The sequence below is a fragment of the Pezoporus wallicus genome, unplaced genomic scaffold, assembly GCF_028554395.1.
Source record: "Pezoporus wallicus isolate ANWC-B61680 ecotype Strahan unplaced genomic scaffold, APGP_CSIRO_Pwel_v1 scaffold_13239, whole genome shotgun sequence".
NCBI classification, from domain to species: Eukaryota; Metazoa; Chordata; class Aves; order Psittaciformes; family Psittacidae; genus Pezoporus; species Pezoporus wallicus.
Genome location: NW_026642052.1, coordinates 1728927 through 1873105, shown reverse-complemented (window position 1 = coordinate 1873105; position 144179 = coordinate 1728927). Strand labels below are relative to the sequence as shown.

General features: G+C 40.6%; 2 protein-coding genes across 2 annotated transcripts; both read left to right on the top strand.

Annotated features, from left to right (window-relative positions):
• The first annotated feature begins 37024 nt into the window (after window positions 1-37024).
• GPR78 (G protein-coupled receptor 78) lies at window positions 37025-43852 on the top strand. The gene is made up of 3 exons (XM_057426751.1): window positions 37025-37925; window positions 38351-38464; window positions 42356-43852. The coding sequence occupies exons 1-3, from the start codon at window positions 37258-37260 to the stop codon at window positions 42591-42593; spliced, it is 1020 nt and encodes a 339-aa protein (XP_057282734.1). The 5' UTR covers window positions 37025-37257; the 3' UTR covers window positions 42594-43852.
• Window positions 43853-60563: 16711 nt separating this feature from the next.
• CPZ (carboxypeptidase Z) lies at window positions 60564-93888 on the top strand. Its single transcript, XM_057426762.1, has 11 exons — window positions 60564-60904; window positions 73026-73049; window positions 73925-74299; window positions 75651-75863; window positions 77997-78193; window positions 79146-79307; window positions 83814-83972; window positions 87503-87638; window positions 88687-88826; window positions 91457-91556; window positions 93319-93888. The coding sequence occupies exons 1-11, from the start codon at window positions 60817-60819 to the stop codon at window positions 93672-93674; spliced, it is 1950 nt and encodes a 649-aa protein (XP_057282745.1). The 5' UTR covers window positions 60564-60816; the 3' UTR covers window positions 93675-93888.
• Window positions 93889-144179: the final 50291 nt, after the last annotated feature.

Sequence of the window (144179 nt, the reverse complement as noted above, 5' to 3'; positions counted from 1 at the left end):
GTGTGACTCTGGAGTGACTTTCCAGCACAAATACTGGAGGCCAGAACAAAACTGGATTCCAAACTGAGCCTGAGACGCTTCTGAAGCTGGTTAAGTTACCATTTTCTGCCATTGTGTGGACTGGTTGGGCTGGCCAAGAAGATTTCTCCCAGGTCTGTGCTTTGTATTCCTAAATCCTTAGTGGCACCAGAAGCACTGCCTATGTATCCAGGAAACAGTGGGGCCATTAATACTGTCCTGTACTGTCGAGTTTGTAATTTGCTCAGTTTTGAGAAGATGAACTAGATTTCTGGAGACCTTTTCCAGCCTTCTTGTTTCTATGTTTCTACATTGTTTTCTTTACAAAATAAATACAAATAAATAATAAATCTTTCTAAGGGGATTGAGAATTTTGGCTCTGCTTTTCATTCCAAGAGCAGGAGCTGGGTTTATGCAGTTGTTTGCATTGGTGCCCTTTGAAGAATAATATTGCAGGCAGGAGGAAGAGCTCACCAAGTCTCAGAGAAGCAATGTTGGCTGAGTCCCAGTGGGTAGTATCCAATGGTTGCCAATAACTTGCACTCCAAAAAATGGGCTATGCGTGCTGATGAAGCCCAATAGCAAAGTGTCGTGGTTTAAACCCAGTCAGGCAACTTGTTCACTCACTCCCAGTGAGTGGTGCCGAGCTGACAACAATCGCGGGCCCCCCCCCCCCCCCACCGGGGCTCTCCCCTTCCCCGCTCCCAGAGGAACGGGGAGGAGGATCGAAAGAGTGCAACTCCTACGGGTTGAGACAAGAACAGTCCAGCAACCAATGTACAACACAAATCACCACCGCTACTATCATCTACAACAATGATAAGGGAAAATAACAAGGGAAGAGAATACGATACCACCGGCCAAGAAATGAGTCCCACCCGGAAGCCCATGTCCTTCCGGGTAACTCCCAGTTACCCCCCACCCCGGCCATGGCGTGCTGTGGTATGGAATACCTCCCTGGCTAGCCCGGGTCAGGCACCCCGTCTCTGCTTCCTCACAGCCTCCCCTCCTCCCTGGCAGAGCATGAGCCTCACAAAGTCCTTGGTCAGGGTAAACATCACTTAGCAACAACCGAAAACATCGGCTTCACCAACACTGTTCCCAGGCTGGAAGTCAAAACACAGCACTGCACCAGCTAACACAAAGAAAAAAAACATGACTGCTACTGCTGAACCCAGGACACAAAGGTTTAACCAGGCTGACCCGGATCCTTGCAGCTATTATGGAGGTGTTGAGTGCAAAGATGGTTCTCCTGATTTGTGTTCAGCTGATATTTTCTAACTTGGGCAAAATTCAAAGAGGTGGAAAAAAAAACAAACATTTGAGGATTTGAGGTAGCTGTTGGAAGATGCATTTCTCGTATAGGAGGGACACAGATATGATATTGATACCATCCATCTTGATTGTTTCTTCTCAGCCCAAGCTAGAGCTCAAATAAGCATGTCTAAGAAGTGGTCAGATATAAGTCTCTTTAAATTACCAGGCAGTGAGTAAGATTCAATTAGTAACTATCTCCTAGGGTTCTTGAAGAGGCATGTTCTTACTGAACTGCCTAAAATGTGGTATGATGTCACAAAGATACTGTGGAGCTTGCATTATTTCAGTACTGAGATTTATGTGGCTGTTTAACAACCTCGAGATTGCAGTGGAACAACTGTATTGTTGGGTTAGGAAAATCTAAAGCAAATTATGTAGCTGCTCTTAGTGGCTCAAGGAAGTAAATGAGAGCTCCTTTGACTCCCTTTCTAACAAAGTTTCTTGAGGAATGTTTTCCTGGTGAACTTAGCAAATCGCATTTTCTGTCTCATATGTGACAATGAAGTTAGTGCCTTGTACTTTCAAAGTGTATCATCAGTCAAGTGTAAATCAGAGATGAACTGCTCCAGTTTATTGTCGTTCTCGCAATAGAAAATATTTCTGAAGCTGGAATAATCCTATTTTATTTTTGCTGCTGTTCATGTCTGTTACATTTGGGAAAACTTTACGTGAAATTATATTTACTTCTTAGACAGCAATAAATTTCTCTGTAATGGTTTGCCAAGTAAACAGCATTTCATTACTTCTGTACTTTGTATCATTACATCATGTTAATCTTCTTATGGAGGTACAAATAATCATAAATTGAACACTGGGAAATAATGTGTGCTGAAAGGCTATAACTTTTGAAATATTAAATAAGGTTCTTATAACGTGAAGAGAGATCTGCATACAATGGGCCTCATTTTTCAGAGCCAAATTTTTACAGAAGCTCAGCTTTCAGACCTAAAGAAAAGTGGGGCTCTAAAACAAAGAAGTATCTAAATTTTCCCTCAGATACCAATGGAATATCAAAGGAATTGAAGTGTTGAACTCTTTTAAAATACCTGATCATTCATTTTGTTTCATGCTTTTTCAAAACTTGTCCCTGCAGTGTACATTCTTTATGGCTTAATCAATTTTGTGTCACACCTGTGAATTGCTGTTATCATAGAGATTCATAGCTGTAAAGCTGTTCTGAAACAAGGCTCAATGCCTTTGAATATACATTATTGTGTGAACAGATGCGTCTGAATAACAGGCCTGGAACTGGAGGACTTGGTATCTCAAGTATTTGTTCTCATTGTGTCATTTTCTTTAATGAAATCCTCCAAGGAATGGCAAATTCAGGGATAAACAGCAATTAATAATTCACAGTGGCCAGAGGGAAAGAACAGTCGGTTGCACTTCATTGCACATATCTAACAACTGCTACATAGATTGCTACAGAAACAAAATTGCAGGAGTTGGTCACTGGCTAATTCTCCCACAGTTCAATCTCAGTTTGGGTAAAATGTGTCTGTAAACATAAATGCATGTCTTCACAAAGTCTTATGAAAAAACAGTTATTTCTCTAACCATTGTTTTATGAATACAATCTAGAACCTATCCTGCAATGCACATTAGTATTTTACCTCACTAAATGGGATTCGTTTTAATCATCTGGTGTGTATAGAAAAGAAAAAGAAACCCAAAACACTATGAATTCTAGTCCTTTTCATGTTTTTTCCATTACCTTAAGTCTCACTGTGTTTTGTTATATAATAGCTCCATTGTATTTCCTGGAGCTTTCGTCCCCACCATGGGGAGCAACAATTATGGCCTTTTAGTCATTGCACATGTAGTGCCTAAAAACACCTTTCTTGTTCAGGCTCTCTTCAGTTCCCATTCAGGTGTACTTTACCTTCAAAACCTACTTCCTTTCCTACTCTGTGCCTGTTCACACCTTCTCATTATTCAGGGTGCCCATTTTTTAGGGCGTGGACTTCGAACCTACCCGAGATGTTCTGCTGGGGTCATATCAAACCTAGAATTGCCTTTTCTAGCTTTCATATTAAAACCACGATTAGCAGTCACATTTTCTTGACCCTTCTTACACAGGACAGCAAACTATATCCAAACAAGACAGACTCGCGGTGATATTACAGCAGACTACTCTCCAGTTCTGGTGGTTTGCATTGTTGGTTTTTTTTTTAAAGACCTATTAATGCAGTTTTCTTCAGTGAATTTGCAATGTCTCCTCTTGAAAGAAAACAAAATTTTAGTGATGATAACTCCTCTGTGGCAAGGAACTCCACAGCTTCCTTTGGTATTGCCTTAAATGATTTTTGTCCTGCCATCTGCTCTTTTCATTTAAGTCTACTTCATATTTTTGCATCCATAGTCTCTTTGCTTTTCCCCCTCCCATCTGAAATATATTTTCCTGTGATATCTCTTCCTTAGTTATGTCTTCCTGGCAGATTATTAGTCCTCATGCATAAACTATTTGTTTTTTCTTTTCCTTTGCACATTTCTTGAAATGAGGTCTTTCCAATTTGTTAGAAATAGTATAGATAGATTCCTGTATGAATCTTAACTACTTGTTACTTTGATTTAGGAAACCAAATAAGAAAAATATCTCTACATCTGAAAAATGTTGACTGATACCCTTGAACTATTCTTCTATTCACATTAGACTATGAACTACATAGCCTAGGTACCATTTCCCATCAGCATTAATATTACTAAGTAACTGAATATGCAACTACTGTTTAAAAGTCAAATCCATTACGTAGAGAGTTTTCATAAAAAACAGATAAAATTGTAATTACAGAGTTCCACAAAGAAAGAATCAACTTGACTTCATATATAACAGCAATAGTTTGAAATTCTGAAAAATCTGGGTTTTTTTTTAAGATAATGCTTCTATGTCTGGTGTTTATCTGGAATTTATCTGGTGTTTAATGGTAAGAATTTAGCACTTTGGGCTTTAGACCGGAAGCTGCAAGCATGGTGTGAGAGTACAAGAGAATCAGCTTAACTCAGACTCTTTGGTAGTGTTTTAGGCTGAATTTTGCAGCAGCTAGACAAAAGAATTAAATTTTCACTAAATACACTATTTTTTACTGTTACTAAGATTTTATTTTTAATGTATAGTAAGGACAAGCTTAATTACTGGGCTATGAATAGATTATTTTGGTGATTCTGAACTTAACACTATTCGGTATCTTCTTATACTTTGTAAAGAATCTTTCTTCTTTTTTTTTTAATCTGGTTAATTTTTTCCTAAGCATGTTGTTTCTTGTTCCATTCACTTTTTCTTTTCCCTTAAAGCATGCATTATTTATTTATATTTATCAAAATTCATCTGATCTTGCAGTGTGCTGAATTATAGATACACTGGAAGGTTAGGTGAGCTGCCTCAAACTGCTGAGAGATCTTACCTATTCTCATCCTGTTTCTGGAAGAAAAAACATGTCCTGTTAAGGTGGTTTTTGTGAAAGTCTAAAGCCAGCATCCAGTCAGTGAGTGGTGAACGAATGCTAAAATAAGATTAACACTGGTTATTTGAGTAAGCATGAGGGTCTATCACTCCTAAATTAGCTTGCCTGTTGCATTGGTCAAATTGCAAGTCTCTCTTTGAGACTCATGCTCTATGAAAACTGTGGATAAAACCTCCATAGGTTTGTCAAGTCTTCAATTGTTTTGAGTTGGGTTAGTTGTTTTGGGTTTTTTTTATTTGGACTCTATTTGCTCAATATGCAGTGAAAAATAGATTCGAAATTTACAGGTAAAGAAACATGCTGGGAATCAAATGTTTTCAATATTGAGAAAGTGAATTTGACCCTGCCTGTATTCCCATTAATAAAACACAATCTACCTCAGAGCTTTTCTCAGGCTGCACAGCATCAGAGAAGTGATGGGGTCACTGCTGAAAGTCATCACATAAATTCTATGGAGCTTGGTGTGAAGGGTGCCATGAAAGTGCTTTAGACTGTGATTTGGCTTGTGGAAGCTTATTGACTACGTATAAAAGCCATAAGCATCTCTCCAGTGAAGTGGTATTTTCAAAGTGGAAGAACAAACAAGTAAGCAGATATAGTAAGGTCATTTTGACATCTTGTAAAGCTGCTGTTAGTCAGGAACATCCAAACTTGCTGTATTGTGGGTAGTATCTTAATAAATAGAAAATCTGTAGACTCATCTCTTTGTAAATAAGCAGTAACTTACAGCACCTCAGCAGATGTGATTGTATGCAATTATTCTTAACCATTTTTAAGATGTGCTGGCGCATTTTTTAAAAAAAGTATAATTTTAACTTTTGTTTTTATCCTTCAGTCGCCTTGCACCATTCCTGTCTTCCCTCCTGTCCTGGGTTCAGCAGCAGCACTCATTTTTCAGCTGCTTAGTAGCTGCTGCAGTGCTGTGTTTTTGACTTTCAGCCTGGGAACAGCGCTGATAACACCAATGGTTTTAGTTGTTGCTCAGACATGTTTAGTCTGACCAAGGACTTTCTGAGTGTCATGCTCTGACAGGGAGGAGGGGAAGCTGGGAGGAAGCAGAGACAGGGCACCTGACCCAAACTGACCAAAAAGGTATTCCATACCACAGCACGTCATGACCAGGATGTAAAACCAGGGGCAGTTACCTGGAAGGGTTAGATCACTGTTCGGTTGGCCTGGGTATAGGTCAGTGGGTTGTGAGCAGTTGATTCTCTTCCCTTGATTCTCTTCCCTTGTTATTTCCGTTATCATTATTATTATTGGTGGCAGCAGTAGTGATCTGTGTTATACCTTGGTTATTGGACTGCTCTTCTCTCAACCCATGGGTGTTACATTCTTTCTATTCTCCTCCCCATCCCTCTGGGAGTGGGGGGGGGGGGGGAGGGAAGAAAGAGGGCGGGGGAGAAACTGTGTGTCTGGCTTGCCGACGGGGCTTAAACCACAACGTGAGCCAAAGCAGGAAGACAGAAAGGACTATCTAACAATGCACATCCAGTATTTTCCTCTTCAATCACAAAAATTCCCATTCTTAAGACCAAGAGACTGCGTGGTCTGATTTACACCTAGGCTTAAACCACAACACCTCCCATAAATGCTTTTCTGCCATGTGGATTACTTTTGATTTTTCTACCTGCTTCTCCACGTTGAATACCAACTTTATGTCTATTAATCTGACAGTGATTTCTACTGGCACTTCTTACTGACTTCCTAAGAGTCCATGGGAGAAGAATCTGATTTCTCTTTCATCTGAGAACATTATAACAGAGTCAAAAAAAGGACCACAGAGATCATCACATCCTCTTCACTGCACTGGCAAGGAGCTCTGCACTGGGCATGTAACTCAAAATGATGTGTTGAACATGCAGTCCCCCTGCCTCTACTTGCCAGAGGGTGCAAAGGGTTTTCAGTATCTTATAATAACCTTCAAATATCGATCCCTTATCTGTTTAACCAGTAGGCTTCAGTCCAGAAATTTGTAACCCACAGACTACCAGGAAACAGTCATTTAATAGCTTTAGATAATGAAGCTTGCTTTGTAGGGCAGGAAATCTGACACCTATCATTTTAAAATCAGTGGAAGCAAAAAAACCTATGGGCAGACACGTGGATGGATTATCCATTACAATCAATGACATTAGTGATATTTAAATTTACTGTCCTTGCAGGTCATCCCTGCAAGGTGGTCTGAGAAGTGCTTTTGCCATCAGGTGACAGGAGGCCCTGTGCCACTTGATAGTGGTAGGAGGGAAAGTTGCTCAGCGTCACTCAGGAAAGGATCAGGCAGGGATTTTCCCGGCGCTTGCTGGCCCTCACTCTCAACATGTATTGCTTTTGCCTTCCTTCATTCTTCTTTTGGAACTATCCCTAGAAAGCAAGCAAGATTATGTTTTGACTACAATTAATACCACTTCATCCATCTCTAAAAACACATTAGTTTCAGCCAAACAATATATATCTGTCTGTGGCAATGCCTATCAGAAGAAATATCAACCCACCTGCACTGTTTGTTGTGTTTTCCAGTGGTCTCTGATAGCTCTTGAGAGAACAATGCAAAGTGTGCAACTAACCAAGCATCTTTGTAAATCTGACTCAGATTTTCAGCAGTATTGATTCAGAGGCATTATTTTGTTATGGAAAACGTATGAATAAAAACATGAGCCTTTGCACCTCTGACCCTGGCAAACATTTCCTTTTATTTCCTGTAAGAGAGGAGCTTGTGGTAGTGACTTATTCGTATTAATTTTTGTCCTTACTTTTCAACTTGGAACCGACTGGTTAATTCAGGAGGTTTCTAGAACAAGAGAAACAAATAGATTAAAATGTATAGACCTCATTCGGTAATGATGCTTGTCAATGATATGCAGGTTAAACACGTCTGAGTTCATTTTAAAATAATGTGCACCCCCATCCACCATGCTTTAATGGAGTCAGTAGCTGACATATTCAGCTTCCATTTGATTTTTTGCATTTCTTTATTTGTTCTACTTATTGATTCTATTTCATCCTTCACCAACAAAAACACTTTAAAATCTGTTCTTCATGTCTTTAAATTATTTCTCGCCTGTTCCCATTACATTGTACTTCTGCAAGTCTCCATTTGCAGGATATACCAAGAAGCCTGTGTGCACTTGACAGAAAAAGGCATCACTGGCAGAAAAGCGAATAAATTGTACCCTTTACTTGGATTGTCCCTCTTTATTGTATAGAGGGTTAGCCTTTATAGCTCACTTCTCAATTCATTTATAATAGCATGAGCTGTAAGTGTGGAAAACCTTCTCAAATATTCCTGTTGATGTCAAAACTCTTTGGATTCCTGGGGCAGAGGCTTTAGTCTGAGGTGTCTTGTTATTTAGATATCTAAGTTTAGATGACAGATAATGTTTCATGAGTCAAATCCTGTGGTCGTAGCATCCCTGTGCCTGACCTCTGAAGTCAGTGTGAGTTTTACATGGCATAATGTCCTCAGTTAAAAAAAAAAAAAAAGCACATCCCTCATTTAAGTAAGAGGTAGGGTCCAAGGAAGCATGAGTTAAGGAACTGACCTTAATCATGCTGAAAACACAGTGCTCTCTGGTTTTACTGTGAAATAAGAAACTATAGTTATTTCTAGTCTTTTATTTTAATGTCTGAATCAATTGTACTTATATGTCCAATTGAAAAGAAATGCTGGAGTATTTAGCATATGATTAATTAGACTTACTAGAAAAATAAAAACCTAGTCCCCAGTAGAATTCCTAGGGAAGAGCCAGGTGTCACTGAGCTGTTGAACTAGTTGCACTGAACAATAAGAGCAGAGTAATTAGTTAATATCATGAAAAAGGAGTCATTTCCAACAGGCATTGAGAAGCATTTCCATTGAATGAAGTCTTCACTACAAGCCATTTTGGTGACTCTTCTACGGCAACATTCCAGCTAACGCAGAAATCCACCTGTGTGTGCTCCTGGGGTCCCAACCTGTGGTCCCAGGGACTAACAAAAGACTTCAACACTCCTGGGCCCAAAAAAGTCTCATGCTGTATGGAGAACCCTAATGCCATTTCATGCAAACTTTGTCTGATTATTTTTCAGTGGTTTGTTTCAATGTAGGTGTTCTTCTGTTTCGAAGAAATAAATTGTTAGATGAGGAAATTATTAAGTGCAAAAACTGGAACCAATTAATTTTCAAATGACAGGAAAAATAGCCAAGATATGAAAGAGTTTGGTGCTCAGACATTAAATGTTGCGCTGTCCTAGGTTTGAATTTGCATTTCTGTGCCTTTCAAGTTAAAAAAGAAAAGGACTTCCATTATAATGTCAGATTTGTTCATTTCTATTCATATATTAAACCTGGCAGGACCATTGTGATCACCTACTCTGATTTCCTGCCTGAAAAAAAAAAAAACAAAAAGAAAATACAGGCAACAGAACATTAGCAAGTAATTCCTGTATCGAGCTCACAGAGAGCTGAGACTTTGTTTTCCAAAGAAAGAGATTTAATCTTGATTCTAATATTAAAAGCTGAGTGCATAAACTAAACTGAAAAATGAAGACTGTATTTAACATGTCTTTTGCAAAGCCATATGATTAAATTCTTACTTCCAGTGCAAAGTTTGAAACTTTTAAATGTTCATTCACTCTGTATTTACATTATAACCCGTACATAAATAATACTTTTAATTATGTCTGACAGCTAAGAAATGTTTTGTCAGACAAAAGCTCTTACCTTTTCCTTCCAGTGCATGTTTCCTGCTGAGTAAGAGGAAGAGCAGTGATGCAACTTATATCACTGTTGCTGATTTTTGTTAGGTTTCTTTTGACGAGAACAAAAAATTCCACATAGAATACTCCATGCAGCCTAGAGGGACTGCTTGTTTTCATAAACAACATTATGCTTCACTTATCTTTGGTTATTACTTTTGATGGATAAATGGAACTGTGTACTGGATGAGGAGTAAAATCAGAGCATGAAAGTACCTTGCTTTTAAGCACCTGGTCCAGAGACAGTACCTAAAATCCAGAGTTAAGTAGGTAATATCTTTATGTATGTAATTTACATACACATATATATAATTTACAGTTTGTGCAGTTTACAGAAAACCTCTGGAGGGTCTGAAAACCTTATGCAGCTAGTAAAAATTTCCTAAAGTTAGATAGGTATTAGGAATGTCACTGCAATCCTTTATTTCTTCAGCTCTTAGCTTGACTCATGTCTTTAGCCACCTGTAATCCATGCTGAGCTCTCTACCATGCAGATAGTAATCCCTGTCAAAGAACCAAGGGAGAACTAATAATTTAGAAGAATTAAGAAAATGTTGGGCTTTTTCTCCTTTTATTTTTCTTTTTTTTCCCACAATGCCTTTTTTGTTATTTTCAGTGGCTGCCTCTTACAGAAGATATGCACATTTATTGTCTTTCAGTCCAAAGGAGAAAAAACTCTCTCAAGAATGGCCAGAGAAAGGTATGTTTATGGGGAGGACTATTTCCCATCTTTCTATGGATACTGTGCCATAAAATAGCCTTGAGGGGAAAGGAGTGGAAAACAGTCTTATAGTTTGTCTTCCATATGAGTACAAGACACTAAGAGTCCTTAGTTCGAGTTTCTCTTCCCAGTAATTTCCAAGATATTATATTTTGCTTTGGTACTGAAAGGCTCTTGAATATGTAATGCTCAAAGGGGCGTTGTGAATTCAGGCCCACAGAACCAGTGCGTATGTATCACAAGGAGATAGCTGTGTGCTCCCTTTTCTTTTCCAGTCCCATTGACCTCTCTACATTGTTGCTCAGTCCCACCAGCAAGTACAGAAAAACACATCGATTCACATCTCACCCTCCTTGGCTTCCAGATCTCGGTATATTTTACTGTTATGGCTGAGTTTTAAGGAGAAAACAACTGCAACCCTGTTTCAATGAAGTTTTGCTGGCTGTGCGGGCCATGCTCTGTGCCTGTTGGATGGGGCAGAAAACCCAACTGCCTCAGGACTTCACTTCTGGGTATGAGTGAGAATGAAGCTTAGGTGCCATCCAGCAACAGACACATGCTCACCAGAGATACTGGGACACCATTTATTTTGCAAATGAATATTTACTCATACTCTTCTGGATCATGCAGCTCTTACAAGACCAGTAAAATCATTTTCCTGGGTTTCTTCAGATACCAACCACATTGTATGATGGAAATCTCACAACATAAGGCATTTCCATATAATTTTAAAAACCTGCATCGAAATATGATAAAGCAAAATTTCCATACAATTTCCCTTGCCTCCTTCTTGGAAGAAAATGGCAAATGGATGTGCTCCAATCATGATCTTGTCTCATTAAAGTATGCACTGTTCAAGCAATTGTAATTTCTACCAGCCATTCCTTAATCAATAATGTCTCTTCCTAAGGAGAGCACGGGGAATGTACAGAATAAATGGGGGTGGTGTTTGGGCCTCTTTGCACTACAGGTGGATGCTCTCATGCCATCTTGACAGGATACACATTGCTTTTGGTTTTATTTTTATATTAATTTTGTGTGGCTCCATTTAGTTTTACAGTTTATTAAAGTACACTGGAATCCAGGAACTGAGACATGAAAAGCAGGAATCCAGGAACTGAAAAAGTATTTGTGCCTCAAATATAAACAAATGCTGCTGAAGCTCATGTTTCTGAGTGGTACAGCTATGACAATCTCCTGCCAAGAAAGCTTGCCTACGCCCTGTCTCAACATGAGTCTCTCTGTCTGGCTGTTTTTGCTGTAAATAAAGTTACTTATTGGTGAGCCTCCCAGGAAAACTTGCACGTGCACAGAGAATACAGATCCTAAAAAAAAGACTAAAGGGAGAGAAACAGGTGATGACCAGGGTGGACTGCATGAATTGAGTATGGAATGATAGAACTGGATTTCTTTCCATTCCAGGACAAAGTTCTAGAAGAAACTGCCTGAAAGAACCAAAAGATAACATTTTTATCAGAAAATTGCAACCAACAAACACCCTATCAAAACTTAGTGGAGCAGTGCAATGTTCTTTTGGGTCAACAGATTGATCCATATATCTTAAGGGTGAATTTTGATGAATGCTATTACGTTGCGGGGGGGAAGAAAGAAGCAGATTTTATTGGTTGTGAAGTATTTTAAGTTCAGCTGAAGCACCAGTTCTATAGACACTTCACACATATAAGTCATTACAATGAAGTCAAAAAGGTTACTTGGGTGCCTGGGGTCATAGACTGGTATCTTCAGAAGTAGGCTTTATTTTCCTGGACTTTACACTAGACTCTAAAAGAATAAATCCCAGCTGTAAGTAGTCTTAGTTACTCAGGTTGATGTTTGCTGTAGACTAATTAGAAATCTGAGCTGCACAGGTAAAGAATGTAAAGAGGAACTCTTCTGTTCCTGCAGAGCATGATTCAGAGCACCTAGTTTAATAGCCTAATGATTGCCTAATCTACACACTTTGAATCTTCTCCTGGAGTTGTCTGCCTGACAGGGAGGGCTGAGCATGTCCAAGATCAGGAGTTAAGAATACCAGCTTTGCCTCCGTGACCTTTTGGCTCAGCTCAGCGCTGAGACTGGGGACATCTGAGTTTGGTGTGAAAAAAAACTTTAGATGGGCTCCATGTCTGCTATATCTTTTGAAGGTCCTTCTGTTAATTTTGTTAATGTCTTGTTGGTATGGCCTTGTAGCCTCCATTCCTCTGTGTTTCTCTCCCACATTATGCCATTAAACCCACAGTATTCATTTTCAGACTCAGCATCCAGATTCTGCATCCCTCAAAAGCAAACTTTACTTCATCTCAAGGGGTCACCAGAAAGAGACCTTTTCTATTCTCCCTTCAAACAATCTGGTTTGTGATGACTCCCATTTCACCATGGCTTTACAAGCTGCCAATACACCAAGCAGCTTATTCAGTCATCTCTCTGACTACCAGTCAGCTTCCTGTTAAGAGACATTGGCTCGGCTGACAGCATCCCACACAGATTTCACTTGGGCAGATAAGATGGAAGCCTTGCATTTGTGTTTGGAAACCAGTAAGGCTTCCTTAATTTGGACTTTCTTTTGAAGGTCCTCAGCCCTGATGGGAAGACAGGTCGTAGGAACCCAGTGGGCTCTGAACAGGCTCTAACCTGCAAGACAGCAGTTTTCTCTCCAGTTCCCTGATTCAATCTCTGCACTCTGAAATTTAGAGTTTCATTTGCCAATGCAGCTGTCTCTATTACAGCATCAACTCATTCATCCTCAGCAAGTGGGTGGACTTTGTTTCTTTCTGTTAATAGCAAAACTACATTTAGCCACTGTACATTATCATTACTCATAACTGTTCCTAGTAAGCCAGTAACCCTTTTCTTTTTAACTTCCCTGGTGTTAGTGAAAAAAGAAAAGAAAGCCTCATGGTGGGACTTAAACCTGACACTGATCACTGTTGATAAAAAAGTTAATGACTAAGAAAGGCAAAAATATTCCTGTGACTCAAAAAGCACCCGAGGTGACTGCTTTTAAGTTTGTAACTTTGGTGAATTTTGGTATGATTCTGTCATTTGTATCCCACGCATAAAAAAAAAAGGGATTAATCTTTAAACCAAGCCTAAAATGTAATCTTTCTGGAGAGTTTACTTTTTATTAGTCTGATTTCTCAACAGGTCTGATGAGGACATGAAAGATTTGATCCCAGCTCACTGAATTCAAAGTAAATGCTGTCAATGATGCCTGAGCAATGTATATTATTAGTAGGAAAAAGTTCTTTCAAAATTATTGTTTTGTTTGTTCCAGTAAGTCAACCTCCATACATAGTACAAGTGAACTGGTCACATTTAGTCCACTGCAAGCCATCCCCAGGATATTTTTTACCCCTTTCATTTGCAAGTGTCTTCCTTCAGGCCTTTAGGGTTTTCCTAAAGACAGTGTTCAACCATAACATCTTTCTTGGTGAAGTGAAATAAATCCACATGGTATCAAACAAAGGACATCCTCTTCACAAGGACATCCTCCCACAGCATGTGTTGCTCTGTAGGAAAATCTCTACAAACTGCAATTCTGGAAAATTATTCTAAGATTCATTTATATTTATGGTTCCAGCTAACATCTGAGCTGTGGATTTAGGACTTCGGTGACCTTCTTTCCTTCACTGCATATGTCCAAGCATGACAAACCTAACACTTGCCCCAGATGAAGGGACACCACAGCCAAGCCAGCAATGGAGTATGTGAGCCAGTTCCTCTGTTCTTCACATGTATAGTCCATTAATTACAGTGCATTTGTGCAAACAGACCTGAACCTGCAACATGGCCTTGTGTTCAGAGTGAGCAGAAAGGCAGACAGCTTAGGGGAAAGTAAAATCTGATATGGTCATAGCAAAACTCTTTATTAGTGTCTTTCACTTCAAACAGGCACTGGGATGCCATTGCATCTACTGTGCCATTTGACATTCTTCTGTGAAGGTCTAATTGATGGATCAACAGAAAGACAGTGTTCAGGTTATAAAGAATGCATTTGAGAGGTCCAAATATTGCTCTGCTTTTCAGCTCAATATTTTGTAAAGTGTTTTCACTAATATGGATCTGTGAGTTTTATTTAAAATTCATATTAGTGTGCATTTCAAGGTGACTGCATTCTTTATTCTGAAAACTTCTTCTGCATTACTTCATTCAGCCCTATAAACACTTATGGAAAGCACACTCTAAAAATAAATTCCTTTTGCACTTCTCTCATTAAAATTGCTTTCAGGAAAATGCTGATATGAGGAAAGAGGCACCCACATCCATATGTTTACATTTATAGCAATTCTCAGTCACTTTTCTGATGCTAACTAGGAAATTATGTTATTTGAAAAACCTGTAATTACTCACAGAGCAGCACTCTGTCTTCGTATTCACTGCTCTTATTAATGTTTATGGTACCTACCAAAATTGCACTCAGACTCAGGGCTGAGGAACACAATCGAGCAGACAATATAGAGACATGCTTTTACCTCCAGGCTATCAGAGGTCAAAGTGACCACCACTGGGTGAGAATAGACATCACAAGATAAAAGGTGTGTTCCTGCTGCAGAAGCACGCATTGTCTGCCTGCAGCAGACCTCCTCGGCTCAGGAATTGTTGCCTTAACAGGGTTAGTGCCAAAGAGAGGTTCCCCTGCCCCAGACAGTTCTCAGGGAACATTCTTTTCCAGTCATTCCCATGGGTAGACCAGGTAATTTGGCTCTCCTGAATGATCACTGGTGGCAGACATGGTGAGAGAAGGGGTGAGGGGGAAAGTGCAGATTGGTGGGTGTGGGGAGGAATATGAGGCTGCAACCATTCTTGTGATGGAAAATTGAACTAGGTTCAATAATGGAGCAAAGCCCAAATCTTCCGCTGTTTGGTAAAAACATTCTTGTCAATCAACTTTTTATAGCAAAATGAATGTCTCCTTTACTCTTCTCAGAAAGAAACAGAGACCCTACCATGAAATCCTATCTACATAAAAATATATCTTCCAACATCTTTGTCCTTCTCAAGCCAACTGATAGTTCCATTTTTTTTTATTGGAAGTGTTATAATTTAACATAACAAATGCCTTGGACAGCAGTGAATACATCACAGTCATATAGATCCTATGGGTCTCCTCCCTATGCTATTGGTCCCACCTGGTCATGTCTCACCATGAGAGGTAGAGGGTCATTGATGCTGTGTGTGAGTAGCTGCTTCCTGGTCAGACTGCTAATGTCTCTCTTTAGAGTCCACTGTGACGTATATAATAAATCATAGGTACCACTTTGTGCACTTGAGAAAGGTTGTGTGCTGCAACTAAACTGTTGAAAATCAACAAGATATGCAAGTTTTAAATGTAATTATACTTTTTGGGGGGGGGAGAGAAAGTTGTTCTGATCACTGCTAACTCTGGAAACAGTATTTAAAATACATTTTATATTGACTAGATGGCGTCTTATTGTGTCTCAGTGAGAGATGGCATTTTACAGTGCTGCAGAGTACCTTGCTCTTGCTGTACAGCTTGTGAGTACATCAAAAATACAAAGTAGTCACCTAATTACAGAGTAGGTACAGTGTTATTGGTGATGCATAGTTCAAAATGGAACCATAATTATGTATGAAGATCACTCCAAGAAACACTTAATTGCATCACTTATCGCTAACAACTTATAGCTACCAGCATGCTGCTGAGTGATAAAAGCAGTTCTTCCCCACAGACTCCTGGGTCATATAATATGCTAAATCTCTGCCAGGACAGAGACTGAGAAAAAAAGTGTACTTATATCAAGGACTCTGATATAGCTCTTTAGAAGAATACGTTTTGTCTAAAGCCAAGTGGAACTGCTTACCTGCTTTTTTACTGCTCAGAAAATGTCCTCTCTTAAAAGCAAAGGTTCTCCTTAAAAGGAAAAGAACTGCTGATTCTTGATGTTCCTCAGGAATATACTGATGGCAGTCCTGAGGAGAAAGACTTGGACGTGCTGGTCTATGAGAAGCTCAACATGACCCAGCAATGTATGCTTGCAGTCCAGAAAGCCAACCTTATGCTGGGCTGCCTCAAAAGAAGAGTAATGATTCTCCCCCTCTACTCTGCTCTTGTGAGACCCTACCTGAAGTACTGTGTTCAGCTCTGCGTGCCCCAACATAAGAAAGACACAGATCTGTTAGACTGAGTCCAAAGAAGGCCACAAAGATGGTCAGAGGGCTGGAGCACCTCTGCTATGAAGGCAGGCTGAGAGAGATGGGCTTGTTCAGCCTGGAGAAGAAAAGGTTCATGGGACATCTTACAGCAGCTTTCAGTACCTAAAGGTGGCCTACAGGAAATCTGGAGAGGGACTTTTTACAAGGACAAGGGGGAATGGCTTTAAACAGAGGGGAGATTCAGCTTAGACAGTACAGGAAGAAGGTCTTCCCTGTGAGGGTGGTGAAGCACTGGCACAGGGTGCCCGGAGAAGCTGTGGATGCCCTGTTCCTGGAATTGTTCAAGTTCAGGTTGGACAGGGCTTGGAGCAACCTGGTCTAGTGGAAGGTGTCCCTACCCAAGGCAGGGGGGTTGGAACTTGATGAGCTTAAAGGTTCCTTCCAACTCAAACCATTCTATAATTCCATGCCCCTTTGGATTTTTCCTTAGTTATCAAATGTATAACATATTACTCGAGTTATGAAACACTGCAAGTATAAAACAGATTGTACACACTTAAAAATGGTTCTGAATATTCTATTGAAAATTCATACATTTGTGTGTTCATATTTGCATATTCTTATGGTTTACCATTATTTCTAAGCATAATTTTTTAAGAAATAAAAAGTTACATCTTAATTTAATATTTCCGTAAAATAAACATAAACAAAATAGGTCCATGCTTAATTTTATCATATTTAAAAAAAAAATCCTGAAATTTTCACTTCATGTTTCAGCTCTGTGAAGTGTATTGAGGTTTGTTATGAGTACTCTTGAGGCAATAATATAACCATATTTATAGAACAGATTGGAACTGCTTTCAAGTTAAACATTTATAAGGCTTTTTTCATTTTAAAACTAACATAAATGAATTTAAATTAATCCGTTGTGCACTTTGTTTAAACTTGGTCTTCAGAATGGGAATTTTTTTGTGATTGAAGAGGAAAATATTGGATGTGCATTTTTAGATAGTCTTTTCTGTCTTCTTGCTTTGGCTCAACATTAGCAAACCCATGATAATGAAGACAGCCCTGTATGACAAGTTTTCACTTTCAAAGGCAGGAGGTAGAGACCAGGCTGTATATCTGATTTAATCAGAAACATTAACTTTCTCTTTTCTTGAATTTAAGCTAATGTTGGACACATGATCTAGTTTTTTATCCTCCTTTTTCATTACGTGTTTGCAAATATTATCTAGAACCAATTCTAGTACTTGTATTTCTTTCTGCACAACTTGGGGGAAAAAAAAACGAGATTTTGCTTTTCAGTCTTTTGCAGCACAGGGGAACTGGGAAGCATTCAGTCACTTTTCTTAAATGATGGAGATCCAGCTCTGAATCTGGACTTTTCATCTCTAAGTCCTCATGAGGGAAGGGTGAGGAGTCACATTCAGGGGTCCTCTCCTTGGATGCTAACTCCAGCAGGCAGGTGCCAAGCTGCAGAAAATACCTAAGCAGTGGCATCTGTTCCCTAAGGAAGTTAGCATTCCAAGACTGGAGGGTTTGTTTATTGCCTCTGGGCCTGCCATAGAGATGACCTGTCTTCCAGACTTCCTTTTGCTTGACTGTTTCCTTTATTTTTAACTCACATCTCCATCTGTTCATGAAATGAATATAATGTCCATCTTCCTAAAATGGGGAACTTCAGGAATTCTTGATATGTACATATAGAAAAGCATACACCTACACAACATGCATATATTTACAACCTACATGCACATATATATATTCACAGTCAGTCCTATAACCCCACCTCTCAGTTTATTCTGGAAATTAAACTGTGTCTTTGAACGCCTTCCTGAGGAATGAAAATAAACAAAGAGAACCTGATGGCCCTCCAGATGCCTTCTCAAAGAGTCTTCACAGTGGGGAGAAAATCCCTGCACAGCTGACTAAATAAGTGATCCAAGGGTGGAAGCTGCAAACTTAGATCTTACATCTGGGAAAGTTCTGTGTGTCATGAGACCCCACATGCTGCAGCCCAGTGTCTGTTCTGAGGGTAAAGGCATGGGTGGCATGGGGAGAGCTCTGTGTTTGCTTCCAGATTGGAGTCAGTGGCTTGGAAAAAGAGAGAGATCCTTCAACAGTGCAAACAATTGGCCTAAGGCAGGGAAAAGCTGCCTGCAAGTTCTTACCAGATGCTTTCTGAAAAAAAAAAAAAAAAAAAGGGGGGGGGGGGGGAAATGGAATCCCATTTTAAAAATTGTTTAATAGCTATGCACAGAAAATGAAATATATTTCTTTTTAGCTATGGAGTTCTTTCTAATGCGGTAGAGCCAGGAGCTAATAACAGCTGTCAGGAGGTTCGTGTGTCTGTGTGGTAATGTCCCTGAAAATGTGTAATGTCAAGGAAGAGTGAAAAAAAAAGATCAGAAATGAAAATCTCCATGAGAAGGAAGGGAAGCAGAGGATCTTCAGTTCACATCACCCTATGGAGGTGGTGCACACCACAGCCCTTATGTATCAGTGACCTAGGAAAAAAAGGTGGCAATTGAGTGAAAGAGGGAAAGTTCATTATAACATAGCGCATAAGAAACATGATATGAAATTACAATCAAAGGTATAAATCTGTGTGACTGTAAAGGACTTCTCAGCATGACGCGGTTGCCTTGTGTTTCTTGGCATTTTCACAAACGGGAAAGTGCTGCTTCCTGAAGAGGCAATTGATCCGCTCCCCAGTGTTAGTGTTAGCATACTCGGTTGGGACTTCACAGCTGCTAACTTTGTGGCTTTCCAATTGGTAAGAAATGTTTTGACTACTGTCTTAGTTAATCCAGATTCTGTCACCTTTGGTCATATTACAGGGCATCAATTTGATAATAGGCTCATTGCTTTCCTTCTGCCAGCTTGCTCTTCTTCATGTCCTTGTCTCTGGCTTTTCTGCCCTTAGCACCCAAATTAAATGTTTTGCTTCCTGTGCCCTGCCTGGTTGCCCATTGCTTAAAGCATGGATAAAACAAGTTATGGCTTTCAATATCAGGGTCAGGCTTTGCAACATCCCAGACCATTGAACATCTGTCTTACAGAGTCAAGTATTGCACTAAATACCTGGACAGGGGATGCTCTGAGCACTGCAGTTCTGCCATGGCAGGGCTGGGAATGCTCTGTGCTCAAGTGCTTTGTTGGCAGGAGGCAGGGCAGCAGCCCAGCTTGTGGGAGGCAGAAGGGGGTTGATTTCTATTTAAATGCAAGTTCACTAGGCATAGTAAAATGCGTGTTTCAAAAACATTAAAGTTTAATATTCACATGTGGGTCATTATTTCTTTTCTCCTCCTGCCCACATTTTTTTCCTGGCTCTGCCAAATTTGAGTTCCTTCTCCAGACCAACGAATGGAAGAACAAAACTGAGAAAATATGCATATTTCCTTAGCATGTTCAAAACAATGTATATTCCCTACTCCTTGCATTTTACTAGGGTTGTTTTAATTAATATTTAGGAACCTATAAATATTAATATTTAATATTTATGGGTTCCTAAAGAAATGCTGTCATGCTAGTTGTCTGTCATTTCTTATCTAATAGCTTGCATTGGCCAGTTTCAGCCAAAAATGAAAGAGAAGTCTTGGCCATAATTTAGTTTATACTAGTTCTATTAAAGAGAGTAAGGAGACATAACCTAAATCAATGTCACCACTGGGGAAAGAGATGTAGAAGGTAACTCTACTGTAGACTGTATCTCCATCAGCCTTCCCTGCACTGTTGAGAGCAAAGGTGTTCTTCCTTGAATGCTTAGACACAGCACCAGGCTCTGCAGCTGCTATGGATTTGTACCCAACCAGTGCAGGTTTGTTTGCACATGCTCAGACTGACATGCTTTGGCATTACCAAGAAAAACCCAAGAGCTTTTAATATCAATAAATGAGAAAAGAACAAACTGTTAAGATCCGGTGTAAGGAATAGAAAATCAGTACCGATTTTAGGGGGAAAATGTCAAATTAGAGAAGCAGGAACATTATAGCTGTAGATAATTATTTTCTCTGTATATATGGCCATTTTCAAGCAATTGATTTTAAAAGACTGCTATTATTTTTTTTAAGTATTCATGTCTCTTGCCAATGTCTTTTAGTTGCTCTGAAACTTTCAATCTGTTCACAGTTAATAGAAACCCACGATGCCAAAAGCTGGTCAGCACAGAAGGGATGCTTATAATTGCAGCAAGAATAATAGACAGAAAGGGAGAAATAAAAGTAATAAAGACCTGAATTACAAAAATTGATAAGTTTTCAATGGTAACAACGCTTTCTGGGTGGATGATCACAAGTTAAAATGTACAAAGGGTTAGACAAGAGAGTCCAGATTTGCAAGGATGGTATATACATGAGAACTTTAAAAAAATTCACAGACTATGAAATCTCTAAGTGACACAGTGAATACTAATTGGCTGAAAGGTCGAATTTGTGAGTAATGTGGGTTAGATCATCAGCACTGAGATGAGTGAATGCTGTTCTGTTTGGGTTTACGTCGTGTACTATGTATATACCCTTGTGGTCACTGGCTAGCATACACGTGTAGTGAATGTCAGGAGGCTCTATAAGTGCAGTTTCTCTACCTGCCCCTCAAAGCTGTTGCAGTCAGAAAACTCTCACTAATCTTAATAATGCATTTAAAACATTTACCATGTAAGGCCAACATCCACAAAACCACAGTATAGCACAGGAGGAGAGGAGGAGATATTAAGGACTTCACCAGTGTTGTAAATGCCTACAACAGTAGGAAATTTATTAGGTGAAGATAACCAGGAGAACCAGCTCAGTGAGTAGGTCTTTTTTTCATACTACACAGGAAGGCAAAACCCCAATAACCTGCTGTGCCTGGCCATCTTGCCCAAGGGGAAACTCCTGTTACTGAAAGGGCAACTGGTTTGGAAAGAAGGACTAATGGACAGACATCAGACTCCCTTCACAGCACAGCCTGCTGTAAAAGTTGCCAGAACCAGTATGATAACTACTGTCAAGCAGTGATTTGTCTGTGTTATGACTACTCTGTTCCATTTTTTTGTTTATTTTTTTCTGTTTCTCTCAGATGTGGTTGCCAACACTGTTTCTCCAGGCAATAGTGTTTCTGTGCCTTGTTTACATTGCTGAAGCACACAACTGAACTAGTGACCCACTGTTTCATTTAAGACATGCCTTTATCTAGAATGCTGACATGGATGAGTATGTTTTGGGAATTCTACCTTAAAAAGATATCAGCAAGATATGCTTCACTGAGATACCTCAAGTCCACTCACTTATGAAATTCAGTTTCATACATACTAACTCGATCAATGACTGAGTGTTTTGTCAGGTTTAATCCCAGCTGGGGTTCATTCCTGCAAGAAGCTAAAGCTGAGCACTTGAAAGTTTCACAAAAAAATGTGGGTTTTTTTTAAGCTGGAGGAATGCAGTGTAAGGAATGTGATGAAAGTAAGGACACAGCTTCAGAGATAGAATATATAATGCTGGGATACAAGGAGTATTAAATAGTGTCAAGAAAAGATTACATGGAAAAATTCAATGAAAGATTACTGTACTAAACATGGAGATTCAATCCAGCAGCGATTTGCATATCAAACAGGTATGGATCCTCCTCCAGTATGGAAATGGAGACCACAATGCCTCCAATTACAGGTTATGAATACAGCTGACCAAGGAACAAACATCTCACAAGCATAAATTGAGGTTTCAACCTCTGTCTCCATTCTGATGGGACTTGAAAATAAATGTTCTTTGGCAGGGGGAGCGGGGAAGAGAGGAGTGGTAAGGTAAAGTGGAAGAAGAGAACTTTGCCTGTAGTGATCTGAACAAATAAGTGAGATATGGGATAAAACCTTGACCTTAATCTGGCAGAACACAAGTTCAAATATCTCTCTCATCCTACCTGCCAGATCAGTCCCAGTAGGGAGGGAGGACAATGATCTTTCTTCCTAGGAAAGCTAAAGATAGAAAGGCTTGATGACTGAGGCAAAAAATTTGCTCAGTACCTCAGCCTTCTCTGCCTCTTGAGAAACCAGGTCTCCTATTTCCTTCCGGAGGGGGACCACATTTTCCTTTGCCCTGCTTTTATCCCCAGTGTACCTATAGAAGTTTTTCTTGTTGCCCTTAATGTCCTTGGCCAGCTTCAGTTCTGTCAGGGCTTTAGCTTTCCTAAACTGATCCTTAGCTGCTCTGACTGTTTTTCTATATTCTATATAAAATATAGAATATATATAATATATAAGAATAATATAGAATATATATAATACATATTCTATATTCTATTTATAGTCTACATATATTCTATATATAATCCATATATATAATCTATTCAACATATATTGTATCAACATATATGTTCTATGTATTATATAGAATATATATTATGTATAATATATAATTATATAATATATTTATATATTATACATAGAATTATATAATATATTATAAAATATATCAACATACATATTCTATTCAACATATCTATTCTATATGAAATATATATATAAAATCTATGTAAACCTGCATACTGTATATCAACTCTATTTTATTTTCTCTATATTTTCTCTATATAATGATTACTTGTACCTTCACTTTCAAGCCCACCCTCTTTATGTTGCCAGAGTTGTGCAAAGGCAACTCAGTGAAGTCCAGTACCTAAACTGCATACTTATAATGAACACTTCATGGAGTGGTTTAGGAGCCAGAGTGGTTTAAAAGTTATGCCTGCTAAATTCATTTCTTTTTGATCTCTTCCTGCAAGAGCAGCAGCGGTTCTCAGCCAAATAGTTGTGCCTGTCAGAGCTCTGACCTTACACGCATTCTCTTCTCAAGGGATTATTTGATTATTTTTATCCTATTTTCATATGTGCTGTTCGAAATCATGAGTGAAGCATATCCCCAACTGACACACCACTCCTGGAAGACTACAATACAGTTTGCTTCGCCTTCCTGCAGGGACCACTGAAGATATGACAGTCTTCTCCGGTACTGCAGCTGTGAGACAAAAGCACCTTTGACCCTACTGATTATTACCTGTTTGCACAGCAGATGTGGGGGAAAAAAAATCCATCAGGAATGGTTGCCTTTCTTCCTAAGAGGATATGATACATTATTTTGGGTTGAAATGATCCCAGGATCTGCTGGAAAAACCATTTTCTTCTTATAGCATATCTGGGAAGGCACTGAATAGAGAAAGGTTAGGAAGACTAACCCTTGCTTTGCAGATGTGGTTTCTTTTTTTAATACAAGTATGATCTCTTCCAAGTCACAAGAGGACACCGATGGAAACCAGGTCCCTACATGCCTTTGTAAATCCAAGTGAAACTGTAAGTGAAAGCTAATGGGTTCCATGCTTAAATATGCATGTGTCTGAAAATTTCTCTCACCACCCATTCTAATATAAATGTGTGAAGGGAAAATTGAAGATGTTACATATTTAGAGTTCAGCAAAGCTCTTGGCACTATGTTTTATGAAATCTTACTTCTAAATTAATTCAGATTGGCTTGGATAGCAGCATACTCATGTGAGCTGAAAACTGCCTGGCAGATTGTAAACATGTGGCAGTGGTAGAATATGTGTCTCATGGTATAGACTGTAGGGCCTGCAACTACTCAAATCTCATTATGCTCTTTAAAAGTATAAAATTCTTCAATATTAGCTGAAAAGAGAAACCCAAATCTGGAAAGATTGAAGTACATACAGCTTTGCAGAAGTTTCATAATCTTTTTGAGATCAAAAGTTCTGAAAAGAGTAGAATTATAGTATAAAGAGATTAGTAATAAGATTAATTTGGACAGCAAATAGACAAAACCTAAACCAAAACAAAAAAAAAAATTGAGGAACTTAAAAAATGCAATGAGAGGCAAAAAACTGGAAAAGGGTAATGGTTTATTGACAATAATCAAGAAGTGCCTTATACAAAACTTTGCAAGATGATACAAGAACAAAATAATCGAGTGGCTTTGGACTGTGTATGCAAAGCCATGATGCAATGGGACTAATTTTGTTGCCATGCTAGCTATTAACCATGCTAATCAGAATTATTTCACTACTATTGCTTCAAATCATCTTCTTTCTCCTATGGAACATAAAAAGTATGGTGGAACAGCAGTTTGTACAGGAAAGCTTTGAGCCATCTCTTGGCATTCCAGAAATACGAGTCACACAGATGTCTTTTTTCTATATCTTCAAAGATATCTTTCCATATCTTCGAGATGACTCTTTCCTTCCTGAAGACCACATTGTTGACATTACCTGAAACACATCCAAGGAAATTCAGAGAAGTAAAACAACCAAACAAAATCTGAACCATGTTTGACTGCAAGAAAAGACGGAAACATCCAAACCTGCAAAATTTTCTATGAAAATGAATACATACTAGATATTTTCCTCCTTGAAAATATTTAAAGGAATTTTATCCATTACAAGCTCACTGAAATAACCATTTTTCATACCACTGAGAATTTGCTTAGCATTCAAAATGCATATTTTGAGAACACAATCCCTAGACTGAGGAGCATGTAAATTAAGAACCATTCCCCAGCAGTTTCACTGTAGTTTTACTCTGACACAACCTTATGATATGTCACTCGCTTCATAGGACCCTCCCAGATGCTAGATCTTCAGCCTTTGATAAATCTGAGCTCTTCTACAATGCAAGAGCAGTTATTTACTGAAGAACAATATTGCATACACAAATGGTTACCATTGATAATCCGTAACTGTATTATTAATGTCATAATAAATGACACTATATATTTGCATTCCCATTTACCTTATTTCATCATATTCAAAAACTTGTTGCATCAGTGTCTTGAGAGTTCTGTAGCAGCTACAAAGGATGCAGCTTTTTACCATCCAAAAATGGTGTTAAAAGCTGTCAGGTGTTCATGTACTCATAGGCATTGTAATGTAAGCTTTTACCGATAGGTGTTGGGGGATGGTTCTGCTTCACATTTAAAAGAGGGGGGAAAATGTAGGTTTGATCTGTCAAAATGTGAAGTCTTTCTAGTGAATGGCTTAACACGCTCAGCTTCCAGTGACACAAAAGGAAAGGGCCAAGTGAGTTCAAACTTAAGGTAATGAGATATGCTATAACCAATTGAATATCTTGATCTATTATGGCTTTATTTGTTATCTTCTGACTGCTTATTGTCCCATCCTCTGCCCAGCTATCAAACAGCTGGTTAATAGAGAACAGCACTTACCAGTCTGTATTTGGCTGTTTGGGTACAGCTTCATAGCAAATAGTTATGAACAAAGAGCCTTCAATGTACAAGCTTGAAAAAATGGTTGTGAACCAGTTCTGAAACTGAACTTTAATCTGAACAAAGCAAAAAAGAAAAGAGCCTAGGCTAGTCCACTAATGTAATGTACATTTATATAGCTACATTGCTACTTCTATCCATTTTTTCAGGTATGTGGACATGCATTGGCCAAATAACTAATTTGCTTTCAGCGTGGCCTGGCAAGGCAGAGGGGTTTTCTTGTTTATCACCATTCATTAATGCTTAACCAGCTGAAAAGAACTCTGAATATGACACCCCTTGTTCTGCAGCACTAATGCTATAAATTGAGAATAATTAAAGGTAATCAATGATAGAACTAGATTCTGGGATGCTGCAGTTTATTCTTAGTGTGGCCAAATATATGCATTCCCAGAGGGGAAAAAAAGATTTAAAATCTTATTTAGTTTTTTTGTTCCTATTACTTATACCATAAAGGACAGAGGACAAGGCTAGCAAAAAAAAGAAGTATAAACAAAACTGCAGAAATATAAGTAAAATGCAAATGAACCACTGAAGAAGATACCTTAAACTGGATCACTTGGACATCATTTCTCCTGGTTAACCCAGATTCTTTTCCCGCATTCAGCGTTTTGATTATAAATGTATTTTTTCATTGTTTTGTTTTCTTCTTTTTTTTTTTTTTTTTGTCTACTTAAGCCAGAAGAAAGCACTAGCAGTTTAAGCAGAAATGCTTGTCTGTTAGACCTGCTTGGAAAAGTAAGGTACGTGCTTAGTCACTCCAGTTTAATCTTACTGAGTGCCTTTGGGAATCAGGAAACTGAGACTTCAGCAGAGCTGCTGGCCTAAGCGTTGCTGGAAAGTTGCTCTGCCATCTGAGCCTGGAATAAGAAGAGGGAATGGGTGTGAGCTGACCACCTGTCTATTGGAGAGGGGGAAGCACTGTTCTCGGATCTGCATATTGTTTTGCTGTTACCTGGAGTCACCAGGAATTTCATCAGATTCAAACATGCAAAACCAGTTTTGCACCAAATTCAGAAAGATATAGGAATAAAGCTCTCAGATCAGGAAACCTCCTCATGCCTCCAGCAGACACCAACATCATCTGAAAAAAATGCTAGTCTTATAAAACAGCACACATTGTTTTATGAGATTGCAACTCTTATTTTTGTTTCGATATTGCTCCTCAACCTGCAGAATCATCCTGCATGTCACTTTATATTCAAAAACATCATTTGGAGATTCTGAGTGTAGAAATGGCAGGATTTCAATCATTATTTTCACAAAAGTTGGGGGTTTTCTCCAGCAACAGAATAAAGTTGTCAGTTTTTATTTGTGAGTTAGTTATTATAAAAATCAATTTACGTAAAAGTCAATTTTAAATTGAGAAATGCCATCAAATTGCTGTTTCTTAGAGAATACCATGGGAAATTGGTTTTGGTCTGCAATATTTAATACTTTGATCAGGGACTTGGGATATAATATAAGATCACTGATAAAAGCTTCATCTCAAAAAGAGAATGGAGATAAGTAACAATGAAGAAGAGAGATCTATATCGTAGAGTGGTCCAGATCAGCTAAATAAAAAGTACTCTACAGTGTATGCTTTAAAACAGCCAGTGTAATATCGTACCCATAGGGCCACTTAATTTAGCTTATATTGATAAGAAGGAGCCCTCTGAACTTGGGAAGAAAGTCTTGTAACAAGGATTTTCAGGTAACTTTGAAACCAGCTGTATCTGATGCCACAGTGTGATGTTTAGTATAAGCCTTCAGCATATAATAGAATATTATCCATAATCAGCATGGTGGGTATTACTTGTGAGCACATCTGGAAGGCAGATTAACAGTAAGAAACACATGTTGAACTGGAAAGGGCTCAAATTAAGGACTGGAAATTGATGGACTTAATCTGACAGTTTACAGTAGCAGAATTTAGGTAACTGACTTTAATCTGATGAAGAAATGTGTAAGCAATCCCCTTCCCTGGGTGAAGCTGAAGCTGAATACATGAAATGTGCTCAGAAATGAGTCATAACTTTTTCAGCAGTGAAAGCAAATAGACAGGACAAATTTGATAGATCCCCTGCAATAGATTCCTTGCATAAGATTTTCTTTGTTCTCAGGACTAAATTTTCTGATTATTTTCCTTATGCTGTAGTCCAAGCAAGATAATACCATAGCCCTTTTTGTTATCAAGTCAGAATAAATTATCACAGCTTTTCCCTTTATTTGGTTTTATGATCTGTAAATCCTCTTAATATACCTCGATTATTGATTTTTAACATTAGCTAATTAAAAGGAAACCTCCACAATTTTAAAGGCAATACTGTCTTTTAAACTGTTATGCATAAACCCTTTAAAGTTAGCACTTTGTTTTCAAACACAATTATGCAATATAATTGGAAAGAAACAGCAGATACATAATCTCAAAGAAAATGGAGTATTTTATAAAATAGATTTAAAGAGCTGTTTCTGGCACATTTTTACTAGATATATCCTCTCATCTCAAACAATGAGGACTGCTGCTCATAAGTGTCTTGGTTACTGAGGCCAGCAATCTGTTTAGTCAACATATTACGACGCTGCCCATTGTAGAGGGTTGGACTAGATGACCTTTGAAGTTCCCTTCAATCCAAACTGTTCTATGATTCTGTCATTATCATGGTTGGAGATTACTCTTCTGCAGCAGAGCTTGTACTCTAGGTAGCTTATTCCCAGTCAACACTGACTTGTGTTTCAGACCCATCCCTTCTCTCTATCCAGTGCAGCACTCAAAGGCTAATCACTGAGCTCCGGCAAGTGAGGTGCCATCTACTACTGCTCCAAAGAAAAGCTGTCCCACAGACCTGGTACATTTCTCACCTGGTACAGTACCTCCTTCCCATCACTGACCTTGAATGCTCAGGCACATGAGCAAAGATGACAATATCTCATGCTATAGGGATGATTTTTAAGGAATCTACACATTTCAGAAGTGGCTTAAAGAGTGCTGAGAGGTAGAACTATTTGTTATTTCCATAAAGGGAATGTATAGGGCCCTCTGCCAGGGTGGCAGCTCACAGGCAGTGATGTTAACCTTTCTTGCACATATATTTGACAATGTAAATATGAGTTGGGGCACAGCAAATTGGGTAAGTAGGTGGGAGAAGTGGGAGTTGGGGGAAAGAATAGATAGAAAACCACAGAGTATAGAAGGTACAATTTTGTGAGACATTTCAAGACATTAAATTTGTTTCTTTTCAGCATCAAAACAAAATGAAAGCTTTCCAAATGTTCCACCGTAGACAAGAAATGGTTGTTACCCGGCAATTTGATTACTGGCCTCTGCAGGCTCAACCCCCTCTTTGGGTTAAAACAAGGCAGAATTTTTACTGCACACTACTCAGGCAGATTAGGGAACTAAACCCAAGGTTTTCCCATCCTACACTTGCAACTGAATTACCCTGGCTAGTGAAAGGTTTTCCCAGATCCTGGGATATTTTTTATTTTTTTTTGCAGGAAATAAAGTACTCACAGCAGCTATAGACATCAACTGCCCAGAACTACTCTGCGTATGGCAACAGAACAGCACATTTTTATTTGCTCAATTCATTGCATGAAGCTAAGTGATGGGTTTAAATCTCTGCTTAGCTGTTTCCAAGACTACTCTTATGTTAATGAAAACAATTATCAAGGAAAGAGACAAAACCCTAAATGACCCAAAGAGGCGCAAAAATGAATATGATTACTAAATGTAATAATTCAGAATAAATTAATAATTTGTCACGCAACTCCAAAGAAATTGCAGAGGTTACAAACCTCAAGGAACCTTATCAGCATAAGGAGGAAAAACTGTTGTTCTAGGAATAATTGATTTGCACTGGGATTCTAAGTGAAGGTCAGATAGAGCACAGGGTAAGTATTCTGGTACTTTTGAGGAGCTGTGCCTGGCCAGGCACAACAGAGCTTCTCTTTCCCTACTTGTGAAAGACTTACATGCCCATCATCCTCCCTTAGGACCAAGTTTAAGGAAGCAACATGCAAAAATGTGATGTGGCAAACAAGAGTCCAGTCCAAGGGTCCCTCAGCCTCTGCTGCCACAAACATGGGAGAGGTCAGGGCAAGGTTATTCCAAGCATAGCGTTTTGGGGAGGAAGGCCCTTCTTGTGGCCTTCTGCATAGGTGGGCAAAGGTAGGTGTAGAAGGAATGGCTTTAGACAGACATCATCTCCACCTTGTGCTTTGATTCTCCGTTCCTGTGTGTTTCTGATGATCTTACTGACTTTGTTTGTGGAGAGGTTCCTGGCAGGACTGGGGGCCAACTTGCCCCTTGTCCTCCAGATGAAAACCCATCCCAGGTAAGGATAAGAGCAAGACCCAACGAGGTGTGTGATATTTATTCTTCACTTCTATGCTTCTGGTGGGAGACTGAGTCTCTTCCTGCATAATTGGAGGGGATGATGTGGGGCTACATGTTATTGTTGTTCCTAAGCAACATTGCTTACTGTGGGAACCCCCGCTATGCTAGTGTGCAGAGTTTGTATTATACAGCATCAATTTTGTCCTGGCAGTTCCCTGATTTTATTTCTTTACTCTGATGAAAGGGGGGCTTTTTGGTGTTGGGCTTTTTTTAGTACACTTGGTGAAACATGCAGTAAAAGGTGCATGATAATAGAGACCCAAGATAGCTGTGCACTCACAGTAATCTGTGTTCACATTTAAAAGCCTTAGCCCCAGAGAGTGTTTTTGTGAAAGCTGCATAGCACAGGCCTGTTTATTACCTGCCAATTCCATTTCTTAGAGTGAATCTCTTCTGAGCCAGAGTGTTTTTTTCTGCAAGAACATGTTCCTACGGATGGATGTGGAGGCGGGTGGATGGGTGGGTAGGCAGGAGAAAGGGATGGGTGTGATGGGAGGACAGTACCTAGATATTACAGAATTGCTGTAGAAAATATCCTGCTATTTATTCCTCGAAACAGATGGTGCCAGTTGACTACCTTCACCAATAGAAACTGTACCTGTTAGCAGGGGTGTGAAGAAACCTCTCTGCAGTGACTGCTGAGGGAAAGGCAAACTATTGCTTAGGGTATTCAAACAACAACCTGACACAGAAAGATTAATACGTGAAGGCTAAAAGAATGGGGCAAAGTCAGCTTTGTACAGCACATGGCTGTTGTTTCTGAATTATGGGGACTGGTGTGCTGCATGTCCATGAGGAGATAAGTTGTGTCTGCCCCTTAGGAGGGGATTTGCAGACCCGAGAGGCACTGTGCCATAATACCAGAGCAATTTGCCTTGCTGTGGCTGCTCTGGTCATGTCTGAGTTCAACCCACAGTGGCTTTTCCATCCCACAAGCCCAGTGCTCTCTGTTCCTTTGATTCAGCAGCTTTTTAAACTGCTCCTGAGCAAACAGCTTAGGAAAGAGCTCCTGTCTGTGTGCATGCACTCCTTCCTCTACAGCTATCGAAAGGGCTTTGCGCATCTCTGTCCCTGAGCATCTCAGTAATGATCTCTGTCAGATCAGCCTTTCTACTGCACAAAGGAGTCAGGTTGTATGCTTGCTGAGAGTAGTCTGTATAATAAATAACTATAACCAAAATGGCCCCCATCATAGAAGTTTCATATTATTTCAACAGCCTTCTATTTGACTGTTTTCCTTTCCACTGCATTGGTTTTCCCAGTGACTTTAAGGGACTCATCTTGGGTTTGCACTGATTCAAGGAAAGCAGAAACAGTTTGTTTCTCAAGATGAGAGGGAGAGGGAGGATTTTGAGCAAGTAAGGCAGGAAAAGGAGAGTTTCTATAGTACAGCAGAACACATGCTGGTTTTTTTATATGCTGGTTTTGGAACTTCACTGCAACAATAAATAAATTGCCTCAGCAGTTTCTGAAAAATGCCATTTAATGTTTGCTGGCCCCTGGAAGTGCTAAGCATCATCACATTTGTTGAAAATGCCAGTAAAAGACTCCTGGGAATTTCATCCCCATGCCTGCAGCTTTGATAAGTTTTATAACAAGCTGGTGTAGTACAGCACTGCCAGTATGAACCACTGTGTATGTGAAGCACTGAGGAAAAATAGCAGGGAAAATTCACTTTGATCTTTATTCCTGTCAGGTTAGAAATCTATTGATATACCAAAGCCTTAAGAAGTAGACAAAATAGATGAACATGGAAGGAGGCTACATGTTCTTTTACACTGAAATTCAATAGGAATCCACTAACGATTTTATTTTTATTCCAGACTGCAGAAGAATTATACCATTGTAAAATGAAAAAATCCAGTTATGGCCCAATTCGTAAGTATTCCATTAAGTCAGGGGTAACCCTGCTGTAGAACCAGTCTGAGCAAAGAACTGGCATAATCTGGGTATTTTGACTGACTTGACACTGAGTTATGGAAGATAGATAGAGATTCAAGTTCCTGTGCCATTTGTTCAAGGAAACAGTATTTCTGTCTGAAGACAAAATGAACTAGTGGGAGAAAGAGGAAGCATTGACACATATTCATACATATCCATTTTCAGAATTGTATCACAGCTGAAACTGTTTTGAATTCTGAGTATTTTGCTCTTTTCCTTTCATACTCCAGTATTTGTTCCTTTCCATTTCCATTAGAAATATCAAAAACAGAATAAGAGAATAATAGAATAATTTAAGTTGGAAAAGATCCTTAAGGTCATTGAGTCCAGCCGTTAACCCAGCACGGCCAAGTTCACCACTAAACCATATCCCTAAGTGCCACATCTACACATCTTTTAAATACCTCCAAGAATGGTGATTATATCACTTCCCTGAGCAGCCGGTTCCAATGCTTGATAACATTTTCAGTGAAGAAATTTTTCTTAATATCTAATCAAAACCTTCCTTGGCACAACTTGAGACCATTTTCTCTTGTCCTATCACTTGTTACCTGGGAGAAGAGACCAACACCCACCTCGATACAACCTTCATTCAAGTTCTTGTAGATATCAATAAGGTCTCCCCTGAACCTCCTTTTCTCCAGCCTGAACAATCCCAGTTCCCTCAGCTACTCTTCATGAGACTTCTTCTCTAGACAATTCTTTCTTACTCTTCTTTGGACACACTCCAGCACCTCATTGACTGCCTTGCAGTGAGGGGTCCAAAACTGAACACAGGATTCAAAAAGTGGTCTCACCAGCTATTCTTGTGGTGGTTTTACCTGTTTCTTCAAACCTCAGCTCCATCCTCCAAAATCGAATATTTCTTCTAGAATTACTCTGAGATCAGTTTTTGTAGACTGTAGGAATATGTGTAGTTTGCATAAACACAAATACAAGCCAAAAGAGTTTTGCAAGTTTTGTTATATAATTTCAAGATTCTGTTGAATTATGAGGCTCCTTCTAACAATATTTAAGCAATTGGAAGTAATTTAAATCTGCAGAAGTGCTGCATGGTTGAACTTCATATTTCTTTTCTCCCTTCTCAGGAAGTTATGTAGTTATGCAGTACTTATGACAAATACGTATGTTTTTTACTACTCCATTCTTTTTCCCTGCAAATTGAGGGTCTACAGGAGGAATGTGTAGACCTTTCAGTTCAGCTTTACTCCATTTTAGGAGTATGACAAAGCTATTCCACAGGTGGTAAATGTGCCCATTGGAATTCTGCCACAGGAATAGTGTTGCAGAATTGTATTAGACTGAGGCAGGCCTTGCATCTTTTCTGAAGACGCTAACAGCATGTTAGTTATCACAGTACTACTATCTGCTTGCTTATTTGTCTTAAAGTTCCAGAAAGAATAAAAGCTGTATTTGTATACCGGGTAAGGATGTCCTGCTTGCTCAAAGACCCTATAGTTCAAATCATAAGGCAGGACTCTGAAAAGAAAGAAGGAATAAAAAATAAATGAAGGGATTAAAAAAGAAAATAAGTTGCTGTGGAGTCTTAATGGACTCAAGGGCTCTAGCTTCACTAAAGTTTCATTAACTAAAACTAATGCAACAACAAAATACCCACTGCCGTTGTGCTGGTGAGAAGATATTTCCATGTGGTTGTCGGGAACTACAATTACCAGAGCTGTTTACGGAGCATACTGAAAAATCTCATGGATATTATCATTCTTGCTCAGTTTTGAAATAGGTCCCTTTTTAGCAAGTGGCCTAGAAGTTAAAAGCTTTGTTTTTAACATCAGTTCTATGAGTCATTCCATTTTCCCCCATATTGGTTAATAAAGTTTAATTTCCCTCTCTTCACCCATCATACGAGAATCTGGGGGAAAGGGTTGCTTTTCTCTGTGCTTACAAGTTATTTGGTATAATTTGGTTGAGATCTCCTTCTTTCATAGTGCTTTCTTAAAATTAGAACCAAATTAAATGTTTTTCTAGTCATTGCAGAATACATTGATTAAGGATGAATTATGCTCAGTTGTGATCTAGATTGTAATTTGCATGACACATCTCTCCTGGAGTGAAACTAAAAGGGAATTTGAATTATCCCCTATTCCTTTCCAAAGAATACAGTCCATTAACCATTAAACCCAATAAGTTGCAGTCAATATTTAGAACAGATGAATGTGTAGATTTAATGAATGATGCAGATCTTAGAATAAGACTCTCAAGTATTTACCTAATCTGTGTTAACTAATAGTCTGTGTCTATTAAAGGATAATTAATGACAAGTGCCTCTTTTTTTTCCTTTGCTTATTTGTAATGCAGCAGTCTCCACAGTCGCCAGTTTCAATCAAGACAGCATCCTTGATTATGAAAGTAAACACTGTAAGATCTTGATGGTGAAAATATGTGCGTTTAATGAGTTATTTGCAGTGATTTATGGATGTCTGCTTACATGCGAAAGATAACGGGATTACCTGTGTTTTCAGGGGATAAGGTGGCAGATACCTACTTTTGCAAACCCACAGTGGCAAGTTCAAGGCTTCCAGTCTCACATAAGTGACTATTTTCAGCCTCATAAGCTGTAAATGGGCATTTGAACATCAGACTGAAAGGCAGCCAGTATGAAGTGTTGAGGGTTGCTGCCTGTAAATGGGAAAGGATCAGCAGAAGACCCACATCCCACAGGAGGTTATGTATATGCTTAGTTTATCACTTTGGCAATGGTTCACTGAAAACAAATGGGAAAATCTAACATTGTCATCCCTGCTGGGTTCTTTGAGCCCTGCATATTGTTGAAGAGGAACATACAATTAATTCACTGTACATGTGAAAAAGCAGCATAATTCCTTTCATGGCATTCTGCCACTTGTCAATTTTTTTTTTCCCCTTGTCTTATTTTGATGTGTTCTTTCTCCATTAGCATTCTTCATCTGAAAAGGTTGTACAAGACAAATTATGTGTGTATGTGCCCTCTGTCTGCATGCAACCGGAAATAGCTTCTCAAGTAGCTATCACGGTAAGAGAAAAGCACAGGTTGCCTCTGTGATGCTATAAAATAGCGCTTATCCCACCTGACATCACTACACAGACAGTCTCTAATCCCAGATGGCTAGCATAAAAGCTCCATAACCTTGTGGTACTATTAAATGAAAGGTAAGCCATAGATGGGTTCTGACTAATAGGAACCTTAAGAATTGCTGATGTGAGAGAAGGAGTAATTGCAGAACCTCTGCTCCACACAGATACAGACAGCTTCTCCCATGACAATTCAGTTCTTCCCAACCCTCTGTGCAGTGTCTGGCTCTGCAGTGTTGATTCCCTGATGATATAAATGCAACAACTGAACTCAGAAAGAACTGGTATTGTCAGGCTGTTATAGACTATTTTTTTTCTTAAATGCTTACACAGATAAGTATTGGATTTTTGTTCATCACACATAAGCAGTGCCAACTGTATCTGCTCCTTTATAACTTCGGAAATGACAGCTTTCTGATCAAAGAAAACCTTAATTTTCTTTCCATCCTGAGGAATAATACAGTACTGGTTCTCTTCCAAATAACACATCTCGTGTCTTGCTGCTTTGCTCTTTCCTTAAGACACAAAACTTACCATAACAAGATTTTCAATTAGGGCCTGATCCAAAATGTGTAACTGCTATTGGAAAACAAAAACAAAATACACTGCTTTCAGGCTCTTTCAAGTAGTTTTGTGTGCAGTTATTCACACAGTGGTCATACTTGCGTGACAAGGTTACATTGTGGGGACAAGACATACAATACAACATTTCCTTAGGATATTAATAATCATTTTGGATAGTGGGAAAGCTACCTTTTCTTCTCCTTTTTCTTCATGTCAGTTCTGGCGATCAACTGTAAAATGTGATAGTGATTAGACGTGGCAGCTTTCTTCTGTACCAGTGTTTTGATGCACCAAAACTTACTCCCTCTTTTTTTCTTTTTCTTTTATTTTTAATCAAAGGCAAAGATTTATGGTGGGTTTTGGAATTAGCTGTGTAATCCACTTTCCTTGCAAATGCTGAGGGAGAATTTCTGCACTCTTTCTTTTCTGTCTTTTCAGCCTTTGCCACAATGTGATAACTAAATTAACCATTATACTGTCATGTTAACAATGTAAATGGAGAATGGTAAGAGAGACACTTCGGTTTTCCACAAAGTGTGCCAGCATCACCCTAATGTGGGCACTTGTTCAATGAGTCCAAGTGGTCAAAGTCTCTAAGCAAGCAACATCTCTCACTGCTGGCTGGTGGGTAAACAGTGTTAATAGGCAGGGGGTGGGCAACCATAGTTCCTCTAGGTGCTAAGAGATAAAAAGAGGAGAAAGGGCAAGTGATCCCTCAGTCGCAGCAGGGGCACAGGCGCTGGCTTTTCGCCAGTGTCCAGGAATGCTGGAAGCAGCCGATGCGCTCAGGGTGTGCCTGAGCCCTACGCAGGGATTAAACTAGTAGCAACTCGTTGCCAGCAAGGTCTGATCCTGGTCTGCGCATTAGCGGAAAGTTGGGCTTCCTGTTGCGCTCTCCTGCGGTCCAGGAGTGGATCAGACAGATCCGCGATCCCCGGCTGAGCCTGTGCCTCGCAGCCACTCGTCTGCGCATGAGTCGCCGCGGGAGGCTCGGAGGCTCGAGTATTTCAGGGGCTGGGCACCGGAGGAAGATGCTCATTGCCTGAAGGAGGCCGTGCGCCCGGCGGAGGGGCAGCCGCGGTGGGACATGGAGCGGGCGCCGGGGCGGGGGGCAAGGCGGACCGCAGCCTGAGGCCAGGGAGGCGCGGCCGTCGGAGCAGCGCCCGCTTCAGCACCGAGGACAGCGCACAGCGAGCACCGCGCCCCGGCTCCCCCCAGACCCAGCCCGGCTCCGGGCCGCATCACGCCGTCCCCGCTAGCCCCGGTTTCTGGGTGCCCCGTCCCCGCTAGCTCCGGCTCCCATTGCCGGCTCCCCCGATCTCCCCCTTACCTCCGGCTCCTGCAGCCGGGTGCCTCGACGCCGCTCCTCCGGAAACCGCTCCTCCGGACCCCGCTCCCCCGTCACCTGGCACCGCTGTCGGGGAACCCCTCTCCCCCGCGGGTCCTCTCCGCTCTGCCAACCCTGCTCCCCTCGCCCCTCTCTCTGCACCTTCAGCTCTGCCTCCCTTCCGTTGCTCCCCTCCCTATACCCCGCTGCCCCGGCCCCTGCCCCCTGTCCGCGCCGCCGGCAACATGCGCGGGCGGCCGCGGGCGGCGGCAGGCGAGGCTGCGGTGCCGGCTCGGGTGCCCCCTTCCTCCTGCCCTCGCCCGCTCCCGGCGACCCGCTGAGAGATGGACTTGGCAGGCGTGCTGCTGGCGTTGCTCCTCGTGCTGGTGCTGGTTGTCTCCCTGCTCTCCAATCTCCTGGTGCTGCTATGCTTCGTCTACAGTACGGAGATCCGCAAGCAGGTCGCCGGGGTTTTCCTGGTGAACTTATCCTTTTGCAACCTGCTCCTCACCGTCCTGAACATGCCTTTTACCCTTCTGGGGATCCTGAGGAGCCAGCAACCCCTCGGGGGCTGCGTCTGCAAAGCGGTGGGTTTCCTGGAAACTTTCCTGACTTCCAACACGATGCTGAGCATGGCAGCACTCAGCATCGACAAATGGATTGCTGTGGTGTTCCCCTTAAGCTACACTAGCAAGATGCGGTATAAGGACGCTGTGATACTGATGGGCTACTCGTGGCTCCACTCCCTCACGTTCCCCTTGGTATCCTTGTTTTACTCGTGGGTAGACTACAGCAGCGTTTATGCCTCTTGCACCTTGCACCTGAAGGAAGAGACAGAGCGGAGAAGATTTACAGTGTTCACCATCGTCTTTCACTCCACCAGTTTCATGCTATCACTGGTGATCTTGTGTTTCACCTATTTAAAGGTGCTGAAAGTTGCACGATTCCACTGCAAGAGGATAGACATTATCACCATGCAGACTCTGGTTTTGCTGGTGGATATCCACCCCAGGTAACGCGTGTGTGTTCGTATGCATAGCCCCGGTAGGTACCCCGGGCGGAGAGAATGCCCTGACTCCCCCAGCACCCCGTCCTACCCTCCCCTGCCACGGCCACATGGCGACCGCTTCTGCCTCTACTTTCAGACGCTGTTCATAGTGCCAGAAAACGGTGGGTTGTGCGTTTGTAACCCGCTTTATTTAAATGATAATCCCGCTCTGACGGGTGCTCCCTTTTAACCGGAAATCGCTGCTTTGGTGAGTGCGATAGTCCCCATCCTCGGCGGGGCAGGGGCTGCCCTCAGGGGCTGCCCTGCCTTTCCCTCTCCGGGTGCATATGCTCTCGGTCCGGGAGCGGGTCCTTCCTCTCTCCCCTGGGCTCCTCTCTCGCCTCCCCGCTTCTTGCCTTAACCCACCAACTGCTCTTTTCCCTTCGCAGTGTGAAGCAGCGCTGTCTTAATGAGCAGAAACGGAGGAGGCAGCGGGCTACCAAGAAAATCAGTATTTTTATAGGGTCGTTTGTGATCTGTTTTGGTCCTTACATTATCACCAGGTTAGTATCGCCTGTTGGGGTGGGGAGCTAATATGCGCTCTGATGTGCAGGTGCCCGGGGGAAGGAGGCTACAGCTAATTTTGGGGTACCAGAACCTAGTGGAGACCCGGGGCTGGTTCTGAGTGGCAGAGCACACTCACATACACTCACACAAGCTTACACACACTGACTCTGCCTGCACACCCAGCCTCTGGCTTTCCTTTCTCATTGCAGCCAGGTCTGGGCATCTCTGCCAAGAGCAAGAGGCTTTTAGGACAAGTACCAGGAATTAATTACATGCCAGTGGGAGATGAAGGCAGTTGAAAAGCCTCACCACCCTTCCTTATTAGCACAACCTGAGCAATAGAGAGGAAAGCAGACAGCTTTCCTGATCAACTCAGGTCTTTTTTGCTCTTTCAAGGCATAAGGCCAGGCTTGCTGTTATTGGCAGCTGAGGTGACATAATTTACGTTTCTCCAGGCTGATAACTTGTCAGATAAACTTTGTGTCTGGAAACATTAATGGCTGTAAATGCATTGCCAATGATGCAGCATGGCCTTGTGATGAGGTGTAAGAGTTATCTCCCAGGGAAACCAATCATTAGATTTTTAAAATGTATAGGAAACACCATGCGCCTCAACTGTCCAGAGTTACTGGCATCCACCCTGATGGTCTGCACCTTTTTAAGTAGTCATGCATTGTTCTTGTTCCATACTTGTATAGTCTTTATAGAACATATGGCTATTATTTTCATAACTTGCGTACACCAGTGAGCTGGAAGCTAATGTTACTACACTGAATTGCAGCACCTCAGGGTTTAGCCTTTCATCTCTGGACTAAAATGGGCTACATCTTCTTTCACAAGTGATTTTTTACACTATTTCCCACTTAACAGTGTGTGCAAGATACCTTCAAATACTTCCTTCTGTTGAGGAAGGTGCACTAGTCCCCAAACCAACCCTCATGAAGGCTCCTCAAGGTTGCTACCAAGCTGCCAGGGTCTGCAACCACCCTGGCTTATAGAAATCAGCCAGTTTTAGTGCGCTGATCCTACACAGCAGCATACACACACGCCATTTATGATTTTTGCCTTTGCCCTTTTCTTGCACAGATTTAGGCCTGTGCTCAAAAATTACTACATTTTTTAACCTTTAGGATGACATGTATTTCAGTTCCCATTTATACGTTGAAGGGATTCTTGACTGATTGCCTGGATGACTGGTTTGTTTCTTTTTTTCTGCAGTTGAAAGGGTTGTTACAAATATTAACATTACATCACAGAGTAAAAAGGTTAATTGATCACTGTTCAGTACATTCTGAGTCATTTTCTATTCACTTTTGCCATAATCAGGATAAAATTATATTGAGCAAAGTGGATTTTGCCATCTTCTTTCCATCTGAACATTACCAAGCTCAGCAAATTCCAACACTGCCACTTTTTTCAGGGTGAAGATACTTTTCATAAACTTCTAAAATAAAAGAGACTTCCTTCTTCAGACCTTGCATTTGGCAAATGCGAGATGGTGCATTTTCTATGTGTGAAAAACTGGTTCCTTATGTGTCACTAGAGAGAAGGCTGAGACTTGGTTTGCGTAAATGTGTGTGTCAAGGCACAGCTTCTATCTCAGCCACAAGGACCAAGTTGGTCAGTGACAGCAAAATGGGCGAGGGTCTGGGGAGGACATCCTCAAAGGCTTTTTGCCCCAATGGCAAGAGAGTTTCCAGGCAGCAGTAGATAAAAGGTGGTGGAAGTGAGGCTGGAGGACTTGCTGCCATGCCTGTTTCACCTTCCTTCCCCACTTCTGATTTCCAGGAGGGTGGCACTGAAGCAATCTCAATGGAGACAATGTGAAAGACACCCTCCCTGTTTTCTTGCTTTTTGGCCCCGTGACTCAGGTTGCGTTTTGTGCTCAGTATTTGCTTCTCATTTCAGAAACTTGAATGAGATTAGGATCATTAGCAATATATTCATCTGTTCACTAAAGCTGACAGATGAATTTCATCTTTTTTGTAATGGCACTGAAAACAAGAAAATGATACTAAGATGTATTCAGATGGATATTTCTCAGGCTGACTTGATTTGGCCGGGCCCTTTATCTTATTAAAATCTGTGTAATTTTTCTTCTCTTGGCTTCAGTGCAATTATGTTTGGGCCCATAACACATTAAAGGGAACACATAGTAATACATCTATTTCCATGACTGAAAGATACCTTACTCTTCTTGTTTACTGTCTTTATAAAAACATCAATTGTGTAAATATCAAATGTGTATTTCTTGTATTGGAACAATATGCAGGATGGGATAAACAACCAAGTGTCACTTATTATACAATTATTTATTTCTCACATTTTGTGTCTTCCTGTTATCTCTGTTTTGAATTGACTGGAATTTTTTCCAAGCAGCTTTAAACAAAAGTCATCAGGTTTTAAATGCACTTGCCATAAGAGTGATTTCACTTTTACACATAAAAATGAGAATTTTTTCTGTCAGAGTTCAACCCCTTGTTGCAATGTTCAGTCCTAGAGGTGGTAAGTCAGTTTTTCCATGCAGAAGGATTGGAACAGCTTCAAAAGTCAACACCCTGCACATTGGAAGCTCTGCACTTTGGAAAGAGGCCAGAAGGTTCTTCAAGCCTCGAGAAAGCTTCTGATCTAACATCTTCAAACAGTGATTTTTTAGGCTACAGAAAAGGCTTATTTTATCTCATAGTACTTTTTTTCACTTCTGGAATGAATATAGCAAAACAATATATTCTTGCTCCTGCAAAAGGCTTCACTGTACATCACCAAAGATGTACAGATAATAAAAACTTCTCACCCTGTTCTTTCTACCCTCTTGGAGAGTTTGCCTGCTGCAGATAAGCTGTGTGCCAGATGTTTGCTGAAACAGTCTGAAGGTTTGCTCTCATTTCTGTGTAAAAATTGTTTAACGTAGTTGCAGTTTCTTCCCCCTTGATTAATACACCCATCTCAACCGAGGTGCTGAAGACACTAAATCAACCGTGAAGCACAGAGTAGGAGACACAGGTCTGGAGACATCTGGCTGTTCATATAATGATGATAAAACTGTTGTCTCCTTGTTTTCTTTGGCCAAACTAGCAGTCAGACAAGTGCACACAGAAACTTTCCTAGGTAAGTATATGCAGTTGTGCTCCTACGCATACTATGGGATTGCAGGTGCCGTGTTCTTCATAATACAGCGGTCTACCAGGAATTCTCTTTGCATATGTGATAATTCACAGCAGTGGTGTAACGCAGATTCACTGTTCTGTACCTGAGGGGGTGGATTCTATGACCTAGACAAGGTTCCTGGTGTCATTTGAGATGCTGCATAGTATCCAAAACCTCTATGTGGGTTGACAGATATGACACAGGACCCAGAGGAGACCCACAACTTCCAGGAGCAGCAGCCTGATGCCAAGGGTGTTATGCCCAACTGTCTTAAGTGTCAATAGACAGCTATACTTATGCAGCTGAGTTGAGTGAGCCTGAATGCCACAAGTCATATTTGCCTATCTCAGGCTTGCCATGGGAAAGTCACTTAACTATTTAATTAATTAATTATGTCACTGAGATTTTCACCACTTGTCAGCACAACCCTCAAAATTCAGAAAGTGAGCAATAAACTGCAGCACTTTCTTATCTCTGATGCACAGGAGCATTAACATTGAAAACACGCTTTTTCTCTCTTTCCATAGAGGGAATAATCCTTGTCTCCAAGTGGCCTTGCTAGGAAAGTTTCCTTTGACTTTATTGAATACAAGGAGTAAGTACAGGGCCCTTCTTCTTCAGGGACTGTGTACTGTAAGAAAATAAGTGCTACCTTAATGTTTCATGAGGCATGAGTTGAGCACTGGTCTCAGTGTGAATATAACACTCAAGTGTTTCCATCTCTCTTTAATGTTTAACAGGTTGATAGAGCTCCTTCCTTTTGTTACCATAAATTACTACTGGGGAATTATAAGCAAGTGCCTCACCTACAGTAAGGCTGCATCAGATCCATTTGTTTACTCACTTTTACGTCAACAGTACAAAAAAGTTCTGATCAACATCGTCAATAGAATACTTAAGAGGGACCTGTATCCGTCCTCGGGGTACAACAGCTCTCTTGACACCGAAAACGATTACTGCTTGCACAGAACAAACTAACGACATGAAAAGCATTCCCCCTCAAGGGAGACAGGTGTTTGCTGCTGCTGGAAAGCTGCCTTTCCCTCTAAAGCCAACAGTGGTGACAGTGTCTCCAGGGTATGAAAGCTGCATTAGTGCAATGCATTTAATTGTGGACTTTCATGAGAGGCTCTGCCCTGGTCTGCAGCCAAGTACAATATCTGGCAAAGTCATGTCCCTTTGTGAACGGAGTAGGCTTGAGGGGTTTAAAGAGAGCCTTTGGAGGCTTTAGAGAAGCTTAGAGAGCTTTTAACGTTTCATGTCTGAAGACTTGTATGATTTGGAGCACTCCACATCAGACATGACATTCCAGTGTCTTCTGGGACCACAGGAATCCCCAGGGTGGAAGGAGAGGTTCAGAGTCGGACTTGTTGCGCGTATAACTCAGCAGCCCAGGATCTGCTCTGTTAGCTTTGAACATTATAAATAAGTCTTTTAATTGATTGGTTTATTGTATTGGTGCCTCAAGTGAGTCAGCACTTTGAATCTGAGATTGTTGTTACTATTATTTATTACTAAGCATCATGATTGTAACATAGCCTTTAGGAAGTGGTACATACATTTGATATGCTGGTATTCTATCAAGCATAACCAAAGTCCACATATCTGAGTTACTAATATTTAGCACTTCAGTGGTATGTGATTACAATAACAGCAACAGTAACAAAGATGTATAAGGAATTTAGTTAAATAGCACTGTAGTTCCATCACTGAGCTAGTAGTCCTATTCAAACAAGCTTTTATTCAGAAAAAAAAAAGCAGTTAGACAGTAGAAGTGACAGATACCACTGTGTTTAAGATATCTTACTTCAGAAGCTATGTGTTTTCAAAGAACAGGCTAAAATACGTTAATTCTTTTTAAGGGATACTTAATATGTAAAATATTTCATGCATTGGCTATATTTGGTGGATTGTAATAATATTGTACAATCTTTTCTTTTGTAATGATCAATTAATCTGTTGATTTTAACTGATACCAAGAGATGTCTGAGAAATGTTATAACAGACCTGCTGCCAAATGCCCAGAAATACAAAGCTGCTTTATTATTACATGTATTTTTCTCTTTTATTTCTTTTGAAATCTAAGCAGGCTTTGGAAAAATGTGGGAATTATTTTTTAACTATATTCCTTTGATTATATGACATGAACCAAAATATTCTATGGCATTCAGTAAGCTACTATTTTCTAATTGATTACATAAGGGTAAAATTAAAGAAATTCTAAAGTATATTTTAAGGGGGAAAAAAAAAGAAGATGGTAAAGAACACTTATTTTTTATGTAACAATGGACTTGACCTTTTGAAGCATTGAGAAGGCTATTCCTGGTCAAACTAAGCATGTAAATATGTGATTAGACACAAATCTAATTTTATTTGAAGTTAACAGCTCTATTCCCATGCTAAAAATTAAGCACACACTTAACTGTGTTTTAAAATCAGTGTCGAGTAGTCTGCACATCAAGAGGGTTTTCCTCACCACCCACAATGAGGAAGGAGAGCATGTTATTGCAAGCCCAGTGAAATCAAGGAAAGGTGATGCTGTGTGACAAATACTATGTTCTCTTATGTCCTGCTTTTAATCTCTGAGGCCCTTCTGGCACTTTTTTGCCCTCCTTGCAAGTACCTTAGGCCTCTGTGTTTTGCATCTATAGTTCTGCCTGCGTTTAAATTGAATGTACTAGAATGGTTTTGTCTTCTTAGTAACAGTATTTGTACTCTCTCTAATTTTGTGTAAATACAGTATTTCAGAAAAAAAAAAGTCGTCTATGGAATCTTTCCAGTTTTACTGCCCTCCTGTCTGCCTCCACATGCCTCCCGCTACAAAACCCCAGCGCTTCAGTCTTTCATTTCAGCTGCAATACAAGAACCACATATATCTGTGGGGGGTGGATGCTAAATTTTCAGTCACTTTTTAGTCATTTTTGTGCCAAAAGGTTTTGATAGATTAGAGCATTTACCTGTGAATGAGTTTAATGATACCTACAATTGTTAGCTTACCTTTGGCTGCCTAAACAAATGGTGCTCACTGTACAAATAGAATATGTTACACATAGTTAAGTGTATAAAATTGTCACTTCCAAAATATACAAATGAAATAAAGCTTTACTTTGATTTTTTTTCTATTCTAGAATCAAGAAAATAGTAAAGGAAAAAAAAAACCAACTTTATAGCTATTAAACTATAAGCCACATTTTAAAGGTATAAAACATAATATAAAGATATAGAACATAGCTAAACTGCTACATCTGCTATTAATTAACAAATCTTATTCATGCCAGTTAAAATGGTTTTCATGCACACACTTTACAATACTGCTCAACCTCACAAAGCATTGAATATTTCTGGAGGTGCTCAGGTCTAGATGGGAACAAACAACCAAAAGAAAAGAAAATATTTTAAGCCTATGCTGGGTGTAGCAGAACATCCTTTAGATTTGATTTCATAGAGAATTAGGAAGCTAAGACCTGCAGTATGCTGTAGACCAGAAGCTAAGGAAGGGCAAGGAGAGCTGTAGTCCTATCTGTATCGATTTGCTATTAACTGCCTTGCTTAGCCTACCGAAAGACATCTTCCTCTGCTCGACATGCACAGCCAGGTCTGCAGGTAAATTTTTCTTTCTGTCATTTTCTCACTCCCCACCAGAGAAGGGCTTGCTCTACTTTTCTAATTAAGCAGGAAGCATTTAGTGAGAAGTCTCTGTTTCATTCCCCCAGGTTCCTGATGTAGGCAAAACTTGAATGAAGCTTGCTGCTTCATTCACCATGCTCTGTTTTATTCGGGGATAGGAGGAGGTAGGCGGAAAACACACTTTGCCCCCATTTTTGGGGATGCTGCAAAAAGGATCAAATGATTTAGTGCTATACTGGCAGTGAGAACATATATCTTACATGAAGGGAGCATTCACCAGAGGTGGCAAGGTTGTGGATTCCCTCTTATCAACATTTTAGATAAAACAAACATTGGATACGCAATCCTGTCTGTAGTTTGGTTTGGATCAGAAGGTTTCCAACAAAGCTAAAGTGTGATATCCAAAATGGTATCTTGCTGTTGACATGGACTCTTGACAACACAAAGGTAGTGCTCCAGGAAACTGGATTTCCTGCCAAATAGCCTGGAATGGCTTTTGCTGGGAGACAAGAGACTGGCAAATACCTGGCAGGTGAGTTGTGGAGTTGGAAATTCCATGGGGACCAGCAGGACTACCCAATACCACCACATTTCTAGGAGTAGGAGCTGCCACCCACCTAGTGACTGCTTAGCGAAAATGATTGTGAGTTGTTAAAACAGCGTGTGAGAGAAGCATCATTTCTTCTTCCCTTCTCCAAAATTGTATTTTGGCAGTAGGCTGAAATTGAGAGCTGCGCTATACCTGGGTGACATCCTCCTCCTAACTGCAGTGTTCTAAGCTCTGCAACACAACAAAACTTTAATTAGTCCATGTTGCAACTGAGGCGGTATTCAACTCTTTAACACACCTCTACCAAAGTATTTCCAAACCTGATGACTTGGATACTTTCTGGTGAGATCCAGGATGGAGTTCTGAATCTGCTTTTTCAGAGGAAAGAAGTCTGCGTGCCCTATTTCCTAGGTGAGTGCTCTGATGATTGTTTTTATCACAAAGAGTGGCACCTCTTCAAAGGAAATAAACCCTTTTTTTTTTCCTAGCACCTATATTGCAGATAAACTCTGAGACTGACAGACTGAGTTTCTGAGGCAATAAAGGTGAAGCAGCACCTAGACTAGATATTCCCAAAAGGTTTAGATATGAGCTGTATCCCAGCCTGCTGAATTCTGACAAGATGGATGTGCTTCCATCCAAGTGCAAAACCAAAACTTGCTTTCTTGGGTTGTGCAATACTGGAAACTTACGTGTCTCTGAGCTTAGATGGCAGCTGAGCAATGAGAACCTTGTGTTCTGTGAAGTTTCACTTCACAAATTCTTTAGCCATGCTGAAGAGCAGGCATATTATTCATCTGAGAAAATCAGCACCTAATAAACTTATGCAAATAATCTATGCAGCTGAGTGATTACTGAATACATATTTACCTTGTCTTCACATGAGTAATGCTGGTACTTCAATTTCAGAGCTAATTGTAATGTCAGTAGTATTCCATGGTTAAGCATGTGGGAACCAAAGTTCTTTAATGCCTGTGCTCTTGTACAACCAGAGCAGGATTGTGATTTTTATAACTATGGGTTAAAATTTGAGCTCTTTGAGAAATTTAGCGGTATTGAATCTTGGTGAATAAAATGACCAGTGACAAGATGTTCAAACTCATCGAGGCATAGTGCTTAAAAAGAACGGAAAAAGAAGAGAAAAAACCCCAAGAAAAGAACTGTCTTGTGTGAGTGGGAAGGTTTGACTACATCACCTGGAATGCATATTTTCTGTTGTATTTACAGCTTTTTTTCCCCCACAAATAATTACATGTGCTTGTGCATGCAGAATGAACTAGTAACTCTGTGTGTCTGTCTCAAAAGCACATAGCATATTTCAGGATTGTGAAGAGCAACTGCTTGTTCAGTATGCTTCAGGGGGACACCTGGTTTGTGGGAGGTGTTAATTACACAAGTAAATTAGAGGTTTTGCTTTTTATTTTTGGGAAGCAGGTTCAATTAATATTTAATGGCTCAGCTGGAGACACAGCAGAGATGACCTTAAGAAAGGTTGTAAATACAGGAATATCTTTCAGTGCCAGAATCTTGGGAGAACAAAATGTCACCTGGCACAGTTTATGCAACCAGCTCCTTCTCTGAGCTGGAGCTGCTTTTCCCTGTGGCTTATGAGTGTGATACAGGCCAAATGGCTGGTCCCATTTCTGCATATAATGCCCTTTCCTTTTATCAACATGTTTTCCTTCCCAGGACATGAGGGTTTGTGGTGCAAACTAGGTGCTTCTGCTCTTTTCCGTAAGTGAGCAATGCATGAACCATAAGTTGCTCCCAGCCAGGCTTCTCATACATTCTGTACACCAGTGAAACATATTGCAAAACATGTATGTTAGATGTCATAGGGTACATATGGTTAAAAGTATTTTTGAGTGTTGGGAACTACAGATAGTTCCAGTGTACTCACACCACTTTTTTAAGCAGATGCCTTCAGAAATGTTGCAAATCATAACTGAAGAATCTTCATTTATCAGCCCAATCCACTATCACAAGTGTGACAGTCCACTGTAGGCAATAGAGGTTCTCCAAACAAAACTCAAGAACATCCCTTTTGTGACATTACCCAAGTTGTTGTGCATTTCATCCATTTCACTGCATTCTTCTGTTTGCACGTGGCAAATACAGGTTTGTATCCAGCAAACCTGGAGTAAGTTATCCAGCAAACTTGGAGTAAATTATCCAGCATCTGTTTGATCTTCCAAGTTTCCTTTCCTAAACCAAACAGATTGAAACCTTGAGATGCTTTCCAAGAAGACTCATGCTCCTCATGCTCCTAACCCTAGAGCAGCTGTACTTAATTCACTTTCTCAATTTGATCTTTTGTAACCGAAGGCTTGGCATTCTAACTGCACTTCAGTGAAGCCTGACCTTAAGTGGCAGACTCATTACCACTGTCTTCTCAATTTTATAATTCCTACCATTACATATCCAATCACTCTGTTCTCTTTGCTTGCAGACATCAACAATAGTGCATGTTTTCAGGATGTTTTATTGAAATCCAGTACATAGCTCAGTGCCCTTGCTCCATGGCATGGGTCTGGATATTGAGTTTGTGTATGCATCTTCATGAGAATATTTAAACATCTTTCAGGTTTTCTGTTTCAATATGTCCTTATGCGTGGTAAAACAAAATGTAGATTGGTGATGCAGGACCTTTGTTCTACAAATGACTGCTGATCACTCCTTATGGGTGCTTAGACTGTCCTTCAGCTTGAAGTCTGGCTTTGCAGTTAATCAGACTCTTATTGTTGTTGTTTGGGATGAAGCCTACTTTAGGCATTTAAAATACCTTTTTGGCTCCCCACCAGTCGTCTGAATACTTCATTATCTTTTTATTCTCACTACCTTGCTGGAAGCCAAGGAAGCACTAGAACTGTTTTTCTCAGGAGACCTGAGCCAAAGGCAGATGAAAGACCACACAGCCAAGAAAGGATCAAATTGTGTGAAATGCAGTTTATAGAAGGTACCCAGGAACGGAAGACAAACACTTTCATCCTGAATTTGTCTTTTGATGAGTTTCTCAGGCATTTCAAAATGTGCATCTCATCATGGCTTGGGATACCTCAGAGTTAACAGTGCAGCTAAATTTCTGGGAGAAAGTTATTCAGGACACAAGAACAAGATTTTCTTCTGCCCATCCTGAGGAGCTTACCAGTACCATGTAAAAAGCAACACCCTCTACTCATAAAACAGAGTTGCACGTGTTGAAGCCACAGCTCCCTTTCATGCTTTTCTAGGCAGAGCTTCAATGGTCTTCTCTGGGTGTGAAAGCTCAGTTTAGTGTCTCACTTCTCCTTGAAGAAAGTCACTTTGGCAAGGCTAGAAGTTAGGTAGAAAAGCCTCCTGCTCTTCCTCTGTACAATCAAGAATTTGAGATGCTGTGTATGAATGAGAGAACATAGACTCCATGTATGTGATGGTGAAGTTCGGTGGGTAGGGCACTTACTTCAGAGAGATGATACCCTTGCTTCTCTTCTGAGGGCTGCTTACACCTGATCTATGTATTACATCACACTCATTTTGTTAGTGGGCAGAGCCATAACTAAAGGGGAAAATATCTTAAGGGTAAGATCCTGACTTCACTGACTTCAGGTGGAAATAAGCCAAGATTTTACTTGAAGGTTTTCATCAGTAGAGTCCAAGTCTGAATTTGCAGAAACCTTTCCAAAAGACCTTTTAAGACCAGCTCAGTTAAGAGGTCTAAACACTGAATTAAATAAGAATAAGAATAAAAGCAAACCAGTCCTTGGATTCTTGTATATGCTAACAAAGCATGTTAATGGCACTGAATGGAAATGTAATGTAAGAGGGGTTTTTCTTCAAATAGTAACATAAAGATATTAAACATACTGAAAAGGCAGATGGTATGGCTATAGACAAAGCCACACTGCAGTCCTCTGACACTCACTTACACCTCTGAACCTTGTTTTTTCCTAAGCTTTCTCATGTCTTTCAGTAACTTAGAGCTGAACAGACACAGGAACAGTAGCATTTTCTCTTCCACCTCTGCTACCCTGCCCTCCTTTTGCAACTGCTGAAAGCTCGGTCAATCCCCATATATCCTCCACTTTTATCACCTCTTGAAGTCTCTACCTACCCTGGTTTCTCATGTCTCCTGAAAGCTTGACTATTCAGACCCCTTCTTTTCTGATGCTTTCCCTCAGGCTGTTGTTGTGGTATTCTCACTGTTTTTTTTTCTGTGTTTTTGGTTTTCTGTGGGCTTTTTTTAATTGGTTTTCATTAGTTTTCCAGTGACAGCCTTTTCAGTTTTCAATTCTGTGCAGCTGAGCAGGATTGTAACATGCAGAAAGCAAGCCGTGCCACTCACTCTTTTGTGTTTGACAAAGGAAGCAGGAAAAGGAATCAGACCAAGAATATTACTGAATCTATTTTGTCCCTTGGGATTACAGACTACCAATTCCTGTAGTCAGTGGCACACAGTAATAATATGAGAACTGTCACATTTTCACTTTCAGGTAAAATTACCAGATATCCATTTATGGCTAAATCAAAGTGTTGAGCATGAATTCCTCATAAAATTCTTCCCACCTACTGTCTCAATAAGCCTTATGAAGGGAAGATTGGATGAAAATGTAACTTCTCCAATGTGGATGCATAGTGGGTTTCTCTAGGCTTGTTCTGCAGTGGCTGGATGTCTGTTATTGCCCTGACAGCTCATAGCCTCTACCTCCAATGCTGATGCTCTCAGGCTCAGCCCTTAGAGTGTCAGTCACCTTTTGGCTTTCAATTGTACATGATATGAACAGATAAATGTGCCACAGGACCTTTTGCCTTGTAATTTCCCATACCGCTGCTGCATTGATTGAGTCTTGAGGGTAGCCGTTGCTTGGCAACTTGAAGCTAAACAGGTCCAACATAAGATGGAGTATGTAAATGGCTTGCTCTGAGCTATCAAGGCTTCTCAACGTCCTGACTTCCTTATAAAGGAAAACTGGAGGTTGGACTTGCCTCCTGGTGCAATGTAGCTTACTTCAAGGAGACAGAAGGAGCTATTGAGCATGAAAATCTGTAGGAAAATAGAAAACATTCAGCTCCTGCAGGTATTTCTCTCCATAGCTGTGCTCCTAAGGTGTCCTGCTTAGCAGTGGTTTAAAGGAAGGCCCTGACTAATCAGAATTTTGATAAGTAAAGTTAATCTTTTCAATGAGCCACTGTGTCTTTTTTGTTCCTTAATTGTAGTAGAAGAGTAGAGGATAATTTGGGGAAATGAACAATTCAGGGAAATTAGAAAAATACAAATCCCCTGTTGTTGTAAGGAGCTCACTGTCGTAGTAGCTCAGGGAGCTAATAGCTAGGACAACCAGTGACAGCTTTTGAGCTGCTAAAGGCCTTGTGCTGAAACCTTATGTGCAGATGAAACTTCTCCCATAGAGATTAGTTTGATATGTGAATGATAAGGTGTTTCTCATATCTGTACAAAATTTAGCAGCTCTGGGTCAACCTTTTAAGCAGAGCAATGTCATGTTATCAGTAGCATGAGATGATCTTATAATCCAAATTTAATCCAAAATTATGGCTTTTTTTGTAAAGAGGGGACAAAGATTTGACTAATTGATGGGCCTTTTCCCTGAGTTTAGCCTGTGGCTGATAATTAAGACCCTACAGCCTATTGGACTGTCCTGTACAACTTGCCCTTTTTTTTTTTTTTTAAGAATCCTGAATATCCAATTAGTCATTATTTGTCGAAGAAAAAGGCAGCTCAAATAATTTGTCATGATGAGTCAATGATGAAGCCTCCATCCTATTTGTTTCCTCGCTTCAAATCCCTTCCAACTTGTTAATGTTTTTCCTGAGGGGAACACACTCATGGAATCATAGAATAATTAGGGTTGGAAAGGACCTTAAGATCATCTAGTTCCAACCCCCTTGCCATGGGCAGGGACACCTCACACTAAACCATGCTACCCAAGGCTCTGTCCAACCTGGCCTTTAACACCGCCAGGGGTGGAGCATTCACAGCTTCTTTGGGCAACCTGTTCTAATGCCCTCACAGTAAAGAACTTCTTCCTTATGTGTAACCTGAATTTTCCCTGTTTAAATTTGAACCCATTACCCCTTGTTCTGTCACTACAGTCCTTAATGAAGAGTCTCTCTCCAGCATACTTGTAGGCTTCCTTCATATACTGGAATGCTGCTATGTCATTAGATGTGACAGAAGGGTGGCATGTAGTAGTGCTGTGTGGGACTTTAAGTCTCTAGATGAACCCTGGAACAAATCCCATGAACCAGTGACAACCCCCCCAGATACTGTTACTAACTACATTTGAAATATATATCCATATCTAGGAACTAGTGACTGTACAATAACTTAGGAAGCTGAGATGTTGTATATGGGTCATGCATATAGAGAGAGACTTTGTCAAAACTGAGAGAACAGCCTTGAGGTCAGCTTGCTTTCGAGCAGACAGGGTGTTTGCAATAGCTTGGAGGAGCCAGGCATCATGCTGCTGAATATACTGGCTGCTCGAATCCTGCATGATCCCAAGGGTGGGCTCCAACCTGGTCTCTCCACCGTTGCTAACCCTATCCAGCACCTTTGGTGTTTGTCCTTTGTGGGCAATTCAGCATGTCAATCCAAGCATGACAAGTGGAGCTTGCCTGAATACCACAGGCTAGAGATAATGTCTTCCAAAGATTGTCTGGAAAAAATGGACCTTACAACAATTGTTTTCTGTTCAGTCTCTGCAGTTTCCACTCATGGTTTGTAAATTCTTTGAGTGAAAGAAGAAAATAAAAACTGAACTAAAATTCCTCATAATCTGTTAAAAGACTCCTTATTTAGGGGGAAATTAGGTTGTGACATTCTAAAGACTTGGAACTTTCAAAACAAATCTTAAGACACTTGAAAGTTATCACAGACCAGATTTAGTTGGACATAGACTGCTAGTACACTGATATGCAATTTTAAAGTGCCTAAATACCTTTAAACACATTCAGTTTTAACTAAGCAGTTGAACCACCTGTTTCTCATGGCTTTTGCAGTGAGGCTTGGGTCTTGATTTGACTTGGAAGTTTATTTCTGAAGTTGAAATCCTCCAATATCCTCCAAAATAACTACCGGTCCTTGCTGTCTGACTTTAACCCAGTTTTCTGGAGAGCTTCAACCTTGGAAGGACTGATTTTTTATTTTTTGGGAAGTGCCAAGGATCTGCTTCCAAGGAATGGAGGCCCAAAGCGTTTCCCCCATTGGGTGTCTACAAACTAAGGCATTCTAAGTCACTTTTTCAAAATGCTTCCCAGCACCTCTGTGAATGTGCAAAGCAGGCCCTAGAGGAGGACTTCTGAATGTTTTGGCATTAACGTTCTATGAGACAGAGAGAAGAGATGAAGCAAAACGAGTCTGAAAATAGGACTGTCAAGTTCTTTTCTGGTAGAGCTTACATTAATTTTTAATACTCCATCTGTGATCAGAAGAAAAGAAAGACCTTTAGTTCTCCGCACAGATCTTTTTTGAGCACATTTATTTTCCCTTGTAGCTGTTATACATTCAGTTCTATGATTCACAGACTTATTTATTATTTTTCTTGTTTTATGGGAGTCAGGAAGAGTCACCTTTAGGCCTCATCTTGAAGTAAAAACCTCAAAATGCATTACCGGTAACCCTTTAGCAGTAATCCTGCTTTGCTGCTTTACATGTGGGAGTAATATGAGGCAGCCTTTGAGAGGATAACAAGGTTCTCATGTCAGGTCTATCTTTTAAAGATGAAGTTTAAATAATACTGTGTGCTTATGATTGGTGTATGTTACTTTGCAAAAAATTCTTCTGGATGTGGAATCATATTTATTACCGTTGTCTCTTTGTGCTCCTGTTCTATCATCTGGTGCCAGGTTGCCATCCAGTTCTATGTATCACTTGTTCTTTTGATCATGGCTGAATTTTAAATAGATATCATTTTCTCCTGTAATGAAAAGTATTCTGAGTGGCTTCATTTCTTACTGATTAGTCCAAGCAAGCACAGAGAAAACATGAATGCTAAAAGAAAGACATGTATTCAGTTGAATTTTTCTGAGATGGTAAGGCCTTCTCTGCATTCCTCTGCATTATGATAGGATCAGTTCGGTGGATCACCTGGAAGTGGTGTAAGGAACTAATTTTGTGGGTCACTGACTTAGTTAATCTATGACAAGTCAGAAGATGAAAACAGAATTTAATTATCACTGGCAGTACTTGTATTGAATTTCAATAATTTAAATATTTTCAAGAGCTGCAATTTATTTTTTTTCTTTTTACATTTATTATATTTAACCAGAAAGGAAAGATATATCTATGACTCTAATGCTAATAGTGGGAAAATATTCTACCCCCTCATTGTTTCTTTTGTTTCCAGTGTACGAGGAAAGAACAGAAAAGAAATTGGTAAAACATGCCAAAATGACAAAAAAAAAAAAAAAATTAAATTAAATTAAATATTGGAGCCAATACAGGAAAATTAATTTTGAAGTACGGCTGGACTGGTTTGCTCTGGGGAGATCTACCAGAACATTACTTCTCCTCCCCTTCTGAGCTGGTGCAAGTACATAATAACTGCTACAGACTACAAGGAATTTGTGAAGTATTTGAGATGTGTAGAAAGTTGCAGTCCATGATCCATTTTAGGTTAAACTCATTGGGTACAGTGTAGGAAAACAGGAAAATTCTTGTTTGTGTGGTCTTTACTTTCTATTCTTACCGTCCCCATCAAATTTCTGGTACTCAGTGTTTGTGTGGTAGTTTCTAAAGCTGGTTTAATCTTGCGGGTCATAAGGGGAACAAATTGAAAGCTGAGATAAAAGGCACTGATGAGAAAATTCTCTGTGAGAAAGTTAAAAGCTCCCCAAGCATAAGGTAGATGGTCCCAAAAGGCACCGGGAAACATCCCAAAATATCTGTTCCCCTTCACAAATGCAAATCTTGGCATAGCTTGTGTACCTTTAGATAGTCTGTGTATCTATATGAGACATCAGTTTCTCTTATCTACATGTATGTTAATTTGAACTAAAAATATTTGTTTAGAGAACAGATGTTTCTCTCTTTTAACTTAGCACTTAGAATCTGGAAGAGAAATCCCTCGTGGGTCTTCCTCAGATATCTGCTGTTGCGTGAAGAACAATCAGAGCATAGGAGGGAAAGTTTTTTCAAAGATAGGTAGAATAAGGGTTTTTTCTGGAGAGAAAAGTTGCTATTGCTTTTCAGGCAGTTGCTAATTCACTCCCTGTCTGTCCTGAGAGCAGCTCTTCTTCTCTGCCCTGTGAAGAAACTGAAAAGAGCTAAAAAACAGTTTCTGCTGTGCAAATGAAAATATCTCCTGAATTAACATAAATGACTGTAAAATCCTGAAACTGTGCCTGCTGACTTTGTACTGGAGCAGTGTGATGTGCTGCCATACACTGCTGTGCCACCTTCACCAGCACCAAGTGGAGGAGAGAATAACGGCCCATGAGGTAGCATTTTGAATTGCTCTCTGTTTGTTTGTCCTTCAGAAAAGTTATCTAGACAGCACTGCTTCTGTTTATTGTTCAACCTCCTATCAGCAGAGTCAGAATAAAAAGAACCAAGTAATGAAAAGCAGCCCGAGTCTGATATATCCTTCTGCTAAATTTCTCTGACAATAGTAAGAATCATGAGAAGCGAGCAAGTTAAATGTACTGTATTTAATTCTGCTTTGAGTGCTTGCCAAAGACACAAACTCATTTTGGTATTTAGTCTTGTCTGAGGATTTCTGGACTGCTGCTGTGCTGTGAACTGTAGGCTGACAAAAAGGTCTGATCAGGAAAGAGGCAGCCAGCAATAAGGTCTAGTAAAATTAATTTTATTGCAGTGATTCAAGTGCGGATGATTAAATCCAGCTGATGCTGCTACATCTGCTCATCACTCTGGGATTTGTTATTTTTTAAGATTCTTTTAGAATTGGGGTGAATATATCATATTTAAGCCTAAGTCAGAACTTAACACTAACCCCCTGGAAAGGATACAAGATTTACTAAAACACAGAAATGAAAAGACAAAGGAGGTGAAATCCCTCTATTCCAAATCATCCCTTTCCTAGCTGCTTTTAATGCTTTTAGGTTTTGGTGGAACTGCCTTGTGCAGAACCTACTAGTAGTCCTATTTGATACAGTCAGCATTAACACACATCTAAGAAAGGTAAACAATATATACAGAGTACTGATAATAGGCTGAGAAATAGCCAAGCAAGATTGGATGGATTCAAATATTTTATGGGTGGGAGAAGCAATAGATGATCAACTATCCCCTCGGAAAGGTGGGGGTCTACAGGAGAACCCAGAGGTGGCAACCATGTAGAGGCAAATGGACAAAGCTTCACAGAAAGACGCACAGTAAAGCCTGGGATCAAATACCTTGGAAGGGAGGAATAGAACAGGCAATCTAACGTAAGAGTAAATGAAATAACCCTTCCATACCTTCTGTTCTCCATGACGAACTGAAACATTCATAGATGGTGGTGACAAACTGATAATTTATCTTTGCTGCTATTTACCATAATGTCATTCGTAGGCCACCCATCTACCCTGCTTATGCTATATCCTGCTTGAAAGTAGAAGTTCTGTGGAAGCTGAGAAACGAAGAAGTATGGAGCTTTTTGGATGTCAGCTATTAAGGATTTCATCTAGTTGATGCAGTGAAGCTTGTTAAGGTTGTGATGTCTCTGAGTGCCAGATCCAGGCAATGGGTACCTGGAATTCCCCTTTTCTGGGTGTGCTCTGACACCCAGAGGTCTCCCTGTCCCAGGCCTTTTGGTGCAACTACTGCAGTTCCAAACTTCAGGTTCAGCCAGCAGGGAGGATGAGTCCCACGGTGGCATACACACACAGGTGAACACATGCATGATGCCTGAAAAGCCCTAGCTTTACCAACAGTGCTCATGTAAAGGTAAGCGCGGAGAGCCCAATCCTGTTGCCCCCCTCTGGTTGCTCAGGACTGAGGTTCACTAGTGAAAGCACACCTGCCCCCACTCCCTGGGTTCACATATATGCTCGTATTCACAGAGCCCTCCAATATCAGCACAGGCTCTCAGGACACCTCTGAACCCTTAGCTCCTTACCCAGCCACTGACTGGGACTTTGAGTCTTCTCAGATGCAAGTCATTTTCTACTTGCCTGTTAATCCAGACTGGAGTTAGCCAGTAAACCACACATGCACACATGATAGATTTAGGATTATATTCACTTGGGGACTATGAACACATCCAGCTCTCTCCAGTTGCTGGCACTTTGACCTTTCAGCACTCACACTTAGGTCAGCGGCGGTAAATACATAGGGCGAAAAAAAGGATAAGGAAAGATTTAATACAAAAACAGACTAGGTTTCAGGGGCCAGGCACAGGACTCAGTCAGATAAGCATGCTGCCCAGCAGCCTGTCTGCATGTAGCCATTCCCTTTATACCCATCCTTTCTGACTTTCCCACTCTTGTGCCTCCCTGATCCACCCCGGTCCTCCCCTTTGCTTCTTCCCCCAAGCAGGCCGTAATAAGTTTTGCATAAGTTTCCCTGCGTGTCTTCAGGTCCCAGGAGTTACTTCTAGTATCCTATAATATTAATGATAATCACATTCCATGTTTCATATACGGAACAATATTAAGGCTAACCTCTTCAACACTGCCCAAATCATTGCTTTAATGGCCCGTCAGAGACCAATATGTACTGACTCCTGTTAAAGTTCATCACTTGCTTATTAATTCCTGAGCGTCTATTTACCTTTCCTTGTCTTTAATTTTCCTTATCTTTCCTTATCTTTAATTTATCTTTCCTTGGTACTTGTTTATTCTGTTATACTGAATAATCCTTAACCAGACAACTTAAGGAACTGAGTGCTTCCTCATTGTACATACATGTGAAGAGCTTACTCGGCTGGTGTGTATAGGAGCCATACAGCCCACCACACCCCAGGTGCTGCAGGGGAAGAGCTAAAGCTGAGCCAGGCCAGTTCTTCCATTCTCCTGTTTGGAACAAACCTGTATGTGCAAACTTGGTGTCGTGGTTTAAAACCAGTCAGGCAGCTTGTTCACTCACTCCCCACCCCCTTCTTGCCCTCCCCCTACTCCCGGAGGGACAGAGAGGAGAATCGAAAAGAATGCAACTCCCCAGGTTGAGATAAGAACAGTTTAGTAACTAAGGTATAACACAAATCACTACTGCTACCACCAATAATAACAATGATAAAGGAAATAACAAAAGAGAATACATCACCTCAGCACCAGTCGACCGATAACTCAGCCCCCTCAGCCTGACCAAGCTCTGACTGATACCTCCTCCAACCCTGCAGTCTCCCAGCCCTTCCGGCTAACTCCCAGTTACATCCTGGCCATGACGTGCTGTGGTATGGAATACCTCTTTGGTCAGTTTGGGTCAGGTGTCCTGTCTCTGCTTCCTCCCGGCTTCCCCTCCTCCCTGGCAGAGCATGAGGCTCACAAAGTCCTTGGCCAAACCAAAACATCCTTGTTATCAGCTCTGTTCCCAAGCCGAAAGTCAAAACACTGCACTGCACCAGCTACCAAGAAGGAGAGAAATGACTGCTACTGCTGAACCCAGGACACTCGGGTACTGGTAATCTCTGACAACGATGCTGTTGGGGCAGGATATAACCTTGGAAGCACAAAGAATGGGTACAGCTCTGCTCCTGTCATTTGAGGTGGTGGCCCCTTAAAGCCCTGCTGTAGCTCTAGACAATGTTGTTAGGAAACCCAGGGTGACTCACAGGAGCGAGTATAGCACACTGCAGCTATGTGTAAAGGCAGTAGCTCTGGTCCTGGAAGGCCTGAACTGAGTCCAAGGAGTCCTGACTCTTGGCAAGGCTAATTATGCTGAGCGTATTGCTATGATGATGAGACACAAGACTCTTTTTGTTCCACAGTTTATCCAAGTTAATCACTAGTTTGTACTGCCTTGTGCAAGGCAGAGAAAATACTGTCCCCATTTGATTCTGATGAGTAAGATATAACGGCCCAAAGGATGGTTGAACTGGGGGGGGGTGTGGTGTGTATGGAAATCAATGCATACACAAGCTACAAATAATATTAGATGGATACAATAATCTTGAGAACAAGAAATTATAGAATATGAACCACAATCATTTAATTAATTAAGTTCTTGAGACAAAGTATAGAGCACAATATGAATCTGGAGTATTACAGTGATGCTAAATAGCACTGTTGAAAGCACATGTCAGTGGTTTGCAATGTTTTGTGGGATCCTGGTAAAGAAAACTTATGATTGCTGGTATTTTAAAATGTGTGGCCTTAAAGTATGCAGCACCTAAACTGGGGATGGAGGCTTGAAATGTGGAGGAAGGGAGGAGATATGCATGAGGATAGGACGGGCTGAAGGGTGGGAAATCAAGTGAGAAATCACATGCACAAACAAAAAAGTCAACAACCAAAAGACAGAAAAGGGGAAAAATGATGGGATTACAACTAGTGAAGGATTTGTTCTGCAGCAGAGCTCACCTCAAAAGCATTGGGATGTATGGGAAAAATGTCACTCCATACTCTTAAAGGCTGCAGAAACTTACAGTAAAACATCAGCTTTTGCAAGGACAGAGTCAGCTTCTGTTTGTATAACCTCTGCAGCCTTTTTTGCTGTAAGGAATTCAGCCACATCACTTGGTTAGATCTGGACAGCCTCATTCTTTTCCTTTAACACAAAATGCACAGCCCAGGCACGCAGCAGGAACTGGTCTTAGATGTGCCCTCAGCTGTACCTGAGCACATCAGGTACGAATGTGGCAGACTGGTATTCAGAACATCTGACTGCAGGCTGCACGGGGCTAGGCAGAAGATGAAGTACCCCTGCCCTTGGAGACCACTCTTTTAGACATCCTGCTGCTTTCAGACATCCTGTCCTGTCAGCCTCTTCAGTGTGTTTCCCAATAGGGGGGGTTATTTACGTTATCATATAGGAACATAACTCTTTACTTATCTCTCTGATAGTGATCAGAAGGAGCCAATGTGCTCCAACTGCAAGGACAGATTCTCTGCCCTCTTGTCTAAGCAGGTATCTGTCCTCAAAGGAATATGCACTGTCTGGAAAGATAGGATGCTTTGGTCTGTTTTGGTCTAGATTTTTGAAGAAAAATCTATTTTCCTGTCATGCAGGATATTCTTTTTATGTGTAGGTAAGAAACGAGGAGTTCACATCCAGTCTAAGACTAACTTCACCATACCTGTTGCATAGTGATAAAAACATAAAACACACATTTCCCTGAAAAAAAAAACAAAAAACTAAAAAAATATCAATTTAAAATGAACTTAATGTAGGTTTACCATCCAGTTAAAGCCTGCATCGATGTTCTGGAATCTTATCTATGTTTTTGTGAAGGGATTTTTTTATGAAAATACTGGTGTGCCTCCAAGTTTGGTTCTGTAAACTGGGTCTTAAGTAATATGAACAGGAGGAGCATTTGGAAGGGGGACCCTGGTGAGTATTTTGTGGATTGCCATCCTGTCTGTGCTGGAGAGGATGCAGCTTAAAGCCCCTTTGTTGTTGTCTCTTAAACTTGCAGTTAAGTGGGTTATGAAATACCATTCTTTGGGAGGAAAGCTGCTTTCGATTGTTTGCTTTCTCTGTCTCTTTCCCCCCTGCTCTTTCCTGACAGTTGCTCTTGCTCAAGACACAGTTTAAAGAAGCTCCCGTGTCCCATAGGAAAACCGCATGAAGAGCAGAGGCATCAGACCCGCCGGGGAGGAGCAGGCGCATCCTTGCGGGACCTCCCTTAGCTCAAACTGTTTATGAAACTGTAAACCAGGCTGGAAGAGAGGGAAGGTCGGGAGGCAGAGGGGAGGGGGAGCTCATTCCTCCTCCCTCTCTGCCTCAAAGCTTTTTGCTTTCCAAGCTCAAATGTTATTTGAAATCTGACGCCTGGACTGCTTATACTGTGAGACGTGGGCATGCCCTTGCAGTGCACTGATTTCCTCTGCAGCTTGGATAGCCAGAGCTGAGGCTCCCAGCGAGGAGCCGCTCCATCAGGCAGCGAGTGCCACATCACTGTGCTGCCTGCGCAAAGCAGCTCCAGCATGGTCCTGAAGCTCCTGCTCCTCCTCGGCGGGCTGCTTAGGGCCACCAAGCCGGCGCCCCACTGTGAAACCGGCCAGGAGACCTTAGGTAAGGCTAACCACCCCAAAAGTACCCGTTCTTCTCTCCTTCCTTCTCTTGGAGGTGAGCAGAGCAAAGGGCTCCAGCTCCAAGATGAGGGAGGTGGGAGTTGTCACTCTCCCCTGGAGACAAGGGGATCAGTTCTTTTGAACTCTGCAGAGTGCCTGTGATGAAACTAGGGTTGCGCTTGGGAAGTGTGGATGGGAAGATAAGAGGTGACATGGCCTTGCAACAGAAAAGCAAGTCTGTGATGGAAGGGAATGTAAGGCTTCCCCATCACTATCCCTTAAGGCCATGTGTAGAAGTGTCTTTCTGTCAATTTATGGAGTTCTTAGTAGGTAGGATCCCCCTCACTGTTTTGGGGAATGCAAAGGATTCTCCCATCTCTGGCCTTGCCTTCTAGGAATGTGGTAGTCAGATTGCAGGAAGGTGAACTTTTGACCTTCTGTGTGCTTTTCTGCTGAAGAAAAGCATCTTCTCCTTACTTTTAGCTTTAGGTCACTTATTTCAAGTCCAAAGTATGAGAAGATTTATTAGGCTCCGACAGCAGTAGGGTGTGTTTTAGCTTGCTATAAGCAATATGGAATTTGTATGAATTGATTGGCTGGAAAGGCAGATTTACCCATTCAAATAAAGGTTAGATAGGAACATGCTGCCAAATGAATTGAAAACTTTTTGATTCAGTAACCAGTTGACTAATAAAAAACACTAACAGTATATTTTAAAAATACATGGTGTTTTTTATCAAGTGGATGGGCTTAATTCAAATTTCATTTATATGGGGATAGGGGAGAGGTGAATTCCTGTGTAGTGACAAGGTCTATTCCAGGAAAACTATTTTCAGAGAGTTCAAACTCAAAATGATTCAGAAAATCTATCTTTATTTTATGGGAATACAGGAAGGGATAAGTTAACCTGAAACTGACCTTAATGTTACTCCAGGAAATTTAGCTTTATTTCAGTGCTTAAATATAAGCTGTAGACTGTACTGGCATTGAACTGCTACACAGTGCAGTCCATGTGCCTTATACTGCATATAATTTGAGAGTGCTGTTCCCATGAACATCAAAGTGAGGTCTACCGCAGCCTAAAGGGATTTTATTTTTGGATAAAGCTGTACAAAAAGAAGTGTTGTAGACTATTTACAGCCAATTACAGGTTGTGGTTTGCAACATGCCCTTTCTCTGTGAGGCATGATTCTGCTCCAGTTCCAGCTGATCAAAGTTTTACCATGGGGTACTAAACCTAGCAACCGCAAATATATGGATTATTGAGTGGTAACTGCTGTAGCAGAATGTTTTGTGTTTGGAACTGCGCTGTTTTTGGGGAAGACCTTGAGGAAGGGCGGGCAATGGAAACGCCTTGCAAGTGATGGGACTGGACTGCTGAATAGAGGGATCTCTAGTGAATAGTCCCTAAAGGGATGTCTAGTGGTAGGGAAAGTGAGCTGTTAATGTCACTACATGGTGTGTAGCATGAGGATGGGGCACACTTTACACTTGGAGGGATGTTGGACCATGCGATTAACTAGCAACTTGGACATTGAGAGACGTGCAAGATTTCTTAAGGGTCTTCCTTTTCTAAAGGGGAGATAAGGTCATGTCAGACCACATGAAAAGAAAGGGGACTGTGGTGCTGCATGTGTTCAGAAACAGATCTTGCAGAGAATTCCTCTCAGCATCCAGAGCAGTAGGTTATGTCTTCAGCTGTAGCAGTGGGATTTTCTGCTGTTTTGGGATCCCCTGTGCAGATCTCAGTGGGCAGGCCTGTGGTGCTCTGCAGGAGACCAGCCTGGAGCTGCTCATTCCAGAGAGAAGGGCGGCAGGAGCCAGTGCCACTGCCTGACTCCCAGCAGGGCTGGAGCCGGTTTCTGCAGGCTGCCTGGACTTATCAGTGATATTCGTTCTGCTGTGACTCATTTTGCTTTTTTTCAATAAGAAACTAAAATGAAATATCAACATCCTTACAAAATGCTTTGTGCTCTTCTGTTTAGAAAAATAAGGAAATTATTACTGTCATCCAGGTTCACAATATGACACAGGCATCACATGCTGCAGGGAGCTTTTAGAGCAGCGGTTGGGAACCATGCCACTGAGAGAGGGCAGATCCTTCTCCCCAGCTGTGTCCTGTATCCCCGGGGAGCCAGTAAGCCACTGCCTTCCCAAGATAAGATGCTACATTGCCCCATTGTGAAGCAGCACTTCCAGACCCTGATGAGTTTTACTGGCCTCTCAGCCTCTAGTTTGGGAGAGAAAAGTACAGCTTAGCACTTTTTTCCTGAAAGATGGGCAGCCTTTGGTGGAGGGAGGTAATAGCACAGGTTCTTGTTTTGAGCGGTGCTGATCTCTGCCGCAGACTGATGCATTCCAGCGGCAATGAGTTAAATGCAGCACTGACAGCAAAAAATAAAGTAGAAGCAGGCTGAAGTCGCACACCTCAGAATGCTGAAAGCAGGTGACTCCCTTGCAGCCGGGACCAGCTCTAGCCCTGAGATGCTATCGGGGGTCAGTCTGAGGCTGTAATGTAATAGCAATGAAACCCCTCCTGCACACTCATGAGCAGAGAATGCTTTCCTGGCGACCACTGGCGCAGGGGTGGGCTGTGCTCAGGCAGGTGTGCGACCCCCCGGGACTCGCAGGGTGAGCGGGGAGGTGACACCGCACAAGCCGCTCCCGACGGTCCCTGCCGCGGCGCGGCCACCGTCTGTAGTGCCACCGTGTGGGCTCCTCGGCTCGAGCAGGCGGCGGGGGGCCACCGGAGCTGGGCCGGCTCTGAGCAGCAAGGGTGTGCTTCAGACTCTTGTCCTCCCTGCGCGAGCAGTTAAAGCGTGTTTCGGGTACGTGGCCAGTCGGATGCTGCTGGTGAGGAGCGGAGCTGTCGGAGCTGAGGCTGTGGAGGTGGGAGGTAGCACAGGCTAGCACGCTTGTCACCTGTGGGTCTACTCCTCGCCCAAGCACCTTGGTGTTCCCCATCTTCTTGGCTCGCCCTGCTACTGAGCTTGCCCATCCCTGAGTTTAACCGGGAGGAGATGGGAGGAAATGGGGTGGTGTTACTTTGCCCAAGTAACAAGTGATGTAACAAGTGATAGGACAAGAGGAAACCGCCTCAAGCTGTGCTAGGGAAAGGTTTAGATTGGCTATGAGGAAAATCTTCACTGAGAGGGTGGTGAGGCACTGGAACAGGCTGCCCAGGGCAGTGGTGGAATCACCATCCCTGGAAGTGTTCAAGGATGTAGATGAGGCCCTTAGTGACATGGTTTAGTGGTGGTCTTGGCAGCTCTAGGGTAACAGCTGGACTTGATCTTAAAGGTCTTTTTCAACCTAGTTGATTCTGTGATAAGGGAGAGAGACGGGGAGGGAAAATCCACCCGGGTGGAAGCAGGGGACAGGTGCTGTATTTCTTCTGGATTGCCAGAAATAATGCCAGAGAAAATGCCCAAATTTTGTGGCACTGGCTCCTCTCTAAGCTGTGACACTAAGACTGACAGAAAAATGGCTTCACATATAACTGTGAAGCCTTTTGCTTGTAGATGCTATGCATTCCCCCCCCCCCCCCCCCTTCTCTGCCATTCCTAACTCAATAGCATGCCATGGTTTTTGCTAAATGAGTCATTTTCTTCTGCAAGCTTCACACTGGCCCCAACTTGATGGGACCTGAGCATGTTAATTCACCTGCTGCGGACATTTCTAATGCTTGTTTCCTGGTGAAAGCCATGGCTGTGTGCGCACAGAGCTACTGCTGCTCTCACATGTGTGACTGCACTGAGTGCCCAGGCAGCAGTGTGCTCCTCTGTCCCAGGACTATCACTGCCAGCTGGGTCCTTCATCCTGCTATGGCCAGCATGGGCAGGCACAGACATCGAGTACGGCCACAGTGCTGTGCCACCACATGTGGGAAAGCCCAAGCTGTAGGAATATCTCCTGCTGCACCCAAGATGGGTTTTTCCCAGTCTCTTCAAAACAAAGCAAAACATGCAGAACTAGCATCTACATCGTCACAAGATGAGAAATTCCAGCTCTTGTAAACGCAGCTGTCATCACCCAGTCATGTGAGCTGCTCTGGATTCCTGCCACTAACTCTACTATTTCTACACGGTTATTATTTTAGCAATGATCTTCTGCTACATTTAACATGGGAAATGGGATCAGAAACAGCCACTTACGTGGGGAAGTTTATATTGAAAATACAATACACAGGTATATCCTTTTATTGCTGAAGCAGTTTATGCATGATTTTAATCTGAAGGCAAAGTTTTCTTCAGAGTACTTGTTCAGACATTTTTAAGATGTAAATACGTAGAAGTCAAAACTTGAGCAAAACCCCTAAGGGGCAGATAGACTTTTAGCAAAACCTAGTAACACCGATGGTTGCTCCCCTTTAACATTTGTAGACATTGCCTTTCCCTTCACACAGTCAAGAGGTGTTTGGGGGTGCTGGCTGGCTGATGGCTACTGTGGTCCCTTTTGAGTAGCCTAGGCCATACAAGAGCCATCCCCTTCTCAAGAATGGACCAAATGTTGGATAAATGTCACAGATGCCATTGTCTGAGGAGGTGTAAGCACAGAGGTAGCATGAAGAAGTTGCCTATCATGTTGTGAACATGGTGTTTGAGACTGGTGGGCCACATCCTGGTCTGTTTGCTGGGCTTTTATGACCCAGGGCTTTCATGAGTACTGAATCTTGTTTGGACAAAGTCACCCCCTTAGCTGGATACAGCTGTCATAGGTCAATGGAGTTCAAGGACTTGGGGTTGCTCAACCTATTTCAGAAATAAAACTGGAATTTCAATCCCTTTGTTTATCCTGTTGTGACTCCATTGATTTACTTGTCACCCCAGTTTTACAGGGTTATAACAGGACACCCTTATCCAGGAGACAGTACGAGACTGAAGCACGCATTTTTAAGTCAAGGCTGTTGAATTAACTGTCAATCTTTCATAACATAAAAATACCACATTTGGCTAAAACTCAACCAGCTGCAGAAGAATCAGATGCAATGTTAACTCCAATAGTTCTCATACATCTGAACTAATGAAAAGACTGTTATGCTAGGGGGCTGCACAGGCTGTGTTTATAAAGGACGGAATGATGTTTTGGCAAACGTTTTGTAAGGATTGTAGCATGCAAGATAAAAGCCACAATTTTTCAGATATGATCCCCTGTGCCATGGCATTCAACATTACTCAAAGGTAAGCTTTTGACTCTGTGGTAAACTGCTGACTAAAGCACAGCACTTAGTAGAGAGTACAGTGTCCTTAGGCAGTAGGAACTGGTCTATACAGAGTATATAGTCACAAAGTAAGCTATGAAGGCATCACAGCTCCAGGCCTAATAAGTGTTTTCACCCTTCTTTAGTCACCCTGATAAAAAATTGATCCCTTAGATGGCAGCTGTAGAGATTTCCCAACCTATTCCACCTTCTCTCCCCAGCTGTTGGTTTAACAGCAACATCGCCCAGGTCTGAGCAGCTTTCTCTTTCCTTCACTGACCAGACACTGGGAGATGGTCTCAAAATGTCTCCAGGTCATCTTGGCACACAGCAAATGCACGTTCAGCAGCAGCTGCATGTGCAGCCCAGCAAGCCTTCAGCCAACTTGGAAACTGTTGGGCCATTTTGCTGTCATTGTCTTCATCATGTTTTATTTGCCCAATCTGTGATTTTTCCCTCACAACTTGGAAAATATCTCAGCTGAGGCCAAAAAAGGGCATTTAGTGGTTTTTGTTTGGGGAATCATGTTTATGCTCAAGATTTTCAGCACACAGGACTCCCTGGAGCAGCACTTACTGGCCAGAGACACAGATGTATTCTATGTGGTGACAGCAGGGATCTTGTCATTAGAGGTACCAAGACATGCAGTAGGGACAGACTGTATGGATACCTCATAGCAGCCTTCCAGTATCTGAAGGGGGCCTACAAGGGTGCTGGAGAGGGACTCTTCACTAGGGACTGTAGTGATAGGACAAGGGGTAATGGGTTCAAATTTAAACAGGGGAAGTTTAGATTGGATATAAGGAAGAAGGTCTTGACTGTGAGGGTGGTGAGGCACTGGAATGGGTTGCCCAGGGAAGTTGTGAATGCTCCATCCCTGGCAGTGTTCAAGGCCAGGTTGGACAGAGCCTTGGATGAAATGGCTTAGTATGAGGTGTCCCTGCCCATGTCATGGGGGTAGAACAGATGATCTTAAGGTCCTTTCCAACCCTAACTATTCGGTGATTCTATGACAGATGGGTAGACAAAAACGCTCTGCATCAGTTCTTTTAGGCTCCTACAATTGCAGTCCTGTTTGGATTGCATCTGGACAATTAGAAACAAGAGAGAATAACTCGCCACCACTGAGGCCAGCTTTAAGCCATTGCTGAGTGGCAATGTCTTGGTGTGCATCTGCAGGTATTTTGACCTGTGGTTGCATGAACTCCCATCACCCATGCGAAAGCTGCAACATCTTCTTGCAGTCTCCAGACAGCCTCGTGAAAGGAGCAGTCCAGGAGAGCCAACTGCAGTGTCATTGCTCTGGGAACACCTTCAGTAATTCAGTAAAAATGGGTGTTTGACTAAATGCCAGGCAGAAGGAAGGTCAGAAAGAAGGATGATTAATAGCAAACACTGGTTTGTGTCTTCCTGCTGTGATCTTGCGCTGCAAAGTGAAGGCAGATTAGGCATTAATCTCTTTCAGGTGCTTTCAGGCTTCTTCATGTGAAGGAGCAGGGCTAAAGCAGGGCTTGTCTCACTTCCTGCACATCGAGGCCCTGCCTACTGCTTCTGCCCCTTTGCAACCACATCACTCCCCTGGGACAGTTTCAGCAATTGCTGGAGTGAGTGATTAGTAACAGGAATTCAGTCCTCTGCTCACAAAAGCTTTGATGTATCCAGAAACAGAAGAAACCACATGGTCTGCATTTTGCAATCATTCCTCTTCTCCTCCAGTTTTCCTGGAATTCTTCTGTGTGGCTTGTGATCTTCTCCACTTCTGCCCCTGCATGTATGTAGATACGTAGCTGTCATCTTTGCTGCTTTTTCTGCTTAACCATTTTCCACCTAGCCAAGCTACTCGGCTGGCTCATTCCCCTGCCACCAGTTCCATTACTTTTTTTACTTCTGCATCCTTCTCCTGGCAATTCTGCTCTATTACAGTATTCTGTAATGGATCTCCTCTTGTCCTCGTGCTGTAGTTGGGAGCTGGCTCCGAAGGCAGGTTGTGGTTTGTCATGTGCGATGTTGAGCAAAATGGTACAGCCCAGCAGTGTTTGCATATTATTGCTGATACTGAGTTTTGTCCTTTTAGTGTTACAAGGCAGCTTGTAGTTGCAAAGGCTGACTCAATGAAGCATGTAGAACCCACGAGTAACACTAATATGATCAGAAACCAAAATGCTTAGTTTAGAAAAGTAGAAGGTTTGGCTATGAATACTCTAAAATGAATACAAATGTCTTCCAGTTTAAAACAGTATTGTACAAAAACCCAGAAAGCTGGTAGGGGGTGTGCTGGTCTGTACAAGATATATTATCTAATCTTGTTAGATCTGTCAGTCATAACAATGTAATTGTGTAGCCTCACTGAATGATTTATATATTTGAGTTTAAGACTGGCCCTTGGGCTTGTTCCATATGCTCAAGCACATAAGTCTCTTGTTGGCTTTGCTCTTGAAAAGGCAAGTGGCCAAGCCATGTGCAGTAGAATTAGTTGTTCAGCTCTATTGTCTGGGTTAGGGTTAATCACAGTGGCTTGCTTCTTTCAGTGCTGAATCATCAAGGGGAAAAAATGTAAGCTTGGCAGTAAAATATGTATGTGCTGCACTGTAGATTTTCAAGCTTGCCTTTGCAAATTAAAACCAGGAGCATATATTAAACGGAGGGCTCAGAAAGCTTGAAATGGCTTTTCTCCCCTTCAATAAGGTGTTTTATCCATAATCTTAAATAGAAGCTGTACTACTGAAAGCACTTCTGTAGCCCTGGTGGAATAGACAGAGTACAGAAATAAACACAAAAAAATGGAAAAGGCTGTTCTGGGTCAGGAAGAAAAAGGTCTCTTTGTACCAACCTGTCTGTGGATGGGACTGTGAGAGGAGGCAGTGTTGTCTCTTTCTAAGCCCAGGGAAGCCTCTGCTCAAAGAAGAGATGTAAGCTCCTTCAAACACAGAAGCAGCAGCAACTGAAGCCTGCCAAGCTAATCTGGAGACCTGAGAAACCTTCTGTATACCATTTTAAAGAGACAGTGAGCGGCTGAACTCTTCTGGCATTGCCAGACCTCTTACAAAATGAGCTATAATGGGTAGGGACAGGGATTTGTTGGTTCTTTCTATGTGCAGAGACACAAAGCCATGGTTGCAAAGCTTCAGGAATAGAGCACGCAGCTGTGGCTCTGGAGCTGGCCTCGGAGGGTTTCCTGCTGCCTGCTCTCCAGGCTCTGGCCCAGCTACGTGCATCCACACTTATTTACATAAGTGCACATACTGGACAGTTATCTTTGGCCCTCACAGAGCCGCACCCTCCAAAACATATGCAAGCATTGGCAATAGGACACATAGGAGAAGTCCAAGCACCACATCAGCACACAACATTTAAGACTTGCTATAAAACAAGGTCTGGAAAACACAGAACTTTTCTCTCTTGCTTTTATGCATATTGTCTGCTGATAAGCATTTTCAATCATGGGTGTTCACAGACAGAGCTGTGGCTGACAAATAGGTCATATAGCAGCTTGTACTGTGGTGGGGAGAAGTGTTATAGTTAGGGCAGAACTGACCTCTGAAAGCAGACGAAGCTGTGAAGAAGTCTCTAGCAGAGAAATACAGAGGGAAAACAACACAGTGCAATAAAAAAAAACCATGAGGCTTAGATTTAAGCCTAAACTTAGATCTAGGCTTAGGACCCAGAAAGAAGGAGTCAATTTTGATGCTAATTAATGAATGAGTCTTCGTAGCTCTGAGTTTGTGAGGGACATCCTTGGCCAAAAGTAATGAAAAGCTTTATCTTGTGCAGTAGAACCACCCCTGATTATCATACACTGAGATGAACAACTTTAGTTGCCATGGGAAAGGTTTATACAGATTTGGGTTCCTCATCCAAAAAAAATTAATCTGTCCTCTTCAGTCAGCATCTTTGTTAATAATAGCCATGTTGCTTTATAGATTGCCTCTCTCCCTAATTTGATCAAAATAATAAAGTGTAGAAGCCAGGTAGCAGACAGTCTGAAACCAGAGCTGCCTTTACCTCTCCTGTACTAACATCTGCTCACGAAATGACCCAGTCCTCTTATGAACCCAGCTACAGCGTATGACTTGGATAAATTTTATGTATCTCTTCCAATGGCTATCCATTACTTCCCGGAACCTCTCCTGGCCAGCTGAGCAGAAATAGGCATCTGCTAAACACAGTAAGGTTGCTGCTGCTTCTCAGAGAGCCAGAGCAGGGCGAAGCAGCAACACCATGCCCAGACCCTGCCTGCTGCATTTTCCCTTTGGTTTCCTCTGCTTGTTCCAGCTTGTTGCTAAAATACCTTTTTTGCTCCAGCTGAATTAGCAGAATACTGAGACACCATTGAAAGCAGGTTTGTGCCACGTGTCAGACTGACTGATGGCTATAGCACTCCTCCACAGTAGTAGTGGTCTGGGATATGGTGTGTGCTTTGCTTTTGTGATTTGATCAGTGCATGCTGGAGGGATAAACAAAAAGGACATTTGTAGCTTGGTCATGGAGCCAGCAGAAGGGAAATGACTCTTACCTTTGAGGAAACCTGAGCAACTGTGGAAAGACCATTCATACTCCCCAAATAATCCCACGAAAAGCTATACTTGGCATACATGAGCCTTTAGTCTAAAATAATAGCTACAATACAGTAATTTTCTGCTGAGGAGAAAAAAAATAGCAAGTATTCCTTAAGCCACCCTTCAATGTAAGGAAGGAGATTCATTGCTGACAACCCTGCTGATAACCAGAGAGAGTGTCACTCATCTCATTGGGACGTGGCTGAACTCAAGGCAATCCCATCCACACCAAGTTTTCCCCTCTGATGGAATGTTTGGCTGGCTCCACACTTGCGTCCAAGGCTTCACAAGCTGTTGTGGGTATGATGGCATTAAGATATAAGACTACCCAGATTCAGAAAGGTAGCAGCATACAGTTCTATCAGCAGGATAATTGCTGGAGCTCTTACTAACAAGAGATCACTCCTTCCTCTTTCTCAGCTAGCACTGTACAAAAGGCTATTCCTTGATTGTCCCCATATGTACTTGCAGTATCCATTTGAGATGAAGCTTTTTTAGAAATGCCTTAACCTTAATAACTAACTCACTGAGGGGATTGTGCCTAACTAAGGGAAACACTGAAATCTATAACAGAAGGCACTGTTGATGAACCAGGTATTGTTTATTGCTGTTAACATAATGTACCAAGTCAGGAAAGAACTTTGAATCAATGTAATTTTTTCCAGCTTGCTGCTTACCAGAACTTGCTGGTGTTGGAGATGGGCTGTTTCTGCTAGGTCTGACCTCTCATTTGTTTTATGAGGTAATGTGGATCAATGACAATTCATAATATAGAACCAGACTAATTTCCAATTAAATGTCTCCCTCCAAGATAAAATTCCAGGTTTAATTTTGTTCTCATTATAATGATTTTATTTTGGCTAAAGAAGGATCAGCTCGTTAGCAACACATATGCAGATGATTATATTTAAACAAACATGCCAGGAATAGAAGTTTAAACTTGGTAGAAAAAAATATATAATGAATTTGGTCTTACGAAGGCAAATGCTCAATTCACTGAGCAAGATGCTATGTTCCTGTCCCCCAGTGAGAGCTACAAGAAAGAGCAACATAGCTAGATCCCCAGTACCTCACAAGAAATGCAGACCTCTTGGTGTTTAAAAAACTTGTGCATAGTGGCTTAGCTCCTGTGAGGCAATGGTGAAAACGAGCTCTGATACCTTGGTAGCAATATTTTTCTTTAGTTGCTGTTATAAGAGAAGGGCAATATAGGATTATTGGCCAGATGAGCAAGAGAGACCTCTCCTTGGCCATCAAACCATGTTCCGTCAAAATCAGAGAGCATCATTTATTTCACTTAGCAAATAGAAAGCTAAGGAAGGGGATCTGGTTGCTCTCTGCAATCACATAATGAAAGCATGCACCAGGGAGTGCAGAGAACTATTTAAGCTAAAGGACAATGCTGGCACAACAACAGATGGTTATAAACTGGCCACAAATACTTTTAGGCAGGAAATTAAAAGGCAATTTCTAGCCATTAGAGGAGCGAGCTTTTGGAAAAGCTTTCCCTTGAGAGCAGTTGGGCAGGAAAATAATTAGTTTTAAGATGTTATTAAAAGGATTAAAAATGCAGTTGCTAGAGATAGGATGAAGTGGGATGGGGAAGAAATACATCCCCTCATATCCACCAAAGGCTTAATTGCTTTACAAAAAAGGTATGCACAGTGTTATGGGGGAAAGATCCATAAGGCATCTTAGTATGTATGGAAGGACTCATATGCACTGTTAGATTAAAACAGATTACTAAAGACCTACATTTACATTACTGACATTTCCTAGGCACTCAATTTACAGTTTTTAAGCACACCTAGAAATATTAACAAGTTGTCAGGGCTGGGCAGCTCAGTGTCTTTTTCAAATATAGGCCTGATTTCTTATACAACCACACTTTAGATATATTGTCAAGTCCTGGGGCTTGGCTACCAGTGAAAACCCTGGATCTGGGCCAGCTGTCAGAGAGACCAGCATACGTGTCAGTGCATGAGGCAACTGACCTCATGCACTGACACGTATGGCCTCAGGGGGACAGCAACTGGGGTCTCAGCAAATGGCCTCAGGGGACAGCAACTGGGGTCTCAGTGTGTCCAGGATGAACTACTGGAGGGATCCGCCTGTACTTCGTTCCTATTAATGGTCTTTCATAGTGACTAGCTGGTGTACTTGCCTGTACTGTGTTTTCTCTTTGTGTATCTATGTGATATGTCCCTTTTGGCAATACATGTTTGTCCCTGGTATGCCTGGACCTCAGGGCATATTGCTGCAGCAACCCTTTTGGGGCTACCAGATTGGACAATTCTTAACATAAGGAAGCACAATGGACACATGCCCCATAATGTTTTGGGTTTTTTTTTCCTCTTTATTTGCAGGTCAATGCCAAACTGTACAGAAAGGTATGTTGTGACTTCACCTGCTGTCCTTGGAGAATCTCAAAACCTTAAGTATTTCTTAATTATTTCTGACAAGTGTTCTAATGTCGGTGCTATAGTAGGTCTTGTTCCTAGAGAGATGATCTCTTTCACATAAAGCAGGATTTTGCTGCTGTGACAATGGCATTTTTTACCAGCCAGAGACATTAGCAAGAGGAGTCTCAAATGTAGGCCTATTACCATAATAGCCAGTCATTTTACAAAGAGACATCTCTCTTACTACTCCCTTTTCACTTCCAAGTGGGTTGAAGATATTACTAACATTTATCCTTCTTAAGACGTTGTCCCTTGCCCATGGCAGGGGGGTTGGAACTAGATGAGCTTTAAGGTCCTTTCTAACACAAACCATTCTATAATTCTATGCGTATGAGACAGCCTTTGTTTCCAGAAAACACGCTTTATTGATTTTGATGTTTTCCAAGATATTTTTTAAATGAAGTCTCATGTTGCCCGGTACTCCGGTGTTTTCTGGTCAGGTATTTATTCTTTCATTGCTGTTCAGGTATTGAATTAACAACATAAATCTTATTTTAGAAACAATCTTTATCAATCAGATAAACTTTGATGCCCTATCAAATTATCAGAGACCATCTGAATTCTGAATGAAATCTACTTGCATCAGACTGTTCACAATCAATCTCCAGACCAAGCATACTTTCCATCATCTTTCTATAAATGGTTTTAGATAACAGATTCATTTGAGAGTATTGCAAACTGCCTCCAGTTTATCTGTGAACAAAAAAAAAATAAGTTCATTGCAATGTTATTTGTTATGCTGCCTTTGAATTGTGCAGAGTATCAGTGAAGTGACTTTTCTTATGTTCGTCTCCTTTTCATAGCCAAATGCGTGGACATTGCCTTAAGTTCTTGCACTGATGTTACCTATACTCAAATGTCATATCCTAATTTTCTGGATCAGAAATCTCGAGAAGTGATTGAGTACAGCTCTGAGTACATCCTCATCAGCGTGCTGCAAAACTTGCTCCAGGGAGAATGCAATCCAGACCTGAGGCTCCTGGGCTGCTCGGTGCTGGCCCCACAGTGCGAAAAGGACAAAGTAATAAAGCCTTGCAGGCATGTCTGCGAAAAACTGAAAAAGAATTGCCTCCATGCCTTTGATGCAATAGACATGGCTTGGCCCTACTTCTTAGACTGTGATCGTTTTTTTGCTGGAGAAGAAGAGGGCTGTTTTGACCCATTGGCAAAGCTGCGAGGTAAGGAAGGAAGCGCTGCTGATGCATCTTACTCATCTAGATGGGAAGGGTCTCATCTCACTCAGCTTGATGTGTCTATGTGTCCTGGTTTTGGCTGGGATAGAGTTAATCCCCTTCCTAGTATCTGGTGCAGTGCTGTGTCTTCAGCTTTAGTCTGAGAACAATGCTGATAACACACCAATGTTTTAGTTGTTGTTCAGCAGTGCTTACCCTGATCAAGGACTTTTCAGTCTCATGCTCTGCCAGCGAGAAGAACAAGAAGCCAGGAGGGAGCAGAGACAAGACACCTGACCCACACTAGCCAAAGGGGTATTCCATACCACAGCATGTCATGCACAATATATGAAGTGGTGGGAGCTGGCTGGAAGGGGCTGACCATTGCTCAGGAATGGGCTGGGTATCAGTCAATATTGGTGATGAGCAATTGTATTGTGCATCACTGTTTACTGGGTTTTATTCCCTTTTCTCTTTTTGTTGTCTACCTTATCATTAAAGTTATTATTACTATTAGTAGTATATTTTACTTTATTTCAAATATTAAACTGTTCATATCTCAGCCCATGGGTTTCACCTTTTTCTGATTCTCCTCTCCATCCCAGTGGGGAGCTGGGGTGGGTGAGCAAGCTTCTGTGCGGTACTTATTTGCTGGCTGGGGTTAAACTGTAACACTATGTCACAAAACTTTTCTGCTTGTCATCTCAGCTGTAAGGTGTGATTCATTTTGCTCCATATATTTTAAACACTAAAACTGGGCTCAAGAAGCATCTGTTTCTGTCCCTCATATAATAAGAACATCAAGACAGGCAGCTAAGAGCTCGATGTTTGGACTGCCAATGTGCATTTAAATAAGCCCTGCTCTGTGTGATAGCTATCTATATATTTGAAATATATTATTTAAAAACTGGAACTTTAATGCACTCATGAATACACGACTACTTGACAAGCTCATTAAAATAATCTCATTAATGATTGTCACAGATTTTTCTTCGATGAAGTCCCAAATAACTGAAGACAGCTGAATCTCATAAAAAATTTATTTGATCCACTAGATTCAAAGGGAGAAATCTGTACATTTTGTTACTAAAATGTGCTAAGCACGCTGAAGTCCAAATTATAACTGGAGGTTGCACAAATTATTTGTCAGTATGCATATGCATTAGTATGATTTTGCAAACAAAGTATGCCACAATAAACAGTGTGGGATGTGCTGCATAGATTGAAGGTTTTGATTGCAGCTGGTTTTTTTTATACTTTTAGTGATGAAAAAGGTGTTTTGCAGAAAAGTGCAGACATTCATACAGTCCTCTGTGCATCATGGTTTTAACCACTGTGTTACAATTCTTCTTTACAGGAGAAGTAGTTGTTGAGGAAGATCTGCCTTCAGACTTGCCAGGAACTTTTATCCAGTTCGAACACCATTCGTATTCCCAAATGGTGAGCATGTTGAAGAAGACTGCTTCTAAGTGCTCCCATATTGCAACAACCTACAGCATAGGTCGCAGTTTTGAAGGGAAGGACCTTTTTGTGATTGAGTTTTCAACCAAGCCTGGACACCATGAACTGCGTGAGTTATATCAGTGTTGATCAGGTTGCTTGAGGGGAGTCCAGATTATCTGAGTGAAAACAGGTCTTTTTAATGGGATATCACTTAAACTCTGAAAAACATTGATTCAAAAACTTTTCTCCTCATTTACGTTCTTGAATTGAAGTGATAGCTGATGATTTATTGTAGCAGTTACAGTCCTGGTGCAATTTCATATCTTTATGACCTCCGTTTATGGCTGTGGATGACATTCCTTGTTTCTAGATGTATGACCCTGCACTTGGTTGCAGTGATATGGCTATTATTTATTTGTGACCAGCATTCAAAGAAGCTGGAATTGGTTTCTGTTACTGACCCGCCTGCCCTCTCCCTCATCTACTACTTCCTCAGTCTCCTTTTATTTATCACTGTACCATCAAACCCTACACACTTCCTACAAGTATTGTTCTTCTCTAGTCCTTCACATCCTAAAATATGTAAAACTTGTGAGAAGCCCTCAGACACAGGAGGACACTGACGTCAAAAAAGAGCAAGAGCAGCACAGAAAACAGTCCTCCTGAACAGAGATTCAGGTCAGTGCAATACTTGTCAGTGTAGTGGGTAAATGATACCAGGAATTTATGTTCTCATAGCAGTTGAATACCTTTGGTATACGTGTCCTCACAGCTTTTTTTCAGTGGGGACCAGTGCTGATCTCTGTTTTGTATATTCATCATTGAGACAGGAAGGGACAGATTTTTAAATATTTTAAATCCTTAAATGCCAATCATTTTCTTAGGAAGTATTAGATAGTATTTTCCAGTTAAGAGCTCCCAGCTAAAAAATAGTACCCAACTGAATCTGGTGACTGCTATGGCTATTGCAGCATACCAGAAGCCTCAGGCTGCTTCTCATCAGGCTATCTCCAGCACCAAAGCAACCTCAGCAGTGTAGCAGAATGGAACCATATCTGACTTAATACTTTATTGAGAGCTGATCTTAAGGTTCTTTCCAACCCTAACTGTTCTATGATTCTATGATTATCATCTCAGGTCAAGTGACTGTGTCCTCTGCGTGCTATGCTGCAGGGGAGGCAGAGAAGACTGGCGTTACCTTTGTTTACTCTTGTCCATGTTGCCTTACATGGTGCAGAAGTATTTTGAGGTGCCTTTAAACTTCATCAAGGTCCCAGTCTTACACATCTTACACAGAGCAAAAATCTACATTAACTATTTCCTGTCTGATCATCCTTCCTCTCTTGTGTAAAGAAAAGAAGCTATAGGTGTCTTTTTAAGCTGATACTCCATTTGCCAGCAAAACAAAAAGCCTGTGAATCAGACTTTTAAATTAAAGCTGTGATATGGCATGATAAAAAGTGGTAGTTTAACACATTATCTAGCATTTCCTTCTAAATCTATTGCTTCATGCAGCTCAAGACAGCATAAAAGAGGCTGGAAATAGCTTTAGAGCTGGAGGTTTTGCCAGCCTGAGCAAGTGACATAATAGCTTTGTGCCAGCCCTTGTCCAGTGTCTATTGCTCGAGGCTGACCAGGGTCAAAGATGAAGATAAAGGGATAGGCAGGAGAAGGTGTCTCCAAAGTGCATCTATTTTACACTTTCCATTAGTCTTTAAGGAAGGATGGTGATTGAGAGAATAGCTGTGGGGAATAGTGAAGTTATATATTTCTAATAGTCTTATTTCAAGGCTATTTAACCTAAAAGCCACTTTTTATGCACGATCCAATTTCTTTTCCAAATAAAGGGGTAATATATTATGCATCTGCAGGTCATTTCTAGGATCTGTGACAATATAAGGCATTCAATTACCCAAGAAAAATAAGTGTGCCAGGAGTGTGTTTTGTTCCTTTCCAGCCATGTCTTGGTATTTTTGTTTGCAGCATTCTTTGCTCACAATTAATGATGAGTTCAGCAGACGCTCGGAGCAATGAATGCCTCATACAGTTTGCGATCCTGAAAGTATGGACTTACTTTATTTCACACTATTTCAGTTGTTGAACTGACTGGAACTGGTGTGCTATTTACAGGAACGTATGCATTGAATTAGTGTAAATAAAGCTTTCTGACTCATCAGTAAGCTATCTGGCTTACTCTGCTTCTGGAAGTCATCCAGATATAATCAAATTAAAGTATATCTCATTACTTCATATTCCACAGTCAAGCCAGAATTTAAGTACGTTGGCAATATGCATGGAAATGAAGTTGTGGGGAAAGAACTACTAATATACCTTGCACAGTATCTGTGTTCGGAGTATCTTCTCGGGAACCCTCGCATCCAGACCTTGATTAATAACACAAGAATTCATCTCCTACCTTCCCTGAACCCTGATGGGTATGAACTGGCTGCAGAAGAGGTAACAGATTTTTTATAAGCAATGTTTAGGGCTTCATGTTTCTAAAATTCCCCATAGGAAAGGACAAAGTGGGAAGGGAGTAACACGTATGGGAGGGAGTGTTAATAATCAGCAGCCAGAATCCAAGGCTTGTTTGTTGGTAGGTTTCTTTCCAAAGATGATGTGAATAGACCTAAGAACCATGTTTTTCATTTTTGCTGCCTGCATGCAATGACGTGGGAATGACTGTTATTCTTTCACGCATTTAGCATGCTCTGCTATCAGTTCTAGAACAGAATGCCCACTGACTCACTGTAATCACTGTTAATTATTTTATAAGGAAATGTAGTTTAACGCTGTGGAATAGATGTTCTTCCTCATTTAGGAGAGCTGGTATAATAATAACATGCGAATACTTTCTGTACTGTCACACCTCCATAATGAATAGCAGTTTTCAGAGATTAGCTGGTGTCTGAAGGAGACCTGCAAAAGCAAAAGTTTTATTATGTGTTACCTGACATTCTTCTTCTTTTCACCTCATTTTTATCGCTAGCACCATTAACATGAAAAATAGGACCTTTCTTTTTCTTCACTGCTCATATGATGAGTTCTGTTTGTTGTATGAGACTGGGGTTATTGCATTCTGCATGATCCTGTCTTGGACTATCATCTGTATTTCCATTTTTCTCCTCGTCTAACCCGCTCCGCATGCTGCTCTCTGCTTAGTAAGAAGATGCTGTGTTCCTCTCATGAGTCACATCACTGGTGAGTGAAATGCTTCCTGCATTCTAGTTACTGCTTTGGGGATAAAAAAATAAAGATTAATAAGTGTGTTTTTGTAACAGTATGGACATTTTCAGTTTACTTCTTTTAAAACTTCCCCTTAATTAAAATGGCATTTTACATAATTGCCAGAAAGTGATATTTTGAGACAAGAAGTTATTCTGAGGTTGGTTTCTACGTTATAAATTAGGGAGCTGGTTACAATGGGTGGGTCGTCGGACGGCAGACAGCTCAGAACTTGGACCTGAACAGAAACTTCCCTGATTTGACATCTGAGGCTTACAGAAGAGCTGGGATTCGTGGGGCCCGCCTAGATCACATCCCCATTCCACAGTCCTACTGGTGGGGTAAGGTATGAATTACACATTTTATGAATCACATATACCAGAGAGCAACTCATGAATTGAGAACCTGAGATTTGTTGGTCTGAAATTATTCTCCGGTAATCAGATTCTATAAGTAGGACTAAACTGGACAGGCTCAGAATTGACATGACAAATCATGGTGTAGGTCAGGCCAAAGAGGCAGGTGTCACAAATAATTCGGAAAATTTGTGAATAATTTGGATTTTGCTATTTTAGATTAAGAATCATGAATTTTGGAAGAGGGTCACAAGTGTGTAATGATTCATCATTAGTGATATAAGCTCTGGGAGCATGTTAAAGACTTTATCGCTTTGGCTGTCTTTGCACTAAGCTCTGCACAGGTTTGATGCAACAGTGATTTCTGCCTTGGAAAATGTAAACAGGTTTCATGCGAAGTGTGGCATCACCTTCCACAAAAAGGATGGTTGTAAAGTGACTGTAACCAGTTGGAGAAATGCAACAGCCTGTGAAGCTGCAGTGGTGCTGGAAGGGAGAGTTGCTGCTGCCTCCAGTCCTAGGGAGCAGGATGCAGGCAGCTCTGCAGAGCCTTGTTTGCATCATCACTAAGCTTCACGTTATGTGGTGTCCAGGAACGCAAAGCTCCATCCTACCTGAGGCCACGTCTAAATCCCACAGGCATCTCTGATGCTGCCCCAGTGTTTTGGTACTCCATTTTACAGTACTGAAATCTGGATAAAATCACCTCACTTCCTCAGGATAATGTACACATGAAGAAGCAAGATTGTGAAAACTCGGGAACATGCACTGTATTAGACCATTATTTTTCAACATAACTAATTCAAGAAGTTTATTCTATTTTATGCATGTAGCCCAAAGCGTCTCCAAATCCTTATGCTTTGATGAGGAAGCAATTTGCCTGTGACCTGAATGGCACCACAAAGTCTTAACTGCAACTTCACATGGATCAGTAACTTGGCAGTATATGGTCTCACAGCCCCACATCTCTCTTCTCTGCCAGTGATACCATGAGAAAGCCAAATCAGCTCTCCCTTAATGAGCTTCAGCTTTGTGAGACAGATGAACCCATGGCTCCTACTGTAGTCATCTTTGCACATGCAAAAACATTAGATTAGATGTTTCAGCACCAGCCTCTGAGCTTTCATTTACTTAATAGTGTTTATTATCTGCCTTATTAAAGTAATTATCCAAGTATTGCAGGGGACTGTATAAAGATCAGAAAATGAAAGCGAGCTCCCAGCCAATCCCTTAAACTCAGGAGACCTCTTGCTTGCCCGTAACCCTTGCTGTACAGCACATTTTGCTCCCCACAGTTATGAATTATTGTAATAAGTGGTCTGAGGGCTCAGACTGAGAGACTTCAGGCTTTATTTGAAATTGTGTTAGACTGGCTTGATTCAACCAGAATCTGGAAGTCTGTGCCAGTGGCGGCTGGCATAGTCTTGAGGAAAATGAGTCTGGTTGCTTCTAAAAGGGAAAAAAGAAATCTTTGAAAGCCAAGGAGTCAGTGACTAATTGTAGTATAATCGACAGAAATGAGATTCAGGTTTAAAAGTATATTGACCGTTCCTTGTGCTCATGCAGAAATATTTTAGCTGTTTTCTAATTGTGTCCTAGTGTTCTTGTGCGATGAACACTTTAGAATTGATCTCTTCTGACTGAAAAAACAACAGTCCTGGTGAAAAAAATAGCGAATCATCCCCACATTAAAGGAAAAGCCTGTGAATAGTCAAAGGCCAGAGTGACACAGATAGCATCTGCTATCATCCAGTGGAGCTGAACCAGGAAGTGCACATTGCAAACCTTTAATCTCCATCCATGATGTCACTGAAGTGTTATTAGGATAAAAATAGTGATGTTGAAACTCCTGATTTTCCACAACATCCACTTCAGCAGGATGTTGCCTCTGTGACACAGCAGTTTCATGGCTTGTGCAGGTATCTAGTCAGGAGGAGGGGCTGAATTTAGGAGCTCTTCAAGTAAAACTGTGTATATCTCCCTTGCCCTCTGAATCGCAGCCTGAGACTACTGTTTGAAAGCAGAGCTGATTCTGGCACCCGGCAGTGGGAGCTGGGGAAGCACAGGCAGGGCAGAGAGCTGCTGAGACTCTAGGGCAGCAGCATCCTGTGGAATGCTGGTATTTTGTGGCTTAGAGAGTGCAAGCTTGGTGCCAGGTCTTCAGCCACGCTGTTCACCACCTAACAGGGATCCATGGGGCAGGCAGTGCTGCTCACAGCCCCTTACAAGCCACCTTGTAAGGTTTTCTGCTCTTCGAATAGATGGGTTCAAAGGAGTTCAGGTGAGAGTGGCTGATTCAGTCCCAAATTACTTTGGGATAAAGGTCATTATCAGCCCATCCTAGGGCACTGTACAAAAACCAGAAAAGCAAATACTTTGACTGCTGTAGGTAGCATTCTTCAAATACTGCCAGGTTTCTTATTATGGAGCCTGATGGGCTGTTGTCTTCTCCTACCCCTCGTGTGACAGGGTGTGTGAGACTGCAGAAAGTGCAGAGCATTTGTCCTTTCCTTTCAGTGCCCTTTACCTACCTGTATAAAGATGTTTGGGTCATGGTCTTCATGGAAACTCTGTGTCTAATCTTCCCCACTGAGCTAAAAACTCTGGTCTACAAAGTGCATTTTGTGTGCTCCTGAGCTGCTCAGACTTACCTGTTACATCTCAACTTACATTTTAGTTGCTTCTTTAAAATGCCAAGGTTGAAAGGGCTGTGACACAGAGATTCAGAGGCTTCCATTAGGGTTGATAGACAAAATTGGCCTGACCTGTTTCTCCTGACGACAAGCAGCACAATCTGACATGTCCATATGCTAACCACAGACTACTGATTTAATGATTTACCTTAACAGCAGTGGGAACCCTCAGGTTCCTATTTTTTCCCAAGTGCAAGATACAGCCTTTTCAAATAGCACAGCTGCAGTGGTTGGAGGCACTAGTTCAGCTCAGTTGAAGAAATGCATTTTAAGGAAACCTGGAAACTAGGAGATTCATTTAATAACTATGGCACCTGAAGGGAGGTAGCCTCCTGCCTAGGTCAGGAATAGGTAGGGTAATATCTTCTTAAAAAATCCAGGCAAAACTGTATTTAGACGTGGCTTTTTCCTCACTGCTGGGAGCTGTAATACATCCATGGTGCACCTCTACTTCACAGCATTTTCCTCTGCTCCACAACCAAGTTTGTGCTACCTGCCTGCTGCGATTTACCCATAGCAGAATAGGGACTGTTCCAAAGAAAACAAGCATTACTATTATGTACTTGGCACTGGTGAGGCCGCACTTTGAATATGGTATTCGGTTCTGGGCCCTTCAGTACAAGAGATATTATTGTAACCTAATGTATATGGGTTGTATAGGGGTTTAGGTTTTCTTGTTTGTTGGTTGAGAGTTTTTTGTTTGTTTTGTGAGTATTTCCTGCACATTGCTCACTTGATTCACTGTTACTGGTCATTAGTCACTCCGTGATCCTGGCTGGCTGATTTTCTAACAGCTGATAGAATCAAAGCAAGGGGCCGTATGCAGTGTTTCCCCTGTTAGTTTCACAAGCTGCAAGGAACAGGACCTCACCGCCTCCGAGGGAGTGGAGCGCGTCAGGCCTGGCGTGCAGGGACTGGCCACCAGATGACAGTGTTACCCTTAAGAATTAACTAACTCCAGAGCAGGTCCGTGAAATTACTCCTCAGGAAAAGGGGATGGAGGAGCCTCCCGCACGCCATGCGGAACATGGGTGCCCGAATATCTCTAGGAGTCCGGTGCCCACTCCATTGGCTACTCTTACTGAGCATCGACTGTTGGAAAAACAAATGTTGTGTCTCATCTGCAGCAGTTCTCTGCTGGTAAACTGCAGCCATTGCTGTGCATTGCATACATTAGTTTTCATTTATCTGCAGATGAACCCAGACCAGAGGGTAACAAATGAGACAATTCCAGTGAGTGCGAGAGTTACAAACTGATCCTCATATTCCACTCTATCCGTCCAAAGTCAGTTCTGCTGATTCAGAAATGAAATTAGATAAGGAGCTGGTTTGCAAGTAGTGGTACAACACCACGATTTTTCAAGCCTAAAATGCTGCCATCATCACTTTGAACAGCTGAAAATGCCACTGTACTGAAAAGTTATTCCTCTGTCAAATTTCCTCTTCCTTTATCCCTCCACTTTCCCTCCGTTTCTCTCCCCCCACCCAGGTTTTTCCACAGTGAGCAGTGTGTCTCATCTGTTCCCTGGAGCAAACTGATGCTCTCCCTCCATTAACCTTTGGGATGGGATTTGAGCAACCTGGTCTAGTGGAAGGTGTCCCTGCCCTTGGCATGGGGTGTGGAACTGGATGATCCTTAAGGTCCCTTCCAACCCAAACCATTCTGTGACTCTATGGAAGAGCCAAAGAGCACTCTCTTCTCTGATACACCCCGTTCTCCACCGGGTGTCATCCTGCCCAGGATCAAATCCTGTTGGAGCTGCATGACTACTCATAGCTGTTTTGTTTTCTTCTGGATTTCAGGTGGCCCCTGAGACAAAAGCAGTGATGAAGTGGTTGAGGTCTATCCCATTTGTGCTTTCTGCCAGCCTCCATGGGGGTGAGCTGGTTGTGACCTATCCTTATGACTATTCCAGGCATCCTATGGAAGAAAAAATGTTCTCCCCTACACCTGACGAGAAGGTAATATTGGTTTTGCAGGGTGAGCTTATCAATGTGGTTTCCACATGTGGAAATGTGGAAAATTTTAACAAGTAACAAATTTTTACTTATTTAGATTGCACATATGTGTGTATATGCATGCATGTATGTATTAAATATGTAATAAATCATACATATATATAATACATGTATATATACACATATATAATATGATCTATACAGTTAATCAACATGCTTTAAAATGTAGGATCATTTACATACTACCAGCTTGATTTGTAAAGATCAACCCATGTTTTGTGAGGCCAAACATAATTTCACAAGGTACAGGTTAGAAAAAGACAGCCTTTTACCATTTAAATGGTGCAGTCTGTGATATTTTTACTACTGATTTCCAGACAGAAAGGAACAATCCTGACCAGCAGTTACTTTCTGTTGAAATCTGTAGGAGAAAAAAAGTCTGGCTGCCATATGGTGGCAGCCTTGTAACATTTATTCCAGGTCAGATAACAGGAATGGTTTTCTCCTCTTGTCCCTGGAAAGTTCCCCATTTGGGACTCACTGTAAATCTTCTGTGAAATTTTTTGCCATCTTTCCTGTTTCCCTTTGGTTTCCTCAATCTAGTATTCATTGCCGACATGCCCACTAGGAGAACAGCTAGTTTTTCAGCCTTCTAGCATACGTTAAAGGTATCCCTGGCCTCTTAAGAAAAAGTGGTTCTTTATATAACAAACAGCAGTTGAAAATAGCCCAAAGTTGATCTTTCACTTGAAGCGTGTGTTATCTTTAAGCACATCTCTGGGCTGACTTCTCCCAGAGTGACAGTTCTCACCAGCACATATTAAATATTTAAATATTTATGACTGGTAAATGTTTTCTGTATCAATCCATTTCTTCTGAGCTGTGCAAAAGGTACTGACTACATATGTATGACAATGACTTAGCAGTGAAATATACCAGGCACTGCAGAGTAAAAAGCCCATGTAAGAAATACCTGGTGAATGGTAATGAATGCTACAGAAGCTCCTGGTGAGGACTAGGGGAAATCATAAACCTGTGCACCTATATCCCATGGCTGGGCTAAGGGTATCCTGATTTATGTGTAGATGGTGGAGGAATATAACCACATGTGCCTTATCAAGCAGTTCACGTGTGGGATGGAAAGACAGCAGTCCCTCCACTGTCTCCATCCAGGGACAACACATGTGTTTTGGGTGAAATGATGAAGTTACACAGACAAAGCACTCTGTCCCAATGCAGCCAACAGCTGAGGAAGCCCTAATGACATCCCTGGTTTGTGACAGTGTAAGACCTCATATCAGTGACTGCTGCGTAGTCAGTGGCTGCAAAGCCTGGAAAGTTAGGTGCAAATCTGGAAGTTTAAATCAATGGGGAAGGGTTGGGGATGTCCTCAATAACAGCCAATTTTTCAAATGAGTCATCACAAGAACCTTAGCAATGTTATCAGAGCCACTTTAGATTTTACCCAGAAAGTTATAAAACTTGTACCTGTGAAGTGACCCGCACTTAAGTAATGTCCTCTGCAGCTGCTGCTGCCAGGGAACCTGCATCCTGAAATACAGCAGCTTATTTTAGCTGCCATACATTAGCCATAACCCTTTTGCACCCTTGGCTGCAGTGCAGTGTGAAATGCTGCAGTGCAGATAATGGCTTGGAATTAAAGAGTCAAGTTCTGCAAGTATATTCAAACCAGGTTGCCCTGTTTGAAAATGCACCTGGGTGCTAACAAGTCCCTGTGTCCCTCATGGTGTAGCACAAGGATCCTCTTGGCACCTTCTCGATGACACTGCGGATTTCAAGCTTCTTTAGCCTGCATTTTTAGTATGGTCTGGTGCCTGCTGAGGCCAATGAATCTCAACCCTGGACCATGTTCTTACGCTCACATTCTTGCATCTGGTTCAGCCCACATGATCCAGAACTTTCCAGGTTTTTTGCTTTTGTGGAGATGGGCCTTTTAGCAGGCTTTTTTTGATTTGTGTTACACAAGAATCGGCACGGGTGCTTGCACTCACTCGAGCAGGAAGGTGCACACCTGCTCAAGATCTCTCCCTCTGGTGAACAGAAACACTCCCTTCCCTCCCCTGAAGAACCCAACTTGTGACAGTCAGTGGGGTGAACGTGCTGGCCAAGGTAATAACACCACTGAGCACATTGTACCAAATGAAGCATCATGCTTCCAAAGTCACAAGAATTCCTCTGAGGTTTTGCCCTTTTTGTCTGCTGTATGACACCTAAATGTCTAATTTTTTTGAAATCCATGAGTAGTCATACATTAGTTGCTATGTGAGAATAAATGTATTGCGATCCAAGGACATTTTAACTTCCTTTTTTTAATCAAGTTTACTTGATTTTGTACCTCTCACTTTCTCTTCTCACTACCACCCATCTTTGTTCACTTGCACTAGCAGCCAGGAAAAAGTCTTATGCCTCTTGGTGTGAAACACAAGAAGACTCGGTTACTGGAAATATAACATCTGCAGATGTCTTCAGGAAAAGTGAGGAACATGCTCTAAATATTAGATCAAATTTGTGTCCTTGGTCATTTTGGCCCTCATCTTTGATAACATCAAGGATGAAGTTTTAGGGTCTCTCCTAAAACTAGGTTTGTAGCCACCAAATTTCTTGTGCACATTGTCCTAAGCAATATGCAATGAAACACATGATGCTGAATAACAGGCTGTAGTAGAATCTGATAATTGGTGTCATTTCAATATTGAAACCTGAAACTATAGCTTTTGTAGATGAGGTTCAAATAAACGAAAAGGAAAGGGGGGAATTTCCGTACAAGGTTAGAATAAGCATTGGAGGAAACTGGCAGGAGCCTGATTCAAAAAAATGTTTTCTGCAGATCACTGCTGCTTCTTCTGTCTTCACTACATGTACCTGTCACTTTTCCTTTCTGGGTGGTGACTCCTCTGCACTTCATCAGTATCAACACTCTTTGGAAACCAATGGTGACATCCTCCATTACCACATCCTATCCTTCACTTTTTAGGAGTGGTTCCTGCCCCCACAAAGAAGCAACTGTCATTGAAATCAAACTGGCAGGTTGTTCTGTGTGAGTGACAAGTGCAAAGCAAATTGACACTGTCTATTTAAAACAGCAGCAGCCAATGTGAAGATCTGATTGGGTTGAGGCTGATGGAAGTATTTTTGAAGAGGTAAAAATAGCAAGAGCTTAAATGTAATTGGGAGAGCCAATTTCTGCTTTAAAACCTGGGACTTCAAGTACAACTAAACAAGCCCTCTACTCCTGCCCCAGATGACAGGTTAAAGCCAAATACCACAAAATCCACTGGTATTTAATGTGGTCTCTGGCTAAATGTATTGAATTGCAGAGGAGGACCTTGAAGAAGACAAGTGAAAACTTCCTTGCAGCATATACTTACAATGGAGGTTCACCCCCTCCATCAACCTCAAGGACCCAGGGTGGCTCATTGCCTGGGCTTGCAACAGCAATAGTTAGTTACCAACAGCAACGACAGTGTTTAGAGTTTGTAAAAACAAATGTATTTCAATCCCTTTTGTTACAGACATTTAAAATGCTGGCAAAAGCCTATGCAGATGCACATCCAGTCATCTCAGACCGATCCGAACTCCGTTGCGGTGGAAATTTTGTCAGACGCGGAGGTATTATAAATGGTGCTGAGTGGTACAGCTTCACTGGAGGTAAAATCACTTTACCGTCATATCGAGTGAGGTAAAACCTCTATGTGACCTTTATGAGACACAAGGGTTTGAAAGAAATAATCTCATTAATTTCAGCTTGCTTTAGGTCAGACCCATGCAAAATGTAACTTGCAATTGGTAACATTTTTATTCAAATATCATGGGGTGTGTTCAGCTCTGATATAACCTGAGTAAAGCTAACAAGTTATACAAGGGTGAAATTTAATGCATATAATACCATTCTAGTTTTCAAATCCAAAATGTAGAAATAAATGCTTAATGCTATGCTCTCATTCCTTAGTGGCATGAATTTGAATCCATCTCACACACTATGCAAGTGCTGCTTTTCCAGTCAGTTTAAAATAACTCTTTTTCAGGGAAAACTCTAACAGAGACAAACATCCCATTCATTTGTGCTTAAGTTGCTAATTTGATTTTCCCAATAAAAGTATTCGTTTTCTTCAGAATTTCTGAAATATTGGCATGGATGAAATATCAGTGTTCATAAATTTCCAGCAGTTCCGTTTTCAAATAGGACTCAGCTGGATCCCTAAATAATTATGTTGAAACCAGGCATTTAGAAAGCTTTAGGGCATGAGTGAGAATTGGGTTTAAATATCTTTGGCTTACATTCTTCTGAAAATTATATCCAATGTCTTTTGTACAGAAACAGTTTTGAACATCATAATGACAAAAGGTCATCTCTCTGCTGATGACCCTTGGCAATCACCTCTGATACAGCCGATTATCCAATTACCATGATTAACCAATCCTTATCTCTCTATCTCTGATTCGTGGTCAGGTGAATAATAATTTAAAATTATGGGGTTTGCCCTGAAAGAGGCATCATTGTCATTAGTTAACTTCAAGTTGAAATGCGTTGTAGGATTCTGAATTTGTTGAATAGTTTTCATATATTGGCAAACACTCTTTACAATATATTAATCCACACCCACAGGGACCGCATTCAGCTGGCTGCAACAGCCAAGCTCCAGTTAAGGGTGACAGGGCTTTTTCATGATCTCTCCTTTTTTTTTAAAACATATAGGTATGGCAGATTTTAATTACCTTCACACAAATTGCTTTGAAGTTACCGTGGAGGTAGGATGTGAAAAGTTTCCTTTGGAGGAAGAACTGTTTACAATCTGGCATGAAAACAGAGATGCTCTTCTGAATTACATGGAAATGGTATGGCTCTGCTTTTATAGACCTTTGTGCTTAGTTTTTCTTCTTCATTCTTCATCAATACTGGTTTCTTTCCTATTTCCCCAGTTGGTTATTAAGTTAGCACCAAATCAATCATCACACTATACCAGGGGCCCCAGTGCCTTGGTTTGTCTAGCAGGACACAGGAATAATATTTTGTCTATATTGCAGTAAGGATGGAGACCGAAGACTGTAAAAGCCTTGAAAAAAAGAGTAAAGAGGAATTGTCTGTAAATGCTTTGTGCAACATTATAAATCAACTGTCCAAAATTTATTGCTAGGGAAAAACCCACATATTCAGAAAAATATGAACCAACCTTTCTTTTGAAGAATAAACCAGCAAGATCTGCTGTCCAGAGAGTTTCCTGGCTTTTTTTCTGTTCCGTATTCCATGTTTATGGCCCAAACCCTACTGCATGGCAGCAGATTTAGATTTAGCTAAAATGGGAAGATTCTAAGTATGTTGTTATAAATTCCATTTCCGCACTCTTCAGCTTGATTTCTGTATGAAAGCAGTTAAAAAAGATCTAAAGCCTGATCTTCTAAAGGAACAACTCTCCGTGAGCATTAAAACATGCCATTTCAAAGTAATTTTTAATAATAAGTTTAAGCTCAGCAGAAAACGAATACCTCATTGACAATAAGTAAGTGAACACAAAAACAGAAGTTGCTCATCTTTCTCTCAGCCATTAGTAAATTAGGTTTCTGTCATGCCTTATTTTGATAGAGTATTCAGTAATCTAAAATTGTTAGGAGTGTTTTTATGGCCTTTCTAAGCAACCTCTTGCTACTTGTGGTAAGTATTATCATTCAATAAAGTCTATAGTACAGACCACCAAACTCATTTCGTTTTACAGCTGTCTGATGAAAATGAGTTTTAGTGAATCCAAATAGAGCTGGGTTAAATCCATATATATTGCAATTGAAGTCTTCAAGATGCAAAGATTTTTATAGTGTGAGATACTGTAGAAGTCTATGTCAGAAAAGCTTTTTGAGTAAACACAGGACAGTAAGCAAAATGACTTTGTAGATAAGGATGACTGAATTACTCCTGATAAGGATTAAGTCTGCCATAACCAATTCAAACTTTTCTTATTCTGATATATGCCAGACTGTTTGGTGTGTGTACAAATCTACTTGGCTTAACACACAGAAGTGGAATTCATTTTCATAAACGCTGATGTCTTCTCCCCGTCAGAAGTGATATCAGGGCACTCTCCCAAACTTACGTGGCACAGACTTGAGGCAAAATGAAAAATAGTGTATTTACTGCAACAAAACAGATCAATATTGTTAAAGAAATTTCAATTTTGTCATTTTCATCCCGTCATGTTGTAATTGCAAATTATTATTGAACTTGGATGAGGTCATACTGCTTTGAGTATGTCTACACTGTAAATTAAATTTGGGTCTGAGATGACTCTTATGACCAGATTTATCCACTATCCATATGATAAATCCTCAAGTCCATGCTGAAAAGCAAATTACAGTGCTTCATCATAATAGTTCTTAAGGGACAGTTTTCAAGTCCTTACACCTTACACCTTACACCTTTCTTCCTAAACCCTCTAATGAATAGTGCCACACAGTATGGCTGTTCAACAAGACCAGTGTAAACACAACCTCATCTTAAATAAAAACCTGCTGTCACTAGAAGAAGAATGACTGTAAAGCTGGATATTTTAATGTGTATTTTTAAACATCTCTAGAGTCCTACAAAAAAAGAAAAATATATTTTTCCATTGTTTTGATGCTTTGTTCTTTTTTCTATTCTACTTTTATGTCAAAGGATAATAAGGAGGGAAAGATGAAAGGAAGGGAAAGAATGATAGCAGTTCAGGGGAAAATTAGAATGAAATTACTTTTCATTTAAAAAAGTCATATAGAGTTTCCAATAGAAAATATTTTCATTTCAGAAGATTGAAAAAAAAAAACCCTTAAGTGGTTTAGTGTTTAAATACTGTGATTTTCTCCAGTTTTGTTTTGGTTTACTGAATTTCAAATATAGTGAGCTGCTTGTGCACCTCCTTGCATGTCAGAATTCACATCACTCTTTTGTTTGTCACCAACCACATTTCTCATCAGCTCAAGCAGCTCGGTTCTGTGCTTGTAGAGAAGGGAAAAAGGATATTATACACACTGCTATCATGACATTCTGACATGTAGTGAAGTGTAGGCAGCAGAGTGATGAGTCGCAAGCTCAAGTAGCTAACATGATGCCTTCTCGTTGTGTATAGAACATCGGATTATTTTTTTAAAGCCTTAACTTTTAATTTCTTTGTTGTTCTGGGTCTAGAGTGGACATTCCTAAACTGTCTTTAAATACTGTGGGCAGATCATGAGGTGCCAGTGATCTGTGCAGAGAAGGATCTCTCAATGAAGAGCCACACACTTAGCCCTGAAAAGCACTTGTTCAATTATCCCTTTCCCTCCACCCCCTTTGGGCTCCCAAAATAGAAGATGCAATCTGAAGGGGCATTAGCACCTGACAGCCTCTATAATGAGTTGAACCTCTTGAAAGTTGTTTCCTTTCTGCAGGGATTTCCTTGTAGAAGTGGAGGAGGTTGTACTTTCATAAATGACTCCCATCTAACTTCACTTTGTTTTGCCAGGTTCACCGGGGAATAAAAGGAATTGTGTCTGATAAGTTTGGCAACCCTATAAAAAATGCTCGTATTTCAGTCAGAGGCATCCAGCATGATGTCACAACAGGTAATATTTTTAGTTTGAGCTTTATCATGGGACAGGGTGAGAGCTTAACCAGCAAAAGCCTTGTCATATCTGATAGAAGTGGCACCTTACTGCAGAATTGAAGGCTCACCTGTGAGCTTGTTTCTTCAATAACAAGAGAGAAGACATGTTAAACTGGCTGTTGAGTCTGGTGTGTCTCTGTGATGACATAGTACTTGTATTAAAACTTCCACCTAGAACTGTCTGTTGTCCATCAAAGCCAATGTGTCTTCATTGAGAGTCAGAAATCCACATTTATGTTTCATGTTTGGGCAAATATGGCAATAACCCTGCTCAGGGGCTGCAACTCCGCATACGGAGGTGCACAGCCCTGATAGAATAAGTTAGTTGAAATATTGTAAGCATGACATATAGTCATTAGAGTAGGATCCACATGGATTTTAACAGTAAGAATAACCACAGTGATTGAAGGCCTGCAACCTTTTTTTTCATAAGGAAAAACATAAGTATATGCAGATTTTGGACAACAGTTATATCAAATGCAAAAAACTAGAATGTTGAATTATGTTCACTTTATACCTGTCGCCAGCTGGTAAACATGTACTGAGACATATGCAACTGTTAATTTTCACAGTCATAAAGTTCTGAGCTTTTAGGCTCTCAGGGAAATCAATGCTCTCATTTTATTATTGATTTCAGTGAGAACAGGGTAGGCCATAGGAATGTAAAATAGAATACATGAATGGTAACATTTAGCTCTAATGATAGTTGCTGAATCAATTCGGAAAGGCAGAATGGTTTATAATGTAGTGGATGCTTTCCAGCTTTCAAAAAAACTAATATTAGAGGGGATACAATAGTGGAGATGATGCAGATTCTTGAGGCTGGTGGGAGACTCTGGCATGAATTAGGGTCTTTTTCAAACTTCTTCCCAGACAATGGCTTTCCATTGGCAGTGGACCTTTAAAGAATTAAGAAGTAAATACAAAATGTGTTTACATTGAAGGAAAAAGGAGTATTTGGTCTTGAGTTAGATGGGGTTAAGAATGTCATATGACCAAAATGTCTTTTAATTTCAGTGTTAAAAAAGACTGAGAAGTTCCATGAGAAAATAACATTATTGCAACATTAACTGATTTAAGAAGCTTAACATTCAAAATAAAGGAAATATAAAATGAAGAGTAAATATTCCATTTTAAGACTCCTTGTTTTTTGCTATAGGCTCTAACCTTCATCTGGAGGAAATTTACACCCATTTTACGCTAATGGCAATTTATACCAGCTGCAGCTCTAACTCCAAAGTCTTATGTGCTATAATGTCTACAAAGTAATTGAATGTAATATAATAAAAGCAGAGATTTCTTAGCTCCTTTACATGTGATATATACATCTGCAGCCTGGATTCTGCTTTCACTTTCTTCAGTTTCACATAATTCTAAATTCCTTTGATCTCTTTGGAGTTGTTCCTTGTACCCCTGGGAAAGCAGACAAAGAAAAGCTTCCCTTCTCTATGATACAGGCACAGCAGTTACTGACATTTCGTGTGTGAATTTTACTCTGTTAGCTCCCAAAGGCCAGATTTTCACAGGTTGAGTCTTGTTGTTATTCAAGAGCTTTCATCTGAACTTCTTTCAAAATCAAAATCAAAATCTGAAATCTTTTCAAAACCTGCCCCCTTAATGCTTGTGCTGTCTGTGCATGCAGGCGTATGTGAGTATGTAACTATAAGGGATACAAGACTGAAAACTAAACTCAGTTTTGTTGTGCCTTCCGCTTTCCTAAGCTGCTGATGGGGACTACTGGAGACTCCTGCCTCCGGGGACATATGTAATCAGCGCCCAAGCACCAGGATACAGCCGGGTGATGAAGAGGGTCACCCTGCCTACCAAGATGAAACAGGCTGGACGAGTAGATTTTGTGTTGCGACCTATTGATACTTGGCCCAACAAACTCCTCCGCCGCTCAATGGAAGACATATACGACCCATATGACCCACTGGAACTATATGACCCTCATGCCCAACATGGGCAGGCTGAAGCTCGAGGTGGGTCATCGCTGGGCAGGGAGAAGCCCTGGTGGTGGTCTTACTTCAGCTCCCTAGACCTACACAAACCTCTGTGGCTTCTCAAACAACGCTGAGGGGCATCATGGTGCTCTGCTCACCTAGCTCTGCTGCCCTTCCACCCAACTCCAGATGCCCTCACTGCTCTTGGCAATATTTAAATCTGTTTAACTTGAAAATACATTGCTAACTCAAGCGTTGCTTACTTCTTTCATTTTCTCTTTACACACAACTGAATATATTCAAGTGGTTTTATATATTAAAAACAATGGTGCACACCCGTTCAAAGGACAGGTTTTATGCAATTTTTTCCTTGGTAATGCTCTGTACTTCTGCCTATATAGTTAATCATCACATTCATTATTTATTAGATTCTAAGTACCTGTAGGAAAATATTCCTGGGATTTTTGTACATGTCTTAACACAGTAATGACTATATACTAAAAGCAACTTTCAGAAACATGCAGAAAACTCTTTTCTTTCCTCTTTTTACTTTATTTTGGCATATTCAGTTCATTAACTCTTCTAATTCAGTTCATTAACTCTTCTAATACAGCTCATTGTGATTTTTTGATTTTCTTTTTTAATCCATTATGTGGATTCAGACACTAGGAATTAGGAATTTGAAAATAAATCTGCATCTGAATAAGTAATATGTTCAGTAGGATGGGCTGCTTATAGGCAGGTCAGTATTAAGAACAACATTTTTGCAGGTAATTTTCAGAAATTATCATTTGGAGACATGTATTAAAAGTGTTAAATCTTCACAAGCTTCCTCCTTTGAAACTTGAATCATGAGTAGGCCCATTCAATCAAGAAAAATGCTTGGGAAGTAAACTCTGTTCCAGGGAGTCAGAGTATCCAGTCTTTATGATGTTTAAGTGTTAATAACAGGTTTTAATCTGTTAAGCAAATAGATTTTAAAAGTATTTCAGCAAAGTACTGACAAATACTTTTACTACTGGTAATACTCATATCCTATGATGTAGAAGAATACAGGAGAGTATTGTGATGAATTGAGGTTAAAATCTGACATATTACATTAAATTTGTTAAAATCATGCACTTTTTGAATCTACATACTTGTTAGTGAAACTCGTAGACACCAAGGAAATCATAAACTTCCTTCAAGATAGTTGGGTAAAGCTAGCTGAATAGTGGTTTTACAAGATGCTGTCCTCTCTCAGACATCAGATGTAATGTGGTTTTAGGGTGATTCAAAAAAAATCCATATTTTTGATGAAAAAAAAGGCCTAGACTTCCTTTTGGCCTGAAGTTGTTAATGAACTGTATATACTGACAGTATTTCCTGATCTAAATGATGCAGCATATGAATGTGATTGTTGGGAGCTGATGTATTTACTGCAGGAGCTGCTGGATTAGCTGTCTGGATTGCCTTTTGATTTCTAAAAGCTTTTTTGTTTATATTAGGTAAAGAATCCCAAACTGCATGAATCCCATAGTCCATGTGCCCATATCTCATACTATAATAGCCTAAGAAGACCCAAGAGATGAACGATCTTAATTCTATGACCAGATGCTGCATATGCCTAAGTACCTTATTCCCAGTTGTAATCTGATTTGAAGTTAGGGGTCTGTTATTCATGTGCTTGATTGTCTCCAGGGCTGGAGACTATGTAAAAATTAAAGAACGATTTCATAGCATTAACAAAGTAATTATGTGGGAGTGAATGTACTGCATGCACATGGATAAGTGTTCCTTGGCCAGGCCTGCAAAGTTAAATAAACTCTGAATCCTAAATATACCAAAGATAAGTGAACAAGTGATACACCTCCAGACTCTATTTCCAGTAATAGGTAGTACTACTTTCTGTGATTATTTTTTCAAAGCCACCAACCAGTGGTAAAGCTAAGAAAAGCAGAACAATATGCCAAATTGCTGGCTTTTAGCTGCTCTTTTTATGCACATAATGCCTTACACACTTAGAAAGATGTTTTCCATAAGTATTTCCTAGGTTCTCATAGGGTTATTTAGACTTTTTTTTCAAGCAATCATAGTAAACCCAAGCCTGCTAAAACGCAAAACAGAATGACAATGCAGAAAATCCACTTCTTTCCTGGATTCTCACATTGGAATAGCCTATGGCAAGCAAGATTTGGGAGAGATTATTCTCTGGGAAGTTCATAAAGGTGTGAAAAGCTAGTATTCTGTGCTCCTATACCGTTAATGTTAAACCTGTATGATAGTGCAACAGTAGCTTCCCTGTGTCTCTCCATCTCATACACAAAAGCAGGTGTCCAGCAGAGAGAAAGTTAAGATCAGACTTCCACTGGTTCACATGCCACAGCCTGTAGAAATGGGACATATTAAAGTGCATTGAAACAATGATGAGGCTCCTGAGAAAAAGTATGCTTCAGTCTTCTGGTACTACTCCTTTTTTTGTAAGATAAAATCTCCAATTTTCAGTTCCTTGAAGATGGAAAAGTGACAGAATTTCTTGGGTAGCTCTCAAAAATCTGAGTTAACATTAGATTTCAGGACACCTTTATTGGTGCTGTAAGGAAAGAAAACAAGAAAGAAAGAAAGAAATGAAAAGAAGGAAGGAAGGATTGGTCGTAACCAGTAAAATATCAACATAATCAAAATTAGTGTCACCCTTCCATTGTAATTTGAGATTAACAAAGATTCAGTTCTACATTTATCTAGGAAAGGAAACATTGGCTTGAATTTTTTTACTGGACTGGATTACATAAATCATCTTCAATATTTATTTCAATCAAGGAATATGTGTTTGAGATCATATAATTTTGTTTAAAAAAAAAATACCACAAACCCTAAAACAACCCATCCCATAACTGTAATAAGGTTAAAACGGTTGTAACTGGTGGAAATTTAAGCAGCTGTAGGCAGCTCTGTAATTACTACATGAAAATAAGTACAGTGATCAGCTCTCTCATGCACCGCTCTGGAAGATGATTGTGTGCAAAGTTTAATAGAACATAAAGTTAGAAGCATATTAAATACTTTCTGAAGAGGGGCTGAAATGCTTCAGTGAAACATGCAATCCTACAGCTGAAATAGAAGGAATCATAGAATCATAGGAGCATAGGGAAGAAGTGAAAACCAGCTGCCAAAGTTCCCTGGCAGTCTCCATCATGCTCAAACCATGCTTTACAGAATGGGTTTGGCCTTTTTCCAGTGCTGCTTTGGAGCGTGACAGGTTCAGCAGCCAGACGGTGCTGTCAGGAATTATAGCGCATGTTCATGAGACTCCCTCTCCTTTTAAGTCAGAGCCTACATAATTTTTTTCAATTACCTTCCAACCACATATTGAACAATATTGATATACGTTTTTGTAACATCCTCCTTAATAATTGATTTCCTAGTCTCCACATTTGTTTCAGAGGGGAGCTTCTCTACCATGGAGCCAAACTTCATCTGCACAAAGCAATCTCATTAATAACTGTTCTGACCTGCCAACTGGCCAGACCTCATCGCTCTGCCAGCAATGAATCTTACCAAGCAGTCAAAGCATGCAAATCTAACAACATTACAACCATAAAGAGCAAAGAGAAAGGTCTGCTTATGTCATGCATGCAATTCACCTTTCATTCGTATGGCAGAAAAAAGTCAACACCACGTACAACAAATATCAGGAGATCAGTCACAACTGGTGTGCACGAATTATACCAAAGAAGATTTGGGTCTGTTTGTTTATAAAAACTTGTCAGATCAAAAATAACTATAATAAATCAAGGCAGAAAAGTTGCAGCTGTTGACAACTTCAGCTCCTGTAACAAAATGATGCCCCAGTCTTGGGCCACCCACATATAGGAAGGAGCATCCTTTTTTCCCTAAAGGTAGAAAAGAAAGGCATCTTAAGCTAAGTGCCTGAAAATAAAACTTTAATGTGTCAAAATCAGTTGCTAGCAGGAGCTCCTCCTGCTATCATTTTCCATTGCGTTTACACAGTTGTTCTCCTTTTCATGCCTCAGTTTAACATCTAAAGGGAAACACCCTAAAACAATATTGCAATCTGTTTTGAAGTCCTGTGAACCAGCTGTCGAGCAGAGTTTGCCAAGCCAGTGCCATTTCTTTTTGTGCATCACTCTAGTATTGCAGTGCAATTGGAAGACAAGATGTCTTTAGCCATTATGAAAGCAGCTGTCAAAGTGAGACAAGTCTCTGTCTCTGTGGTGATGCCTGCAGAAAGACTGGGAGATCTCTGTGATGGCTGGACATCCCCCCTGCAGCAACGAAACACTGATGATTCAGCCTTCAGGAGATGAGGTACAACAGAGAATGGAGCTGTCCATGCGGCTTGGATGGAAATGTGAGCTGAAGCTGATACACCTTCTTACAAAGCTCATGTCAGAGGTACTCTTTGCTGTCTTCCTTTGCTGTACAAGATCTGTCTTTTGAAGCTACCACAATGTAAAAAGAGTGGATGGGAAGGTTGTAGTATACTTCCCTTGCTGTCTTTGTCTTCACAGCATGTCAGAGGAGAGATCCCATTTGACATTTATCTTTTCTGATGTTGTGTAGTCTCAAGTTGTGCTGCAAATGGCTTCACGTTGGCTTCTTTGATGGAGCAGCCAGACCTCTGCAAGGACGTGTGCTGCTTCCTGCCACCCATCACACATAAGTGGACACCAGAAGAAGGGATTCTCTGTAGGCACTTTTTGGTGACCACGTTGTTTCTGGGTCCAGGTCAGCTTAAATGAGTCAGCTTAAATGAGTTCAGGTGTTCCTGAAGGACTGTATCCCATGAGAGGGACCCCATGCCAGAGCAAAGGAACAGCGTGAGGAGAAGGGCCACCAGAGATGAAGTGTTATGGACTGACCATAACCCCCGTTCCCCATTGCCCCGCACTGCTCAAGGGGGAAGGGTGTAGAAGAGTCAGGAGTGAAGCTGAGCCTGGGAAGGAGGTTGTGGGGAAGGTGTTTTTAATTTGGTTTTGCCTATGACAGTAATTGGTGTCCTTATCTTTGAGTTTGATGCAACCATCACAACAAGATGCATTCATTACAGCCATCACTGGTGGTTATCACTTGAGCAGGGTTACAGAAAATAAAGGTAAGGTTGGAAGGGGAGCAGCACAACATCACAGCAGCTTACTGTAGCCTGCTTTCCCCAGCTGCACAGTGGTATTAGTTTGGGTGTAACAGCAGCGATCCATTTTAAAATAAGAATTTCTATTAAAGTTACACATATAAGAGCTAATGCAGATAATAGCAATAATACATGATTAATGATGAGTAGACCAGTGAAACCCATGTAAGTTAGATTAATAAAAAATTACTTCAGAATTCACTGCTTTGTTCATCTTTAATAGGAATAAAGATAGTATAAATAAAGTTTCATAGATAAAAATCACAGACAAGTATGAAACAATATTTGTAGAAAGCAATGTACTGCTAACTAAACCAAAATAAAGCAGCATAGCTCTTACATTGTCATTAAGTAGCATTTTATGTCTGTAATAATATTTCAGCTAAATATATATTTGAACCATATAATCCAGTATTCAAAAGAACATTAAATCATACCGTGGATGTCTCAGTCAACCTTAATGCCAGTCACAAATGTAGTTATAAAATAGTCCATAAATCTACCAAAAAAATCAAACTGCTGTTACCCTGTAGAAAGAGTAAATATTTGTGAGATAGATAACATACATACACAAAGATAGATAACCTATGTGTATGAAGAAAGGAATATAGGCAACATATTTTTATACATGAAAATAATCCAGGGAGAAGGTGACTTCTAAGAAACATAGCTTGTGTATTGGAGGACAGGATGGTATGACTGCTACTCAACTTTGGAGAATACTTTATCCTTCTTGTAGTCCAGAGAAAGCGATACCCAGTCTACTCATAAGCATACTACAGACTTAAAGGAGAAATTAAAAAAAATGGACTGCATGGAGTTACTGTGGATTAAATCCATCTAATGGTAAGGATTATCAGACATGGGTAAGGCTGGTTTCTGAGTTTGAAACACACTCTGAAACACTAGCTGAGTCCCACACGAACCAAGCTGGCACAGACTTGTTATCCAGGCTGGCTCATTTTGACCAACATCCACAGGAAAAATCTTGCTGGACTAACTGGAAGTCAAACCTACTCCTGACACAGCCAGATTAATAGAGAGGAACACAGGAAACACTGGTCTGGATCAGACCAGTGGTCACCTCTCTATGGTGTTCCCTGAAGCTGACAGTACACATGCACGCGCACATACATGGGGGTCCATTTTTATACAATGAATATATTAACAGCAATAGATTATAAATTGCATAATCTATTACTTATTATTTTGTACTGCTGTCAAAAATATATTTGAGCCAATAGGAATAAAACCATAATATTTTGTTTGTTTAAATTGGTTCTGATTTTTGAAGACTTGATAAATATGTTTTGTTTCAATTTAAATAATAAGCACTTTAAAAGCAGGTAGGTCGTGAAATGTAGGGTATTTTAGCTTATTAATTTTTTATCACCTAAATTGAATGAAACATTGATGTGGCCAGAATATGAATATGTCAGTTTTCTGCCAAAAATGAGCACTGTGTAAGTGATTTTGCTAGTTCTGCTGCTTTTATTAATGTAAAACACCAAACTTAGGCAGTTCACAAGGTGCAAGCCTTCAATAACAGAATTATTAACAAATTAAAAGTGATATCTGAACTGGTTAAAGCAGCAGTAATGCTTAGTGGTTAGGGCTACTAGGAAGCAAACAAAACAGAGAGACATGCCAGCAAAACAGACATTCTTGTGTGGCTATTGCAATGCTCAAGGCAATGCTTCTGCCCTCCAGTAGGTAATTTGGAAATCAGTTTATTTTCACAAAAACTCTATTTTTTCACTAATGTTAAGAGAGGGAGAAAGGAGAAACTTGCTTGAAAAAATGGATGCTGTCTCTAGCAAATAAATCACCACATTCAGTTGAAATCACTAAGAAAACATTTGTCCTACTTGTGTAAAAGACATATGAAAATTCGTTTCTGACCAGAAGGCCATTTCATTTTATTCATCAGATAGATAAATCTGTTAGAGACGGGGCAATCATCAGGCCTAAAATGTCTGCTTTTTCACAGCTCTTAGCCTTTAAGTTTGTGGGTATGGTCACTAACAGTTATGTAACTTTCTACATAAACCAGATGAGAATTCCAGTATCAAGTCTACCTTGCTACTGCTTCAATAAGGTAGGATAGGTTGCAGTCTCATAACACCACCCATGCATTACATATGCTTGCTTCCAGGCAGGTCCACACTTCTCCCTCCACCCTCCTCTCATTCAACCTCTGCCTATCCATTGCTGGCAAACAACAGCAACATGATACACAACAATAGTTCATTTGAAAGACCTGTCTGCTCAGGGATTTTTTAGAAATTTTCCTTTATGGGAAGAAACGTGGTAATGGATAGTGGTGGAAATCTTAAGTTGTGAGCTTAAATAAAGGCATATAGTTCTGATATATAAAAGATAGTATCTCCTTTAAAATAGCCGCTTAACATATAGTAGTGTGTGTCTTCATGAGCTATTTAATGTCAACTCTTCTGTTAAACTCTTGTCAAGTACTTCGTGTCTACTCTGAGGCAGTGATTTCTACAGGTTGCAGACATTTTAATGCTTACTTTCATTGAGGTTATGTTGTAGCCTACTATCTAAATAAAGCTACACCCTGTTGCTGAGACTAGGAGCAACTTTCAGAAACTGTGATGTAAAAAACCCTTTGGTGGGAGCTGGCCATTTGTCCCTCATTAAATATAAGTTTGAATGCTTTCTTGAGTAGGAATGGGCTATTGGATTTTGACAAAGGGTGGACAAGGAATAGATACTGTGTATTGGCCCCCTAGACTGTGAGATTTTTTTCAGGCTGCACCAGCCTGTGTGATAAGTTTGTCTTGTATTTCATTAAGGACACATATTGGGGTGGAGTAAAGGTCATGGGCTTTTCTGCTTTCCTCCTGTTGGTGCTAGCATCCTTTCTGCTCCTGTTCTCCTGCGGGGGGGGGTTGGGGGGGGAGGGGGGATATCATAGAATAGTAAGGGTTGGAAAGAACCTAAAGACCATCTAGTTCCAACCCCTGTCCATCCTTGACTTGAACACCTACAGGGATGGAGCATTCACAACCTCCCTGGAAAACACATTCCAGTGCCTCACCACCTTTACAGTAAAGAGCTTCTTCCTTATATCCAATCTAAACTTCTCCTGTTTAAGTTTTAACCCGTTACCCCTTGTTCTATCACTACAGTCCCTAATAAAGAGTCCCTCCCCAGCATCCTTATAGCCCCTCTTCAGGTACTGGAAGGCTGCTATGAGGTCTCCACACAGCCTTCTCTTCTCCAGGCTGAACAACCCCAACTTTCTCAGCCTATCTTCATAAGGGAGGTGCTCCAGTCCCCTGATCATCTTTAAAGAGTTCAATGTGGTTATGGTTAGACAATTTCTAGTGCCCACGTGTACTTGCTTAAAGATAACTTGGGTAACTTATCACCACTCAATGCAGTACTGTGCAGCATTTCTGTATCATTAAATGCATCCTCTACCCTTAGAGATGACTGAATACCTGTTTGAACACAGAAGTAAATGCTGAGATTTGAAGCTGGTATAACACAAGACAGTTTCTCTCTTTTTATTCCATGTTAAAAATGCAAAAGGGTGGTGCAGGCCTGCTCCTGGCAGTTTGATTAATAAAAATAAATGTTGTGGTTAAGAGGGCGGGAAATACAATGAGAAGTGAGGACCAAATGGGAAATGTCTCCTTGTTGAGAAATGTTTTGCATTCTTGATTTTCTGTATGTAAAGTCCACTTCGCAGGGCACAGACTAGGAGAAGAAACCACACAACCTTTGGGACATATGGAAGTTGTCATGAGGGCTTGGAAGTATTTTCTAATATGCCCTAATAATCAAATAAAGTAGCTCAGCTGAATTATCTTGCTGGAGAATGGATTGCTTTCTTTTGCCAATTACAGAAATAATGCTGAACATTTTCTTGTTTCCTCTTACAATTTACATTCAAATTCTTCCATCCTTCGTCATCTTATGTAGTTCATTCCCCTGTAGACACAGCTAAACTCTGGAATAATAATTGTACACACTTCCCTTGAGCCTTTCAAGTCTCTGACTGACTACATCAACATTGATCTTGGAGTGGTGGGCCAAGGAATTGGCTCAGGTCTGATTTCTTTAGACAGTGTCGGCATGACTGGGATGTCTATACTGGCTCAGTGTTGTAGGATGTGTTGCACCAGCAAAGGCAGCCAAATGTGGATGATCCTCGCTTAACTAGCAACGTCAGTACAAATAAACCAGCAGAGCTTCTGCTCAAACCTTTCTAATGAAAAACAACATCTTTCAGAAGCAACTGTATTCTACCATGGTAGAATTCTATACAGGTACCACTAATCTGCCTTGTCTTTAAATGTGACATAACTGTACATATGGAGTCTGGTTCAAAGGAAATTTTCCTGTAGAAACTACTGTAATACTCTTGCAAATGTAAACACATCTGCCCCAGACCACTGGGGTGCACTACTGTTCCCTCCTGGATGCAAGGGTGCTCAGTTGCTGGGAATATAATACCCATCTAGAAGTGACGAATCCATGTGCTTTAAACTGCCTTCCAGTGATACAAATAAAAAGCTCCTTCACTTTAGAAGCAGTGATAAATGAAGTAGAATCCACTTAATTAGTCTATGATAAATTGCGTGCCCAATTAATTGTGATGATTGCCTAGGGGGCAAAACCCAACTCGAGGCAGTCTGATGACTGAAGAGCAAACTAACGGCACATGTTAGTGAACACTGGAGAGTCTCTTCCCATGCCTTTCTTGCAGTTGCTAGTAGCTGAATCACAACAGTTAACTGTATTTGCTTGTACCATCTTTGCCCCAGTTTGACCTTTTCTTCATTTTATGCTGGTTAAATGAATCAATATTATCTTAATGCAGTGTTTCCTTTCATCCTCCCAGTAGCAGTGTGTGGTTATACCATGGACTTAAAATGCAATTAATGAGATATTAAATGAGTGCAATAGGCTTCCTTATCCCTCAGAGTTGCAGGTGGGAATTAGGAGGAAACATATTAAAGGTAAAGGAGTTACCTGAATGTTAAATCAGTGTATATCTGAAAGCTGTACTTCATAAATTTATGTACAGAGTCTGTGAAGCATGGCCAGTGAAAGCAGAGTTGAGCAAAAAAGGAGGTTTTAAAATGATTTTGCTAAACCAGTGGCTAAGACCATGCAGACCTTGCTCTTTCAGTTTTAAAACAGTAAATGACTTCATAGGGCAGAGTCAGGTCCCAAATGTGCCATCTGCCTGGTTGTGGTTTGTTTATACATGATTGAGTTTAGTGCTTGGCTTGATTCCTTTTACATAATGATGTTATGATAACCACATAATTAATGTTTTTAGTGTTTAGCAGATAAATATGATGCAAAAAGAGAAAAATATCTGATGTTTAAATAGAAATTCTTCTAAAATCCCCAGTAGGAGCCAAGTTTTATTCTATGACATTTAATCTATAATTTATAATACTTAAGGCAGGCTCCTACTTTAAATATAATATATAATAATCTATATATAATATTTAACGTTAGATTACATTGACAATATAGGTGGTTTAGAGACCATTCCTGGAATGTTAATGAGGGGATGAAACAAATCCTTTTGTCTATTTTTAACTCACACTATTTTTTTTTTGTCTCCCAGATACTAATTTTCAGAACTTCACAAAATTTCAGCAGAAAGTAGATATCAAGTGACACATGATTAAGATAGACAAAAATATTTCCCTTTATTCAGGGAGCAGTTCAAGTGTCTCCTGCAAATCTCATGAAAAGTGTTTTCTTGGAAATCTCTCCATTTTTTTTAGACCTTCTACTCCTGCAGGCACATGAATGCTTATTTTCTTGCCCCTTCTTGTTTCTTATACAAATGCTACGCTTATACTTTTGCCCCTTCTTATTTGGAAGATTAACCTCTCTGCAAATGCAAGTAGAGTTTGAGCAGAAACATATGCAGAAAATACGTGTTGTTCTTCTGCTTCCATGAAAAGTTATGAAGTGGAGGTGAAGAATGTGAGCTTAGTGAGGGAAGAGAAGGTCAAAGAGAAATTTGTCCCTGTTTCAAATATTTTCGTCATAGACTAAATTGGTAAACATTCTCCCCAGGTCAGGATCATAGAAATGTGTCTCCGGCGATTTGACTTCAGCCTCTTTCAGGATGGATTTCTGTCGGGAATTCTTGTCGTTCTTAGCAATGTTTTAAATTGCAAATGTTCAGAGAAAGGACTCCTTACATTCAGAAAGCCCAGGTTCTACTGGCTTCTGTAGCAATGCACAAAGCTGATGTCTGCTTTTAAGAAAGTGCTTTACAGGAATAATTTTGAAATGGAGTTGCACATTATTAATGGAGACAGATCTGATGGTGAAGCAAACCACATTTGGCAGCAAGAGCATTTACTAAAAATGTCATTAAAGAATTTAGGTTGTATGCTACCAAGTGTTTTGTAACTCCCTTCACTGACTTCTTGGCCTCTCTTTTTCTTTCATGTCTGGTAAGAATCTTGAGGTGGTTGATGAACATTGGAACTGAGGAAGTCTGGTTTCTTGCTGCTGTTTGTGTAAAGGTTTGTTGGCTTTGACACCTAAGAAGGAGGAAGCTCTACCCTAGTCCATGCTTCATTTTATGCATTTAGAACTTTCTTAAGGCTTTTCTTTCATGTAGGTTTTATGGTGTCTAAAAAGTAGAAGAGTTTTTATTACAGCTGTTTCCTCAGCAGAGGTAAATTTACAACTTTTTTCTAATAATGAGCACCTATTTCCACAATTCAGAAAATCTGAATTTCTTCCAACCTACCCCTGGCAAGTTTGTATCAGTACTACTGTCCTGGGTTCAGCAGTAGCAGTCATGTTTCTCCTCCTTGGTAGCTGGTGCAGTGCAGTGTTTTGACTTTCGGCTCGGGAACAGAGCTGATAGAGATGTTTTGGTTTGGCCAAGGACTTTGTGAGCCTCATGCTCTGCCAGGGAGGAGGGGAAGCCGGGAGGAAGCAGAGACAGGACACCTGACCCAAACTGACCAAAGAGGTATTCCATACCACAGCACGTCATGCCCAGGATGTAACTGGGAGTGAGCGGGAAGGGCTGGGAGACTGCAGGGTTGGAGGAGGTATCGGTCGGAGCTTGGTCGGGCTTGGGGGGCGAGTTATCGGTCAGCGGGTGGTGAGGTGTTGTATTCTGTTCCCTTGTTATTTCCTTTATCATTATTATCATTGGTGGTAGCAGTAGTGATTTGTGTTATACCTTAGTTACTAAACTGTTCTTATCTCAACCCGTGGGAGTTGCATTCTTTTGATTCTCCTCTCCGTCCCTCCGAGAGCAGGGGGAGGGCAAGAAAGGAGGGGGGGAAGTGAGCGAACGAATTACCTGACTGGGTTTAAACCACGACAGTTCTTTTTGGCGCCCAACATGGGGCCACGAAGGGTTGAGATAACGCCAGATTTGACTGGATTAATAGTCATTCGTCACAATGCTGATTTATTGGGTATCAGAGTTGTTCTTCTTGATCTCACAGCTTCAGACCGTTGTAACTTACGTAGAGCCGGTATTTGCTGTGATAGTGTTTATCAAGTGTGGGGCCTGGGCTAAGGTTCTTGTCTCACTGTGCTTTATGGCAATGGCTTGTAATACGGGCGGGCTCCAGCAGCAGGGCGGGACGGACGTGGCCGTGGACTTGTACCTGGCCGTCCGGCTGCTCTTCACCGTCCTGGCCCTCACCCTACTCTCCATCTTCGTGAGGCTGCGGGGAGCAGAGGGGAAGCGGCCCCGGGAGCCGGCGGCAGCCGAACCGGCCCGGGAGAGCGGCCCCGGGGACCAAGCGGCGGCGGGAGCGGGGCCGGAGGCCGCGAGGGGACGGCTGCCGGTGGAGGAGGTCGGGGCGGCCGAGGAGCGGAAGGAGGCGGCGGAGGAGCCGAACCCCGCGGCCGAGCCCAGCCCCGCGACGGCCGAGAGCATCCCCCGGAAGCCGCCCGCCGAGCCCCAGGAGGATGCAGGAGACCACGCAGCATTTCCCAGCAAGGCAGAGGAGGAAGAGCTGGGCTCAGGAAAAGAGAAGCTGGCGGTGGGAGAGCCGGCAAGCACAGCAGCTACACCAGCCCCAGTGACAAGTACAGCAGCATCGTTTGAGAGTTCTGAAGGCTCTGAATGGCCTTTGGGTACCCTTGGAACCTGCCTGCTGATCGTGATGGGGATCAGCATGCTGGCACACACAGAGTCTGTGTTCTACCCACAACCATTTTGTCTGATCTCAAAAGTTAAGCAGAGTCAGGTTTGGGTCTTGTCTGGGGTTAGACAACAATATAGGGGGACCAAGAGATTTTCCCCAAGGCTGGAGAGTCATGAGTGGCAGGGTGTGTGGGACAGTATGGGCAAGTATCTAGTCCACTGGGCCCCTCCAGTGCTTTGGAAGCATCGGAGATGGAAGGCAGCTGTATGGAGTCCCCAGCAACAAGCTGCAGAAACTGCTTAAGGGGACAGTGAATTATTTTAAGCCTGGTGGGCCCATGGCACTTCAGGCCATCAGAGCAGAGATGCAATACAGAGGTGGACTCATGATCGAGGGGTGGACTTAACAATGGACACTATTGCCCAGGTTATTCACGAGTGTGAACACTGCACACAGTCTCTCCTGCTCTGGAAGACTGTTACAAGAGATGGAGCCTGACATGGACCAGATGGACGCAGCAGCTTTATAGGGACTGATCCATGCACTAAGATAAGAGTGCACCGAGATAAGAGTGATGGTATATTGAGAATGTGGGATCTGAGCATGACGTGAATGGTATGGAATAAGGGGTGGATAATGTCCTGGGTTCAGCAGTAGCAGTCATGTAGTCATGTTTCTCCTCCTTGGTAGCTGGTGCAGTGCAGTGTTTTGACTTTCGGCTCGGGAACAGAGCTGATAGAGATGTTTTGGTTTGGCCAAGGACTTTGTGAGCCTCATGCTCTGCCAGGGAGGAGGGGAAGCCGGGAGGAAGCAGAGACAGGACACCTGACTCAAACTGACCAAAGAGGTATTCCATACCACAGCACGTCATGCCCAGGATGTAACTGGGAGTGAGCGGGAAGGGCTGGGAGACTGCAGGGTTGGAGGAGGTATCGGTCGGAGCTTGGTCGGGCTTGGGGGGCGAGTTATCGGTCGGCGGGTGGTGAGGTGTTGTATTCTGTTCCCTTGTTATTTCCTTTATCATTATTATCATTGGTGGTAGCAGTAGTGATTTGTGTTATACCTTAGTTACTAAACTGTTCTTATCTCAACCCGTGGGAGTTGCATTCTTTTGATTCTCCTCTCCGTCCCTCCGAGAGCAGGGGGAGGGCAAGAAAGGGGGGGGAAGTGAGCGAACGAATTATCTGACTGGGTTTAAACCACGACAACTACAAGTTGATGAACTTTACTAAAATTTTCCACTAAATTATAAAGAAAAATGGTTGACTTTAATATTTGCTTAGAATAACACCATAGGACTCACTTCTTAGAAAACCTGCCTTTAAAAAAGAGAAGTTATGTGGATGTATTTCATCAAACACTGCATTCAGTTTCATCTTTGGGGAAAAGAGTAGCTTACCACTGCATCTCTTTCCAGGTGGCATCTTTATTTGAAATGCTGAGGCAGTGAAATGAAATAGTAAAGTCTAGAATGAAATGCAGTCTTGAAGACTGGTTTATCGGGACAAGAAGTTACCGCCCAGGTGAGCTTTGGGATAGACTGGAAAGACCAGGATTAGCCCTGTTTCTATATGATCAGTTTGATTTAAAAATAGATAAGGTGATCCTATTGTTCTTTTGAAATTTACTGGTATCACAAAACAATTCAAGTACCAAGGGTTTTTTTCTGCCATGCCACTGAATGCTGGTTATACATAAATAGCCCCACAAAGCTGGAATCATAAAATGAGGAAGCATTTCAAATGAGTGGAAGGTTCACATTCTGCACCTGAAATCTAAGCAGATGGAAGTAAAACAAAAAAAAAAATGCATACATACATATATATAAATATTTTTTTCTACTGGAAACAACTTTTTTTTTCTACTTGGATTTTTTTTTTTCTACTGGATATTGGGCAGCTTTGCAAGGCCTGGTACTGAGTTTCCTACTCACTGAATTTAGGGCAAGAACCTTTAAAGACTATAGGGTCTGAAGCAGGACATCTTGTTATGACTGTGAGCTGATCTGTCGATACTGTGGTCTGGATTCCCAACAGCAACAAAATTTTAATCACAGACTTTTCCGGGTCCTTAGGGAGTGCTGAAGGCACAAGGTATTTCTTCCAGCAGCTGTATGACTTTCCCAGATGGATGGAGTGCCTCCCTCTCCTTAGGGCTTAGAAACAGATCTTTCCCTAAATGTAGGTCCCTCTTTTTTCAAAGTTTTTCTGGGATTTGGTGTTGGCCTCATCGCAACCATCCTGGGAGCTGGCTGGAGTCATCAACTTGGAGGCTACCTGTCCTTGGGCAGGCTTCACAGGGACATGGAGGAGTGGATGAAACCTATGTCTGACAGTCTTCCTGTGGAGGAGTTAAGCTTGTTCTACTTTTCCAAAGTAGACCAAAGTACTTAAATATTGTGTATGCCGGAAGAAGAAGGAAGGAACATGGCATTGCTCATGTAAGGGCAGTTCAGCTGGGACCAGTTCCAGGGGCTGTCCTCCTTTACTGGGGAACTCTAGTTACCCATAGCTGTTTGCTGGGAAATGACACCTGCACCGGCACTTTGTAGTGTCCAAGCTGATGGTCTCCATCTTCTAAGCAGGGTAGCCAGACCTTCACCCTGAGCAGAGGTACTCTGGTAGTTCTCAGAAGCAGAACTGATGGGGCATTAAGCATGTTGGCAGAATGTAAATGGTTCCAGTGGCAAATGAATAGAGGGTGGTGGTTTTGAAGGGTGAAATTTGAGTAAATGCACTCCAACCCTACAGTCTATTCAGGAGTTTCAGTCCCTCTGTGGATATTGGCCTATATAGGAAGCCGCTGGACTGTGCTTTTACATAAGATCCTGAGTGACTTTGTAAGCATTCAACAGCCTCCAAATCCTTCACTTTCAACAACACTGCTCTTTGTACTAAAATTTAGTATATAAAGCCATATCATAGACTTGGGTTTGAAATATACTCAGAAAAGCTCCATGTAATGGCATCTTAATGCCTAGACAAATGCAAAATTAATACACTGAAGTTGTCCAGCAGCAGTAAGAGTAAAAGCAGCATGATTTTTTAATGTTTTGTTGGGATTTTTTAATAACAAGCTCTATTTCTGAGACAGGCAGTGGAAAATCTTCTCAAGCTGTAAGCTCAGCGTCCCCGGAGTGAATAGGGTTCAATGTAGCATGGATAATTTGTTTGCTTTGCAATTATTTTCCGTCAGTGGAGACAAATTGATTTGTACAATAAAATTGACGGTCACTGCAAGGCAGCTGGCTTTCTAAACTGTAAAAGAATTTGACTAGGTTAAGTGCGTACCAAATTTTTTGAGTACTGGGATGTCCTTTTGTACTGGTAAAACTTGCAACAATTTTAGGGCTTGCCAGTGATTGCTGGGTGAAATTCAGCATCAGAGAATGCCAGAGCTGTTATTCTTCATACCACTCTGAGCAGGACCGTTGCCAGTTTATTAGTGGCCTGCTTTGAAAATTATTTCCAACAAAACAGAAATCAAAACGGAAGAAAAACTGATAGTAGAGCAGATGAATAGGTAGGAAGGAAATGGCAATAATTGCCTTCAAACTGACATCTTAATTATTAAAGGAAACTAGATATTTAGCATGGGTTAAATAAATATAGCGGAGTTGGAGATGTTAAGGAGCAAGAGGGTTTCTGACAGAGAAAAGCATGGAGCAAAAGCTTTATCTGGAAAACAGAAGCATGCCAGCGAGGTGCGTTTCTAGAAAGTATTTGCCGTGGAAGCAAAGAAGAAATAACCATTTTGTGCTGCCACTAGAATATTTGGATATTTGTCCAAATAAAAAGATTTAAAGACCATAAAAACTAAACAGCTATTGACACCCATTCTTTTACTTTCCTGTGTAAAAAGCAAAGACTTGATTGTCAAAAACCCTGGCAAAACATTAGTGCATTCATGGTCAAATGCTCAGTGTGATTAGGAATGCTGTAGTACCTGGTAGCTGCTTGGAATGAGGCTTTGATTCCAGCACTGGGCTAATCAGGACATACTGTCATATTCAATCAAAATGCAGAATGTGCCCCAGAAAAAATGCTGGATGTAAAAGTTCAGTAAATTACTCCGGTTAAACTTCATTTTGATGTTCCAAGTGTTAAACCTCATTGCAGACATCAGGATTAGATTAGCAATACTGTCAGTTTTGCAAAAGTCCAAGATCAGCACTAAGTAAGGTAGAAGTTTGCTAAGACAAGCTAGTTTCTCTTTGCCCCAAACTTAAAGGACCTGGGAAAAATTGATACTGTACAGTTCAAGCACATTTGTCTGGGCTTGATACATAAGGTAAACAAAGCTCTCTAAGCACCGATCAAAGTGCAGTTCTGGGGGCCAGTGGCATGATCTTTAGGTGTGAGAAAGAAAGTTTGGAGGAAGAAGGTCACATGTTTGAAGGGCCAGACAATCAGGCTTTGGCTTGACCTCTCTGCCTAACTGGGAGCAGCTCTCCCCAGCTACTCATGTGAGCAGGGTTCAGAGGTTACCAATTACTTAGGGAGGCTGAGAAAGTTGTATGGAGTTGCTCTCAGCTGCCATTTCACATTAGCATCAGGCCGCTTGCAGGTAGGCCGTCGCGGTTAATGCTTCACTGCTGGTCTTCAGCCTGCAATTGTGACGTAACACCTCCCTGTCCCACCGCGTGTCTCTTCGTGTCTGCCCTATGGCACAACCACTCCAGCCCCACTCACCAGCCCCATGCATTCATGCATCACATAGCTGCACCCATGCTCGTGGAGGTTGTTCTAATTTCTTAACTGCTGGCTAGGTAACATTTTTATCCCTTTTTTTTTTTCCTTATTCTTTTTCTCCCCCTCCCACCTGTGAATATTTCAAAGCCATCAATAGAAATGAGGGAAATGCTTTAATTGCTTGCAGATACTGCGATGATTAGAGTAATTTCTGGCAACTTTTTCCTACAAATTTTAATACATGTGCCTGCATACACTTAACTATGAAGAAATTAAGCAAGGGTGACTTACAAGCTTATGATAGCAGAAGTATACAAAAATACCTTCAATGAAAGTCTTTTAAGTTATAGTAAATTTCTGAAATTTATACAAAAGCTCTTAATTTAAGAACTTATATCATTTTCCAACTTTAGAAGTTAGAATTACCCTTAGAAATTGTCTGGGGTGGATAGACTGTGTCAAACAAGCTCCCTGGGGGAGTTCCCATGCTTTCTTCTGAAGCTGCCTCCTCGGGTAGTGACAAACAGGATATTGAACTACCCAGGCCTCTGATTTGATCCAGTATGGAAAGTCCTATTCTTTTTGTTTCACAAATAGGGTTTGGGTGTTTGTAGTTCTTCCCTTGTGGAAGTCCCAAAATTGAGAATGATCACACTTCCCTAACGCAAGACATATTTTCTTTCTAAAAATGAGCCAGTTTCCTTTCAGAAATAAGGCTGGCTTTGATTACACATCCTTTTACTTTCCCTGGAAAATGAGTACATTTCTGGTTGGAAATTTTCACATAAGTGAAGAAATTTTCTAGGAAATTAAGTGGGCCACTTCGACTTTACAGTGAAAGGCAAAAGCAGCCCAGCTTTAGACTGTGAATATACTATTTCACATACTCTGCCATTATATATATTTATGGGGTTTTGGTGGTTTGGTTGAATGGGGTTTTTTAATTCAAAAATCTCCCAAAGCACAACTGGAATTATTTTAGTCTTGATTTACACCTCATTTTCTTCTTCTCTTCCTCTTACCAGTAAATTTACCTCTAGGGTGAAAGGCAGACTGTTAAACACTCTTTCACAAAGTTAACTTACTGTGTGTTATTTACTGCTACAGGTTTACTGTAAGTCATATTTTCCATGCTGCAAACAGGCAAGTATACGAATAATCATTCTATAATTCTATTTCAATAGCTGGACAATAATTAGAATGTCTTGGTCACATGATATGTGACACTGCATGGCACAGATTTTGACATATTTGGAGAAAAGTTTGCTACATTTCAAGTTTTTTCAAAAACCAGTCTTTCTTTGAGATTGACATAGAATCATAGAATCCCATGGAACCTTACTAAGCAGGTTCCTGAAGAGGCCAAAGCCTGCTCTCTTGAAGTCCCGGGCAGTGAGCTTGCTGCACGCTCTTCTCACTGTCCTGAGGATCTCAAATTTGACCATCTCATGATTGCTGCATCCAAGGCTGCCCTGGAGAGCCACATTTCCAACGAGACCTTCCCTGTTGGTGAGCACGAGGTCAAGCATGGCACCTCTCCTTGTCGGCTCCTCTATTACTTGCAGAAGGAAGTTGTCTTCCACACAGTCGAGGAACCTCCTGGATTGCTTGTGCCGGACCATACCGTCTCTCCAACAGGCAGGATGGTTGAAGTCACCCATGAGAACAAGGGCCTGCGAGCGTGAGGCTTTTCCTATCTGTCTATGGAGTGCTTCATCCGCAGGTTCTCCTTGATCAGGCTGTCTGTAACAGATCCCCACAGTAACGTCTCCCATAGCTATATTCCCTTTAACCCTGACCCACAAACTCTCTGTGGACTGCTCACCTGTCCCCACACAGAGTTCCATACTCTCCAGCCTATCCCTAACATAAAGGGCAACTTCCCCTCCCCACCTGCCAGGCCTGTCTTTTCTAAGCTTTTCTATAGAAGCTTCCCTTCTATATAGGCTTTTTCTTCCTATGTCTTTTATTTTAGCATCCTTTTGCATTGCCTTTCATTTGGCACCATGCCTGAAAATTTGCTGTCATTCCTTGTTTACCAGCACATACTGTTTGTATGGCTGCAAAAATTACAAATGCACATTTTGATATGCTTATTAATGGTGTAAGAGATCTACTCTTTACAACCTTACCTCACTGGTGTAGCTTAAGAATTGCGTAAGAATTACTAAAACGTGTGAAAAAGTGTTGATATTTAGAATAAACTGAAACAAATGAATAGGCTACTGAAGGCAACTTGCAGATAAGGCTAAAGGAAATCTTAGAGGTGGAATCTCTCCCCACTAAATGTAGCTGGAATTTCCCACTGGCATTAATTATATTAGACCAGATCCCAGGTTTGCAATGACATTGTTATGCAAGAACACATTGTGAAGCTTGCAAAGGTATCTTTTACCATAAGATTAATAAAGGACATTGGTTTTCTTTCAAAACACTAGATATTAATTAAAATCCTGACTCTGGCTTATAACATTACAGAGACTCTTATTTAAGATACATTACAGATATTCCAGTTTGATCCGTTTTGGCGCTTTTGCTACCACTTGCCAAGTGAGGTTAAATAGGGTAGCATTTTCCATTTAATTTCTAAGTAAGTACTACTTTTCTGTCTCTAAAAAATCCGGTGGTATTTCCACTATTAAGAAAACCTCAACTAGCTAATATTTTTGATAATTTAATTCTGTCACTGTGGGTTTAGTATGAGAACTGATTTTATAAATGGAATTGTAGATTCTAAACCAGTCTGTGGCTACCAGTTATATTCACAGCAAAAAGAAAAAGGAACAAGCTCAGGAAGGTCACAATATGACATTCAATAGAATTTGTAGGGGTTATAGGTTTATAATTGTCCAAACTGCAATTTCTATAACTATATATATTATAATGTAATCAATACCTTCAATAGGATTATCTGTGAAAGAGGAAGGAAATGCAACACTGACATGTTTTATTTCAGAGTCCATTTTGCGTAATTTGTCCCTCTGCAAAAGTATTTTCAGACTTAAACCCTCAGTATCAAAATTCAAAGTATTGCATAAATTTCAGGGAGAAGACTGTGTGCTAGGGAGGAGAATAGCCAGGAAAAGATTCCTGGAAAAACAGGGCTTGTAGAGGAGTTTTTTGGCTTATTACTCATTCAGGTTGAAGCCAAAGCAAAGGAGAATTGGTGAGAATTGGCTGAAGATGAGGAGAAAAAGACTGGAAGATTGGATGGAGAAAGAGGAAGCCTATATGAAGAAAAGAGAAAGTACATGAAAATTGAGATGTTTTCTATGACCTGCAAACACACAGACTCTAATATAACAAGGAGAGATCCAGTTTAAATGCTTGACAATATACAGAAGAAATTTTTTCTGTTTTACATTATCCTCTGTTAAACAAAACATTTATTAGATTACATGCCCTATTATGCATGAACTGAGTATTGAAAGAAATACTACTGTAGAATATTCTTCTGTATTATTTAATGTAAGAACATTTCTTTGCTCCTTTACTTACAGTTATTCTATATAGAAGAGAGAAACTTCGATCCAGGCTTTTGTGTGAATAGTATTTGGGAAAAAAGAAAAAACAAACCAAAAAAAAACAAAACCAAAACAACAAAACAACAAAGCCATAGTGTGTCATTCCAAATACTATGACGTTTAGGTGCTTAACACTACCATCTTTAACTAACAGATAAAATCTCCTTATGGCCTTTGTGAAATTCAGTGTATTTAAGAATGTATTTTAAAGAAACTTCAACTAAAAATCCTAGTGCAAAAGCAAAAACATGTGTTGCAGAGAAATGTTTATAGCAAAAGTGTCAAGAGTAGCAATTAGGGAAAGATTTGGAAATTTAGAGGGCTACAGCTGACTGAGTCTTCATGAATTTAGCTACTTATCAAGAAAAAAGCCTGAACAGAAAAGGACTTTTAAAAGGTACTGCCACATGCAAATATAAATATTAGACCCAGTTTGAAAAAGAAGAAAAGCCATAAAGTACAGGGAGAATGAGAGAGTAATTTTTTGCAATATGTATGTAAAATTTTTCTCTTTATCAGTGAAAATTATATGTCTGAGTAATGTCAAAATAAATATGAAATATACATACTTAAAAGTCTACTGTAACACTTCTTTTCCTCACTGATCGTATTTAAAAGTCACACATATACTATACCAGGCATGGAGTACCAGTATGCCCTGATTTCTCCATGAGGTCATATATAGCTTTCAATTGCTTGAAGGACATGGGCACCACTTATTTCAGTGTGCCATCTGGTGTTAAGAGAGGTGAACTGGAGACAGGACTTTGGAAAGGTGGATGTGTTTGATGAAATGTGATAGAGAAATCACATATAAATTAGACAATAGATTCCTTATTTCTTATTCTTTTATTTAAAGTATCTGTCATCCAGGTAGTAACTTGTGATAATGTTATTTGCTTGAATAACCAGTCACATGTTATAAACAACGAATATTGTAATAAAAAATAGCAAATAGTTTCAGTAGCTTGTCTATTGAAACCTCTTGTTGAAAAATATTCCCCAGTATAGCTAATGACCACTTCTGAAGAGTAAGCCATCAATAGAAATCAAGGGTTCCACTTGTGACAGGTTGATGATCAATGAGTCAACAGTTTGCTTTGATCTGTCATGATGTCAGCCTGCAGTCCAGATGAGACCAATGCCTAAGATACGTTGGTCAGACTCTGACACAGAGAGATTGCCAATAGACAGGACAGAAAATTTGGAGGAAGAAAACAGACGTTTAAGATGACCAAAACAAGTTAAAAGATTGAGGAGGGAAAGAAGAGTAGGACCTCATTCTGATGCCCTGCAAGTTATCTGGAAAGGGTTTATGGTACTTGAAGGGTCTTGCTGCTGTGTGCTTCAAAGGGATTCAAGCAGTGAATTTGGGGTGCATAGAACGTTAAATCTCCCAGATTATGGATTTAAAAGGCACAACACTACTTCAAAGCAATAGTGAAATGCCTTTGCTGTATGCCTCTCAAGTGGAATTGATTGTTCCTAAGCATCTCAAAACATTGTTTTTTCTCCTTCTCCTCTAAAATTCATTAGTCTTCTCTTCATGATAATTTGCAAAGGATTTTTTTTAAAAAAACATGATGAGAAGGTACAGGTTTGCAGGATGGAGTTTTTTATCCCTTGATCATTCAAAACTGAAAAAATGTCCCCAGTCTTTGAAGATTAAATCATTAACATCCGCACCACATCAGCTGATCCTGGTTAAGCTAACACAAAGAACAAATAATCACAGTAGGCAAAGAACAACCAAAAAAGCTGTCACTGTAGTGGCAGACTCTGGAATGATGCTCTGTCTTTGGTGAGTAGCTGCTGAATGGTGTCTGGAGAGCCAGGGAAGATTTTGCTTGATTTATTAGAATTAGGAAGCTGAATGGCTGAATGGCATCAAGCTTCAAGTCAGAGGAGGTCTTTGAAATTATAGCTCTACCAAAGTTTTTGCACATCACTGAGATGTACTGATAGCAGCCAGCCACGTAGGGTTGCATTTCAGTACAGAGTGGCTCATTTTAAAATTCCCCAATGAGTCACAGGAAGAGAGGCAGCAGGAAAAGTGAAGAAAGGTTGAGGAGACTGAAGCTCTGATCTCCCTTTATGTTATGGATAGATGTGGTGAGAAACGATGCTGTGCATGTGGCTTTTCAGTCACAGTGGCACACAGAAAGCATGACAGACAATAATTATCCTCTTTGAAGGCAAATAAACCAATGATTTTGTAGAAACTTGCAGCTCTTGGACAACATCAAGTAGATCTGATTTCTGTTATTCCCCAGGAACTTTCTGATGACAGGAAAACTTACCAAAGGGGATACACAGATGCAAAATAAAGCCAACCTTTCCACTAAGAGATTGGAAATCAAGATATCTGGGTTCAGTTCTCAAGTATCCTGTAATGCTGAATGAATTATAACAAGGTATATGCCTCAGATACACATCTATCCAAGTGACTAGTGGTCCCTCATCTGCTGCCTTTTTTGTCAATAGCCTTTTAACTAAAATATTTTTGTCAACTGTCAGGTCTTTAGTAGCAGGGTTTTATCTAATTGCAATGCTATGATATATAAAATAAGTTTTAAAATATCTAAATCTTTCTTTATTGTTCATTTCTTTATTTTGAGCATAGTTAAGGATAATATCCTACCCTGACAATTAACATGATCAAAGGTAACAAGTTCTTCCACTACATGCTTCACCACTCTAGAGAGCGGTTAAGGCTCATTCAGGTGAATAGCACCCCTCCTCATGATGCAAAATCTAGACTTTAAGGCAGTTATACATTTTTTCCTCTCATAGCTTTATATTACATCAAAATAGTCATTCTGTTAAAAGAGTCTTTTAAAACTGGTGGGGGATGATTTCAGCCAAAATCTTTCTTCCTTTTTGCCATGTGCAGTCCATCTCCAGTGTTTCAAGTAGTTTTGTCGTTTTTGTTTTTCACTGGCAGTAACTAGCTAAGCAGAAACAGACCTGTGATGACAGTAATATATTACAGTGGATACTGCAGAAGGTGGGAAAGTCACAAGGAAGGGAAGGGGGAAATAGGGAGATACAGCCAAATTGCTCTTTTTTGGGAGTGTTGCCTGGTTCAGAACAGTGTAATAGGATCCATCTCAGGATGTTTTAGCTCTTTCCTGGGCAGGAAGAAACTGTCCACATATAATCTTACGGTTCCTACATCATGAAAGATGTAACTATCTTCAGAAACCTCAGCAAGGACCTGTGGATGTCAGCAGTAGCACAGTGTTTAAGATCTTTTTTTATTGAATGTTTGCACTTCTCAGGTGTAGCTGTTTACGCCTGTGCAAGCATTTCACTTTTCCTCTCTTTGTTCTGTCTTTCCCACTTTTTCCTACGCTCTTCCCCTCAGTAAGTATTATCATCCCTTATTTCTGGGTTGGATGCAGGAGGTCAGATGTATCATGATGGTCACATCACTTTGGAAAGGCAAAGATGGAGTTGTGTAATGGAAAATCTAACCCTGTGGAGGTTTAATAGCAGTGCTTGCTCCACCTGTGCCACTTGGAGAGGCTGTGTGCAGCTGCATGTCATGGCCATCCTTCTAGATATCACCATCCTCCCAGTGCCAGCTGAGCATGTAGTGTTAACACCACATCTTCTTCTAGTGATAAGAAGCCAAGTCTGGAAAACTGGCCAAGAAACCCTTTTTAGCATAGAACAGACTCAGCTTTCTCTACCCATGTATTTCTCCAGCACGTTCCTCCTGCAGCTCAGTCTGGCTTTTGGCTTCCCTCAGCACTTCTCAACAGTCACCCCCTGCCTCGCTCTCCTCCTGATGGCAATGGTTATGCCCCATAGCAGCAATGTTTAAGGATTATCCTCCACCCCTGCTGGCTGGGCCAGACAGAAGGGCAATTGCTAGGAGTAGCTGTCTCCTTCCTAGCTGATGTATTGTACTTGCTTTCCCTTTCATGTGTGCTGGCATGACTTGCAACGTGTTATTTTAGTTGCAGTCATAACTAAAGCTAATAAAATGCTATTATGGTTAATTATATTCACCGGCAAGGCACTTAAACTTTACATGAAATGGCATCCCAGTAGGCTTGAGTTTTCATAACATATGGCAGTTGGAATAGCAAGGTTTTAAAAAACATGTAATTTCATTAGAGTAACAAGACAACCACTTGAGTAGTCTTTTTATGACATGTTTAATGGTGCTGCCATATGGATGGCTTGTAAACAAAAAAAAAACCTACGGAAGGCTAGATGATGTAAGGGACACATACATCTGCCAGAGGATATCCCAGCATGCTTCAAGCATTTGCAGCTTTAATAAGCACTTCTCAGCACCTTGTGCTTACGCAAAAGTGCAGTGAGGCTGTGTGCACTCTTGCCCATTTCCAGAACTGATTTTGTATTTGAAAATCAAAAAACAAGAAAGTGTGTGAGGTTATTATAAATTTTATCATAAATTCCCTTCAGGCCCTTGGGATGTCCTGCTGTACACCAAGCAGCTTTTCTCACTGGCTTTGCTGACTAGAACATATTTATTCTATACTGATCTCAATGCCACTAACTTCCAATCTAGCTCCACAGTTTTATGGAGGAGATGACTTTTCCTGTCTTTTGAGTACCCTGGAAAGTTATTTTGGGACACCATATTATTAACGGGATGTCCTAATATAGTTAGTGTAGTTAGCTAGTTAAGAACATTTATTTACAACATAAATACAAAAATAGCATTACAAAGGTTTACAGGGATGTAGGTGACAGAAAGCAAAACCATGTTTATCTGCAAGATCAAACTCAGGAGACCTGTATCTCTCTTCATGCCTAGCTACATAGGTGTAGGTGCTCTTGTACCAGCAAGTTTGGTTATGCACACCTCAGAAGACATTTATAAGACCCTTCAGTTTGGGATGTGTAAAAATTTCTGTTCCTCTTTACCTTTGTCAGAGGACTCATGCATGACCATAATTTCCCCCTTCTTCCTCAAATTGTTGAACCTCAGTCTGCAATATGGTTCTGAACTTTCAGGCTAGTTATCTTAATGTTTTGGAAATCACTACTATGCCTTTGGCAAACTAGGTGTTTGACAATAATTCTGGCAATTCCTTACCCATAGAAAAGTGATGTGCCTGATGAAGTAATTTGCAAACATCAGACAAACTGTTCTCCAGAACACATAGCTCACATTAACATTTGGTTTCCAATAATATTTTATAGAAAGCAGCCTGCTGCTGACTCCTAACTGAAATTATATATGATGATAAATAACCACTACAAGGTGTTAATCTCCAAAAGGGCATGACTCCATTGCAGTCTTGATTTTTCTTTTTTTTAGATACATCGTAATAACAGCTTTTAAATACTGTTTCAGTTGAATTTATATTGGTTGTCCAATCTAACCTGTTAATCATTAGTGCACTCAGAGTTTTGAGTGGTTCCAAACAGGTGTCAGTCGCAACAGCTCAACAGACATGCATACGAAACAAGAAGAGGAATCTGTATGCACTGTGGAAGCAGAGGATTAGGCAAATACAGATGTGAAGTGGAGGAAAGCTGTAGGTGTTCACCACAAGCACTGAGGGATAGGGAAGGCGGGCATTGCAATAGCTAGATGAAGCAGGTTGATGGGGTAGAATTTGCAGAAGGAAGCTTGCAGAATGGAAACAGACTGAGGGGGAAAGGGAAGGAAAAACCCTTCCCCTGCCAGCACAGCACAAAGGTGATAGTGAGGAGCATTAAGAGCACCAGAAGAGTTATAGACACTGACATTTTGGATACCTCAAAAGCACTGAGATGGTCATCAGAAGAACTTGTGGTGAGTTATCCTAAAGTAGGAAAATTGGGCCACTTCTGTTCTTTGTGGAATAAAGAAAAGCCGTCTTGTTCTCAGTTTCCCTGAGCTACATTTAGCCCTTTTAATGGGTGACTTCAGAGCTCACTAAAGAGCAAATCCAGTAACACAGACTTGAGTAACACAAAATGTGAGCAGATGTTATACAATCTCTTGTGTGTGTAATTTTGCCCCAGTACTTGCCATATCAGTGGTGACCTATAATAATAACTCCTCTGAACTTTCACTTCTGCGCTCCTTCTAACCACAGACTGCAGTAGTTTGGGACTGTGTGATGACTTTATGATGCTGACAACTGAAGACCAAGATTAAACTACTAAATTCTTTTTAATAACAACCAAACATGGGATGCAAAGTCTCTAGAAGCAGCCTAACTTGTCAACTCTGCTTTTAAGAATGTAATTTGCCGAGAAGCAATCTACAGTTTACCTATCTATTTTCTTTTAAAACACTTTTTTAAAACAAAGTATTAAATCTTGGCAGCGGCTTTTGGCTAAAATGCAGCAAATGTATTATAAACAGATTTTTACAATATGTTTCCACGTTATTTTTGCTATACACTCTAGACCTATGCAAAAGCTTTGTTATAAGTTTTCCTTTTATGAGTGGAAAATAACAACTTTAGGGTTTTGTTAAAGCCAGAGAACAAATAAATTTTCGGCGTAGTTTAGGATAATTGTTCCAAATGAAAAACCTTTGTGTCTTCGTACTGTGAAGGTGGCATTGCCCAAGACTGCCATTCACATAAAAACCAAGCTTAACAAATTGAATCATTCACATACTCCTTCATAATTCTAAAGTATTTCCTTATTGGTTTGTTTCCAAAGACCATTTTAACATATCAAAAGTAAAACCTCTTCAAGCAAGGGTGTGTGCTTTTTAAGCTCACTCTTTCCACTGTAAAGCCAGTTTGCAATATAAGACTGACTGCTCCATTTGCCTCTGAATTTGATCTGAGAAGTGAGAAATAGGTATTTTTAAAGTGAGTTTAGAAATCGGTGGATAGAGTTTTCTGAAGAAGAATAACAAGTAAGTGCAGGGATGGATGCTGATAGCAAAATTTCCATTTCACAAATAAACCAAAAAAGGGAGTAAAAAGAGTAAAGTTTCTCTCCTAACCCACATAAAGGGCAAATTATAGAGGCCAGGCAAGGATAATAAGTGTATGATTGACAGCTGACAGAATGCCAGTGAAAATTTCTCTCTCCCTTAGGATATTGTTTTGATAATCTTTGCCGATTTTATACTTTATGGAACTAGAGATTCTTATTTTTTCTGTGTGGATATTTTTTGAGGGGTGGAGGTTACACTTGTCAATTGCACATCAAAATAGGGCAGATAGGGAAATAAAATGTAAACAACAGCTCCAGGTTTGTTTTTCTCTTCAGGCTGTTGGGGGATGTTTTTGTACATGAAGGTTAATAGAGCACAGTAGCAGCCTTCATCAGTTCTTAAGGACATTTGGCCAACGCCTTCATACAATTTAGCTGACCAGAGAGTTATTACCTGGTTTTGTACAGTCAAAAAAGTCTATAAAAAGTGTGACTGTAAAGTAGCAGAATGGGCTTATACGTTTATGGTATTTAAAGACTATATGTTTGCCTAAAAATTAACATTGTTTTCTGTGCTTCCATCATTTCATCACAGGGTCTATCATTCCACTCAGTTCACTATCTGTTTTACGCACCTGTAAAGTTTTTGTGAGAATGTGCTGATGTCCAGTTTTACACATGTAACTCTACTAATTTCAGATAATACCTTCTGTAGCACAGATGTCCATTGTGTTTGGTGGGTTATCACCTTTGTTACTGATTGGAACTTACTAAACAATTCTGTAGATCATGATTTGTAAAAGATTTCAGTTTCTTCTACTGAATATGCTTTAGAGTAGGAAAGGGTGGATACACATCTTCTTGACTATGGGTCTAGCAGAGATGATTACCTTGAGCACACTTGAGCTAGAGTCCACTTCTCATCTATCTACAGCAAATTTAAAGTAGGGCTAAAGAGGTGAGGACAGCTTTACTCTGAATTGTACCACTTCAGTCTCATATCAGCATTTTGATGCCAAAAGAGGGCTCTGATAACAAAGGAAATGAAATAAACTACTTTCAAATGTTTAGAGATGTAATGAGTCCCAGTGGAAGAGTGCCCCTTAAGTTAGTTTCTTTGTAAAAGCAGTGTGTTATTCAGAATGATGAAAATGAACTATACAGTTTCACATTAGCTTAATTTATCACAGAGTTTTTTTACCTCATTAGCTGAAATGGGGTAGGTACTTGAATACAATAAAAGTGCAGTTTACTGTAGTCTTGGAGATTAATCCTTTAAAAGCACATCCAAGTGGCCTTTCATGCAGGCATGCTCCCACTGATAGCAGTGAGACTGCACTGACACATCTGTGATCTCGTGGTTACTTTCACATAAAATGTGATTTTGGTAGCCTGTGACTAATTCACTGGGGTCTGATGAAATGTGTATGAAGTTTTCTTCTGTCTAAAGTATACCATATACAGTTTTGCTATGGATATGTTATTGAATGTCTTGTATCCTTGAAAAAAAAGTTCTCTCCTTTTGTGCTCTTAGGCCGTTCTGTCTGTCCTACATCCATTTCTTTGTGTCTGGAGATGTCATTTTTCTTTACTTACTTTATGCAAAGGCAAATAATAATACTTGTCAATTTATTTGTGGTGTTTTCAGCTGCATAACTAATGCTCTTCTGCTTGATAGGATGTCGTTGCTTTCTGTAATTATAGTCCTGCTTATGCCCTTGAGGAAGAACAGCTGCTATTTCCCACTCATGAGTTACGTTTCATCCTCTCATTTCTTCAGCATTATCCTGTACTACAGTGATGTGGTGGTCTCTGATGCCCTTTGCAGCACTTTTCCTTGGGGTTCTGTACAGCAAGGTCCACAGCAGTCCTCTTCACTTTCCCCTTCTTTCATCAGACCCTTGTGCTGTTGTCCTCCCTGTGGGTGATGTGTTCACTGATTCAGCGGGGAAGGAAGGGGCAGAGGTGTGCAGGCACCTCCTACCACAACCTGCCTCGGCTGCCAACAATGTGCAGTGGAAGCCTGAGGACAACATGCTGCAATTCTCTTACTAAAATGAGCAGTGTAGGCTGTCAGGGTCGTGATATGCGACCACTCAGTTAGAACAGAAGACAAGAGGAGGAAAAAAACACCTTCTCTTTTTGGACACTTACCAGTAAAATTCTGCCAACTTGGCATGTTTCCCACCATATTCATTGCTTCTGTTATTTACTGTTGCATGTAAATCAGCTGAATGATCCTGTGTTAATCTTTTGTTCTTATACATATATAATTTGCTTTGAAAGTGATTTCTTGATATGAATATAAAACAACATTGTGTAGTAGGCAAATTTTGAGGGATAATATATGTATTTGTGGAATAGTCAAAATTAACTTTGGATCTTTTTACATTTTTGTGATGTTTGCTTTACTTGTGTAATAGCTATTTTTATACATAAGCCATCATTAATTATTGCATGTCCAGAATCAGGCATGATCTCCAACTAAGAGACTTTGTCAAAGAATTTGAAGTGTTCGAGTTTTAGCAGGAGCTGGGAAGAATACAGATATCATTACTCATAATAAGCAAAGGGAAAAAAAGCATTGAGCACATTGAAGGAGGAAGGAATGAGGCTAGAAAACAGCTGTAGAAGACCATGCAATTGCACCTAATGTTAACTTAGATGTTAGGGGAAACTTAACTATGAAGTGGTACACTGGATGAGAGACGGGTCGAGTTCATGGAAGGACTATGTGAGAAGATAGACAAAACCAGGAACAATGACGATCCCTTAAAAGAAATGCTGAAAATTACATATTTGGCAAGGTATAATAGGGGAAACAGTTGGACGTCCATGCAGGAGAACCATAGTGTGGAGAGAGACAGGCCTGTGAGCAACATGTACAGTGTTTTGCTGCCATGAAAACTGCTGAGATCTTTGCATAGATAAACCAGTACAGATCCATGGAAGAAAGAACAAGGAAGAAAAGTATCCATAAATGGCAATACTGAGGTAGACTTCTCCATCCTTCGTGTTTCTGAAATGAAGGAAGAATCCAATGAAAGTGGATCTTATTATAAGAGACAAAGGAGAAAAGAGACGGTGGCTCTTTTGAGAGCAGAGAAGCATATCTCCTTTATCTCACCCAAGAGGTGAAAAGGCACAAATATATCAATACCGGAATTCACGTTTCAAGAAGAAGAGAAGTTAAGAGGTGGGGGAAACGAGGCAACAAAAAGAGTAACTACTGGGACTGGTAGTTGCAATTACAGAAATGTCATCAGCCAGCGTCAGCATCAAATAAACTGAAAAAGGTTAAGGATGAGGAGAAGTGAACAGGGAACTAAAATTATGGTTGAGGCAACACAGTAGTTAAGTAAAGGAAACAGGAGAATACCAGGAGCTGAGGGGCTAGGAGAGGAAAACTCAAGGGTAATGAAGAAGTGTAAAGGAAACAGAAATAAAGCATAACAAATTACATGAGTAAAGGGGAAGAAGAGAAAAAAAAAAACAGAGCAAGGCAGTATGCAATCAGACCTATAAACATGCTTAAATATCATCAATGGCTTGTCCAGAGCAGTAATAGTGCTGTCTGGAAGCTTTGCTCTTACTGAAGTGAGGAATGGCGATGGGGGCCTGGTGATCTGGGGGTTGACATGGGACCTTGTGCCATGTGGGCACTAATGCGTTCAGCAGCATTTGATGGCATCCAATGTTTCTGCTGTGTACTAGAGGGGACAAGGTCTCTCCTACTTTCTTGTAATCAACTCTCCTCCTCTTCTGGGAGGGGAGGGGGTGATGCTTACTGAGAAAAAGGTTGTTTTTCATGCACATACACATGCTCAGTTTCTTAGAGTACCTCATAGTGCACTCTGAAGGGGGACATGGGAAAAGATGTAAGCTTAAATAGATTTGAGGCTTTTTTTGGAGGAGGAAGTAAGGACAAGGGACAGGCAAGTGCTGACATCTGGAGAGTGGTAACAGCTGTGAAGACCTCAGGGCCAAGGACTTTTGTTTCTGACCTTAGGGAGAAACCGGAGAGTACTGACCACATGGAGTGGTTGCAAGGAAGAGTGAGGGCAAAGGGGAGGCAGAAATGGCAGCCTCTTATTTTTGTACCCTGGAGCCTTGGTAATACATCTCTGTAAAGAGTCCAGTGCATGTTCATATGAGAAGTTACTCCTTTCTGTCTGAAGTCATGTTAAAAATAACTCTCTTTGGGCCTTAGGGCATTGCACTATAATGAAGTTAAAAGGATAAATGCTATTAAATGTCTGAATAATGTTGCTAACATAGCTTGTCTTCCTGATCATTTTGTTAAACTACAGTAACATACAATCATGTCACCATTAATACCTCCTGTATGTGCAGGAAAGAAGAATACAAAGAGTATGAAATATCAATTGATTTTAGGATGGTGTGTTTTGTATTGAAAACAGCTGGATAACTTATTCTCTCATATGACTGGTGGCGGGTACTGGAAACATCACACATTTTTATTGTTGAAACAGAGTGTAAACTATTCAGAGCGATACACCTACATCTGTACCGTATTATACTGTGTGCCTGGCTGCCATCATTTTATGGACTCAATATCTGTCCAACTATTATTTTTATTGGGTCTCGTAACTCCATAGTTGGTCCACCTGTAAAGCCTGCGAGTTATCAAGTTAGTGTGTTTTGCCATTGTCATGTGTCCAGTTTTCAAATTAAAGTTGTTTCCAACTGGACTACAAAGAACCAGAACTGCTGTTCTTATAGCTATTTTTATCTTAACTACACCCATTCCTATTTATCATTGCAGTCTGCTGGAAAAAGTCTGCTTACCAACAAAGAGAATTTAAATTTTTGGATGGGAGAGGAGAACATGTACCATATTCTTCATCTCCTTTTTATTATTATATAATTATTCCCACACTTGATACTTGTTTATCGCTATCACATTAGAAAGCAGGAATGGCTGTCCAATATCTGGGTTGTAAAATCTCCCTGGCACGTTCCTGAGGCTCACTTAGACTGTGCATGATCATTCAGACATCAAAGGCAGCTAAAATCCAAACTCTGCTTTGAAGACAAACAGCCATTCTTAAAACCAACTCTGTACATTCTAGGCAAGTCCCTGTTGCCACAGTCTTTGCTCACTCTGGCTAGCACTGATTTGAACCATACAATTTTTATTTGGTCTTCTCTATCATGTATGTTCCTCCTCATTCTTTTTTTTTCTTCCTGACATCTGTCAACCACCTCTACCTTCCTTTGCCTTTTCCATTTGTATTTCACAGTAGGTATCACCTTCATGTTGCATTTCTGTGTACTGGTCCTTTATCAATGTACCCCTGAGCTTCTGTCTCTGGATGCTGCCTGCCTTCTTTTCCTTCCTCCTCTGTCCGGTGTCCCACTCTCAAAGCTGTCCCCTCAAAGCTGTCCCCCCAAAGCTGTCCCCCCAAAGCTGTCATTGCCTTTCCAGACTTCAAGATCTCAGCTGATCCCAGGCTATAACACCTGCAAGATCCCCAGCTCCTCCCATTGCTCACTGGAGCAGAGGGTAGACAGACACCTCGAAGGCATGGACAGTCCATGTGCTGACAGTGGCACATAACATACTGGCCGTGTAACAGTGGGCAGTCCAAGAACCTACAAGGTGTCCTGACAGCAGGATAGTCCCAGAGCCTAAGAACTCTCAGTTCTTCACTTACCCACCACATGGACTGTTCAGAAACATGCCATTCTTCATTTCTCTACTCTTTGCTGCTACCACACTCATCACAGCTTTATACAGCAAGCTCCACCAAAGTAGCTGGCAGTGTGTGGCTGCTTGAATACCATGTCACTTCCTACACAGAAAAATGTAAGATGACCTTTAGATGCTGCAGCAAGCACACAGGTTGTGTTACAGCTGTATTTTCAGCCACAAAAATGGCAGCCTGACTCATTGTAAACTGCTTGCTTTGTTCTAGTTTCTATATTCAGCTGATTCCACAACTGTTTACAACCCAGCTTCAAAGGTTCCAAAATATTTTAGCAATTTTATGGACTAGAAGTACAAGCATGAGCTTTTCAGTGAAGTCGATGTGACTAAGCCTTTTAATAGGTCTTTATGAGAACTAAAATGGGCAGGTTCTGTGGACCACCACTGTGTTATTAGGCTTATTAAGTTGTCTCTAATGTAGCCTGCAGTCCTTGCAGTCTAGGAAAGAAACATCTGGTCCATGAAGGTTTCCATTTGTATCTATTTTGTTAACTACATTAAGCAACTAAATAGAAAAAAAAATACTTAATGCAATGAAAACAAAACTACTTCAATTAAAACAATTTGAGGTCAAATTAGTCACACAATTGTATAAAATATCACAGGGACACCTCCCACTAGACCTTGTCTCCCAAGGCTCTGTCCAACCTGACCTTGAACACTGCCAGGGATGGAGCATTTACCACTTCTTTTGGCAACCTGTTCCAGTGCCTCATGATCCTCACAGTAAAGAACTTGTCCTTATATTCAACCTGAACTTCCCCTGTTTAAGTTTGAACCCATTACCACTTGTCCTATCACTACAGTCCCTAAGGTAGTGTTCCTCCCCTGCATTCTTGTAGGCCCCCTTCAGGTACTGGAAGGCTGCTATGAGGTCTCCATGCAGTTTTACTTCTCCAGGCTGAACAGCCCCAACTTTCTCAGCCTGTTTTCATACAGGAGGTGTTTCATGGGGCCATTTCCCTCCCGCCCATCTCATTGTGAGGCAGCAACCTCAAGACCAGGGATACTAAGTGTCCTATATTCCTGCATCAAGGTTGGCCAGACCTCATTTATCAGCCAGTATTTTCATTTCCTTAGGATAAAAAGCCCTAAATACACAGGTGCTGAAACAGAAGGAGGAGAATCTTGGCCAAGATGTCTCCCAGTTAATATTATTTTTACTGTTGAAACCGAGTGCAAACTATTCAGAATGATAATATGAACGGAGGTACACAGAAAAAGGCAGATTACATGTGATTTTCTTCACTTTCAAGAGATGACATGAAACTATTATCTTACATGTTCTCAACTTATGTATTTAATATTGGTGGATTTAATTGCTGACCTGCTCAGGATATACTGGCTTAGACCAGAAATACCCTTTTTGAAACTGGATGTGTCTGCTTACTGGCAGGAAGTCAGAGCTGTAACAAACTGCATGTTGGAAAATGCAGCTGAGGACATGGGGGAGTCTTGTCAGTAGGCATGTAGATGAGCTGCCATCCCCACCTGCTTCCACTGCCCCTGTTATCAGTAGAGTAGGGAAGGAAGGTGAGGAGGACAGAGGAACAAAATCCCCTGTACACTGGCAGAAGAGGCAGAGAAAGAAAAGGCATTAAAAAGTCCCAGTTGTTTCCAGGTGAAATCTCTTACTTTCCACCCACAAAAGATGACTTCCAGATCCTTGCATTATCAAAGGCTTGAAACAAATGCTGAGGTGAATACCCAGGCAGTTCTGAAGGTCAACACTTGTCATCAGCTTTGCTCAGAAGATTTTAGCATACAAAATTAGTACAATATTTAATGGGAATGCTCAAGAGTAAAGTTATTTTGGTCCTAAAATGTTAATGGTTGACTTTTCCTTTACTGGTTTGCATATCTAATAGCAAAAAATTTCCCACCTCATGTTTTGTCTAGAAATTGTTGACTTCTTTGTTAATTTCTGCCTAAAAGTCTTTGTCTGAGTTGTATGTTATATGACTCTATTTAAATCATGGCTAGACAAATGAGACTCTTCCCAGTATTTTAATCTGAGGTAGGCAAACAACAAAAGGCATGGGGAAAAAAAAAAAGACAAGTTAAAGTTCATCACATTTAACAGATAGCAGTACCTATCTTAAAAGTGATTGGCTTATTATGGATACTTTAAGTATCTACAGAAAGCAGCTTTCTATACCCACAGTAAGGTCATTAGTGAGGGAAGGAGAAAGGGAGAGAAGGAGAGAGGCAGCGAGGGAGTTAGCTGATACCACAATCATCTTTCCTGTGCAGACATTGAGCTGGAAGCTCCTCATCACATTCCCCTCAAAATAAAGATTCTTGGCACTATAAGGAAGGAAATGTTAGTTACAGCAGAAAAATAAGCAAAGCAGAGCCCCAGCTTTGAAGAACTGGCTAAATTTAGACCTACATGTGTGTAGATTTTGCTCCCAATGTAAGAAGCTCAAAGAGATATATTACTACTAGGTATGACAGCAAAAGTAATATTGCCACTATGCTCCATTATCATTCTGCACAAAATCAATATCAAAACAACCCAAGTCTAGACACATAAATGTCAAACTATTTAACAAGAAGCAGTTAGTGCAGGAAAAAAAACACTTAAATGGCAATTGAGGTAGTCTGATGGATCTTAAAGTAGCTTACCAGGATTTATGTAAGATAAAAACAGTTTAACTAAGCATGTAGAACAAAGCCTGGGGGCTTATGGCTAAGAACAATATCAGAAGAACATCTAAGCTCTTTATCGTACCTGTCAGGTCCTAGTACTTGACTGCTCAGTCAAAGGTGGAAGGCCTTCTAAATCTCCTAATTTCCTCCTTGATTTTAGGTTTTTGGTCACTTAATAAAATTATCATTCACCTACAACTCACAAGATAGAGTGCCCAGTTCACAAAAACACGTTTGAGTTATTCTTGCTACTCACATGAAACCTATCATTTTCAGAGTGCTTTTCCCACTTTTTATATGTCATTTTCTATTGAGAGCTGACAAGAAGATTGCTAGCAAATAATATCCTCCCAAAAGTGGAATTGTGGAGTGAGAAAAGAAGTAGAAATTAACACTTAATTAAAAAAATAAAACAGTTAAACATTGAAACTCATTTCAGGCAAGGAAATAAGGGGGATGGAAGAATGAGAAATATAGAGACATTAACTTAAAAATGACCAAACAGTTTTTTTCTTAGTTTCTGAAGATTAGCTTTTAATTTAAGTGGCTTTCTATTGGCTTTCAAGCAGACCTAAAATAAAAAAGAAAATTAAAAGCAATTAAGGCTTAGGTGGAGCAAAATATTTCTATTTGGCTCATAATTCATTTTCAACATTCACAGTTCACTGTTACTCTGTGTGAAACCAAATGACATTTTGATTCTGACATGAATCAATTTTTTTCTGACGTGGTTACAAAACAAAAACCCATCTGAAATGAAGCCTAGCTGGGGTGTTGCAGTGCTGAAAAAAAACATACCTTCAGTGTAAATAGAACTAGAGGAGATTTTATTGTGGGAGACATCTTTCATTTCACAGCCTTCAGCAGAAGTCATTAACAGTCCTCTATAGCACAGTGAATTCTGGGGAAATGCATTGATTCCCCTGATTAGAGGAGAGGCCTGAATTTACACAAGGAAAATTTACCCATTAGCTGAACAACTATGAATATCAATAGAAAGCTATTACAATCCCAATGCCAGATCTTCTTTATTTTGAGGAGCGTGTATTACTTAATATAATTAAAACAATATACAATATTCAACTTCAATATTTCACGGGAACCATTCATCTTGCCAAAACTCATGAAATGACTGGCTCTGGAACAACTCTTGTACCTTGTGATGTTTTTGCTGTAACGTGCCCATGAGGAGGAGATGCAGTGCTGCAGCGGGTAGGACAACCTGTTATAAATTTAGGCACCTTAAGTGTGGCTCTGGACAGAAGCCCATATGGCCAGCTCTATGAGAGGCACAGGTTGCTGAGGACAAGGAATAGAAGGCCTCCAGGAGTGACTCCAATCACTTTGCTCCTTTGTGCATGTTGTCTCCAAAAGCAGGTATTTTTTATCTACACCCAGAAGAGCTACTCAAGGCTTGAGGCTGACATAGGTTTTTCAAGGGAGTAAAAACTTTTGTTGATCTTTTTTTCTTCAAAACCCAACACACAGCAAAAGAGCAGGAATTTTCTAATAAAATGCAGTGTTTCATTAAGGAAACGATGTATTTTTTAAGGCAACTAAGAACTGTTTTATCTATTCTGAGTGATGACCGTGAAGATAATGAAGCAATTCCTGACATCAATTATGACAGCAATCCCATTAAGTCAGTTGGATAATTGCAGGCTTAATGCTAGGGAAAGGTTTAAGGATTTTGCAATCAGTGTATTGTTTCAAATATCATTGTTTTCTGCTTAGGACACCCTCTCATGTTGACATGCAACTTTTTATTTCTGACCCACTGTCTTCTTCAGCTGGTGTGTGACTTCATGGAGGAGAAGAGTTTGCTTTAAAATGAAATATACCAACCTGGAGAACAGGATTTGAGTGTTATGTCCTGTGTGTTTATACAATGTGGACAGCAACTTATACCTGGACAAACAGATTTCAGAATCCACGTCCCATAGAACTAAACTGTCTATCCACCAAACACAATTGCAAGGTATCTGTATGAGTTTTGTTTTAATCTGAGGGGGAGGATGCACCATACTGGTAAAGTAAGTTTTCAGCTTGTAGCTTAGGTCTTCCATTTCCAATTGTACTATTGTATGGAAAAAAATCTCTGAGCAAAAGGAACAAGTTACCCTTCAGTCCTCTTATACCACCTTGACTGAAGTCTCTCTGTTAAGACTCAATCCATCTTCTGTATGACAGGGATAGGGGTGACATTAAAGGGGCCAATAGAGAAGGTAAAAATATTTATCTGAAAAGACATCATGCGTCCTTTCTGTTCATCCCTGAGAAAATTTATGTGGGTAATCAGTGCAAACTGTTTGCTGCTTCCTCCTCTACCCCATACCCTCAATTATTTCCATAGATAAGCAGGATCTCAGCTCAGCAGAAACCCATTAGAGTAAGGAAGCAGGTTCCCCATCTGTCTCCATAGGTAAAGAAAATCTCCTGCAAAATCCTGATGTGAGATCTTCCAGGGCTGGGTCATTAGGGGATAGACAACAACAACTGTTATCACTCTGCCAAAGAAACTCTGAAACAACGAGGTGCTAAATTATCACAACCTTCACCACACTGTGTTTGGGCTGTGATTTTTAATTCTGCCAAGAATTCTGATCTCAAATCTTGATTCCTGCCAATTACTTCTAAGAAATCTGTTTCAATATGCACATACTAGTTCTTGGCTAATCACACACATTTATTGTCAGACCGGATCTGTATTTCATTTTATACTCTGGTCTCCATGTTTCTCTAAAAGCTTGGCAGCTGGCAGATCAAGGTGACACCACCTTTTGTGCCATGGTTTTGCACAACCATGTGCTTTGATCATAAATCATTTTGGGTACAATCTCAGATAAAGCAGAGAGTATAACTGACAGTAAGAAGTCATGGCGTTACAGCATGGGTACACTTAATGTCAACTAGAGACACAGTTTGCTGAAGACAGAAGTTTAGAATTAGCTCTGGAAGTTAAATGTACTATTTCTAAGTGAAACCAATCCTCTAAACACTTAAGAACTTTGCTTAATTTTCAGCATATGCCTCAGACTTCAAAGGAGGGTCAAAGTCCAGTAGTTTGAAGTAATGACAAGCAAGAAATGCCCTCTAGTATTGACTAAAGAAGAAAATATTATTATGGCAAGTGTTTCTAGGTGCTACCTTTACATTTAACTTGGGAAGTTTCTAGCACGTATGCAAATTTCCATTTGAGAAGACAAAAGATGTTTTGTGTTTTCAGGATAAGGGTCTGGAAAAAGGTAGATGACCCTGGCATTTGTTATGTCTTTTCTTCTCTGATTAAATATTTGTAACTGAGATAATTATTCTTCATCAACTAAGCATGGGGGTTAAGCAAATATTCCTTAAAAAAATAACTGCCCAAACTGCTGTTTTATCACTTCTAGGCCTGGTTTAGATATGTAAACAAACCAATTTATACTTAGAATATACCCAGACATTGTGTCACTGGTTTCTCCTTCCCTGCAAAGCTGTTTTACAGGGCCTCAGGCTTATGTTATTGCTCTGTGGAGAGACACTTTTGTCAGAATGGAATATTTGTGTCAGAAGGAGCAATGATACATTATTATCACTAAATATGAGCTCAGAAAGACTGAAAACAGTAACTAAAATGCCTCCTCACCTCATGATCTAACATCTAAGACAGAAACAAGCATGACTGGAATAGCAAAGGAGAGATCAAGGATTACACAAAATTATTTCCTAAGGTCACATCTTTGTATCACACACTTCACATTAGCTCTATGCTTGCAGTCAGTGTCTGCTCTCTTATATATTCTGTTTGGGGGTTTTTATCCTGTATTCAGATCTTGAGCCAAAGAGTTGAACAGATGAAAGGAGGCTGAGGCAGGATATGAAGAAAGCAAAGGCAGGGGGAGATGAAAAATTGAGAGAGCTCAAGGAAGTAGCGTATGCTCGGGAAGTGCTTGAAAGAGCACTGAAAGAGAAAGGACGAGTTATGAGTCTGGAGATGCCTTTTGGGTGAGGGATCCATCACTCTGAAACATCACTGTGAGTCACTTCCATTTCTGTATTAAAATCATGTTTTTTAATCCCAGACATATTGTGTAAATGACTTCGACCTTGACAAAAAACACACAGAGAGAGAAAATTTAGCCATATTACTGTAATTCTTTTCCTGAGGTGACAGTATCTCGAATGATTTTTTCTTTGGTAAGCTGCCCACTCTGGTCTGTTCCTTTTACTCCTAAAAGGCTGGAGGCAAACATCATTATCAAATTTGGAAAATTTCTACCTATTTTTTATGAAAAGTATACAAGATAAATTTAACAACAAAATACACATTATTACTTAAATTTCATATTTCCTGTAGCCCTGAAACATGAATAACCTGCTTAGGGGTTATAAAACACCTACATTTTTTGGTCAACAAAGCTGGGGAAAAAGGGAACTCAAAGATCATCTGGGACTTCTCCTTTAGGACTCTTTTAATATCAATCACAGTCTCAGTGTCCCTTTACTGAAGGAGTAAAATGATGGGATGTTTCACCTTTCCAGATGACCAGACCCCTTTCCTTTCAAGAACGTCTAAGTGAGAATACATTGCAGCTGGTTGCACTATTGAGAACAGTTGGATAATCTTTCACTCTCAAACATTGACAGAGTAGCTTCAAAGCATTCTCCTTCTATCTCTCATCCTTGCATGTCAGACTGTGCCGTAGGCAACATGACAGCTGAACATATGGGGCATAGGTAAGAACATACATGGATGGTCAAAGCTGGGTCTCATTCATATCCACATCCCTGAGACCAAAGATGGTCTCAAGGATTGCTGTATACGTTCGTGCACACACACATGTACTTCTAAGTCTTGGAGCGTGTGAAAACATGGACAACTTTCACCTGTAGTTACAACCATAGGTATTCGAAGGAAACATACAGGGTTTGAATTTCTTCTCTTAAATCTCTGGTTGCATATGGGTGATTTTCACCTGGTTTCTAACAGTAATTAGTGTAGCTGGAATTCATAAGATTTACAGATTTTCAAACAATGATTTGACTGTTTTAATCACTTTCAAGCTTGAGCAGGAGAGTTGGCCCAGATGACCTCCAGATACCCCTCTCAACCTCAAACATTTGATGATTCTGTAAACCAATGTGGTACTGACCTGCAAGGGCCAATCCTGACTGAAAGTTTTAATGTCTCTGTGAGTAGCCTTTGGCATTTATGTGAGTTGAACAACCTAAGCTTTCCTCAATTCTGAATACCCATTGAGCAGGAGGAAGAAAAGACATGGGTGGAGCCATCTCTTCAGTGTGACATTGCTTCTGATTTTCTCATGTCTAGAAGTGCAAATAATATAATAACCTACCAGAGCAAAGTGACATTCCTAAGAGATTTCATGTAAGGCAAGTTCCTGTTAGGATTGCCACTGCAGGGATAGCAATACAGTGATAGAGACACAACTAGACCAGTAGTGTTTCTAAGCAAAAAGATTATATTTGTTAACAAAGAACCCCCTTCAGATTATTCTTGGTATCTGCTACTTACAAGGCTGACTTTGGGTTCTAAAGACAGAGGTCTCTGAGACCTCAGTGAGCCAGGTTAACTTTACTAGGGCTCATGAACTTCTTACAGGAGCTCACACAGATGAAAAACGCACTAGGACTTGGCATCTTTGAATTCTGCAGAATTCTAGTGATTTCAGATGTGTTTCCATTTCTGAGATGTAGGAGGAAAAATGTTAAAAAAAAAAAGGCAATGTTGTCTCTTATGTAAATATTAATATTATATAAAAAAGCAGATTTGCAGTAATTCTTATGCTTACTGCTATTTTTTCCTTTGCAAGAAGTGATGTGTGGGGTTCTTCCATCAGTAATTGCTAAAAGTGAGGTGGTCATAGTAACCCTAGTGCATGCTAGGTTGTTCCCAGCATGCCATCTGGAGTGCAACAAAGCACAGTGAAATTTATGGGTGGTTCAGAGACTCAGCTTCTGATTCTGTTCAAAGAAACAACACAAAGAGCTCTTCACATCTTAAAGTAAAACACAGCCCACAAGGGGAGCTGGTGTGGCTGTGTGAGAAGTATGGAGCCAGCATGTTCTGAATATGACACAGTCCTTGTGCTCAGGAGGCACAGAGGTGCATGGGTCAGGCGCAGACAGGAACTGCTAAAATGTTCTGTCCTGTGGAAGCAGGCACAGCGCTGGGTGTGCATATGGACTACTCCAGGTCAGCTGGCCAAGGGAAAAGGTCCCTATTCTGGAGCAAATAGTACAGTATAGGCAATGTAGCTAATGTAGGCTAAACCATGCTATCTCACCATGAGCTTTGGCAAAGAGCATGTACAGCAACTGGAAATTTGGGTTTGATGACGGGCAGTAATTTGTTAAACTGATGAAACAATACTGACACTAATTGAGTCTATGCCATCTATTTTAATCTGATATTTCTACTCAATTTTTCTAGTTATCATTCTTTACTCCTTTACAGCAAATTATTTAAAACCAGCCCTTGACTGAAGCCATCTTACAAAAGCTGTTCTCAGGAAAATTGCTATATGTATTTTGAAAAGATTATAATGTTATCTTCAAGTTACATTTTAGGCAACTCAGAATGCAGAATTATTTTCATGCCAGAAAACTTTCTTCTGTCACAAAATTCCATTGTCTTATGGTATCTTTCACTGCATTGTCTAATCTAATTTTAGAAGTTCCAGGTGATGGGTCTTCCTTTTCCTCTTAGAACATTGCACAGCTTAATAAATCTCTCTTTTATCCTGTTTCTTAAATTAAGCCTGATTGGTTTGTTTGTTTTCCATGTGGAAACCAAAAACATTATAAAAATGGGCTTGTTATATTTTAATTGAATTTATTCCTTTTATAGTCACATTCCACAAATATTCCACCAAATAAGGACTTTTCAATGAATTAGAATATTAGCAAATATTACATATCCTTAGTAAAATGCTGTTTCTATCTGTGAATCGCACTGAAGGAACGTGTCTTTTTCAGGGTAGTTCTCAAAAGAGAACAATACTTTTTTTATTGTGCCCCAAGTGAGGATGAGATGGTCAGGGAGGTGCTGCAAGGCTGGGGGGGCTGTGGGGATACAAGCTGAAAGGCTAGCACATCTTTGCTGATTATCAGTCCTGAAAACTAAATAGCACTGTAGCTGTAGACAAGCAATGGGCAGGTATCTTGGCTCTAGAAACTACAACCAAATTAAATGCAGCCAGAGCCATCCAAGAAATTGTCTATTGGCTGTAGATGTCATAGGAGAGGTAGGTTCACCTCACTGCTCTTTCCCTTATGCCCCAAGCACGAAGTAAACCACATAGGTAGGTAGATGACCAACTAATATGAGAAATAATCTCTGTAACTTAATGACTAGAGAAGACCACTACAATGCTGGAAACCTCTGCTCTGGTTCATGCTCCACCAAACGCTTGTCTGCTCAAACAGAACAACTTTAAGAATAGGAAAAGACCCTGGAATAAAGTACATCTCTAAGGCAAACCACTGGCAGTTCAAGTGTGAAGTCTGATTGTGCTTCAGATCAGTATCAGCAGATACGGTCTTGGTCTATACCGTCCCATCAGAGCAGTGTGACCAGCAGGCCACTGACTGTCCCACAGTCACATTCAGGGTGGGACCAGAAGTTTTCTCTGCTACATGATTGCTGTTCCACCTCTGTTGAGGGAATATCTTATTATGGGCCATACCAGTGTCTTGTAACTCTTGCTTACAGCAAAAAACTCCAGGAGATCCCTTTGGAAAGGGTTTTTAGAACAAGACTTTGCCTACTTGCTTTTGCTGATACTATTGACTATATCGCCTTTCACCCATACGATCATCAGGTTTTTTCTCTCTCTCAAATAAACATTTGCCTTTCATGTTTTATTGGTTCAATGAGCCACAAGTTGGAAGGCAGGTTTCCCTGCACAGCAGGACTATGGATAGGCAGAGGCCCAGCTATAGGGGCGGTTAAGAGATCCATAGACGTGTTTGTTCCTGATATCTTCAGTTCATCATAAAAGCTGCAGCTCTATTTGTCCGTTCAAATTATAAATATGCCTCTCTTAAAATCATTGTCCTACAGAAAGACATACAGAAAATTCATATTGCATATAAGTTCATAGCCTAAATATTATGGGCATTCACAAAATAATCACAAATATGTTCTTTGAAAGTTTAAATGGGCAGTTTAAATTTTATTGGATATATTTAGCTTTTGGATAAATGAAGAAAATAATAAAGATGACTGGTTTTCATTCCACACATTCAGTAAATTGAGCTTATATGATAACTTTCATAGGATAAATGTTAGTTTAAATTATCTGCATTTGACCTTTAAGCTAGTATTAAAATGCTAAACCAATTTATGCTGTTAAAATGCATTGAACAAATTATATGACAATAACTCTTATACAATGTGAAGCAATTTTGATGATCTTTAAAGATAGTGGATGGTATTTATGATAACAGCTCTAAGCGCCTTTATATCACAGCTGTGGTGAGGCTTAATGTGGCAGGAACTGTCAGACTGGATCAATACATGCTTTTCAGGCTTCTTTTGGTGCCATAATCCAGCCCCTGCAAGAAGTGACCTCATGAGCTGCCTAAGCTCTTGTTGTTCTTGTTCTGTTTTGTTAATTGAAGAATATCGAGGCTTATGAAAATGACAAAGCTGAGCAAAAGCTAATTATGAAAGAAAAACAATAAAGCCAGGGGTGAGTCTAGGTCAGCTTTCAGTGGGAGTCCAGAATCTACTATATTTTTTCTGCAATCTGTCTGCTGGTGTTTGAGAGAAGAAACTAATATTTCTTGCATACTAAATCAGTGAGCAAAATGGAGCAAGTATTTTGTTCTCCCAGAGAAGCCTTTATTGCTTTAAAAAGAAAGACATCAACTCACTCAGAGGAAGCTGTAGGTGACAACAAACAAGTTGCAAATAAACACCTTGTTTTTCCTTTTTCCCTCTCATTTTACCTGTGGACCCCTCTAACATGCAGTCCTCCTGGTGCCTTACACAGCCATGCACAAGGGCTGTGGTATCAGGCTGTTCAGCAATAGAAATGCACTAGAACCTTACTTATTCAATCTAACAAGGGCTGCAAGGATAACAAAAAGGAAAGCTTTTACCATGAAGGCGAAAACATCCTCAGAAATGGGAGTGAACAGTGTTAGAAACCTCAAGGGAAAATATAACCTCGCTGTTGAAATGAATTTTTACTTTAATTTAAAAGCCTTTTGTATGGAAGCACTAGGGCAGAGAGCTTAGCACATGCATCTGCTCAGGACTCAGTTGACTGTAAGCAAAAGTATGACAGATTCCTAAACTGGTGTGTAGGAGATTGCCTAATACCTGGGCAGAGTCACCAAGCAGCAGCTGCAAATAACTGGCTGCACCTTTTCTTGAGTATTTTAGTAATGTACAATAGGTTGTTAGCCATAAAGAACCTCTCACAGGGATCCCAACCCTTGTGAGAGGTCTAATACTCTGGTAGGAATCCTGCTCTTCTCTGGGTCTCAAGTTTAACTATTGCAGTGATTTCTCTGCCTTTGGAAAAGCTCTGCTCCACTGAAGCCAGATGCATTTCTTACTGGCTAATAGCTCCTTATGCATTTCATAGAAAATATTGTGCTTAGTCCAGCTGTACATTATCCATCCGATATGCAGGCACTAAATTAAAATAAAAATGGGCTACATAAGTGACATGTGGTTGATGTTAATGTTACAGAAACCTAGAAATGAGATTAAAAATATAACCTAAGCATGTAAAAAATGCCTTATATTTTTCTAGAAGAGGATTTCACATGGGAAGAATTTAGGTGTATGTTTTTAAACATAGGATATTAATATTTTCAAACAATCCATACGAGTTCGTACAAACGTATTCCAGAGCCATCTTTTCTGCAACTGAAGAACTTGGATAAAATGCCACTGTTGAGATGTGAGCACAGCTTCCTTTTACTTACCCTTAAATTTAAGGAGTTTATAATAAGGAGTTCAAATGGAGTTAAATTTTATCTTAAACAACACAGAATCAAAGTAACAGGAGTGGAGTCCCAACAGCCAAACAAATTTAACTGAAGATCAACTATTATTGTACGTATGGACAGGGAGTGTATTCCCACTTCATGATATACTAAAAATAATCTATTATTGACAAATCATTATCAAAAGCGGCTTAGATCATGGTGATCTACAAAGACAATCAGAAAAAAATGGAATGAGTTACTGGGTCTTGTCTAATAACTAATACAGAAATTTTTGAGGATCAAGCAAAGAACACTGACCCACAAGGGATTTTTGGCCAGAAAGACTGCATATGGATGGATGAGTAAAACTAAAACAGGTAGCTTAGAAGTGAGGGGTAAAACTTTTGGTTTAAGATTTGGTTTTGTTGCTTTTCAAGGCATTCCTGGATTTTGCAGAAGATACCTGCAAACAACTGGGGCAGCTGTAGGAGCAGACATTTGGGAATTTATATTATAATATATAATATTAAATTATATGAGATTATATTAAAGAAAATACAATGGTAAATAATGGTAGAGGAAGACACAGAACAGACAGCAAGCCTACTAAACCTACCTAGGAAAAAAACATGCTCATACCATGCTATCCTCTTCCCAGCAATCACAGCCCCTCTACTTGCAGCATTTTATGGGGCATTCTCAGCATCCTACATAAGCAAGCAGCCCCAAGCAAAGGTCTGCCCATGCAGTCCAGCTTTGCAGCACTGTAAGGCCAGCTGGGCTTGGTGTTGTCTCAAGCAAGTGAATCTGAACCCCAGGTGAGAGGAGCAGTGTCCATGCCCCAGCTCTGCCCTAGTTCTCCCTGGCTGCGACCCTTTCCCTGGACGTAGCTGCCAGCTCACCCCAGCCTGCACTGAAGGCGGGGCTTCCCAAACCCCACTTTCCCCCAGCATTGCAGTGGCTGCCCAGCATCAGCATGTTGCAGAGCCATATCCTGGCCCATGGGCTGGATTTTAGCTGCATCTTGTAATGGAAAATGAACTGTGGTTGGGTGCAAGTGTGCTCCATCCCATGTGTGCTGGGGCAGCCCACCCAGGGCAGCCCACTGAGCAGTGCACCGGACCAGGGGAAGCAGGTTTTGTGGGATTTTTTACTTTCCTCCATTAAAGGAAGTTCCATTAAGAGAAGTGAAACAACTGAGTTTGCTGTAGCACTACCTTTGTTCCCCTGTCTCCTCCTTTTCCCATCCCTGCAGCACTCTTTGTTGGGGCTGGGACAATGGAGTCCCAGTCCTTTCAAAGAATTTTGACCAGAGCTGTGGTCCAGGAGCTAATTCACATCTTTAGGCAAACTTCCACTGCTTCACTCCATCTCAGGCTTGCAGGTTAAGAATGGGCTTAGCTTCCAGTTTCCAGCTGCTGCCTCTGCATTGCAATCTGTCTGGGGGAGCCACCCTCCAGATGCTTGAGGAAACCACTGCCTTTGTTTTAAAGGATTGAAGTTTAACATGAATAATGCCAATTACTAGTAGGATTGGGTGTGTCCACTCATGAATCAAATCTTTTTTCCTAGGTATTGTCCAAATTCAGACCTCTTCCAAATAACTCACAGTAACGGTGTTTGTTGCCCACTCTTCATGGACTGAAGAGAAATTGCTTCCAATCTAAACACATCTTTAACCTAAAAGCAAATATTGCTTCATGAATGCAACACTGATGACATCTTTTTCCAACATGACAGGAACTGAACCCAGACAGACTTTTTTCTGTGCTTATTAAGAAATCCTTTGAAGCTCTTGATGACCCCTGGGAAAGTTTATGCAGAAGAGCCATGCTTAAGGAAATCACATCACTGTCTGATAAAGAGGCATGTTTTAATTTCACCCTGTTTATCTTTGAAGAAAGAAAGCTGTGGACAATACCTACAACATGGGACAATAGAAGTGCTGTAAATTGGTAAGTCAAAGCTTTGTTTTTTTAATGCAACAAATAGCCAAATGCAGCAATTAAGGAAGCTCCAGGAAGGAGCAGAAAAGAGCATTAAGCAGAGAATACCAGGCGGGAGAGATCAACATGTTAAAGCATCTAAGGAAATGCAGAGAAAAACAAGTGTCAAATGAAATATACTTAGTGATGTGAAACAGTCACCCAACATTGCTTTGCATTATAAAAACTAGAAGATGGCCAAAAAGGAATTTAAGATCGTGTAGAAAGGAATGGCATTTATAAAGAACAGGAATTTCTGAAGCATGAAAAAGCAGTCTGCAAAAAAAAAGAGCTCAATATGCAGAGATATATCAAGTGTGATGGGTGGTTGGGGTTTTTCCTCTTGGTACACACGCTCAAAACAAAAATTAAAGCCATCCTTCCTCTCCAAATCCTGAGCCCTGGTTCTTTGCACACTACAATCAGAAAGACCACTCTGACCTATAGCACCGAGAGCACACCTTAGAGTTCTCTCTATCCCCTTCCACGGATGCCTGCCTGACCCAGCCCCAGCCAGCATTGCGTGTTCATAATCCTGCTGCCTGACCTGCATGTGGTCACACCACACAGGGCCCACAGACCAAGACAAAGGAGGAACTCTGTGTTTTTTCCTTAATGTGGTCCTTTTAGAAATGCACCACATAGTGATTTTCTGGAATTCATTTTCTCATGCTAGTCATACTGCATATGGATAATGCGGATTTAGTTAAATATATATATTTAAAGCTATAATGACTTATAAAGGTTTAATACACACTCAAAAAGTACTTTTGAGTTTTATGCTATGGTAGAGCCATATAAACTTAGTCTAACTAACATTCTAGATTTTGGACTGTGTACTATATTAAAGTCACTGCAGTTTTTATTATAATTAATTATATTTTCCTATGTATCTAACTTTAAATAGCTTTTCATTAAATAGATTTGAGGTTTTTTCTTCCTCTGCAGACATTAAAAAAGAGATATAGTATAATCAAAGATTTTGATAAGTTCATAGCTATTTTTAATTCTTTTTTTCAAGCTCAGCTGTACACACAGAGAAGAATTGCAGCAAAAGGCTCTTCTAGACATCTGTAAGATCTCCTAGTCATCTATATGCACTTGGTTATTTGTACGTATAACCACAATACCAGCCAAGCCTCTCTCAGCAGACTTGGCTGTCTTTGGATGACTATTATGTACATTCCTCCTCTCACAGGTTATCTAAGCTCCCTCTGCAGACAGGAAAATCATCTGTGGAGGACAATTCCTCTAGCATCTTCTAGGCACTTACTTACCATCCACTGACTATGAAGAGATCCTAAATAGCTGTCTTTCTTAGGTTAGCAAGGCTAATAGGGGGGAAAGTGAAAATGCACACACTGTGCACATGCAATTTTTATTTTTATAATGCTTTTCATGGGAAACATAACCATGAGAAACAGATGTTCCTCTCAGATACACTGTCAACTTCTCATGCCCTCGCCCGATCAGGGATTTTCTGTTCAGGGAGCTAACAAAGGTGGATGGCACATCATTTTTCTATGACTGGAAAAGAAAATGAGGATTTGTACAGCTGAATTTGCACCAGTTTTCTGCCTGTGGAGCCTTACTGCTGTCAGTACCACTTGGCCTGGTTGTAAGCCACTGCATTTTAAAAATATATGCCTGCCACATATATTTTCACAGATGAATGTGTTTTTCTTCATGATCTTGAAGGCTGTGTTTGTGCTTAGAGCCTCTTTAACAGCGAATTATAACAGCACTCAATTGCAAAAGAGGAGGAGAAAGATGATTATTGTTTTCTGTATTTTAACCTCTTCCTCATACACATAGGCAGGAGGATATAGCATAATTCAGAGCTGGTTATTACAAGGCAAATTCTTAGAAGTAATGATGTACCAAGACAAAATAAGTGCATTAGTAAACTGCTCATGGCTATGCCAGAAATAATGCACTTGCCTTTTACACAAGTAACCCTTCATAGTGTATTTGT

Coding starts and splice junctions, on each gene's coding strand:
- GPR78 (XM_057426751.1), top strand. CDS start 37,258: ATGGACTTGGCAGGCGTGCTGCTGGCGTTGCTCCTCGTGCTGGTGCTG. Junction 37,926..38,350: donor CTGGTGGATATCCACCCCAG/GTAACGCGTGTG, acceptor TTCCCTTCGCAG/TGTGAAGCAGCGCTGTCTTA. Junction 38,465..42,355: donor GGTCCTTACATTATCACCAG/GTTAGTATCGCC, acceptor AATGTTTAACAG/GTTGATAGAGCTCCTTCCTT.
- CPZ (XM_057426762.1), top strand. CDS start 60,817: ATGGTCCTGAAGCTCCTGCTCCTCCTCGGCGGGCTGCTTAGGGCCACC. Junction 79,308..83,813: donor AGTCCTACTGGTGGGGTAAG/GTATGAATTACA, acceptor TCTGGATTTCAG/GTGGCCCCTGAGACAAAAGC. Junction 91,557..93,318: donor CCAGCATGATGTCACAACAG/GTAATATTTTTA, acceptor CGCTTTCCTAAG/CTGCTGATGGGGACTACTGG.